The sequence below is a fragment of the Lissotriton helveticus genome, chromosome 11 (assembly GCF_964261635.1).
Source record: "Lissotriton helveticus chromosome 11, aLisHel1.1, whole genome shotgun sequence".
Classification (NCBI taxonomy): domain Eukaryota; kingdom Metazoa; phylum Chordata; class Amphibia; order Caudata; family Salamandridae; genus Lissotriton; species Lissotriton helveticus.
This window is the reverse complement of record NC_136072.1, coordinates 810,103,100-810,247,278: the sequence shown is the minus strand read 5'-3', so window position 1 is coordinate 810,247,278 and position 144,179 is coordinate 810,103,100. Positions and strand designations below refer to the sequence as shown.

Genomic DNA, 144,179 nt, shown 5'->3' with positions numbered 1-144,179 from the left:
CTATTACGAGGCTTTTTGCGGGGGAAAGCCCCCTCTGCATACATTATACCTGACGCAGGTATAATGCAGCGCAGGGGTTTACAAAGTGACTCATCTGCTTAGATGCGTCACTTTGTAAATAGTGCGCAACAGGAGGCATGTTTTACGCCGCCGATGCATCACAAAAAGTGACGCATCGGAAGCGCAAAACTGACGCAAGGCCTCATAAATGAGGCCCCAGGAGTTTAGTAGAGTGGAGTAGAGAAGTGGACAGTGGAGTGGAGTGTCATAGAGTGGAGCGGAGTGGAGTGGAGTGGAGAGTTGTGGAGTGTCATAGAGTAGAATGTCCTAGAATGGAGGGGCGAATATTGGAATGTCATAAAGGGGAGTGTTGTGAAGTGGAGCGTCGTAGAGTGGAGTGGGATCGAGAGGACTGGCATAGAGTGGAATGACTTTGAGTGGAGTAAAATGTAGAGTGGAGTAAAGTGTCACATAGTGGAGTGTTATGGAGTGGCATGAAATGGAGTGGAGTGTAGTAAAGTGTTTTAGAGTGGATTGAAGGGTCTTAAGTGGAGTAGCATAGTGTTGTAGAGTGAGGTGTCCTAGAGTGACGTGGAGTGGTGAAGAGTAAAATCAAGTAGTGTTCATGGAGAAGCACAGGGTAGAGGAAGGTGGCGTGGAGTGGCATAGAGGGAGCTGAGTAGAGGGTCGTAGTTTTGAGTGGAGTGGACCAGAGTTTCATGGGTTAGAGTGTCATAAAGTAAAATGCCGTATAGTGTAGTGGCATAAAATGTCATGGAGTGGAATGGCGTGGTGTAAAGTGTGTGGAGGAGCATAGAGTGGAGGGGCGTAGAGTGGTGTGGCATAGATTGAGTGTAGTGTGAAGTGTCGTGATAAACATCTCACCCCTGCTAAACTGCGATCCCTGCTCAAGCAGCTCTTTGTACAGCGCAGGGATCCCCATTTTAATGTGATGCTCATAACCAGTTCAAAGAGTAGATGGATCTTCTCCGAACTCTCGGATGTGGCAGGAATTTAACTTGAGACACTAGATGGCGCTGCAGACCAACTGCCTACAATGTCACCAAGATTAAATAAACTAACAAACTTTTTAGGTCGAGGGACCGTTAAGCTGCGAAGCAGCTTCCGGTCCGGAGAATTAATTTCCTCTAGTGGGGCTTCAGAACCCGCCTCCCTGCTCTGTCTCTCCGCCATTGGCTGGCTTCCTAAAAGGAGGCCAGCCATTGGAGGAGAGAGCCGTCCCTCCAAAGAAGCTCCGTCTTTTTCGGATTCGGGGGCGTGATTTTTGCATTCTTTAGTCCTGTGACGTCGTCTGTCACTCAGGGCGCAAAAAACACGCCCCCGAATCTGAAAATGGCGGCGCTTTTCTTTAGGCCATTTCCCAACAACAGCCGCCCCAAGAAGTCGCAGCCTCCTCCACCTAGCAGTCTCTGTGTGCGAAGATAGCACCCAGAGTCGTGGATGCGCCAACAATAACAGTAAAACATATTCATCAAAACCCACTATGCTGTAAACATTGGGTAAAACGTCATTTCAGATTCAAAATGATTGCATTCTCGAGACCTCACAGAGGTAGGTTATGTACTGTTTGCAGCATGCAACTTCAGTTGACTCAACTGTTACTGCGGATTTTGTCAATGCTTATTTTATTCCGTTGTTTCTTGCTTCATAACTATGCTCGTGCGTAGCCCTAGCAATACATAAAACAACAAGGAGTGACTTGTAACTATTTAGAGCGCACGCAAGTCTCCCTTATCACTGCTGCCAGCCAAGGAAACTGCTACTTGACAATCGTAGACCCTTGCTTTCACGGCGGAGCTCTCACCTTCTGAAGCGCCAGGGTATGGCCGGCTGGAGAGGCGGGCCTGGCGGAGAATGAGCGCTCGCTGCCGATTCTGTTCTATTTTCGCACGTAACGCGGCCGGCAGCGGTGCGGTTCTTGTTCCTGCTGCTCCATGTTAGCATCCAGACTCCCGGCTGTTTCTAACCGAACCTCCATGTTAACGGAAATTAGATTTGATGGTACGCTATCGCTATTTTGTTTTCTTTTGCAGCTTTGTACAGCGCGAACTCGATTCGATTACGTAGCTGCTAACTTTTCACATTACTTACGTGTGACATTTCGTTTGTTTTCAGTTAAATCATTAGTGACATTCTATTGCTAAATGCGTGACACTTTGATTGCCACTTTGTGTGCGCCCGGCCCCTTTTATTAGGTCTCGGTAATTGCAGCGCAGTGGAAATGTTAGACAAATAAGTCTTTATTAATGCCACAAAAAGTACTTTAATTATATTTACGAAGATCAGAAAACGGGGTCACCTGAACTTTTCTTGAGATTCACAGCCGTGGGTCTGTTTCCATAAACTGGTTGCAGTTATGTCCAGGATGTTACTGTTTATGTGCCCGGCGTTATTTTCCCACGCGCTTAAAGGGATGTATATTTAGGGAGGGATGGAGGGCGCATGAGTATACGCTTGATTATTAGGTTGCATTTTTGTTCATCCGTGTTGTTTATCTTCCTATTGTTATGGGGCAGTTTCTAACGTGCCATTATTTTCGCAAAAATGGATTGCCCCAGTGTTAAGTTCTCGGAACTCCGCCACTGAATTAGCCGTGCAGGCGGGAACTTTACTATAGCGTTATAAAATTGAATTTGTTATCCGGCTGGTGTTTGTGTACGTCTCCATCTCAGAGGGTGTTTTTTCTTGACCCTATCCGTGGCTTTATTGAAAATGGGGAGGGAGGGAGGGGGGAATGGACGCCGACATCATTTAGAGGGTTTTGAACGGCATCCAGTAAGTTCTTGCACCGATTCCTCGGAGATTATGTGGTACTTAACTCCTGTTTCTTGTGTGTATGAGCGAGCACTTTCAGACTTATTTACCATGTTTCACCCCGTGGAGTCCTGTATCTTTGCCTATTGAACGAGGAAACTCCATTTCCCAGGTGTGTGTGCAAAGAGCTGCCGACCTCCCGTCTTGGGCTCTGAAATACCTGTCCCGTGGGGTGCCTTGATCGTCCTACCAACGCCAGAGGAGGCTGCCATGGCCTCGGCACCCCACGTGGGGGGCGGCCACGTCGCTTCTTGGCAGAGTGTGAGTGCAGAGTGTGAGTGCAGAGTGTGAGTGCAGAGTGTGAGTGCAGAGTGTGAGTGCAGAGTGTGAGTAGTGAGTGCAGAGTGTGAGTAGTGAGTGCATTGCAGAGTAGTGAGTGCAGTGCAGAGTAGTGAGTGCAGTGCAGAGTAGTGAGTGCAGTGCAGAGTAGTGAGTGCAGTGCAGAGTATTGAGTGCAGAGTAGTGAGTGCAGTGTGCAGAGTAGTGAGTGCAGTGTGCAGAGTAATGAGTGCAGTGCAGAGTAGTGAGTGCAGTGCAGAGTAGTGAGTGCAGTGCAGAGTATTGAGTGCAGAGTAGTGAGTGCAGTGTGCAGAGTAGTGAGTGCAGTGTGCAGAGTAGTGAGTGCAGTGTGCAGAGTAGTGAGTGCAGTGCAGAGTAGTGAGTGCAGTGCAGAGTAGTGAGTGCAGAGTGCAGAGTAGTAAGTGCAGAGTGCAGAGTAGTGAGTGCAGAGTGCAGAGTAGTGAGTGCAGTGCAGAGTAGTGAGTGCAGTGCAGAGTAGTGAGTGCAGAGTAGTGAGTGCAGTGCAGAGTAGTGAGTGCAGTGCAGAGTAGTGAGTGGAGTGCAGAGTAGTGAGTGCAGTGCACAGTAGTGAGTGCAGTGCAGAGTAGTGAATGCAGTGCAGAGTAGTGAGTGCAGAGTAGTGAGTGCAGTGCGCAGAGTAGTGAGTGCAGTGCAGAGTAGTGAGTGCAGTGCAGAGTAGTGAGTGCAGTGCAGAGTAGTGAGTGCAGTGCAGAGTAGTGAGTGCAGAGTAGTGAGTGCAGTGCTCAGAGTAGTGAGTGCAGAGTGCAGAGTAGTGAGTGCAGTGCAGAGTAGTGAGTGCAGTGCAGAGTAGTGAGTGCAGTGCAGAGTAGTGAGTGCAGAGTAGTGAGTGCAGTGCGCAGAGTAGTGAGTGCAGTGCGCAGAGTAGTGAGTGCAGAGCGCAGAGTAGTGAGTGCAGAGCGCAGAGTGCTGTGTATTGGCAATGTAAATGGCAATGGCATTTATTTATGATTTAAAGAAAAAAAAGAAATGGCATGAGCAATGCCAATAGCTCTACCTTTAATGATGCCGAGACCATTGCATTGTAAATGCTTGTTGGGGTTTTGGTTGTAGTTTTATATAGCGCTATCCTGACCCTAAAGTATTGTAGCGCTTTACATGAGCACCAGGTACACAACAAAAGAGGACACTTTTATAATAATTTATTTAATCACGGGGAGATTGGGGGCAGATTTACAAGCACCTTGAGCCCCTTTTGCGTCACTTTTAACATGGCAAAAGTGATGCAAAAGTGGTGCAAGGGGCTTATAAATCTGCCCCTATGGGGCTTATTTACAAGTCCTTACGCCACCTTTACGTCACTTTTCCCATGTTAAAAATTACGCAACAGTGGCGCAAGGGGCTTGTAAATCTGCCCCTTAATGTTTTGCCCAGCATCAACAGATGTTGAGCCGGCGCCGAGACTCGTCCCTGGTTTCCATTTCCCAAGGCTACAGCTCTGGCCGTTACACCGTAGCAAATTTTCTGGCAAGTAAAATTGTGTTTTTTTAAAACTCTTGTGCTGAATTAATAATACAAAAAAGGGCAAGAGTACAGAAGGGGGCTGGTATATGGCGCCACGCCAAAGGGGTCGGGCCCTGACCCAATTAAAAAAAAACTCCCACTACTTGGTTTGAAAGTAAAACAGCTATAATATGAGTCCAGCTCCCACTCCTGGGTTCCGGTGCCACTGCGCCTGCTACACTATTGATAGCTGTGCTCATTCGGGCTGGCGCCTCGCTCTGCCTCCCGCGTGGCTCAAGAGTTCTAACACATATCGGATGCAGACTGTCCCTTCACAATGGGCATTGTCTTGTGATCGCTTCTGAGCAGACTGTCAGGTCCTATCGGCCGGTCCTGTGTGTGTTGTACCCACTGTCTCCAGCCTCCCATTGTTCGCACCTGATCAATGCTGATTGGCTTAAAGGCGTCAAAAGTATCAGACGGGAACCTGGCAGGGGCTGACGCCCACCCTCTCGAACAGCCATGTGTCCAGCAGGGAGGGGCTCTGGTGTGCGGCAGCAGCACAGCAAGCCAGAAGGCTGCATGTCATTGCCCATTTGGTGTTTCCATGACACTTTTGTGCATATTTTGATACATTCAACTGGCCTACTTAGCGTTCTCCTGTATTAAAACACTGGCAATTCTTGCTAAAATTGTACCCATTATATGCAAAAGTCAATTAATTTCGGTCTATTTCTCGAGACGACAGGATTCGTGTTTACCGCCGTCCGAGTGTGAGAGACCATATTCCCCCCTCCCCCCCCACCCGACAAATCCTATCTCGCATCTCTTTGAGCTGAGTCCACTCCTCTGGTGAAATGTCCTCCATTGTGTGCGTATCACAGAGGGACTCACACAACTTTACCACCTCCTCCCTCTCCCTCCACTCTGCCAGACACCTTGCATCTCTCTTCAGGGGGTTTCTATGGCAAACTTTGCACCATCCAGCCCGCTCTCACCTGCTCTGTTTGCAGTCTCTCTTTGCAATGGGGGTTCAGTCAGCATCGGCACTGCAGGCGTGGATCCAGAAATGAAAACTAAAATCCCGATGGTACCTCAATAATTTTACACCGTGCCCCAGATGAAATCTTCGTAGGTGTACACAATACTCCAGATGTGGCTTCTAGAACAATGCTCCTGATGGGAGCTCATTAACTGTACCAAATACTCCAGATGTGGCTTCCAGAACTGAACACAATAGTCCTGAGGGGGGCTCATTAACTGTACACAATACTCCAGATGTGGCTTCCAGAACTGAACACAATAGTCCTGATGGGGGCTCGTTAACTGTACACAATACTCCAGATGTGGCTTCCAGAACTGAACACAATAGTCCTGATGGGGGCTCGTTAACTGTACATAATACTCCAGATGTGGCTTCCAGAATTGAACACAATAGTCCTGATGGGGGCTCGTTAACTGTACACAATACTCCAGATGTGGCTTCCAGAACTGAACACAATAGTCCTGATAGGGTCTCAGTAACTGTACACAATACTCCAGATGTGGCTTCCAGAACTGAACACAATAGTCCTGATGAGGGCTCATTAACTGTACACAATACTCCAGATGTGGCTTCCAGAATTGAACACAATATTCCTGATGGGGGCTCGTTAACTATACACAATACTCCAGATGTGGCTTCCAGAACTGAACACAATAGTCCTGATGAGGGCTCATTAACTGTACACAATACTCCAGATGTGGCTTCCAGAATTGAACACAATAGTCCTGATAGGGTCTCAGTAACTCAGATGTAGCAGATGTAGCAATTTTAACTGTGCACAGTACTGCAGATGTGGCTTCCAGCACTGAAAGCAATGCGTCTGTTGTGACATATGGAGAAATAACTCAATATTCTACATGTGGCCTCCAGAACAATTTTCCAGAGTCGTCTTTGGCACTGGATGTGCGGCGCAAACAAGGCCCCCAGCCCATTGTTTTCTCTAGATCTATTCTTTCTAGGGAGCAGCCAGACTTTTCAAAAACAGAACTGCATGTGATCCTAACTGCTCCCGCAATCTACACACTAGGAACCACATTTAAGAGTTTGGCAGTGCCAGAGTTTTGCCATTAATTGGCGCGCTCCCCATACAACCAACTTAGGGTTCCCCCAACCCATTTAGAGGTGAGGGAGCCACTGGATTTCCAATAGAAATGCCGCAGCCTGCTCCACTGTGAGAAATCCTTGACCTGCAACCCACCCACAACCGAGCCGCCATGTCACAATGGCAATAGCGCCACATTATTTAGGGCAATGATACCGCCGCCGATTTCCCCAGCCTGGGGATGCAGGGGAAACAAACAGTGCCCACCATGTGCAGGGAGTACACACCCTGCATGCTAGGGCCATTGTTTTTTGTTTTCTAGATCAAATTCCTGCTCCAGGAATTAGGGCTTGATTTATATTTCAGTGGATGGGTTACTCCATCACAATGGTGACGAATATCATATCTTCTGAAATATAAATCCCGTAGGATATAATGGAATTTATGTTTCGATGAACCGGATATCTGTCACTGTTGCGATGGAGTAACCAACCTGTCGAATTATAAATCAGGCCCCTAGTCTAAAAAAAAAAGCCTAAAATGAATGCAGAGTGGGTCAACAAATAAACATAACTCCCCCTTAACATTAATCTGTGCCTTCTGTGAATTGGAGACACCAGTGGATGTACTGAAGGCATAAAGTTCCTGGCCATACGGGCAGGGATATCTAAGCATGACAGGCAGTCTTCTGCTCAGACCTTGGAGGCCATGGCGTCCACGTACCTGCTAGCCAGTGGGCTGCCAGGCAGCCCGACTCTAGGTAAACAGTGAGTAAATATAACTCTGTAGCTAACTTGATTCTCCGGTGTAGCTGTGGTGAAGCAGTCAAGGCTTGCTCTAGGAGGCAGCAGAGGCTGGCAAAAGGTACAGCGTAACAAATGTTGTGGCAAAGAATAAAGATCAATGTTGAGTCAATGGTATTGCTTCTAAATGTTATAGTTTAAGTATATGTACAAATGAACACAACGCATACAGTTGTTAGTAAAGATATGACCCTACACCAAAGCAGTACAGCATGATAGTAAAGCAAGGGGTGGTGGCTGCCCACAATTGTATTAATGTGGACACTATTATGGACAGAGATGCTTCGGTTCTCTAACACTGTGGCTCCCTCTGGTTTTTAGGTCTTACGCGAAATGACTATTACTACTACTACTTAATAGTCGAAAGACAGTCTGTAGGTCAAACCTATATTGAAGACATTCTCTCAAGGTTACAGGCAGTCTCCTGCTGCCGTAGCTTCGATGTACGGAGTTCGTCTGCTGTAACAGAGGGGCTCTACTGCTACCGATTTGCTTTGGTTCACGCAATCAAAATACGTAGAGTAAGTGAGTCTTAATGAGATTTGATGGCTAGTTTTCCACAATTAGGTCTTTTAATGCCATATTGCCTCTTTTAGCTCCTGGCTGTAGAAAGGGATAGTGGAGATGTCCAAAGTGCCAGAATCCTAAAAATTACTAGTCCAATTGTTGTTCTTCAGGTGCCCCTGGCAAGGCCTGGGAGCCTCGGAACTTGTGATAAGATTGAGGCACTGGCCTGTAAATTGGCCCTTATCTCAAAATCCTTTTGTTGCCTCTGAGATTTCTGGGTACCCTGGGGGTGCCTTGAGTCCCTTGGAACTCAAAGTTAGGATCCTCAGGGAAACTTTGAAGGTCAATATTGTATATACATCAATCAGAATACCGTTTTTCATCACAGGGCCCCTACTTTCTTGGGGTTCCACTTTGAATTAGGTGAAGTACTTTAGAGGAGTGGTGATTCATTTAGTTTTTTTACTTTTGGAACCCCACATAATCATTACTGAACCCGGGGACCCTCACTGAATCATTATTGGAATCCAGAGCCCCCCAATGAGTCATTACTGGCCGAAGCATTTTCAATTATTTGAATGCCAAAAAATACAAAAACAAACATTCATCAAACAAATACAAAAATGGTTAAATCATGTATTCAATACTCAAACAAATAGAAACAAATCAAAATAGTAATTTAAATAGGAAGGTTGAGGCTTTTCTAAGTTCAGTGTGTAGTGATGAAGTCCGTAGCCAAGATGTAGTTTCAAGTAGATTTATTAGTTACAGTTACAAGAAGTTGTGTTCCTGTTATGCAGCCCCAACAGGATCAGTCTGCCTGCAGCTCAGCCCATACTCCAACTGTCACACTGAAGCATCTAGGCACCCAAACATTCCATTCAAGACCATCACACCAACATTCCACGCATCACATTCAGACTGGCTGAGCAGCTAGGGAGAATGTAACAAGATAAATAGGATACAGGTTACTACATATCCTCCCTTCTTCCACTACACAAAAATAGAAACTGCAAAAGAGGAAGGGTTCAAACAAGGGGAACCCAAGAAGTAGAATTGTGCAACAGTACAGAGAAAGCAAGAAGAAAGTAAACCCAAACGTGAAAGTATCAAAGCATAGATACCAAGAAAAGCCAGCGTGAGCATGGAAAAAGAAAAAACACAAGAGATATGCAAGAGTAAGTACAGAGAAAATAAAATGGAAGGTTTAGACAGAAGTATAAGAGAGAGAAAATGCAAAGAGAACATATACATGAGATGCACAAAAAAAATAGAAATGATATAGAGGAGATGCGTAGACAAATATACATAATATATCACCCACCCATCATCCTCCTATACTGTTTTTAAAAGAAACAGAACACACGGGTAAAGGACACCCGAACTGACTTTCCCCAAAATACAGGTGAATAAATGAACTAGAAACAACATGGAACATCTACACAAATCATCAACAGAACAAAATAGTAAGGGGAAAAAAAGAAAAAGAACATTGACTGCTAACCATACAGCCACAGAGGCCTAGGAGCAGACGAGTGTGGCACACGGTAAAAATGATATACTAAAATAAAGGCACGCATGGGACTAAAACCCATTAGAACCAAAAGTGGGGTTAGAAACGAAAACAGAGCAACATAAAACATGGGACTAGAACCCATTAGCAATATAAAACATGGGACTCATACCCATTAGAACCCCTAAGTGGTGGTTAGAACGTGAACAAAACAATTGAATAGATGGGACTCGAACCCATTAGAACCCCTATGTGGAGGCTAAAACTGTAAGAAGGGACGAACCCCACAAAACTGCCCTCATGTAAGGGAATACACTAACTGTGTAGTATCGGACTAAAATCCACAAACAGTGAAAACAGTGTTGAATGGGACTGAAACCCATCAACTGTGAGAACTGCGCTGAGTGAGACTAAAATCCAACACCCCTCAACTGTGTTGAATGGGACTAAAACCCAACAATTGAGAAGACTGTGTCGAATGGGACTAAAACCCATTAACTGTGATGACTGTGTAGAATGGGACAAAGCCCATTGACTGTGTTGAATGGGACAGAGACCTATTAACTGTGGAAAGGGAGAGACACCCCTTGGACCACCCCTGGTGTAATGGTAAATGTGAACCCTGCTGAGACAACGGAAACCGGTGAAAATCAAACATATTAACTAACCGACTTGTAAGAGAAATACAATTGAGTGTATAAACGAAATCTTAGGTTGCATTGTAACAAAGCCAACCTACCCACATAGTGTACTATGAGAAAATCGCCCAATTCAATTCAACACAAAAGGTCAGAAACCGCACAGTGACAAACATATACTCCAGCAACGCCAAAATACAAGAGGTATGTAAGTTACATTAAAAGGTAACACAAGACGCTAAAATGAGCATCATAGGTTGTGTAAAACTCAAGATGTAGGTGGGATCCCCAATTGATATGTAATTACCCACAAGTTGGTATTATGTTATGTAGACTGAACAAGGAAAACTTGATACAATACCATGAGTGCATGTAATAAACTACAACACACCTGACCCCCTTAACAATTGACGCATTGTGTATGTTACCAAAAGTTAGCAGGAGAGAAGACATGCTCAGATTTCCCATAGATGATGTCTATACCGGCATAAAAACACAAAATTCTTGTAAAATTAAAACACAGAAGTGCTCGGAACTAAAACAAAACAAAAATGACAAATGTCATGCCGAAGGTAGTGTCCAGTTTCCCACAGGAATCCATGGGGAATGGAGATCGCAGCTGCATGCTAGGATAAGGCTTCTGTGGAGATAGGGAAAATGGCGGCACGCAAGTTTGACTCTTGCTGGGTGGCTCACGGTGGCTCCGTGCAGCACACCGTACAGCAACAGTTCGCCTGGGAGACAAAGGCACGAGGTCACATCATGGTCCATGCATGACATGGGAATACCAAGACAAAAGTAAGGGTGTGCACGAGAAACTGGCGATGCACGCAGAACAGTGGACTCGTGCATGTCTAACACACACAATGCTCTAATGGCCATAATTGGTGGGAGGGCTTTAAGTCAGACAAATCACAAGAAAATGTAAATGACAAAATTACCCTCACCAGGAGTCCGGCTCTGGTCACTTGCAAAGGGCCAAAATTAAAATGAGAGAGACATTTCCCAAAGGTGAAATACCGCCACTGAAGAAGGCACGAGAATTGAAAGTCTAGACATTGATCCACACAAATAAATCATGTGTAGCCAAACTCTAGAAACGGATCCATTTCGAACAGACCGATTGTAGAGTGGAGTGAAAAATCCAGGCATTGACTCCCCAAATGATTCCTTGTTGAGCAGCCATTGATCACATCCTGAGCAGTTGGAAAGTAGATTTCCAGAACATCATAAGAAGGCTCTCTTGATATGACCCACCATGGGTGATCATAGACAGTAAATTAAAAGATAAATCAAAACAATGTAAGCAGACACATGCTCTCCCTAAAGCCGACCGATGACGAGATCACTAGATGAGATGTGTAAGTGCTCAGGGTCACACCACTCATCTGCTTGCATTAGAACAAGTACAATGGACCGATGAAGCATGTCCAGGCTGGGCAGATCACTAACAAGTGCTCATGATCACACAAGCTATCACAGTAGCAGGAATTACCAATCCTTTAAATCAATGAAGTACGTGCAGGCTGGGGCTGTTCGGTGTAAAGGACACTGGTGGGGCTGGCAGGTCTGTACTTCATTCTGGAGGCTTTATCCGAGTTTCTGTAGGTTTCCTTTAACAATTTCTTCTTTCAATAAGTCCTTTTGTGGCACACAGAGTTTCTTTTTCCCGTGAATCATTGCCAAACATATGTAGTGATGAAGTCCTTAGCCAAGATGTAGTTTCAGGTAAATTTATTAGGTACAGAGACAAGAAGTTGTGTTCCTGTGATGCAGCCCCACCAGGAGCAGTCTGCCTGCTGCTCAGCCCATGCTCCAACTGTCACAATCAAACATCCAGCAGGGGCGTAACGCAGGCCCCTGCATCCCTCGCGGTGCGGGGGCCACCCAGCTGCAGGGGGCCTCCTCGGTACAATACTCTGGCCTGAGCGCTCCGGGTAAAATCCGAAGTGGGGTCCCCTCTGTCTACATTGCAAGGGGGCCCCTTAAACTTTCGTTACACCACTGCCATCCAGGCACCCAAACATTCCATTCAAGACCATCACATCAACATTCCATGCATCACATTAACACTGGCTGAGCAGTTAGGGAGAAAATAACAAGATAAATAGGACATAGGTTACTGCACACTTGAGGCCACTCGATGTACATATTATTTGTTTGATGCACTTGCACTGCTCCCACAAATCAATCTGATGACATTAGCTTAATTTTTAGCCTCCAATTTCAAATTCCTTCACATTTACAGAGCTATTAAAAATGTTCAATAGTACATTTTGGTTCATTATTTATATATATGTTATCAATCTGTTAATATTTAATTCTCTAAGCAGTCACAGACTCCTGTGTAGGCTCCGTACACTCATATGGGGTCCCGGACCACATGATAAGACCCACTACTCTAGAGCCATGGGAGAGTGCTTGGCTGTTAGGAAGAGTCAGTCTACATCTCAGGTTACTGGGCCTGGTACACAGGCTACCAGTTGCAGGGCCTCACTGACACATCTATAAGACGTCAAAGGCTATAAAGAGTGTCTACTAACACTCTTAGATCACAGGTGGTGTTGGTTGCAGACTGTGGTTCGATGCTGAGACTGGTAGAGAGGTGCTCTGTGGGCAAAAGGGGGGCTGAAATTAAGGATTTTACGATCAGGGCATGTATGCCCATAAATCATGGAACAAGTTGAGATTCCCTTGACCCCACAATCGTAACAATAAACGGTAATTAACAACACAATTATTGAGAAAATACAATTATAGATTGCACTTTATTAAAAGAAATCCTTAACACATTTAGCACCTTAAAAAAAACCTCAATTAAATTAAACAAATAACGCAATTGAGTTGATTTTGATTTACAAAATAAAAACAACATATAGTTTACATAAAAAGTGACTTCACTAACATATGATAATTATGGCCTGCATAATTGAGACAGACAAAAAACCTATGTAAGACACAGTCTTTGTCTAATACCAGTGTATATCTAAATTGATTCCAAAACACTATGCTTAATACAACGATTTTATCTGTATTTGCCACAATAGTGTTGATCCTTTAGATTATACTCATAAAAGCGTTGACGCGTTTCGATGGCCTTCCTCTTTTCACACCATCTTTATCAAGACAACAACTTAATCTGTCTCTGCACGAATAAAACTTTCATATCCTATAAAAATACATACATACAAATCATCAGTATATTACATCCAATTGCGATATTTGTTTAATTTAATTGAGTTTTTTAAGGTGCTAAATTTGTTAAGGATTTCTTTTAATAAAGTGCAATCTATAATTGTATTTTTTCAATAATTGTGTTGTTAATTACCGTTTATTGTTACGATTGTGGGGTATATGTACCTCATTTCCCTTGAGAGTTTTAAGGGGTCCCTCTCATTATTTTTCATAGATGCCCATAAATCATGCCTATTGTTCTGGTCTCCTCAGATACACATGCATTTGCTGATGTCAGCCTGTTTGCTTCTTCCCGGTGGCACAACTTATCCTCTTTGAGGTAGGTCTTGAGAGAATAAGCAGGGTGGTTGTGTGTGGAGGGTGGGTTCTTTTGGTCAGCAGGTATGCATCTCAAGCAAAAATTCTTCTCAGTTTTGTCCCAGGTGAACAGGAATGGCCAGCACCCAGCGACACCTTCCAAAAGACATTGCTGAAGTCTGGGCCGGTCAGCGGGGTGTAGGTTTTCAAAATACTGGCTGCAGTTTTCGCAGAAGTTAGTCCAGGGAAGCTGGATGAGGTCCCAGCTCCCAGTCAGCAAGCAGCTCGGTTCACATTTTGGTTACAAGCCACTTAGTAAGAGGGCTTTTCCCATAGGCACTTTCCCAGGCAAACCGTGGGATGTTGACTTGTGAGAAAGAATGCGCATGCCCGCCTAAGGCAGATATTTTAGAAGAACAACTCTTTATTTGGCCTCAGAAACTCGACACAGTGCTCCAGACATGGCCTCCAGAGTTGAATGCGACCTTTACAGATGGGCACAATACCTCCCTTGTGGTACCCAGAGCTGGATGGAGTCTCACAAGGATTCATACATTAGTTACTGCTGCTAAACTTTTTCCTGTTCAATGCCACATCTGACCGTGTTGCAGGGCTCGTAAACTTTGTTGTCGTTGGATAAAATGACCCACAGACCATCACTCCATTTTAAACTAGTTCACAGGCTACACCTGCTCCGACTACATGACTACTTTGCATTTCACTGCATTGAATCTTAGCTCCCACATCCCACCACCCTCGAGCTTTCTCGACACGTCCCCGCCTTCCACTCCTCCCCTGGTATCACTGGGTTCCAGGGCGGTGTGCCTGCTGGCAGGATACTGCCGCGCCCTCCCTGAACCCGTGCGGTGTCCCGGATAAAGGCCAAGGCAGGGCCCTCTGCACATACGTTCAGCTTGGGTGCTCCTACTGCTTTTGCCAGATCCACCGAGTATTTTATTTACGTTCATCCAATTCATACTAAGATTTAATGCACTAATAACAGCCCTTTTTATGAATGTTGTTTGGACCCTTCTTTAAATGCCTGTCAGCCGTTCCGTGCTTGACCTGAAGTTCACTTCCTGGCCAAGACCGGAAGCGCTTTCTGTCAGCAGAAAAGCGTGGTATGCAAGCTTTATGGCCGTGGTCCAATATAAAGGTCAGAACACATCTCCAAAATAGGCTGAAAAGAGAGACGGGTCACGGTAGGATATTCTCCAACTCCCTCCAAAACGAAAAGAGAATAAATAATGCATAAGCAGGAGGGGTTGAAAAGCAGTATTTGTGACCTGCAGAAAGTACTACCCTGGAAGTTCATCTCAGGCCAAAAAAACTATGGGCCTCATTTATGAAAAGTGACGCATCGCTGCGTGAAAACAGCGATGCGTCACTTTTCACTGCGCCCTCCTTGCAACACCAATGATGCGTCATGTTTACAGTATGACGCATCATGGCGCAAGGAGCTACAGATACGTCAGTATTGCTGATGTATCTGTATGGCGCAAAAGTGACGCATTGCTGGAGTGCGTCACAAAAGTGACGCAACTCCAGCAATGTGTCCTTTCACATGGGGCAAGCCCCATGTGAAAGGGCCTGCGTCAGTCTTACGCCTGCTGTGAGGCAGGCGTAAGAAATTGACTCATTTGCGTCAAGTGGTGCGGTGAAATCCTTTAGATTTCACTGCGTCACTTCTATGACCCTTTCTTGCGTCAGAAAGCCCCACCTGCATACATTATACCTGGCGTAGGTATAATGTAGCGCAGGGGTTTAAAAAGTGACGCATCTACCTAGATGCGTCACTTTGTAAATATGGTGCAACAAGGCACATTTTTTACGCTGCTGGTGCGTCACAAAAAGTGACGCACCGGCGGCATGAAAGTGACGCACGGCCTCATAAATGAGGCCCTATGAATATGATAAAAAGCGGCATTTTCACAGCATTCGTAGGTGTACCATTCCAGGGCAGGGAGAGTTTGCAGGGATGTGATTGGCTCCGGCAGCTGCGTAGTATTTTAGGAAAGTGGCTCCATGCGTGACCCAAGCAGCTGCTGAGACCAAAGCTGACAGCCTTGAGCATCGTCCATGTCTTAGATTTCAAAACAAGAGCAGTGACGTAACGTAAAATGATGGGACCCCTGCGGAATGTGAAGATGGTCCCTTGAGTCTCCCATATTTCACAAATATTCATTGAACTTAGGCCGGATGGGCAATTGTCATTATTTGTATTGTTGTCAGAGTATTATCATTACTTATAATCCATATAGGAAGCACAATCTAATCAATTTTTATTTTGCCTATGTAGAACAACTTTACCCACGCTGTGCCCTATACAATGGCAAGAAATTATAGGTAATTTGCTCATATATTTGTCTGCTTTGTTAAGAGAGCACATGGTGCTGATGTGTAGGTTTCAGAGTACTGTCAGCCATTCATAATAAGATAGGTGGGTTGACACACGCGCTGCTGAGATCTGTGTGTAACCTGCTAGTCACAGATTCAAATCCCAGCAAGATACCTTAGTAGTTTAGTGCGCCTGCTGCAGAGATTTGTGTCTAACCTTTGAGGCTGTGGTTCCAGTCCCAGATAGGTCAGAGGGTCAATCAATTGAGGCAATAGTTCCAATCCCAGATAGGTCAGAGGGTCCATCTATTGAGGCAATAGTTCCAATCCCAGATAGTCAGAGGGCCAATCTATTGAGGGAATAGTTCCAATCCCAGATAGTCAGAGGGTCAATCTATTGAGGCAATAGTTCCAATCCCAGATAGTCAGAGGGTCAATTTATTGAGGCAATAGTTCTAATCCCAGAAAGGTAAGAGGGTCAATCTATCTGATGCAAAGATCTCAATTGGGTATTAAGGGCAGGGACTCGACATGGGTTTTGCGGTGACTGTGCCTATTTCAACTGAGAGGTGCAGATCTGAAGACAAAAAGAGGCTAAAAATACAATTGTTATGACATGCAATTAGTTTGTTCCCTTCGCATGAGGGCCATTATAAAATGTTCTCTACTTTGCATGACAATCCCTGGCACAGAAAAGAAGTGATGGTTTTTAACTCCTACATAAGGGAAGGTGACCATCACTATGACTTGAAGACTCTTTGGTTGACAGGACTGGCCAAATCAAGCGCTTACATCAGCTGAGACAGCTGTGACTCTGCTGGCGTTAACTCGTAACTTTCCTTGACTTTAAATAAAGAGGGTGAAACCACAAGTTTGGCTGGGTGAGAGAGCCGCTAATTTATGGCAGTGCTCTTGCTCTATCAAACTTTAACTTACACTCAATGTCCTCTATTCAGATTTTTGTAGATGAACCCTCACACCTTAACACTGCAATCACCCTGCCATTCCCCATGAAGCCACCAGTGGTAATTGTCATTGAATACTGACAAGGCTGGCCTGTGAACGGGTTAAGGGGAGGTAGTGGTGGTCATCAGTATGCCAGTGCATGCAACACCATGCTGTTGTCCGTCTTTAATCTGGATGCCCTACAGGGCCACTTGGGGGGACACACCAACTGGAGGTCCTCTGAAATCACTGGGATTCCCCAGTCATGTCATAAAAGAGAGGGAAATCTTAGGAATTATCCAGGACCTGGGGGTTTCAAGACACCATGGTAATCAGAGGGATTCATTTAAATGAGGTGCACGAGGATATCTGACAAGAGAGGAGTCCCAGGTATCCCTTCGCCGGTACCTCACATGTGCATGGTACCAGCAAGGGAATCCCTGCGATTCTATTTATGTCAGGGTGATTGTGCTCCTTGGTACCTGGGATTATCATGTAGCTATAGGGATGATTAGATTTGTCTCTTCGGGGCTCAGGGAATCAGAGGATTCCTGGGAGAAATGTCCTAAGATTCTTCGGGGTTGGGGACAGACAGGTTAGGGCCTGCCACCAGCTGTTTGGTACTATCCCTGCCTCTTCTGCTGTCTCGTAATTGGTGGTGGGTGCTGGTATTCTGTCAGAAGTAGACTGGCCTCTGCTTGTCTCTTTCAAAGTTAAAACTGGGAGGTGAATCCTTACGCTACACCATTTCCTCATGTGAGGAAAACCCGCTTTATTGGGAGCAAGCTGGGCAACCTCACTTCCTATGGTTATGCCACAAACGCTAACATGCCTTCAGCAACACCTAACACTTATTACTAATCCATCCACCCACCCACTTGTAAATAATTCCCACCCTTACAATTTCCTTCCCTCCTTTCCTCCAGAACTATGACATCGCTCCTTTTCATGAGTTCTACTGCCCATCCACCGTTTCCTTATTTGGCCTGCCTGCCATCCTCATTGATTTCTCATTCCATCTATCTTCCTCTACTTCTTCTGTCTCTCCTTTTACCCGCTTGCCAATCTCTGTTTTTGCCTCATCACACCACCACCAGAAAATCCCATCCCGGAGGTGTTCTTTCTGTCTTCACTCACTTCATAACTTCTCTAACCACCCAATTATCTTCTCAACATAAAATCTGTTTCCTAATACCGTATGGTGCACCCGTCATGTGTAAACACCTGCCATTCATACACAATTTCCCGTGCCACACAGATTCCTTTTTCCCTACAAACCTCCCCAACTCCTGTTGACCTCTTTCCTGGCACTGCCTCTTCCAGCTGGTTTCTGTGCCTGTCTCCACCCTTCTGGACAACAATTGTATCCAAGAAAACATTGTCCTTTTCCAACTCTCCTTCAAGCATTCCAAGTCCATCCAATCCAATTGGATTTGTATATCTCTGCTAATCACCCCTGAGGGTATACAGGCTCCGAGAGTGTAGCTGCCAGGACTCATTCGAATAACCAGACCTTGAGTCCTTTTCTGAATTCCAGCAGGGAGGATGAGGTCCATAGGTGAAGTGAGATGTCATTCCAGAACTTCGTGGTGAGGTGTGGGAGAAGGAGTGTCCTTAACGGTTGTACGATGTTACAACGCGTGTTATTACAACACGTGCTGTTACATCACAGTCGTTACAACGACTGCATGTTACCACGCTATGCCTTTACAACGCAAGTCTTTACATCGACTTGCGCTAGGTGGCGTGCTAACATTAGAAAAGTGTAATTTACTATTCCAACTCCAGTCCACTTATCAGTAGGGAAGGTGTTGGGATAGTAAACTACACTATTTTTAATGTTAGCACGCCATCTAGCACAAGTCGATGTAAAGACTTGCGTTGTAATGGCATATCGTGGTAACAGCGTTGCGTTGTATTGTCCGCGTTGTTAATGATGTTTCCCGTCCTTAACTGTTGCTGTGGCAGATGCAGGGGGTGCGGGCGAGGAAGAGGGAGGCAGAGGCTGAGTACAGGTGTCTGTACTGTAGGTGGAAGTGCAGTTGGTGGTTAATGTACTCTGCTCCTAGGTTGTGGAGGGCTTGGAAGGCACGGGTCAGCATCTTTAACTGACTTCTCTTCTGGATGAGGAGCCAGTGGAGCTTCTTGAGGTGATAGGTGATGTGGGTCTGCTTGGGGAGATCAAGGATGAGACTGCTGAGTTCTGTATGATCTGCAGTCTCTTGAGGAGTTGCATGGTGATCCCTGCATAGAGTGCGTTGCCATAGTCCAGTCAGCTAGTGAACAGGGTTTGAGCGACAGTGCGTCTAGTGTCTAGTGTCGATAGGGAGCTACTTGAAAATCTTGTGGAGCATGCAGAGGGTGAGGAATCTGGCTGGTGAGACTGCGTTGTTCTGTTTTTCATGGTAAGCTTACTGTCCATGATGATGTGGAGGTTGCAGGCATCATTAGTCTGAGTAGGTGAGAGTCCTAATTCAGAGGACCACCATGTGTAGTTCTAAGGGGAGGGGTTCTGAAGAACAGCACTTCTGTCTTGTCTGTGTTAAGTTGTAGGCAATTGGTCCTCATCCAGTTGGTGATGTTCATCATGCACTTATGGAAGTTTGTCAGTGTGGTGGTGGGGTCTTCTGATAGTGAGAGGATAAGCTGGGTATCGTCGGCATTGGATATGATGTTTAGTCCATGCGATCTTACGACTCAAAAGGGTCATATCTCCAGAAGAATTTTCCATAGAACTCAATCCCTGCCATCTTCCCCGAGGGGCATTGGAGTGAGCCCCATCGCAATCTCGACTATTAAGAAGTTAACCATTTAACTGTAACTTTGGAGCGGCGACAGGCCCTGCGACATGCTTCTCCGTGATGCGATGGTGACCCTTGCGGTGGCGACAAGCTTCTCCGGTGATGCAACGGCAAACAGCTGCGACGAAGACATGCTTATCTGGTGATGCGGCGGTGTCATTCTTCTCTGGCGATGCAACAGCTGCGGAGTCGACACGCTTCTTCTCTTTGAATTGCGCTGCCAGCTCCCAGCGACACACAGGCTTCTGTCTCCGTCGCACAGAGCTGCAGCTGTGCAAATCTCCGACGCACAGAGCTGCTGCTGACAAGCCTCCCTTACATAGAGATACAGCTGTGCAATCCTCTGTCACACAGAGCTGCAGCTGTGCAAGCCTCCCTCACACAGCGGTGCAGCTGTGCAAGCCTCTGTCACACAGAGCTTCAGCACTGCAAGCCTTCCTCACACAGAGCTGCAGTTGTGCAAGCCTCCCTTGCATAGAGCTGCAGCTGTGCAAGCCTCCCTCACATAGAGATGCAGCCGTGCAATCCTGCCTCACACAGAGCTGCAGCTGTGCAAGCCTCCCTCACATAGACCTACAGTTGTGCTAGCCTCTGTCACACAGAGCTGCAGCTGTACAAGCCTCTGTCACACAGAGCTGCAGCTGTGCAAGCCCCTGTCACACAGAGCTATAGCTTTGCAAGCCCCTGTCACACAGAGCTGCAGCTTTGCAAGCCTCTGTCACACAGAGCTGCAGCTTTGCAAGCCTCTGTCACGCAGAGCTGCAGCTGTGCAAGCCTCTGTCACACAGAGCTGCAGCTGTGCAAGCCTCCCTTATGTAGAACTGCAGCTGTGCAAGCCTGCCTCACACAGAGCTGCGATACAAAAGGGGATGATGGGCGGAGCGTTTGAGCGAATCAAACACTCACCCCCAGTCAACTGATCTGGGTTTAATCCATCACCATTCTTTAGCCCACTCAGCCACCCCATTTCAGACATGGCTATATGCAAATCAGTCTGACCCTGTGCCTCATGGGAACAGTCCAGCCCGAACTGCCAAGCCATGTCTTCCATGGACCGGAAACAAGCATCCTGGGACCGGTTTCGGATTCATAATCCTCATCAGCCAGGCTATCTTGAATCCAGTGGCCAAGTGAGCAAGGGACTCACGTCTGAGCATACCCTGCCACACTTAGGGCGAACAAAGCGATACAAAAGGGGATGATGGACGGAGCGTTTGAGCAAATCAAACACTCACTCCCAGTCAACTGATCTGGGTTTAATCCATCACCATTCTTTAGCCCACTCAGCCACCCCATTCCAGACATGGCTATATGCAAATCAGTCTGACCCTGTGCCTCATGGGAACAGTCCAGCCCGAACTGCCAAGCCATGTCTTCCATGGACCGGAAACAAGCATCCTGGGACCGGTTTCGGATTCATAATCCTCATCAGCCAGGCTATCTTGAATCCAGTGGCCAAGTGAGCAAGGGACTCACGTCTGAGCATACCCTGCCACACTTAGGGCGAACAAAGCGATACAAAAGGGGATGATGGACGGAGCATCGGTGATGGATTAAACCCAGATCTTTTGACTGGGTGTGAGTGTTTGATTGATTCAGATGCTCTGTCCATCACCACCCCCTTTTGTACCGCTTTTGGCCGCCATAAGTGTGGCAGGGTATGCTCAGACGGAGTCCCTTGCTCACTTTGCCACTGGATTCAAGCAAGCTGGGCTGAAGACGGCTGGAATGCCAGAAACCGGTCCTCGAAGCTTGTTTCCGGTCCAGGGAAGGCATGGCTTGGCAGTTCAGGCTCGACTGTTCCCAGGAGGCACAAGGTCAGACTGATTTGCATATAGCCATGTATGAACTGGGGTGGCAGAGTGGGCTAAAGAACGGTGATGGATCAAACCAAGATCTTTTGACTGGGTGTGAGTGTTTGATTGATTCAGATGCTCCGTCCATCACCACCCCCTTTTGTACCGCTTTTGGCCGCCATAAGTGTGGCAGGGTATGCTCAGACGTGAGTCCCTTGCTCACTTTGCCACTGGATTCAAGCAAGCCGGGCTGAAGACGGCTGGAATGCCAGAAACCGGTCCTCGGAAGCTTGTTTCCGGTCCAGGGAAGGCATGGCTTGGCAGTTCGGGCTGGACTGTTCCCATGAGGCACAGGGTCAGACTGATTTGCATATAGCCATGTCTGAACTGGGGTGGCAGAGTGGGCTAAAGAACGGTGATGGATTAAACCCAGATCTTTTGACTGGGTGTGAGTGTTTGATTGATTCAGATGCTCTGTCCATCACCACCCCCTTTTGTATCACACAGAGCTGCAGCACTGCAAGCCTCTGTCAAATAGAGCTGCGGCTGTGCAAGCCTCTGTCACACAGAGGTGCAGCCGTGCAAGCCTCTGTCACGCAGAGCTGTAGCTGTGCAAGTCTCTGTCACACAGAGCTGCAGCTTTGCAAGTCTCTGTCACACAGAGCTGCAGCTGTGCAAGTCTCTGTCATGCAGAGCTGCAGCTGTGCAAGCCTCTGTCACACAGAGCTGCAGCTTTGCAAGCCTCTGACACACAGAGCTGCAGCTGTGCAAGCCTCTGTCACACAGAGCTGCAGCTGTGCAAGCCTCCATCACATAGAGCTGCAGCACTGCAAGCTTCTGTCACACAGAGCTGCAGCTGTGGAAGCCTCCCTTACATAGAGCTGCAGCTGTGCAAGCCTGCCTCACACAGAGCAGCAGCTGTGTAAGCCTGCCTCACACAGAGCTGCAGCACTGCAAGCCTCTGTCACACGGAGCTGCAGCTGTGGAAGCATCCCTTACATAGAGCTGCAGCTGTGCAAGCCTGCCTCACACAGAGCTGCAGCACTGCAAGTCTCTGTCACACAGAGCTGCAGCTGTGCAAGCCACCCTTACATAAAGCTGCATCTGTGCAAGCCTGCCTCACACAGAGCTGCAGCACTGCAAGCCTCCCTCACACAGAGCTGCAGCTGTGCAAGTCTCCCTCACACAGAGCTGCAGTTGTGCAAGCCTCCCTCGCATAGAGCTACAGTTGTGCTAGCCTCTGTCACACAGAGCTGCAGCTATGCAAGCCTCTGTCACACAGAGCTGCAGCTGTGCAAGCCTCCCTTACATAGAACTGCAGCTGTGCAAGCCTGCTTCACACAGAGCTGCAGCACTGCAAGCCTCCCTCACACAGAGCTGCAGCTGTGCAAGCCTCCCTCACATAGAGCTACAGCTGTGCTAGCCTCTGTCACACAGAGCTGCAGCTGTGCAAGCCTCTGTCACACAGAGCTGCAGCTGTGCAAGCCTCTGTCACACAGAGCTGCAGCTTTGCAAGCCTCTGTCACACAGAGCTGCAGCTGTGCAAGTCTCTGTCACAGAGAACTGCAGCTGTGCAAGCCTCTGTCACACAGAGCTGCAGCTTTGCGAGCCTCTTTCACACAGAGCTGCAGCTGTGGAAGCCTCACTTACATAGAGCTGCAGCTGTGCAAGCCTGCCTCACACAGAGCTGCAGCTGTGCAAGCTTCTGTCACACAGAGCTGCAGCTGTGCAAGCCTCTGTCACACAGAGCTTCAGCTTTGCAAGCCTCTGTCACACAGAGCTGCAGCTGTGGAAGCCTCCCTTACACAGAGCTGCAGCTGTGCAAGCCTGCCTCACACAGAGCTGCAGCTGTGCAAGCCTCTGTCACACAGAGCTGCAGCTTTGCAAGCCTCTGTCACACAGAGCTGCAGCTTTGCAAGCCTGCCTCACACAGAGCTGTAGCTGTGCAAGCCTCTGTCACACAGAGCTGCAGCTTTGCAAGCCTCTGTCACACAGAGCCGCAGCTGGGGAAGCCTCCCTTACATAGAGCTGCAGCTGTGCAAGCCTCCCTCACATAGAGCTGCAGCACTGCAAGCCTCTGTCACAGAGAGCTGCAGCTGTGCAAGCCTCTGTCACACAGAGCTGTAGCTGTGGAAGCCTCTGTCACACAGAGCTGCAGCTGTGCAAGCCTCTGTCACACAGCGTTGTAGCTTAGCAAGCCTCTGTCACACAGAGCTGCAGCTGTGCAAGCCTCCCTTACATAAAGCTGCAGCTGTGCAAGCCTGCCTCACACAGAGCTGCAGCTGTGGAAGCCTCCCTTACATAGAGCTGCAGCTGTGCAAGCCTGCCTCACACAGAGGTGCGGCACTGCAAGCCTCTGTCACACAGAGCTGCAGCTGTGCAAGCCTCCCTTACATAAAGCTGCAGCTGTGCAAGCCTGCCTCATGCAGAGCTGCAGCTGTGGAAGCCTCCCTTACATAGAGCTGCAGCTGTGCAAGCCTGCCTCACACAGAGCTGCAGCACTGCAAGCCTCTGTCACACAGAGTTGCAGCTGTCAAGCCTCTATCACACAGCTTGGACAGTTACTATTCCAGCCTTCCTCAGGTTAAAGATGCACACCAAAGGCAGCAGCTATGCCGTTTCACAAAAGGCATACAGAACAGGAAGTAGTGCTGCAAGTCTTGGTGACAAAACGTGGACAGTATAAGAAAACACAGGTCCTGAAGCTGGGCACAGCTGTGATAGAAATTGACAAAGTAAGGCGATTGTTGAGGTGTGGGTTCACGTTCTAACTCCTGGCCACCAAAAGCACTTTTGTAACAATAGTCACCCCTCCCAAGCCAGTACCACTCATACAACACCCACATGTCAGTCAGTCAAAACACTTTATTCGATTAATTAAAATCATAAAAGTACACAAAAACACACAATACAAAACACTACGATACACCCACATGCCCTCTGTCCCTGTCCCACCCTGTCATAATATGGCAGATTGGTTTCTTCCCACATCATCTGGAAGAGTTACTTCTGGTACCGTTGAACCAGAAAGAAGTAATTTGCTCACTTTCACTGCCCACAACAGTCCATCTTTTGTTTCTGGATCCCTTCCACCCTGAGATAGTCATTAATATGATTGCTGCATGCTTTGTGATGATCAGGCTCTCTCAAACAATATACTTGCCAAATATGGTGACGAAGAGAAGATGGGATTTATATGGTTTCAGAATTACTAACTGGCAAAATGATAATGGCACTGGAAATTATTTCCTATGGCATTTGCTTCTATGATATTATCAAATTGAGTTGCTTCACTTATCACTCAGGTGAGAGCTTCCCAGCTTAGATTCCTGATACACACTGCAAGGCACATTGGCTAATAACAGATGTATTTCTGGCAACAGTGAGAGGCGCAAGTGCCTTCTTGAACCCATGCATTCTGCTCTCACACATCTGCTCACAAACACGCATCCAAGGGTCTCACCTGTAAATTATTAATAATCTCTGTTCATTACAAGCAGCTGTCAATGCACTTCAAACATGACCTGCAGCCTTATCAGCAATACCAGAGCTTCCATGCGATTGGGAACAAAGTCCAGTTTTGCAGTTTTACAGATAGTTGTTTTCAAGTGAATTAGTCCAATTCAAGTGAAAGAAGGCTAAAGATGTTAGAATAACATTGTTAAATAAAAAACCACAACTGCACTATGTCATCCTAGCTAGCACCAAGCCTAGTCGCCTGCTATTGTAGTGGTTTGGCCATCACAAGAAGCTCTACCAATATACCTCATTCCTGACCTGTAGCACCATCCCTCTGTATATCCATAAGAGTTACAAGCAATCAGTCAATGTGACTCAAACCGTCCATTCATTATCATCAACAAGCATTGAACAAGCATTTGCAATGCAATTGGTCTCGCCTTTTGAGCCTTATATGTATTTAGCTATGCATCACATTAGCCTGGTGTTGAAACATCTCCTGTTCTTTAACATGGAGGGAAAGTAAGCACCAAACTGCGTGACACGCCAGGTGTGGGAACACATGGAGAGAAATATTGCCTTTCCGCGGGAAATTATATAGTCCAAAGCTCTGTTTTTAATATAAAATAAGGGCCCTTCGGTGGTCATATCACTGAAAATACAAGATTTGAAAAAAAATATTATTGTCTAGGGGTGCTCGTGGAAGACCGTTTCTCTGGACTGGAATCTAGAGAATGCTAAAGTGATTCTGGTATTTTACTGACCTCTGCTGGTCATTTTCTATCAAGACAGTTAAATAGAGGCAGTTGAACAGAAAAAAAGTCTCTGAGCGGAAGCAGACAAGTCCTAGGGCTGACCTCCCGAGCCCACAAAGTAGATACACACATAAGTATATTCTAAAGTATATACAAGAGGTCTTGAATGCTCGACCTAAAAAGTGAGTCCACTTGTGAGTAGGTCTGTCAGTGCATGTTGATTCCTACTTGCAGCACCATTACCCTGTCCTTCGAAGCAGCTCTGCCAAAGCGCTCAATCCTCACCTGTGACTTCACCAGTCTGTTTTTAAGGAACCCATGCCTATTTGATCAAATCAGCCAATGTATTGTGGAGAGGTGTGGCTCACTGGTTAGAGGCAGCAGACCTGTAAGCAGAGAACGGCCCGGGACCAGGGTTCAATTCCCGACGCGGCAGGGTCTTGGACCAGGGTCAACAGACTCGATAATTCTCGCCTCAGCGCCTACTCTAACCAGGGAACACACTCGGTAACTCTGGGCATTAAGCTTGCCTCATCTCTACAACAGCCCCCCACAGACGCCGGGGATGCCTGGTTTCACCCTGGAGATACCCAGCAAGGGACCATCTCACAGGGAAAACCAGGACGGGTTCCCCAGCGGTCTACAGCGCCAGGACACTCGGGTAGAGTAACAGTGCGCTTTACAAGTATCCCTTTAATTAATTATGTGAATCCTGACTTGAAGCACTATTAGTCCCGCTGTTCCTGAACTAAAGCGTTTACAGGTAGGCATGTGCGAAATTGACTCATTTGCTTTTGCATGATTATGCGAAATTTTGGAGAAATTACACAGAATTACTTTTAATTACATGCAATGCAAAACCGCATGTTCAAGGTAGGGTGACCAGGTGTCCCGGATTTGCCCGGACCGTCCCAGTTTTCCAACAGTTGTCCCGGCAGATTTCGGTAAAATTGGCTCATGTCCTGGTTTTTTGAGAGGGTAAACTGAAAACAGTGAGAGGCACTTTTTTAAGGTGTTCCAAAGCAAGGCTAGTAAGAAGCTGTTATGAGTAAGGAATTTAATCAACAGGTAAGATGCTGGTTTTAAAAAATACAGTTTATTTATTTTCTTAATGCCTCTTCTGTGCTTCTATGTGGATGAGGGCTGTCATTCTTTGCCACTTTATTGATGTCAATTTGTAGTCCTTCCTCCATTTTTGCGAAATGTCGCGGTTTTTGGGTCCAACGATCTGGTCACTCTATTTCAAGGCCACGCTACCCTGGGACCCTGGCAAGCAGGTCCAACAGCGCAACTCAACCCAGCTCAAGCATGGAAAGAGCTTGTAGCGGATCCTTCACATGTCTGGTGGCCAGGGCACAAGTCCTGAAAAAAGAAGTGGGGGGACGCTGTCACCCGAAGTGACGTCACAACAGGAAGTGACGTCACGAAAGGTGCCGAGCTCCTCGACCCAGAGAGGCCAAATAGTTAAGTCCAGCTGTTTGGCATGGGGGATGGCGTCCCCCTGGTACAATAAATGGGGGGACGTTGTCCACCCGCGTGGTACCCCGACTCGAGCCCTGCGTGGTGGCCTTAAGGCAGTGACTCTACCGCAGTGCAAAGTCTATAACAAAGACACACACTCTCCCTCAAAGCACCAACTGTCCGGAGGCACACAAATCCCCTACTCCCCCTCCTCCCCCCATTCTCCTTCTATTTTCACAATAGTCTCTTATTCGCACCTCACTCACATTTCTTCACCCTCCTGAGTTTTCTGCTTGTCCTCCCTTCCTGTCTACCCTTTATTACTCTATCACATCCCCTCCCTCACATGTTTTCGAACATTCTCCATTTCATTCGCCTCTCCTTCTCAAAACGTCACCTCTCAAATCCGGTACCCCTGAGCAGACCCGCAGGGCCCACTGCTCTGCTGCTTTGGTTTGATTCTTTTAATGAAATTTAAAAAGGGCAACCAACAAAATGGCGGTTTGCACAGTGCTGCACGATATTTGTTTGTTTAGTTTTGTTGATCAGAACAGCAACACTGGCAATACCAAGCATGCCACGACAAACCACTCTATTACCCTTAATCCATACCAGTGTCCACCCACCTTCCCAGCAACAGGCTGAAAACACTAACATTAGCTGCTTGGCTTGTTATTGTCTGATTTTGCAACTTTGTTTGTACTCTCGCCAACCTGGGGAGTTCAGTTCCTTGCAGCAGTGCAATAGCAGCCATCCAGCCCAGCCCACGGAGCTCTGCACTCATCTGGTTTCAGGGTACCGTCAAGAGGGTGGGTCGACTCAAGCCCACGTACAAATGACCTACTTCCTGAAAAATCTTCAAAGCAGTTCATTGAAAGTGCAGACTTTGCCAACAAAAAACACTTGCCTCCTGTATTTTCCTACCGGCTGCCACGCAAAATTATAAGGAGGCCCAATCAGGGCCGGCTTTAAGGTGGTGGGCCCTGTGCGGCTGCCCTGGGCACTGACCTAGAAGGGGCGGGGGGAGGAGGGGCGTAACTAACCTCAGGGGAGGCTTGTAATATACCATGTAACCCCTTGGCCGAGGCGGTAATTCTGCCGCGGCGCTGGGGGGGAGGGGGGTCGCGCGGCACCGCCATGCTCGTGACGGAAACACTCCGTCACGAGCCACGAGCGCTCTGTGTTCATTACGGAGGGGTTCCGTCACGGCCCTGCCCACTCATTAAAACGGCCATGCATGCGTGGAATAGCTGCAGCGTGGGCGGGGACGGCCGCGCCGTGATGGAACCACTCCGTCATTAGCACAGCGCGTGCGTGGCTCGTGACGGAGTGGTTCCGTCACGAGCACCGAACGGGTTAAAAGCACCAGCTGCAGAGTTCCTTGTCCGTTGAGCTTTCAGGCAGTAATAAAAATGACAAGATAACTCTTCCAAATAATGGTTCTGCTAGAGAGAAAGATCCAGAGTTTTGTCTGGTAGCAGTTTTGGCTCGCTGTAAAGTAGCACAAACGGTTAATGTGCCTGCTGCAAAGAGCAGATCTATATTTTATGTGGATAGCTGAAAGGATTAGTAAAGGCACTCTTTACCAGCACTTTAAAAAACATGAAATGTATGTCGGAGAGGGGCTATGGAGAGATGATGGGCACTTTTGCCAGTTGGAAGTGAGGGAACCCGAGGAGGAGATCATGCGAGGAGGGGGCCCGAAATGATTGTCACAGCAGGTGCCACCAGCGCTTAAGCTGGCCCTGGGCCCAGTACAGTTTCAAAAGAGGCTTCTCCATTTACACACCCATGGTCAGAATGAAAGAGAAAGTAACACGCTGTTACTTTCTTTCTGACTAGTACTGGGTCAGCACTGTGCCCTTATAAAGCCTGCTGCACGTAGCAGCTGAAGGGAACAGGAGACAAATTAAAACACAAGCAAACAAACACACAACCCAAGGGGTCTCTTCAGGGCTTGGGCACTGGTGGGGGCACACCTGCGTCCCTGGGGGGCTGCTGGGTTGTGTGGTACGCCCCTGCAGTGGACTGGGTCGCTGCCCTCACTGGGCTCCTCGCTCTACTCTGACCTTCTGATGTCCTATGTTGTTCCCCTCATCTGTCTCCTCCTCCCATCTTGTCACGTCCTTTCCCCTCACACCTCAACTCCCCGTCCCTCCCTTCTTTCACCATTTCTACTCCCCTCTGCTCATCTCTGTTGGTACTGTCCTCTTCCATCCTTATTTCTCCCTCACCTAGCAACCCAGCTTCTTTGGTGTCAGGTCCTATTAGCCAGACCTTGACATAGTACCACCACCACAGTGAATCTGGGAGCAGCCCTCCTCTCCTCCACACTACCAGGCCGTCTCTGTTCACTGAATTCATCATCTCCCTGTGCCCTTCTTCCCCTTAACATCAAAGGGGGGGGACAGTGCCAAGAACCCATGGGCACCAAAGGCCTTGCCTTGTTTTCTGCCCTTTTGTATTATACTCATAGTGACCAATGCTCTATTATTCACTGTGAGTGTAATACAAGAAAAATGAAATCCATTAGTTTAAAAGGGACCTTCACTGGTAGCTCAGGTAATTAAAAAAATTATTGTAAATGTATGTGTTTGTAGGTGAGAGTGTTTCAGAGAAAGTGCATGTGTGAGCATGGCTGTCTCTTTGTATGTGTATGCATGTGTGTGTGTGACTGAAAGAGAGTGAGAATCAGGGACAGTTAGTGAGTGAGAATGAGTAAGATTTGGTGTCAGGAAGTGAGCATCAGTAAGTCAGAGTGAGTTAGTGTAAGAATGGCTGCAAGTGAGTGAGAGTGAATGACTAAGAATGCATGTGAGGACGTGTTAGCAAGTGTGTGAGAGTAAATGTGGGTGATTATGTGTGAAAGTGAGTTACAGTGGGTATAACTAAGTCACAATGAGTGAGTCAAACAGGTGAAAATAAGTGAGAAAGAGTGAGTTAGAGTGGGTGTGAGTGAGAACGTATGAATGAGTGAGATTAACAGTGAAGGTGAATTAGTGTCACTGAATGAGTTGCAATGAGTGAGAGTGAAGTAGGGGGTTGTTAGAGTGACTCAAACTGAGAATTAAAGAGTAAGAATGAATGTGAGAGGAGGGTTAGCGAGGGTGAGTGAGAATAAGTGTGAATGATAATGAGTGACAGTGAGCGACTATAACAGAATGAGTGAGTCAAAGTGAGTAAAAATAAGTGAGGAGTGAGAGTAAGAGTGTATGTGAGTGGATGAGAAAGTATGAGTGAGTGAGATTAAAAGAGAATGTGAGTGTGAATAAATGAGTGAATGAGAGTGACGGAGAATAAGTGAGACTGAGTGAAGGAATGAGTGAAAGTGAGTGTGACTGAGTAAGAAAGTATGAGTGGGTAAGAGTAAGAATGCATGAGAGTGAAGGATTGCGAATGAATGATAATACATGTGTAAAAGTAAGAGTGAGTTTAAGAGAGTGAGTGAGAATGAACAAATGAGTAAGAATAAATCAGTGTGAGTAAGTGAGGATGAGTGTGAGTGAGTGAATGAATGCAAGTAAGCCTGAGTGAGAGTGTTATGCTAGCAAATCTGCCGTTGGCCTTGGCATATGGAAGGTAATGCGTGTCTAATAGAAGCACCCATGGCAAAATACTGGCACTGTCATACTGGAGGTAAATCATGACATAATAGTCACCCATGCTAAAATACGGATGCTGGCAGGCAAGAGGTCATTCGTGGTATACAGCGCACCTGTGTAAAAATACTGGCATATTTGAGGACATTCTTGGCATAGGAGGCACCCATGGCAAAATCCTGGCACTTGCACACTGGAGGTAATTTTTAACATAAGGATCACCCATGGTATATGGACAGCATTAATGACAGCATTCTGGCACTGGCGTATTTCACATAATTGTTGGCATGTGGGGTCACCCATGAACAAAATTCACATGGCGGCCCCCCATAGCACATTCTGTAAAAAATTGGATCAACTCCTGTGGTGAGTCATGTTTCATTGTCTTTCTACACCATGAAAGGGTTTGAACATTTAATGACTGCCCTTTCAGAGCCTGTGGCATTTTAGCAATATTATGTGAAAAGTGTACTTTATGATGCAAGATGTTATCCCATTTTTTCAAAAATGTCCCAGAACAAGAATCCTGGAGCTCCTCTCGAAGAGGTCTGTCTTACTTGCTTCTCTCACTAGCTACAGTTCGCGGAGGTATTACACCCCAGCACTTCCAAAGATCATGTCAGCACTCTAGTGTAGGTGGTATTTAAAAGACACTTGTCTGTGCTGTTTTGTTTTATTAATCATAGGTATTATGGAACTTCAGCAATGTCAATTATCAGAATGTCATCAGGGTTAAGCTTATGTGACATGACTTCCTAGAAAGAGTTAGGGTCGAAGGTCAGATGATGCCAATCCCTCTGATGTAATTACGGTCAAATGGTGCATGATGTCACTCTGCAACCCCTGCCATTTTGGCCAATCGATGTCCATAAACAATAGTGCAGCTGGTGCAGTGGCTCTGAACTAGGACCGGCTCTAGGGCGGTGCAACCAGTGCCACACCACTGGGTGCTGACTGCGGAGAGTGCCGTGTTTTCAAATATATTGTGGATGTAAAAGCACCAGTTGCAGCTTCTTTTTTTGGGCAAGGACAAAAATGTCACGATAACTCTGGTGATTAATGGGTCTGCTTGATAGAGATCAGAGTTTTGTCTGGAGGAAGTTTTGACTCGACATAAGGTAGTGCAGAGGGTTCATATGCCTGCTGCAAAGACCATGCATATCACAGAAGTGCCTATATCGTAAATTATTTAGTGGGTTACTGGTTTTTTTTGTCCAAGAGATCCTTTTTAGGTCTTGTGGCGTTAACCACACGAAAGCGTGGTCTTGCCAGAGACCTATAGTGAGCGACTCAGCTTTCCAGGAGACAAGAGCTGGCCACGCGCCTCTTCCAAAAGGCGATCGGAGCGGGCCGCACGCGAGAACGCGCACGCCGTGGCCATCTCCTGTCTCCTGGGAAGCTCCAACACACACACACACACAGACACACCTCCCCTGCACGCATGCGCACACACAGAGACACACACACGAGCACACATACACGCACGCACGCACACATACAGAGACGCGCACATACACGCACACACACATACAGAGACACCCCCCGCCGTCGCACACAAACACACACACAAGCGCACCAAACCCGTACGCCTGCCGAGCAGTAGCTAGCATTGCCCCCAAGAAGCATCGCGACGTGAAGAGGACTGACCCCCGCTGCTGTGCACTTCGCATCCCCCACCAGAAGGTACTGTTATTGTGTGCGATGTGCGCTGCGCTCCGGACCCGAAGTCCCTGAACGATCGTACACTGTGTGGCCGTACCTGGGAGACATCCCCATCCTGTCTCCCGGCCTTGGTACGAACCGCACGGCTCCAGTGCCCAGTACGCCTCGCCCCCCTTCCTCAGCTCCGTACGCTTCATACGCGAGATGCGTGAGGTTTAGCGGGCTGCTCTAGATTTACCGTACGAGACGAACTGAAGCGCTGCGAAGCGTACCAGCGTTAGCGAAAGGGGTCCACACGCGGCACACGGTACCTGGACCATTATCGGACCACAGTCTGTCCCTATATGTCATTTCGTGTAAACACTTGTCTTTGCCCTGCTTGCGTGTGCCTCTTCCCAGTACTGATGTGTTATGTACAGGCAATACATGCACTGCACGAGGAGAAGCAGGTACTGGGGCAGACAGGCAGGAAGTGTTCCATGTGATATTATTGCAGGTGTAATTTTGTAAGTGTGCGCATTCCCACATAGTACAACGCCCCGTATTTTTTCTGTACAGTGTGGTTCTGTACTTTACAGGTAGCAGCCTCTCTGTGTGTCCCCTTGTGTTCTGCAGGCCCTTTCCTGTATTCGCCTGTTTCCATATAATACTCTTGTGAAGTGTATGCCTCCACAGGCAGATCGAGGTGCTATGCATAAGAACTATATTGTGTGGTTCACTTAAAACCAGGTTAAAAATCATTGATGATGAGGCACATGTAGATGGAACAGTACCAAACAGAGCACATTACACGTATTTACAAAGTGGGGGTATCAGTTGATGGAATGGTTTGCCCACATTCGATTTTTGGTCACATTGTAAACCATGGTTAGAGTGTTAGTCCTAAAAAGTACATTTGAATATGGGTACCCTCAAACTGGTTTCGTCAATCGGGGTGGTATCGTGTGAATGCCTTTGTGCAAACAATGTTTATATACCAATTGCAAATTAAAGACAAAAAATTAATGCAAAGCATTGTCATTTACAATGCCAGTAACTCAAACTTTAATGCTGCGACACCTATTGCATTGCAAATGCTTGTTTACTTGCAGTTTCGAAGTTAAAATCCTAATATAGAACAGAGACCTATCAACTGTGGTCAAAGAACTGCATGCAAACGGCAAGGTATAGATTACATAGATTAGAGCATTGATATACCCCCAACCACCTCCCCCCCCCACACCCACAAGTCTTTCATTATCCTAATTTCGCAAAAATGGCGTATTTGGGTAGAAATCAATTCTTATTAGCAAACTGAACCCCTTACATAGTGGTAATTTTTAATTTCTGAGTTTGTGCTTCTCCAGACCTAGCACTCTTTACCTATACTGTCTACCAGTATGGACGACAGGTGACGCCTACACCTTGTAGTCCTCGGTCTTATGTAACATTGCCTATCCACCGATTCACACCCATATGATTTATTGTCTCTGTGTCATGTGTGTGCAATGTAAAGTGTCTGACACTCTACACTGGCATGAGTGGCGCTAAAACAAAAGAAATGCGTGAGAGAGAGAGTGGTTATGGACACTTAAGGCAGTGCTTTAAATGGGCCGGTACTCAGCGGTACGGAGTACCGGCACTTTTAAATGTTTGCCCCTAGAGTACCGGAACTTCTCCTAGGACAAGGAGAGTACCGGTACGCATGGTGGCCTTGCCTAGACACAGGTGGCGCTCCTTTCATTTTTTCGTGCCTCCGCAGCACTTTTCACGCTACCCGCTCTGGTTCTGCAATCCTGAGCTGAGATCGCACAGGAGCGCCAGAATAGAAGCTTTTGTCACCTGGGCACAGTAATCTTGCAGTGCTCCTCTGCAACTCCTCCAGCAGTGTGGGGCGGCTGGGTGTTTAGTTTATCCTTTGATCCTGCACAGTGGGAGTTTAGAGTCCACCATAAAACTAATGGACGAGGGAGAGGGGCGTATTCTTTAGGGCAGTACAGCATTTTAGCATGTCATTGCTTTAAAAGACTGTAAATGTTAGTTCATCAGCAATTTAAATCCCTCAAAGAAAAAAACTCTTTAAAGGCAACACAATTTTTTTTCTGGGTTCGGTGCATTTAAACCAGTGCTTAATTTGTAAAATAATAAGTGCCAGGGCCCTGATTAGAAGGCCGCTGCAGCCTGCACCACCCATCGCCCCTGTCAAAGCTACCAAAATAACTACTAACCATCTTTCTCGCCTACAAGTGCGACAGTTCAGATTATTCCATGTCCCAAAAGCTAAAGGAATAGCTAGGGATGTAGGTATTAGTCATTTTTAATGTATATTGTATTCATAAACAACTGTTGTTCTGCTTATCTCTAAATTAGATGTGCAGCCCCACCATGTGGTAGACTGTTATAAGTGCAGTGTTCACAATTAAGTGCTGGTGCTGAGCACTAGAAACTAATTAAGTGCTGGTGCTAAGCACCGGAAAACACCAGCTCAAATTAAGCACTGATTTAAACTGCTTCGTATGGGAAACCATGTTTATCCCAAATGTGACAGACAGCGTCATGGAATGGGGTTTAGACTTTCAGACAGTTCAAAATTTTAGCTGGTAACGCTTTTTGCATGCTGGGACTCGTAGTTCTTCTTTCTCATTATAAGTAAGGGTCTCTAAAAATTCCAACATGCAAAGCTTTAATGGCAAAATTCAGAGACGGTTTTGAACATACATTTATTATTATTAGGGTCATAACCGTAGGACAGATTCTTCAGATTTTTTTACTTTGCACTTGAATTTCTTGCGTATAAAGTTTGGAAAGGTTGAAAACATAGCCCCGCCCCTGGCTCCGCCCTAATCCCGCCCAACACTTCACGCCCCAGTCCACCGCTCCTTTTGGTGAGTACCTGCACTTATTTTTTTCCATTTAAATCACTGACTTAAGGAGAACTTTTATAGGGTGGTAGGGAGAGAATCCGTAGCGAAGGAGGTCATGGGGCGCCAAAGACAGTCGCATTGGGGCCACCAGCGCCAAATTCCGCCCTGCTACTACCGGGGTGGGAGGGGCGCTTTTCACCTCAATTATTGATTGCTTTTTCTACAAAACCAGGCTATGGGGGCACTTGCTTGTATTTTGTGCCCACGGAGCCCTTCCTGCACTAATACTTGCTGCCTGTGAGAAAGCTGTCAGCCAAGTCCCTGAAACCGAATCGCGTGCGTGAGCTCTCACACTGCCTGGGGCAGAGAGGCCCGCCCCCTCACACTCTCCCCACCCACACTCTATATTTACTCTTCCTGCTGCTCTAGTTCAACCTTGTAGCTCTCGAGCTGTGCTACCCTCCTGCCATGTGTAGGGTGCGCCAACCGGTGCCAAGCCTTGCCAGGAAGTTCCAATCCATGCCATAGCCAGTCGTGTCGAGCAGCGCTGTGCCAAGGGCGTAAAAACGCGCAGCCAAATCGTGCTTCACCAGCCGGTGCAGTGCCACCAGAGTGTTGACTTCGCGGAGCTGTGGCGCGCTCGTCCTCTGGCACCAGGCCACCTCGCCCTCCACTGAAGAGGCCCGGAAAGTCCGGGATAGTTCTGCGGGAAGGGGAAGTCACACGAGGGGAAGTTATGTCACTGCTGTCACCGGTTCTGTCGGGCGAATTTAGATAACCACCGAGGCCACCGGGCGAGACCGACCAAAGGGCGCCGCGGGTGCAGCGGGCGGAATGGTAAATTCTTTTTTTTCTTTTAAACTTGTTGGCAGTAAGAGGTTATTTGTAAATACCATGTGGTTTCGGATAAGTGAAAGAGCAGGTTTAGAACTGTGTCAACCGGTTTCTTCACACAGCACACAAACACTAGACAGATCTCTTGGTTGCTGGGTGACGGGATGTGTGTGAATCTGCTGCTTGGCTTGAACTCTGTATTGTATTTGCTTGTGTGTGAGGAACATTTGTCCCGCTTCTCGGACCTGTTGTATGTGTCAAGGAAGCGTGCACCCTGTTTCTGGCGTTCTATCTATTTTGTGTGAGAGCGAGGTTTGCGCCGCTAGTAACTATCATTGAAGAGCAGGTGCAGTGGCACCGGGACCCAAGGGTGTGCGGGGTCCGACAGTGCGTATACTCTGTTTACTACGAACCCGGGGGCAGAGGGGTATTTTTGCCTTGCTTGCTTGCATTTCGGTCCGTTGCACCCTTGCGCACCACAGGCTGGCTATCAATTTGTTTAGCGCTTGCTTCGCCTCAAGTGTGAGTTTCCAGATTATCCTGACCGGCTGTATTTTTTACAAACAAGCCCCTAAAATGTCTACACTTTAAGGCACCAGCCACAACATCCGACTCCAATTGCAAGGGAACATTGGCAGCCTGACCTTTGGTGGAGACCAGATGCCTCCCTAAGCTGTTCCAAGGAAACAACTCTAAAGTCACAAGAGACTTTAGCAAAGATTCGCATTTGCCCGGGAACTCCTTTGCGGTTGGAGATCCGCAGTTTCCTTTTTGATGGTGGATTTGTTGGGGTTTGGTTTGCCACAATATTGACCCAGGCACAACGAGGTAACTTTACTGAACTCCGCTCAGGGCTGCAGTGGGACGAGGAAGATGAGTTCAAACCATGAAAGGCGCCCTTGTGGCAGAGGTGTTTGGGACCCATATTTCACAGAGGAAGGCAGCAGCAAATAACCTATAAAAAATCTATCTAAAATGGAGAGGTTCAGTGGATAGCCATATCAGTGGGACCCTTTGATTCCCATGTTTCCTCTACTTTATCTAAGGGAGACCCCGCAGTCGGGCGGAGATCTCCACAAGGTAAAATATATAGAAAAAATAAGAAAATATTCAACTCGAAACTAAATAATAAAAAAAGGTTTGTTAAATTTTAATATCAATGCATTTTTATATTTTTGCCTGAAATGTAGAATCAAATAAAAACAAATGCCACGGCACCATTAAATTAAATATGAATTACAACTTTATTTAATGGACACATGTTAAAATAAATTAAAATTCGTTTTTTGAAGTTCAAATTATAAAATGAATTTCCACTTGAAGAAAAAAAAGATTTTTACTATACATTAATGATTATTAAAAGTGATGTATAGAAGTATTTACAATTAATGTAATCATGTAAATATGTTTAATAAAATGTAATGTTACATTATACTTTACATTTCAATATTTTATAATTAAATAATAAGTATTATGTTTAAGTGCTTTTTAACATTAAGTTATATATAATTATTTAACATTAAATTATATATATATATATATATATATATATATATATATATATATTTAAAATCTAATTTAATTTAACATTATTTGCTATGGGTTCTTATATTAAGTCCCTATCTCCGTTATATTCTATTGTGGGATGTTGCATTACCATTGGTTGGCCATGTGTAGTGCTGGACTTACTACAAATGTGTAAGTTACACATGTCAGTTACTATGGGGCGGGTGCGCGTGTGAGATACGGGAGGATGGGGGAATGCTCAGAACTGTTCTCTATCAAAAGAGGAGTAAGGCAGGGGTGCATACTTGCACCCTTGCTCTTTACTCTATATATAAACCCGGTTGGACTCGTGCTCTCTGAACATTATTTTGATTACCCCACAATAAAAGGGAACCCTATCCCCATACTTCTTTATGCCGACGATGCGGCAATTCTTTCACAGACAAAAGTTTGCTTACAAAAAGCGGTTCAACAATTTTCTGATTTCATGCAAACAAGGGGTCTCCAGGTAAATGTCTCAAAGACTTTCACTATGTCCTGCGGCCCAAAGAAACGTAGAACACCCTGTTTAATTACGCTGGACAACAGGCGGTTGGAGTTTGCAGACACCTTTTGCTATCTGGGGGTTCATTTCGAGAGAACGGGCTCATGGAAACCAGCGGTAAACGCCAGGGCTTTGGCATTTTCCAGAGCCACAGGCGCCCTGACAAACTTTGCCAAAAAACTGGGGGGTAGACCAATAAGGTAGCTGACGCAGATCTTTAAGGCCAAATGTGTCTCGACCGGCACCTACGGTGCGGGTATCTGGGGGATGGAAACAGTTGAAAACCTACAACGAATTGAGAATCGGTTTTTACGATTTTTATTGGCCGTTCCAAAGTCCACTTCAACATATGTGATGCACACGGAAGTGGCCCTCCAGTATGTATCGGACATTATTAAATTTGCCCCGGTTCTACTGTGGCATAATGTTTGGACTAACCCTTGCACGTCCCTCAACAGAGAGATAATAGAAGACTTCTTGGCATGTGACGGAGCCCCCAATATTAAATGGTTTTCTTATGTTAAAAACCTGTTGCATTAAATTGGATACCCAGAATTTTTCTCTAAGCCAGATAGCATGGACTCCATCTCAAGGTCTGCTATAAAAAAGTCCCTCCGAGAATATTTTGAAAACAAAAGATGGCAGGAAGAAAGACACAAGAAAACTGTTGCGGATCACGATTCAATAACAGCACACGTGGGTATCCAGTTCTACCTTGTGATTGAGCAGCCGTTATATCACCGCATGCGTTTGACCTATTTTCGTCTGGAAACGTTTTTTAGATTTGTAACTTTACCACAGTGCAATGACTGGTCAAGGGAAAAAAGAACTTGCCCCTGCGACAATGTGTCCATACAATCAAATATACATTGCATTCTCTTTTGCTCTTTTTATATCCTTCCAAGGAGGAAACTGCTGAAACCTCTCCTTGTTGCCTGGGGTCTAAGGTCATGTAGAGGGGCATATGACAAATTAAGAATGCTAGATGATGATTGCACCATTTATACTGTTTCCTCTTTCTTGAGAGCAATTGTGAGTTACAGGAAATCAATCCAAATTGAAACTTGATGAATTATTTGCAAACACTAAATGTTTTTTAATAGTACCAAATTTTCCTTTTAAAGAATTTTTACAACAGTTTTATCTTACCCTCTTTTAACTGTGTATGTAAAATGATCTGAATGTATAATGATTTTTACTGTTGTTTCTTAAATGTGATGGAACCTGTACGCTTTTATGAATTTGTATAAACAATTCGAATAAAGCTTTTTGAAATGAAAAAAAAATGTCAGTTACTACAAAAGTGTAAATTACTACAAAAGTGTATGTTACACGTGTAGATTACCACAAAAGTATAAGTCTCTCACGTAAGTTACTACAAAAGTGTACGGTACCACAAAAGTGCAGATTGGGCATATCACTTTGTAGTCAGTTTGAAGAACTACTCTAGTAGTGCAGTTTGTGAATCAGACCCAGAATGTGCAAAACATTTTGGCACCGCAGGCTCACAGTTCCCACTGGACAGTAACCACTATTGGGTGTTATTACCATTGATTAATTTGTGCCAGTGGTTGCAGGTGGTGGACCTCAGCACTAATTTGAGGTTTGGAGTTATTTTTCATCATCAGGCTTTGACCCAGATAAAAAGAGTCAGAGCACGGAGAACGAAGGAGGAGGACAAAGACAGGAAAACAATGATGAAAGGAGAATCAGGGATAAAAAGAGCCTGCAGGAATGGGATAAATAGACAGGAAACAGGGTGGTAGCAGAAAGAGACATAGGTCGAATGAAGGCTAGACATCCTTGGTCTTCAGGAAGCCTGGTGTTCAACTACAAACAGCAGACTCCTGAGAAAATGTACAGCCCACTTCACTTGTTGTTTTGTTCTTTTTAAACAGATTAAACTCATGTTTTATTTATAATGTAAATGAGTTTGTAGCCCTGATCCTACAGTAAGCCTTCAATGTTTGTTCACCCTACCCTGGGTGAGTCAACACTCAGGGCTATTTGGCATCCAATGGGCAGTACAGTTGTGCCCTAGACCACAGGACAATGAAGTAACAGAATATGCTTGTCAGAATCTCACTTGATATAAATATTGTGTACTAAATATTTTCTATAAAAATATTGTCTTATTGGAGTTAATAATTGAGAATCTACTTTAATTGGGGGATATCTTTGTACATAAAATTTAGAGCAAAATATTTATGACAGACAATATTTCTAAACATGATATTCTGAAATTCAGCCTCTGGGTTGTCAGTTGAGAATAGCAGTTACTTGGCGAGAAATGGCACATAATAACCACTTACTACGTTAGTAGCTGGAGAAAAAGGCTGAGTCAGGTGAAATGATATTCTGTGTTTATCGAACATTGTACTTCTGACCTGTGCTGTTTCTGTTATATTGATAAAGGGAGGTCATTCCTCTTTCCTCATATAAAATGATGATACAGCTTTGCTTTTTAACATTATATGTGTGGCTCCTAAAAACAACAATGTATGTGAGCAAGGCAACTGGGATCGCCGAAACGCGCCTTACGAGTTGCACTGATGAAAGAATAAAGAACTTTGCATTGCACCAGCAACCAGCGTATAAAAGTGTATGTTTCTCCTGATGGTGCTCGATACAGCATTTGGAGTTTTACCTGATATATATATATTTCGAGCCTCCTGGCTCTTGTTCACAGGCTTTGCTGGCAAACCGGAAACCATAATTTTCGGCATTTTAACAGGTAACTTCCTCTTGGCGCCGTGCACTCTGGTCATTGAAGTGCCTGTAATGAGAGAACCTTTTGGTAGGTCGTTTCGTTTGTCAGAAATGTTATTCATCAATGTTATGGCCCTCCAGTGGGCCTCCAAACACGCCTGCACAGTCCATTATTTGTCCCCTGTGGCCACACTGAGGCACGAACAGTTCTTCGCCCCAGCAGCACCTTACCAAACTTTTCACAAGGCGGTGCGCTTTCACTGCGGGACGGACGTTAATTATCCATACACATGTTGTCCAGAGACGAAAGCGCAACTCCACAGAAGATTAAAGACACAGCTTTATTGATTGCAGGAGCATGACTGTGCACTCATGTTCGAAATTCAAAGTGGCTCTTGTTCACAGGCTTTGCTGGCAAACCGGAAACCATCATTTTCGGCATTTTAACAGGTAACTTCCTCTTGGCGCCGTGCACTCTGGTCATTGAAGTGCCTGTAATGAGAAAACCTTTTGGTAGGCCGTTCCGTTTGTCAGAAATGTTATTCATCAATGTTATGGCCCTCCAGTGGGCCTCCGGAGGATGTTAATTCAGAAATGGGAGAACTACGAGTCCCAGAATGCCAATTTGACCCACCAGAGGGTGTGACCTACCACAGGATGTTAAAAGATGTAAATAATTAGGTGACTCGTTTTCCATTTCTTTTCGCCCATTGACACTGCATGAAGCCCGTGAAAAAGGAGCAGGAGCTCTGAAACGCGTTGGGCCATTGAACTATTTTATGAGCACAGAGATGTCCGATTTTTAATGAATAAAGGATGCTGTTAAAACAAACAGGATTCGCCTGTTCTTCAAGTGCGTCTTCGCAGGAGGACACTTTTGTTTTGAATATATATATATATATATATATATATATATATATATATATATATACACACAAAGCATGCTCTTCAGACTTCCTTCTCGGCGAAAAGAGAGAGACGGACCCAAACGGATAAGGCAGGAAAATGTTTTTATTCTCTTCCTCTGCGATGCGTTTCGAGCATGCTGTGCTCTTGATTTTATTTATTTATTTATATATATATATATATACCCGCTACCCAAACCAACCAAGAGACAGAAAGAAGGGGACAGAAGGTTGCCAAAATGTGAACTATGAAGCGTTTTCCTCATTAGCGCTGGGTTACCTGCACGTTGCAGCATGGGACTGGTAGTCCCTGGAATCGGCACAAACAGAATTAATCAAGCGCAGCTGATGCTCCCCGCCACTGGGAAGGAGGAGCTTAAATACGACCTGAGCAATGAGAAGCGAACATTTAGATAAAGGCATCTGAAGAAGGCACATAGCTGAAACCGGTAATGCCCGTAAATCTGAATAAAGGTACCTTCTAAAGCCCCGCAGTGTCCTTTGGTTCTTCGACCGTTTGGAGGAGAGACTGACTTGATGTTTGGCACGCTACCCATGGTGTGCACAAAGGACCCTTTCGGGAAGAGGTCGCGATACATGGTACAATTCCTTCTATGTTAGCTGAGGTATTGGATTATTTCATGACCCGCTACCCAAACCAACCAAGAGACAAGAAGCTGCTGTAGTACAGCGGACCGAGATTTATTGGTGAGTCGCTGTCACTGAATTTGCATCTCCATCCTGTCCTTGGAAGGTGGGCAGCAGAAAGAAGGGACAGAAGGTTGCCAAAATGTGAACTATGAAGCGTTATCCTCATTAGTGCTGGGTTACCTGCACGTTGCAGCATGGGACTGGTAGTCCCTGGAATCTGCACAAACAGAATTAATCAAGCGCAGCTGATGCTCCCCGCCACTGGGAAGGAGGAGCTTAAATACGACCTGAGCAATGAGAAGCGAACATTTAGATAAAGCCATCTGAAGAAGGCACATAGCTGAAACCGGTCATGCCCGTCAATCTGAATAAAGGTACCTTCTAAAGCCCCGCAGTGTCCTTTGGTTCTTCGACCGTTTGGAGGAGAGCCTGACTTTATATATATATATATATATATATATATATATATATATATATAATCTATCATCGGGAGCACAGTGAACCAACTAAAACTGAGAATACTTCAACATCTAAGGGCGATAAAGAACAAGGACCCTGGCTACCCGATGGCCACACATTTTGCTCAATATCATCAAAGTAATCCCGCCCTTCTAAAATACTCGGGGATTAAGATGTGTAAAATCCCGGAACGAGGCGGAGATCAGTTGTTACAATTAAGACGCCTGGAGTCTAGAATGATACTGAGCATGGGAACAGAGGTACCATTCGGCCATAATTTGGACGCAGAACTGCATGTACATTTGTAAATGGGTATAGAAAAAACGAATGACATTATAGGAGTGGAATCCTTCACTTCAGGACTGTATGATAATTCATACACTAAGGAAATGTATGATGTTGGACTAAGTACATACTTGAAACCATCATATAATCAGGAACCGGAGAAATCAATCAGATCATATAATGTGAAAATTGAATAAAGTACAATGATTGATTAAGGAGGATGAGAATTAAAAAGGCAATGAATATTGAAAAAGCACAACGAAGAAAGGAATTGGTTAGATAAAGTACTTTACAGAAATTATGTTCTTATTGCAAATGGTGATGGATGATTTAGAGATGTATATAATTGTAAATAATAGGTTGAACACAGATCACAAATTTATATACTATGCATTATCTAGAAACATCAACGTTTTGTTTTACACTTCATATTTTTTTTAAAAATGCAATGGACATCATTCTTTTTCTTCTTTGTTGTCACTTAGTTGAATGTTGTAGATAATTAATATCTACAAATATTGTTTTTGGAAACTATTCCTTCCCTCCCTTCTTTACTTCGTTTTACTTTGTTTTCCTTATACAGGTTAGTGGGAGTACTTTACTGAAATAATTGAAATTTAATATCAAATCACTGTATACAGAAGGAACTTGATCTGATTGTTAATACTTTATTTGTTATTGGTATAGGGTTACCTTTGTACTTTACGCAAATTGTATATATTCATGCAAAATTATTCCTAGTATGTACTAGCCATATATCGACTATGCAGGGTTGGTGGTCTAGATGACCATGGAAATAGTAGAGGGTACTTACACATATCATTATATTTAAGTAAGGTCTAGACCAAAGGACTTTATGGTCCAGTTGAAGGCAGGAGCCGAAACGCGTAGACCGTCTATTTGATACACTTTCTTTTTGCACATGGTGTGTAAATAAAAATCGTGAAGAAACCATCTGTTGCAGTGCCGTGTCTTTGTCTACGAACTTGTAGAAAGAAGAAGCTGTGATAAAATATATATATATATATATATATATATATATATATAATTTTGTCTATGTATATACTAGCAGCCCGTCCCGACGTTGTCCGGGTATCCCCGCTGTTACGCTGACTCTCCTCAGCCTCTTGAGAGTTCGGTGAGTGATAGCGTGCACGCGATGCTGCGCGTGTGTGAAAGAGCAGCCTGTTGATTTTTTTTTAACCCCGCTGGTACGCTGACTCACCTCAGCCCCCGCCTGAGCACCGTAGACGCTACGCGTGTGTGAAAGAGCAGCCTGTTTATTTTTTTTTTATCCCCGCTGGTACGCTGACTCTCCTCAGCCCCCGCCTGAGCACCGCTGGTACGCTGACTCACCTCAGTCCCCGCTTGAGCACCGTAGCAATATGTTATGGTGTGTGGTGGCTCCAGAACGCATCCAGAATTTCCGGCCCATTTTCCACGAATGCCGCGCGAATGCCTTGCCCATCGCTGTATGCCCACGCCCCCGGCAGAACGCACACGCCCACAAGGAAGTAGTGTGAAGGCTTTGTTTTTCCATGAATGCCGCGCGCTTGCCTTGCCCATCGCTGTATGGCCACGCCCCTGGCAGAACGCCCACACCCACAAGAAAGTAGTGTGAAGGCTTTGTTTTTCTGAATGCCGTTTTAATGTCCGAATCCCGTGCCCATTGCTGCATGCACATGCCCCCAGCACAATGCCCCGAGCAGAACGCCCACGCCCACAAGGGACTACTTTGCCCCTAAGGTTCTTTTACCCTTCTAATGTATATGGTGGGCAGCTGTATAGCCTATGTCCATCTGCTGCAACTGTCCTTTCCAATACTGTATTGGGTGTTGTGATTGGTGCTGTGGTTCCTGAGATTACCCGCCTCAAAGGTTTGGGCTCTCTCTTTATAATATTAGTGTGTGTATATATATATATATATATATATATATATATATATATATATATTTTTATTGAAGCCTCAAACTCTGCAGGACAGCTTCGGATATGGTTAATGAGTGTCCTGTGAGAGTCAATCAAAGCCCAAAAATAGAAGATAAAACGAAGCCCAACTCTATGAAGCACCAGTGTTTATTCAATAACAGAATGGTAGCATTTTCTGATTCGTTTTTCGGCTGTAACATCAGGCTTGTTCACAGCTGAGCCAGTTAAGGAGGCAAGATTATGCACGCCTTAAAAGCAAGAAATTACAATATTTTAAAATGTTCATACAATTCCCAGAATTCACTCGTAATGTAATCGAATACTCTTCAACTGATATGTCAATAAACATCTTCCTTAATAGCTTCAAACACAATCTTTCACTTGTTCAAGTGTACTTTGTTTTTCTAATAGCCATGTGTATTTCAAAATAAGTTAAATTATCTATTTCTTTTAAATATTGCCATTATTGCTCAACAAATTTGTGGCCACACGCCGATTGGTGCCTTTTGCAAAATACAATTGGTTCAGAATCGGCAAGTGGAGTCATTACTTCTCCTGTCTCGCCTTCATGACGATAATACTAAGAATATTCATACTACCGGAATGGGGAGAACATCAACCCGAACTAAGACTTATTGACTTGCTATTGGCTGTAGCGTTTCAACAGATTTAAAAGAATTGGAAAGACTCTTCTAAATTATCTTATTTAGCATGGTGGTATACGCTATGCCATTACCATCGTTTAGATACAGCCCTTGTTCACCCTATTTCTTTAGCTACAAAAAGATTACACCTCTGGTCTCCTATCATGCACTTTCTGAATAAAACAGCAAAGAATACTTCTTCGCCAGCTCCTTCAATGCAAGAAGTCACCAAGCCTCCCTGACTTCCTACTGTTTGTTTTTACATAATTGTGCTCAATTTATCACTTTCTATTACACCCTTTCAATTGTATATTTTTTTGACATTTACTATCATTTACAATATTTATGAACCTTTGAATGTCTTTATACCATTCCTTAAGTTATATTATTATTACCTTGAAGATTGTTATATATCAATAGTATTCTTAAATATCCTTTTCTGTTTACTATGCATTGGTAAATGATTGCCTGTATGAAGTATTGTTTTTGTACTTTCTAAATAAACCTTTACTTGAATAAAAAAAAAAAGAATATTCATACTGTCGTATGAAAAGCGATCGAGTCATGCTCCCCAATTTGTCAAAGAGTATGTCGTTACATTACAAATGCATTCTGGGAATCGTATGAACATGTTAATATATATATATATAGCTAGATAGATATTCTTTGTAAACTTTGGTTTTCTCAGTGAATGTATAATTATATATATACATTCACTGAGAATACCAAAGGTTACAGGGACGTTACTGTTAGGCTCAGACTCACTTGAACAAAACCATAGAAAACCATAGAAATTCAGCAGTTATAGTTACCTGAGTTAACTATAACTTACATGCCCCCAATGCACTGCACTAATGACATCACTGATGACATCTCAAATAACATCACTGGTTACATCATCCCGTGAGTGTAAGTGTTTTGTAAACATTTCTGAGACTTAAAAATGTATAATAAGCTACAGCATAAGTTAATTAGTCATACTATTTTTTCTTATCCGAGTGGCTGTGTGACTGTATCGGTGTGTGAGTGGATGTCTGAGTGGCTGTAGGGTGTGTGAGTGCTGTACGGAGGTGTTAGTGGGTATGAATGTAGCTGTATGGGTGAGGTAGTGGTGGTGTCAGTGGCTGCATAGGTGTGTGAGTGGCTGTATGGGTGACTGGCTGTCTGGGTGAATGAATAGCTGTTTGAATGTGTGTATAGGTAAGTGAGTGGGTGTGAATGGCTATATGGGAGAGTGAATCTATGTGTAAGTGGCTGAAAGGGTGAGTGGGTGTATGAGTGGTTTGTATGGATGTGTGAATGGGTATGTAAATGGTTCTGTGGGTGCGAGTAGTTGTATGGGTGAATAAGTGGCTATGTCAGTGGTTGTATGGGTAAGTGAGTGGGCATGTTAGTAGCTGTATTGGTGAGTGAGTGGCAGCTTGAGTGGCTAAATGGGTGAGTGTGTGAGTACCTTCATGGGTGAGTGAGTGGCGGTCTGTGTTTCTGTGTGGGTGTGTAAGTGCTGTAAGGGTGTATGAGTGGATGTGTAAGTTTCTGTATGTCTGTATGACTGTGTGTGTGAGTGGCTGTATTGGTGAGTGAGTGGGCGCATACGTGGCTGTATGGGTGAGTTTGAAGATGTGTGAATGGCTGTATGAGTGAGTGGATGTGTGAGTGGCTCTATGGATGAGTGTTTGGTTGTGTGCATACTGGTGTGGGTCTGTGAATGAGTATGAGAGGGGTTGTGTGGCAGTGAGAGTGGGTGCATGAGAGGTTCTATGGGGGTGTAAGTGGGTGTCTGAGTGGTTCTGTTGATGATATCATCAGGGAAATCATTTGAGATGTCACTGACCATGTCATGAGTGGTTTAATATGTGAGGTCATACGCGGTGCATTGCAGGGGTGTAAGTTATAGTTAGCTCCGGTAACTATAACTGCTGAATTTCATTGGTTTTCCACAAGTGAAATCTGAGTCTAACTATAACGTCCCTGTAACCTTTGGTTTTTTTTTTGTGAATTTCTAAGGTTTTTTTAATTCTATTGCCCAACTATAATGGCCCTGTAACCTTTGGTTTTTAAAGTGAATTTGTATAATTTTTTTATATTACTTTGTGTGTTTGCAGAGTCGTGGAGAGAGGGGGCTGGTCTCTGACCAGCTCTCAGCAATTCCACTGTGTGGGACTTACTGGTTAACAGAAGGGGTTCTTAGCCCCAAGGACCTTCACCACCCAAGGGGACTTCAATCCCCAACAAGCTGTTTGCCCCTTTGTTGACTGGTTGTGGAAGGGGACAGGGCCCCTGGCAACTTCCCCGGAGCTGGCCATAAAAAAAATCTGCAATAGGGAAGGGGGTCCATGCGGCCCCCATCTCCTGGGGCACAGTCTATTTGTAATAGGGGAGGGAGTCACACAGACCCCCTCACAGGGCCAATTTTGGCCCCAGGGACCCCAGCCCCTAGGCCAAGCCAGGTCTCCTGATCCCCGGGCCCAGGGGAGTCTGCAATACCCCATCTCTTTATAAGTATTACGGCCGCATGCCCCCTGGACCAGGTCCACCCGAGGGCTTAATAACAGAGAAGCGTGGGAAGCTGCTCTTCTCTTTTTTTTTTTCTTTTTGCAGGAGCCACAGCTGCTTCAAATAGATTTTTTTTTCCCAAAACATTTTGGCCCTGACGGGGTCTCTCTGGGACCACACCAAAGAGGCATAGGGGGCCCCCTTCTCTTTATTTTGTTTTACGTTTTTTGTGGGACCCAGCTCAATCCGATTCCCAAGATGCCTGCCAACACTTCTTGGTTTGAAGTGTTGGCAGCCAATCAGATCTCAGATTGATATCGAGAGGGGTCGCAGAGCCTTTGCGTCTCTATATATACAAATTTGTATTTCGGGTAATATCTGTAAGACTACTGAACGGATTTACCCCAAATCACAAGGCACTTCCCTGGACCAATATCTACCTTTCTGCTAAATTTAGTGTAATTCCATTAAGCAGTTCGGACTGTAGCTGTGTCTAAAGTTCTTATGTGAAGGAACATACAGAAACCGTGTTTTGTGACACCCACCCCACCCTCCCCCTGTTTTCTCGGCCCCGCGTGATGGAACACCACAAAACCTCTTTTAAAATGTTTGTGAGGCTTAGTCAAACGGCACCAAAGTTATCAGCCAAAAAAAAACGCTTTTCCTAAGGAAACTAGTTCCTAGCTATAACTACCTACAATATATATGAATCCTCTTTGCCAGCTACAGCTGGCAGTGCTAGCTCTTTCTTTCAACGAAGAGGATTCCTAATTTGTTTAAAAAGAGCCCGCTGGAGGCGTGTCCAAGATGGCGGACGAATAGGACACGCTTTTCGTCCCTCCGACACAGCACTTGCCTTAGCTTTGGCCAGCACCTGTCCGAGCCCTACCAAGACGGATCCGTCCAGTGGCGTCGGCTCCGGGGCCCGTTGGGAGCTTTATCTGGTGCTGCTTGCGGGGCCTCACAGCTTCACCGGAGGAGAGATCGGCCCCTGCGCGTGGTCGGACTACTGAAGCCGGGGCCTTGCGTGGTTGGCTGTGGAGACTGCAGGCCCCCCCTCACTGCCACAACAGCGGCGACCGCTGCCTGGGGCTCCAGGACCCCATCGGGAGACGCGACTGGCATCCCTGCCGCCTGCACTTGCCTGGACGGCTCCGCTGCTGCCCCTGGGCTGTGCCGACGGCCCGGTGTTCTCGACCGGCCGGCGCCTGCTTCCACTTGAGGCCAGGGATTGGCGAGCGGACCGGGCTTGACCTTGCTGCCCCGCGCCGCCCTTGTGCACGGCTGCTGAACGGCACACGGGAGTCTTGCTGCTGAGGCCGGAGCCTCCCCCTGACACCTCCTAAGGACTTTCGGGTAGCCCGGGACGTGGGAGCGGAGCTCGCGCTCCGTCCGAGGCGGCCCTGAGGAGCCGGAGCACGGAGAGGGGGCTGCATGCCCGCACAGATCGTCGAGACCGCCTGCAACCTGGAGAGACCGCCTACTGGGAGGTGAGCCTGAGCGCTATACCGGGGGTCCCGCGCGGGCTCGTCGGGGACCGGAGTGACTAAGATGGTCACCCGTAGCCGCTGCACCCGGCGGTCCAGCTTGCTACGCTACTAGAGCCCGGGGATCTTTGGCCTACTACCCCTTCCACTGCCTGGTGCCAGCTCTGGTTCTTTATTCCTCTCCCCGGGGCCTCTGACATTGCCGTGGGCACTGTGGATGGACTTCTCTCCCCCCTTGGCACACTATCTTCGGGGCACCAATACTTTGGCCTGCTGCGGTGCCACCCCCGGCGTTCTCCCCCTGCTGACGCCCCGCCGGGCGGGTTTGTTGGCCCTCGGCGGTATCAGCGGAGAGTGTACAACGAAGCTGGGTTGGGGACCCCCTCCCTTGGACCCGCGACTTGCAGATTCACACAAGGTTTGCCGTTCCATCTCTGGGGCCTGCTCAGGACTGCGCAGCTTACGGGGCCTCTGAGTAGCCGCTGCATCGCCCATTGGACGCCACGTGATTGCCCTGACGCCCCTGCTGGGGTGGTGGCTCCGACGAGTTGGGGCCATGTCCAACAGGCCGCCGCGTAAAGAAAAGCCGGGCAAAGACGCCCCGCCAAGGAGCTCCCAGCCGCCGGCATCGCCCGGTCCCAGCGCTTCGCCCAAACCCAGGGACGATGAAGCACCCGCCACTAAAGCTTTCATGCTGGAACTGTTCTCCGCCATTAAGGAGGACATCTCGGAGCTCCGCTCCCAACTCACCTCGGACCTCCGCGAGATGAGGAGGGATGTGGATGACATTGGAGAACGAGTGGCCACGCTGAAGGACCATGATTTGTGGATGGCTGACGAGGTGCACCAGCTCCAGCAGGACGTGCTCCGCCTCACGGAACAGAACTTAGACCTCCAGGTCCATGCGAGGACCTGGAAAACAGGTCCCGCCGAAATAACATCCGCATTCGAGCAGTGCCCTGGGATGGAGAAGCTGGAGACCTGCGGGGCTACGTGGAGGCCCTTTTCCTGCAGATCTTAGGAGAGGAGGATCTTCACGAAATCCGTATGGACAGAGTCCATAGAGTGGGCCTACCTAGAAGCGGTGGAGCTCCCCCTCCTGACATCCTCGTTTGCGTCCACGACTTCCAGCTGAAAGAACGCATACTTAGGAAAGCACGGGGGCTTCCTGCATTGCAATTTCGGGACCATCACCCTCAGCTTTTTCAGGACTTAGCGGCCTCGATGCTTCAGAAACGACGCGAGTTTTGACCAGTTACCTCCTTTCTGCGCGATCAAAATGTGGCCTACTCCTGGGGACATCCCTTCCGCCTCATCTTCAGATGGCAAAACAGGTTGGTTCAGCTTCGATCCCTGCAGGCTGCCAGGGACCTCCTGGGTTTGGACGACATGGCCCCCTCCCCGAGAGGAGGGAACTCCCCTTCAAGGCGGAGAAGACGCTCTCCCTCCTGGCACTGAGTGGGCGCTGCGTGTGCGGTGGGGAGGCCGGACCCCACTGCCAGCCGGCAGGAAAGGGGGGCAGCGGTCGCATCGGTGACCACGGTCACAGTGGCTTCGTCGCAGGGCAGCTCCGGAGCGGCCTGAATCCTGGACGGCTGAATAGTTCTTGTCGGAGGGACGCCTCCGAATCAGGTACCGTGGGTCCTTATGTACTTTTTGGGAAGACACCCCGGACCGGACCTCTGGGGAATCACTGACTATTCCCCAGGCCCTTTTTCCTTACGGGTGCCCAAACCCGTTCACCTTTTGGAACTGTTGTTTCCTCTGAACTGTTTGGAGAGACCTTCCTTTGATCCTCCCCACTGCTTCCCTCTGTTCTGTTGTTCTGTAAGGTGGTTTCGGGGACTGGGGGAGGGGATGTTTTGTGGGTGGGTCCTTGTGGGGGGTGGGGATGTTGGGGATTGGGGGGACAGTGGTGGTGACCGAGAAGTATGCATGCGGACGGATGCCTGTTGTTGGACTGCTGTGTCTCTATGGGGAGTGCTACCCCGCCACGACCCTTGGCTGCCTGGAGTGAGGGGAGTTGTGAGATTTCCTTGCAGTATACGCGCAGCGAGAGGGGAGGTCTTTCCTGTACCATGCCACTTAATATAGGTACGTGGAATGTGAAGGGTCTGAACTCCCCGCAAAAACGCCAGAAACTCTGGAAGTATGTGCAAGACCATCAACTGGATGCGGTGGGCCTCCAGGAGACCCACCTGGCGCGCAAGGACGAGCTACGCCTCAAACATAAGAATTTTCCCCTTATTTACAGATCATCGGCCCTCGCGAAGCACAGGGGGTTGGCCCTTCTCTTCCGGTCCGCTCTTCACTTCCAGCCCCTGGGTGTGCGCAGCGATAAGGAAGGACGTTGGCTGATGGTTAAGGGGCTGCTGTATGAGAGACAATGCACCTTTGTGGTTGTGTGTGCTCCGAATGCGGGCCAGAATAGCTTTCTACAGGACCTGCTACGGAGGGCGGATGACTTTGTGGAGGGTGTCCTGTTTGTGATGGGAGATTTTAACCTGGTTTGGAGCAAGGATGTAGATAGTTCCCACAGTCAGCGTACAGATACTGGTGTGTTCTCCGCTGAAACACAACACCTGGTGGGTGACCTGGGGCTGGTGGATGGGTGGCGCGCTTTTCACCCCCTAGCTCAAGATTACACCTTCTTCTCCCATGTTCATCATACCTACTCCCGCCTGGACCACATTTTTTAAGCCAATCTCTTAGGGGGGATGTCCGCGATGCCCGTATGTTTCCACTCTCGGTCACTGACCACAGCTTGCTCGTGCTAGGCATACGCTGCTCAGCAAGGGGAGACGCCTCCGCAAATGGTATTTCCCGGCCTCGCTTGTCTGGGATGACACTTCGTGCAAAGACTTGCGCAAGTCCATACGAGATTTTTTCGATCTTAATCCCGTGTCGGACACATCGATTTTTACCACTTGGGACGCCTTTAAGGCGTCAATGAGAGGCACTTGCTTGGCCCTCAATGCCCAACTTAATAGGCTGCGGCGTAAGGAGCGTGAGGAGTTAGAGAAGGAACTCGCCATTCTTGAACAGGAACATAAACGGAACCCTTCTAGACTGACCCTTCGCCCATTGACGGCGATTAGGGGGAAGCTTAGAGCCCACTATAACAGAGCGGAGTTCACGCTATTGAAACTTCGACACCTCTCCTATGCCCAGGGAAACAAAGTGGGGAGACACCTGGCTCGCCAGCTCCAGGATAAGTGGGAACGGGAGTATGTGGGAGGCATTCAGGATGCGGCGGGGACATTGCACCACCGAGATGAGGCCAAGGCCGATCTCTTCTGACGTTTTTACGCGGCACTCTACAGAGGGGAGGCCTCTGACCCTGTGAGCCAGCAGGCCTACCTGGATGGTCTTCCGCTGCCCCGGGTTTCCGAGGAGTGGAATGGGTTACTGGAGGCCTCCTTCACTAGAGAGGAGGTCCTGGCTGCTATTCACAACTTGAAACCCCACAAGGCTCCTGGGCCTGATGGCTATACCGCTCTTTTCTATCAAGCCTTCGCGTCAGAGGTGAGCGACTTTCTGGTCTCCCTTTTTAACGCCATGGCGGAAGCCGGGGAAACGACGTGCTCAATGGCCGAGGCCGTGATTTCCATTATTCCCAAAACGGGGAAAGATCCGTCCAAATGCTCCTCCTACCGGCCGATAGCCCTCCTCAATATCGACGGCAAACTGTACTCCTCCATCATAGCAGGCCGGCTGCAGGACTTGATGCCGGCGCTCATCCATCCCGATCAATCAGGCTTTATTAAGGGGCGCCAGACCCATGATAATACAAGGAGGGTCATCCATTTGATTGAGAAGGCCCACAGGTTTAGGATTCCGGCAATCCTGGTGGGCCTTGATGCCGAAAAGGCCTTGGACTGGGGCTTTTTATTCCACACCCTGACAGCCATCGGTTTTTCGGCTAAATTCCTTTCGATGGTGCGAGCGAATTACAGCAGCCCCCGCTCGAGAGTAGCAGTAAATGGTCACCTTTCTGCCTTTTTCTCGGCACTAGGCAGGCTGTCCCCTCTCCCCCCTGCTCTTCGCCCTGAGTATTGAGCCACTGGCGATTGCGGTATGTGAGCACGGGGGGATACGTGGCCTTCCATTTTCCGGAGAGCCGCATAAAATTACCTTGTTTGCTGATGATGTCCTCCTCTCTCTTGAGGACCCAGCTCACTCCCTCCCGCACGTCCAGCAAGTTTTGTCGCACTTCGAGGAAGTGGCCGGCTTCAAAGTCAACTACGATAAATCATTTGTACTCAATCTCATGCTTTCCTCAGCAGAAGTGGATCGACTGCGGCCAATCACGCCCCTGTCGTGGGCCCCCCGCTCCATTCTATACCTGGGGATTCGGCTGACTCCCTCCCTTGGGCAGCTGTATGCCGCGAACTTCCCCCCGCTGTTGGCACAAACTCGGGCGGACCTGGAGCGCTGGAGACCGAAATACATCTCGTGGCTGGGTAGAATCCACGCCCTTAAAATGGTCCTTCTCCCCAAATTCTTATATCTTTTCCAGGCGCTCCCTATACCGCTCGAGGCTAACTTTTTCCGACGTCTTAAGACCCAGATGCTACGGTTTGTCTGGCAGGGGGGTTGGGCACGCTTCTCTTTTGCCACTCTCCGCCGGCCGCGGAAGGAAGGAGGGGTGGGCCTTCCTGATATGCACTTATATTATAAAGCCGGGCAGTTGCGGGTTTTAGTGGAGTGGTCCCAACAACTCTCGGAGTAGCATTGGCTGCACATGGACAGAAGTGTAGCGGGTCGATCAATCTGGGATCTGACGTGGAAGCCTAAACACGACAGGCCCAAGAATGCATACATTAGTACTCCCACTAGCACTACTCTAAAGGTCTGGGACACGGTGGCTGGTGATGAGCGTTGGACTACGTTCCCCTCTCCCTTTACGCCCATACACTTTAACCCGGCCTTCCCGCCGGCATTACGAGAAGGGCCCTTTGACGTTTGGCGAGAGGGAGGATGTCGTGCTCTCACGCATCAGTTCCATGGCCATGCTCCTCTCACCTTTGATAACTGCATGCGGGACTACGGAGTGCCGAGGTCCGAGCGCTTCCGCCACGTCCAGCTGCGCCATTGGGCTACGTCCCCTGCGGTCAATGCCGCAGCCAAGAGACCCCCCTCCGGCTTTGATGCCTTCCTCTTACGCACTTCCTCCATGAAAGGCGTTATCTCCTTCCTCTACAACCTTCTGCTTACTTCTGCGGTGGCGCCTCGCCCCCGTTACATGAGTACCTGGGAGGATGTCCTCGGGCAGGACTTCTCAGACGGGGAATGGTCGAATCTGTGGCGAGACATCACCACGTACAATCACTCGGTGGAGCTCAGGGAAGCCCACCTTAAAACCCTCATGGACTGGTATTTGCACGCCGCCCGCTTACATCGCATCTTCCCATCCTCCTCTGACAGGTGCTGGAGGGGTTGCGGCCTGCTTGGGGATTTCCGCCACATCTGGTGGGACTGCCCGGTCATCCACCCATACTGGGAGGAGATTCTGTCTCATATTAGAGAGATTCTAGGATATCCGATCGCTGACTCCATGACTCATGTCCTGCTGGGTCTTTGGACCCGGCGCTCGAACACCAGACCCGAGCGGACAAAAGATTTTATGGTTATGTCTTGGAGCTGCTAAACTCACTTTGGCGGCAGCCTGGAAGAAGTTGGAGGCTCCGGCGATCTCCCTGTGGCACGCGAGGTTGTGGAAACTACTGAGCATGGAGCGGGTAGCGGACATCTTCCTGGGCAACTTCAAAAACTTTGTTTCGCTGGGGACCCTTAGTACGCTTCCTCTCCAGGGGACTACCGTCTGCTGTCTGTCCGGCCACAGTCCGAGCTCTCCATTTATTCCAGGTATGAGTGATGTTCTCGGTATGTCTGCTAGTATGATTGCTGTCACCACCACTGGGGGGAGGGGGGGAGGGGTTTGTTCTTCATTCCTTGTTTTCTTGCGACACACTTCATGGCATCAGAAGCGGGCTCAGAGCTTACGCAACTGGGGACACTCTTTGAGGTTGCCAGCTTACCTAACTGACCGTTTCTCCCCGCTATGTCCTTTGATTACGCCTCATTTCGGACATTGCCGGGACTGCCTAGAGACCTTCTGGTCTGCACCTTTGATTGCATGTTGTCCGCTCTTTTGTCATCAATGCCCTAATGCCTAGCCGCTATGGTTGCCTCCTGTGTGGGGAGTTGTGCGGAATTGTCGCTCTTTAATTCTGTTTTCTTGCCTTCCTTCCATGCCTTCCTTTCTTAAACCAAAAATAAAGGTTTTATAAAAAGAGCCCGCTGTGGGTCGCGCTCCTGCCGAGCACCAATAGTGGTCAGGCGCATGCCACCCCCTTCCGAAATATTGTAGAATATATTTATAATTATATATATATATATATATATATATATATATATATATATATATATATATATATATACATACATATATACATACATACATACATACATACATACATACATACATACATACATACATACATACATACATACATACATACATACATACATACATTCATTACTGAGGAAGGCCGAGTGCCGAAAGCACGTTATGTTGAGAATAAACTAACATTGATTTTACCCTGCGAGTGCTGCTTCCTGATTCTCGCACGAGTGCGGTGAGGGGCTCCTGGAGCGGATATATATATATATGAGAAAGAGAGACTTTTGTCTGCTAGGGATGCTGAAGCCAGGTCTTCACAAAAATATAGGATAGACCTCCAACTACCTAATAATTTCCCATCAAGGGGATCATGAAATATTTTTTTGTTGCTCATAATTTCACATCTGCTTAAGGAAGTGCCTCTGGATTTTGGTGTTAGGATTAAGTTCTTATGGGAAACAACCTGGTCCCCCGGACTCCTGCGGGGTTACCCACTGATTGGCATACATGTGTTTGCCTTCTGTTTTGTAGGATAGATAAAATTGTGAAAATTTCCTTTTTCAAATCTATCTGCAACATTTTTCAACAGCTTTTAGAAATGAAAAACGGAGTTGGCATTTTACCCATCATTATATCTAATTTAGTTAAAAGTGCAAATCAATTTTGGTATTCGAATGATATATCATTGTCTCTTATCGCACTAATGATTTCAGGTGCGGCAACTAACTCTTCAATAATTTATATCAGGAAATTACATTGAAGAGATCAGAACATATTAAAAACCTTTGTTTTGTAGTGTATTGTATTATAATTGCCTGTATTTAGTGTGTACTACCTCCGAAGATGTGCACTACTCCAAGGTTAGTGTTAAATTTAGTGGGTTTAATGAGACAGCTTCTTATGCTTTATCCAGTCCATTTGTGGTGTAATCAGAGGTAGTTAGATGTGGTTGTTTATATAATGCATCAACCATAAGAAATTCACTTACATAAAAAGACGTATTCAGTGTCTGTGAGCTTCCCATCACTGCTGTCTACAAATGTCTGGGTCTGTCAAGGGCGTAAGACATGCCCCCGCAGCCCCTGTGGTGCTGGGGGGGCCCCAACCACTGAGGGGCCCTCAACTCTTCGGGGAGACCCCATTCAGCCCAAGGCCAATTAAAATCTGTGAGATATGGGAAACGAATGGCCCCCTTTTCATAATCTGCATGAGGGTCCCATCATTTTGCGTTACGCCCCGGGGGGCTGTACTACAAGGAGGGAGACTGTGCTAGAGGGTGTGGGTTTGTACACCCCAGAGTGACACTGTGAGCAAGGGTGTGGGTGTTTGCACCCAGGAATGAGACTTTCTACTGTGGTATGAGGGTGTACTGTGAGTGAGTCGCCTCCCCCAAGGAGCAGGAATTTACTCCCACAAGTTATACTGTGCGCCAGGGTGTAGGAGTGCTCTTCAAAATGTAAATTGTTCACAAGTGTGTGGGACTGAACTGCAACAAATGAGCCTGCTCTCCAACAGCTCTACTAAGTGCCACACATCAGAGGTTAGACTAATGCATTTTGGGCCAATCCCACTTTACTGCTGGGATAGGAGCTTGCACATAAACAGATGAGCAAATAAACTGATTGTTTTCCTGCCTCGTGGCCTTACCTGGCAGATTTACTTTTCCACACTCAGGTTGCAGGCAGTGGCAAGCACAAGTGGGGTAGGAATAGTTGGCTAAATAAGGACGGGGGATAAGCACTCACACTTCTGGAATGAGTCTGTTTGTGCCTCTATTGGCTAAAGGATTGCCTTGCTTGTTGAAATTGATCAGTGACCACGCCCATCACTACCATAGATTGGACCTGCTGCATGCATTCAAGTGTACCTTCCATCTGGAAGCCTTCTACAGCCATCTACAGCAAGAAGTCACAGGTGAAAGGAGGAAGTGAGGGAAAAGCATCAAAAGCTACGCTGCTGATGTTCGTGATTGTGAAGTCAGATATGCCCTGTAGTGACAGCACCTTGCATGCCAACAGACCCTATTCAGACAGGCGTGTCCTGATTTTTTTAAGCCAAAAATAGCTTTATTTAATCTGTTTCCTCCCTAAAATTGCCCTTGTTTCAATGTGCATCAATGGGGTAAAAAAGTCCCCTGAATTTTTTGCCAAATCTCCCTGTTCTAGTTTTAAAATGTTGCGATAAATGGAACACAAAACACGAGTTTCTGGTAGTTTATTAAAGTTTAACATCACAGAGCGGGGCCTGGCAGGCACCACACTTGGGGCCTTATTATGATATCCGACGGACCACCACCGACAGGCCGTTGGTGGCGGTGCGTCCGACATACAAGGCATCGGTCCGACCACCGAATTGTGATGCCAGCGGTCGGAGCGATGTCATCTGAAGGACCGACTGCTCCCTCTGACAGGACCAAGAATCCCGTCAGGGCATCAGTCGGAAGCCAAATCCCTACAATGGAGACGGTCCCTGTGGAGGCACTGCCATAGGGATTAGGAAGTTCCTTTCCGAAAGCCTTTCCATGTTGACCTCACAGACATCGAAAGGCTGTCAGAAAGTGTCTTTGGGGGCCAGGAGCAGGGCCCCCATCCACTGAGGCCTCCACTGTGTGGGTGCCCCAGGCACCCCAGGGTCTCTGGCACACGGTGCACAATGTTTAGAAGCATACCCTATACCATTGCAGCTTGTGCTGTGGCCCGGAAAAGCCACATTGGTAAAGGCTGTGTTTACGACCACCGTGCTGGCAGTCACATCATAATATCGGAGTGGAACCACCAAGTACTTGTCAGGCGGTTCCACTCCGAAACAATGTCGGTCTGACGCTCATCCGACCGACATCATAAAAAGGTCCTTAATGTTTTAATTGTCCCTGAATGTACCTTGCTTTATGTCACAATCTTCTACGGGCCCTCTATGTCCCGGGTTGAACTGTGACAGTCACGCCCCAATGGGAGGGTTCACTTTACTCTTTTCTAACCTAGACATCAGGGATCTGTCTGACATGCTGAGTTTTCCTTGTTTCTACTTGTTTTTGCCTGATGCTGGTAAAACACTGTGCACCGTTTCTTAGATTTCTCCATTTATTTTAGGGCCTCCTGCTCTCTCTATTCTGTCCACTGTCTGGCCTCGCCTGGAGAGAGGGTCTGTTGCTGGGCGAAGTTCCTGCTTCCAAAAGGATGCTCTCATCTAGGTGCCATTCACTGCCCAATGTCCTTACACACAAGCATGTAAAGATGCAGTCACATGTACTCTGGCCTCTGAAAGGAACCTGCAGAAAGGCTGTTTGACCCTCGCTACACATACACAGCCTTACTCACTACAAGGAGTCAGCAGAAGGGGTGGGAGAGAGAAGCAAAGGAGAGATAAAGAGGGGTGGAAGGGATGAGAGGGAACCAGAAAGAAAGACAAAAGAGACGGACGGGGTCGGAAAAAAAAAAAAAAAGCATTTGCAATGCAAGAGGTCTCGCATTTACACGAGTTTAAGCTACTGGCATTGTAAATAACAATTAGTTTTATTTATGTTTCAAAAACCAAAACATAAATAAAAGGCATTGTCATTTACAATGCCAATAGCTCAAACGCGCGTAAATGCGAAACCTGTTGTATTGCAAATGCTTGTTCAATATTACATACAAGTAATAGTTGCTGCATAATTATCTTATACAACTAACTACCACTGACAAAGCCAATAGTCCTGACTTGTAGGGATGTTACTTGTTGTATCATATATCTGGTTGCAATGACAGAAACAGCAAAATAAGTCGGGCGGCACACTATGCTAAGCACAGATTTTTAATGTATGTGTTTTTAAGCCATGCCCTCAAATACATTGGCCACGCCCCTTTGAGAGACCCCCCAGTATTTTCATCCCACCTAAAGCCCTGTTCATAACCCAAAGGAACATTTCTTAAAACGTCAAACCACAAACAAATATTAAACCACAAACAGCTTGGCTTTCAAAGCAGTGCAAGGGGACGTGTGGGTCAGCGTCACAGCTGCTAAGCTGACTGACTTCATGGGTATCACATATAGCAGGTGCAAGCTGGACCACATAGGCCATGGTGGAAAGTGGGGACTAGAACTACAAGTCCTAAAATGTAAAGTGCTGCTGGATGGAAGCCAACACAGGCTGCAGGTGTCACGCATGACACAGGGCTATTGATAATTTATTCATTTAGCACTTATGTTAGAACGTCCTTGTGTTTTTTTGGTATACCTGGTCATTGGTAGCTCAGTTGACAGATAAATAATTGTATGAAAATATGTGCATGGCAACCGCACCGTGGAAACTACAGTCCAGTGATTAAGGGGGCGGGGGTGCATATTGCATCTCCCGCTACTGCGCAGAATAAACGTGACCGGGACTGGAGGTAGGCTCAGCAGCTACCGATCCTCAGCCGCCCAAGCAGAGAGCGCCGCCTCCGTGTCCTGCCACTGCGCTTATTGTACCTGAGGTGGTGGGGAGTCAGAGCATATCTGCAGAGAGGAGGCGGGTGCGGAGGGGGAAGGGAGCTCTGCGGGGCCGTCTCCTTAGGAAATTTTTCCTCTGACATCAAGCAGGTGCTGATGGGAGGAGGCCGGAGAATTGTAAATTCTTGGCCAGTCAGAGAAGGGATAGCGGCTCCTGAAAAGCTTTGCGAAGGGGAGACAATGAGGGTGGCTGCTGGGGAGACCTGCTAGTGGTGCGCGTAACCCCTCCCCCCCCCCCCCCCCCCCCTCACCGGCTGCCTTTCTCCAACCCTTCTTGTCTCCTGGATGATTAAACAAGCTTGAAAGCGTCCTTGGTTACACAGGCAGCACTCTGTGTCATGAGTGCAGCAGGGGCATTGTTTGAGGGCGCAAAAGTGAAAGCACGTGAGACGCGTGAGCACGCACATCTGCTGTCTGTGTGCAAGCTGAGATCGCCAGAGAAGACACGCCGTGAGCATGCACATCGGCTGTCTGGGCAAGTGCACCTCTCCTGTCCCCCTTCGGATGCAAAACCCACAACAATAGATCTCGCCAAGGCGAACCGCGCATGCGCTGCATCACTAGGCAAGACCTAAAAACATGAATGGGAGCAGCGGAGTAGCTTGGTCAATAAGATTGGGGTGGGGTGAGCTTCAGATTTCCCACCAATCACGAAAAGGGGGAGTGGAAATAAAGAGGAGGGCAGATGGCTAGGGGCACTTAAAACAAAACATTTTTCCAACTAATCAGCATTTGTAAGGTTTTCACAACAGAGACTACAGAAAGTGGGTGTGCGTGTGTTTTTGTCAGTGTGGGTATGTGAAAATCCTAGGTGTTCACCATGCCCCGACTGAAAGCACATGTACCCAACTATTTACGACAACAACAAAAGATTTCAGGGGGTGTAACACCCCAAACACCCCCCTGAAGCTATGCCTCTGAATGGGAGCGGAGATAAGACAGACTTGACGCCTGTTTTGTGGTTTTCACTTCTGCTTTCGTTTTGTGTCTAGGTTAGACAGTAAAGCAGAATTGCTACTCTCATCAGGAATCATGGTTCCACTTGCCCAATGTTGCTGCATATTTCATAATTTACTGCATAAACTTCAGGTTTAAATAAAACACGTTTCTAGTTCAAACAGGCCAAAGCCGATAAAATTTGGAACCGCCTGTTCGGACGTTTAAAATTGTGTAAATTTTACCCAAAAAGAGTAAACATCCCCGTTTGATGAACTGAGCGGGGAAAGGCTTTTTGTCTGTATCAGGAAACAAATATCAAACATTTTAATGTAATTCAAAAAGGATGTGAAGAATAATTAGTTCATCTCTTCAAGGTATAGAGTCGTGAATTAAGTGCCTCTTAAAGAGAAAGGCACGTTATGTATGACTGCCGTCCTACACTACTCTCCAGGGCTATTTCTCAACGAGCAGAGGCGCTCCAGAAAATGTGACCTTCAGACAACTTTTAGGGCACAAATACTATGTACAGAATAAATTTGGATCACATTCTATTATACGTATCTACACAGAGGCTTACTTATGCGGAGTACAGCATTGTGTATATTTCACACAATCTATTTTACTCTTGGATGTAGAAAGGACCAAGTCTTAAAATGACATTTCTCTGCGTCTAAACAATACAAGTATTTTGAGTGTTGGATGCTATTCTCTTGACTTTGGCCTGCAGAATATCTGTATTGTTTATTAAGAAACTGTGGGACATATTCTCAAGGACTTATCGCTGACTTAGCGGCACTTTATCTCAGCCCAAGTGGCGATAGATTTATCACCCTATTCACAAGCTGGTGCCAACAGGCATCATTGCCAGTTTTCCTGTGATAGCAACCGAAAAAAACATTGCCACGGATGACACCAGCAACTAACGCTAATGAGATGCAGAGTAGGCGTTCCCGTGCAAAAAGCCGTGAAAACACCACGTCGCAACATTCTCAACGACCAGCCAGATCGGCGATAAGATCACAAAACATGCAATAAGGCACGTCGATAACCTGCATCAGAACTGGGAGCCCAACCCACAGCCACACCAGAAGAAGAGAATAGGGTCCTCACAACGTGTGGACTCTATGCCGAGTCCACACATTGTGAGGACCCCATTCCGGCCCCCACCAGTTCACCCTATCTGGATGGCTCCAACTGCCTACCTTTATTGAAATCCTCCGGTAAGGACGGATCCAACCTACTACCTTTCCCGTGAAGATTTATATTGAATTCCTCCGTGTCCATTCAGACTCTGTCTTCACTCGCGGCAATACCAAATCATTTGAACGACCTGCCGGCCCTATTCAATTCTCAGACGCATTTTGCTATTCCACCCAGTTGTGGTCTATGTCACAATATTGCAATGTGTAAAAGCATGAATTCAATGTCCTGAAGATGATCCCTCTATCCCCACTTAAGGATCGAAACATCGTCGACCATAATACACTATATGCCTATAATTACAATGTATAATTTCAAGCAATAGTGTACTCCTTGCATTTCAGTCTGTTAATTTACATGATCCACAGACCTTCTTCTTTCCCTTGCCTCAAACCCTTTCCCTTATGTCTGATTTGTCTTAAATGTGGTAGTAGGACATCGGTGGTGTCCCACTTGAATTTGAATAACAATTTCTGTCAAATTTTGTTATTTTACATTAAATACTGTCCGGCTGGACAAGGAATGTAGCAACTATTTAGTCTATATTTATTCTTTCGAAAAATATCTCGAATTGTCTAGGGACCACTGTCTTTAGTAAATATATACACTACCCAAGGTCCCTGACCTATTGCTCCTTTGGGTTTCCCTTGTTTCTTTGAACGATGTTTGGTCTGCAGCACTGTGTGCCACTGACACATTAGGGGCCAGAGATGTGTGTGTAGAAGTAGTAGCAGCATTCATCAGCGACTGCCTTAGTGGCAGCAATGCGATGATGAGGATCTGCAGGGCATAGAAGATACCAACAACTTTTCGCTGGTATGTATCTCTGGCAGCAATTCTTTCCGCATGCATCCACTCCATGTTCTCCATTATCCTCAGCATCTGTGCCAACTCTCGGCTCACATCGCTGAGGCCACTCTGACTAGACAGTTGTTCTCCTCTCAGAGGCGTGACTCCAGCGATGTCGGGCATGGATTGTTGGACATCATGGAGCAAACTGTGGGTGTCTGTTAGGGAGTGTAAGTGGTCCCTGATGTGTCTTAGACACCCACGTATGTCCTCTAGTTTGGCTGCCATGTGGTTGAACCCCACCCGCACCTGTTCAGCCACCTCCTTCTGGCAGTCTATCACCTGGCCTTGGAATGCGATGTGTTCTTCGCTGAGGTGCTGGGAGCCAGCCGTGGTGGTGGGTGCTTCCTGCTGTGTGGTCTGTGCAGGGGGTGGGGTCTCCTCGATGCAGCTGGGCTGCCCTGCTCCTGGAGGTGGGTTGCCGTAGCTGTCTTTGAGCTGTTGTAGGACATCAGTGTCGAAGGTGTGGAGGTCCTCTTCATCATCACTGATGTGTTGTCAGGTCTGCTCTGCAGGAGGTGTTGATTGTCCCTCTGCAATGTGAAGGGGAGATGCATTATAACATTGTGTTGACATGTATGTTGACGCATTGTTCAAGTTTACATGCAGACTGCATGACAATATACATTTTGACTGTTTGGGAGGAGCTGACTATTTGATGCGGAACAGTGGACATTTGAACTACATCACCGATGTGAGGATGTACATGTACATTCTCATTTCACAGTTTCCTGCAATTCCAGATGTGATTGGCAGGTTTCTACGCACAAGCGGAACCAGTTGTGTACTCTGTTCTGTAGTAAAGGTGTTGCACTTTGTATCACATTGTCATCAATGTTGATGTGCTGTTATTGCTATGTGTGTCTGCTGCATTGGGGAGAGTCACCCCTGCAGATGTGATTTTGCTGCTCCTTATCCCTTTGAGGCAGTGTGCCTTTGACTTCTTTGCTTCTATGGGGCTGAGATTTTGCAAAGGTGGCTAATTTTGTCTCTTGTTTGGTTTTTGGACTCTTGGGAATGGTTTATCCGCAGATGTGTTGTTGACATCAGGGGTTGTTTGCGCATGTGGATGTGTCAGAGTATGTCCTTTCCAGATGTGTTCCACATTCAGCCACCTCAGTGTCATGGCGTGCACCATGTCATGATAATTGGACTACAGCCATGCTATTTATCATGCAGTGTCACTTGCATTGTCAATGTGGCTCAAAGACATGCCTCTTTGCTGGTTTTAACTTGTGTGCACGGGTTGGTTGTGAGATTGGTGCTGTGTGGGGAGGGACACCTTTATGCCCATAGTGGACGGGGGCCTACTTGCTGTTTGTATGTGTGCTGCAGTGTGCCAAGGGGCTCAGGGACATGATCCAGAGTCACTGTGGGTTTGCAGTGTGCTCTACTTAATTGTGCATGTGTGCCATTGTGCCCATCTCCCCCTGTTCCCGCCAGTCCCTGCTCGGGACTCACCCTGGTGCTGTTGTGTCAGGTCATGTCGAGCAGTGTCCGGACCGTGAACTCCAGCCAGCACCTCCCCACTGATGACTGTGGACACCATTTCCTCCATCTCATCCAGCTCCTGGTGTTCCGTTGAACTGCCACCTCCAGTCTGCATTGCTGCCTGATGGTTGTCAGTGAAGTTTTGTGCTTTGCATCATTCCAGCGCTTCTTGACCTCTCCAATTGTCCTCCTCCTCACTCCGACCGCATTCACCTTCTCTAGGATGTACTGCCCTATTGCATTTTTATTTGCCAATGACACGTTGGAGGTGATGAACATTTGTTGGTGGTGTTCTATCACCTCCTTGATGATGATTCTGTTTTCCTGCGGACTGAACCTCGTTTTCCTCGTCTTCTTCTCCTTGCCCTTCCGTGACCCTGAGGTCCCAGGCTGGTCCTCCTGGGGGCTTGTGGGGTTCTGGCTGTCCTATGTACTTGCTCCAGCTTCCTCCATGGTGCTACGCAGTTTAAATGATTTTATTTGTGTTTTTCAATGCTTTTATAGTGCATTTTCCCACATGACACGTGGGTATTGCAAGGCCATCGCTGGTTATTTTATCACGGTTGGCCACATCACAACTTTTTTCGTGTTCGTGTGTCACGGTAATTTTATCGCTGTCATTTGACGTGTTAGCGTGAGACTATCGCATGGCACCGCTGTGTTGAGAATGCAACGTTAACACTGCGTTATTTTCCCGCGATAGACTGCCATGTGCAAAGTTGCATTAATCTAATTTCGCAATAATTATCACACGTTCTTGAAAATATCCCCCTGTGTGTTTTAAAGCACTTGGATCCGTTTTGTATGAATGTGTTTACATATATACAAGCGAGACAATGACACAGAATATATTGCATACTTTGCCTGTATTCACATAATATGCACATAATTGTTTTCTTTCCTCATACTTTGCCTTTCCCTGCCAAGCAATTTATTGCACCCTGATGAATAAGTTTGCCCTCTTTTGCCACATAATTCCAGGAGCCCAATTAAATGTCATGCCTTGTATTTCAGGTCTTTCGCATTCCTCTTAGAGATAGAAAGTTTAGGCCAGTTAGGCAATAATGTGCATTTGTTAGGCTGGCGATGTCACGAGCACCCGGCCACTACAGCGAGCAGCTCATTAAATCAGTTATGATTCATGTAATCACTCTGCCCATGGAGCATCTTATTAATTGTGGTTGTAACTAGCCTAGCTGGCTAACTCTGTTGCCTAAGTGGCCTACATAATTAGGGTTTATTTATGAAAGCCCTGCATCACTTTTGTACCACGTAAAGTGGTACATGTGCGGCGCAAGGGTCTATTTATGAAACTCCACAAAGCCACCCTGCATGGTTTTGAGTGGGCTCATAAATCTTGAATAAGGCAACGCCTGACTGTTTAGAGTCAGGTGTCAGCAACTCACCAGTCTAGTGATCTCAAAATGTCTCAAGCCAAGCATTGCAATTCACCAGGCCAGATAGCAACTGTCCAGAGTCAGGTGTGAGGAACTCACCAGTCTAGTAATATCTAAATGTCCCATGTCAAGCGTATTGAACCGGGCCAGATAGCAACTGTCCAGAGTCAGGTGTGAGCAACGCACCTGTCTAATGATCACAAACTCTCCCATGACAAGTGTGTGTTTCACATCGACCCAGATAGCGACTGTCTAGAGTCAGGTGTGCACAACTCGCCAGTCTAGTGATGGCAGGTATGAGTGCCTCGCATAGCCAGCTTTGAGATTTTTATGTCAGGTTCAAGTAGCTCACCAGTCTGTTGGCCTCAAATTGTCCCGTGGCAGGTGTGAGTACTTCACCTATCCATGCCACCTATCCTAGCTGTTTCAGGTCAGGAGTGAATGGCTCACCAGTAGAGTGACCTCAAATCGTCCCAGGTCATGTATGAGTAGCTCACCCATGGTATTTGTGAGCTGCTCACCCAGTAAGATGTCACCTATTTCCCAGTACCTCTCGCCTACGCCCTGTAGTGTAAAGATCGCAGGTTGTCCTGACAGTAGCAGTGGCCAATCTGGCACCTTAAACTGCACCCAATATTACAAGGTGCCTGACCCTTCAGGGGCCGACTGGCTGAAGTGCCAGACATAAATTGTAAACTGCACTACTGTTTGTCGCCGGTGCAGAACCGGATGTATCCCAATCGGTACGAATAGAGAGACGGGACTTCCAGGCAACTGGTCACGTGGCTTGTGCCTCGCGCCTCTTAGTCACGTCTCAGAAGTCATTTGTCACGCGGCCTAGGGGTCAATCAGAGAGGCCCTGCCCCTTATTTGTCACTGGGACATGCATTTGTTCTAAGCTCAAGGACTCCATTGTTGGGCTGGGATGATCTCACGCTATGAGTGAGCTCTGGTCAGCAGGCAAGCTTAGCTTCCACATCATGTCCCGTTTCTTGCTGTTTTCATGTTTCCTCTATTATTGCCTCTTTTGTCTAATGATTTATGCATTTTAAGTCTTCTACTGACTGGAAGCCTCCCCCTTCTTCGCCCCCACACTGTCTACACATCATCAATTTGCCACTTGTGAAATACCACGCTGAACCAGGTTTAACATGATCTCCACGTCACACTCATTTCATTTTAATGATTCTAGGGTGGCCTGAAATGTTCTTGGTATGTTACTGGTGGTGGTCGGGGTATAAGATTCTGAAATTACAATATTAGAAAAGCGCTCTGAAGCAGCCATCTGGCCGAACTTAGCACTCTATTGAAAACAGTAAATAAAATATAAAACCACTTAAACTAAACCTTGTAGCACTACTATTTAATTATAACAAGCTTACAAAGCTTTTAAATGTACTGAATGTCAATGCTGTTGCCCCAGTGTAAACAATAAAATTATTATTTCCTTTTATTTTTGTTTTGTGATTGAAACTCACCTCTTTAAGAGTGAGCAGTTCCATCACGATTGTGCCACAAGCACCCAGATGTGATCATTGTCAGATATCCAGTATTGCAATTTACTTTAAATAAATCGAAATGAGACCAGCGTGGTAAAATGCAAAATGTTCTGCCATTTCAGCAGCAGGTCTGAATTCTGTGGAATATTCGGGCAATGTAAAAATACTGTTTATTCCTTTGCAAGTACAGCCTCTCGTTTGCCAGAAATAATGTTCCTTTGGCCCAGCAAACACTGAAGGAAACGGTGTAAAGTTGTTCTCTACACACAATAGTTGGCTATCTCGTTCACTTGTGCACCGCAAACACATTTTTGTGGTTTCGATATTTAATTGTTTTTCAAGTGTCTTTGGGTTTTTTGAACGTTAAGGGGACGAGCTTCCTGAACCTTGCATAAACTCCCCTTGATGGAAGCAGAGCAAGAATGGATCCGAAATTTGATAAGGTGAGAAACAAGGGCGCATTGAACCACTCAGTATACCAGCTTAAGCGGGGGTGCTACTGAGCCAGATTATTTTGCTTTATGGTCTTTCAAAACATTTTTCTTTGGCTTGCACGTCATGCAACTCACAAGTTAAAACTAATAAACTCCGCCAGAATAAACTATAATAACACAGCTGTGGGGTGGGAACCAAAAGAAAACCTCAGAGCAGCTTAAAACAGCAAAAGTGAAAAAAAACTAACTATTAAAATGACGAAGAAAAAAAAGTTAGAGATCAATGCAGTGAGACAGTACCAAGGAAAGCAAGTAAAATGCAAATAATAAAGGAAAGAAAAAGGAAGATGAAGGAAAGAGGGTACAAATGAACATAGAAAACAAGGAAAACATTGTAAAAGAAGAAAAAGATGAATGAATGAAGAGTTGAAAGAAGAAAGGATTACAAAAATTAAAGATAAAATGAAAGGAAAAACGCAAAGCAGTAAAATATATTGCAATAACAAAGGATGGGCAATTGAAGGAAAGAAAAGAAAGCAATAATTAAGGGGAAGAATACAAAAAGAAAAGATGCCAAGAATGTGTGAAAGAATACCAGGGGAAACATAATAAACGGATAAAAAAAGGATAGAAAGCTAGGAAGAAGGACTGATGGAATGAGAGAAGAATAGACCGAAGGAAAGAAAGATTGAAAAAAGAATGAAATACAAAACAAAAAAGGGTGGCGGAAAGAAAGATGCATAAAAAGATGGAAAGAAGAGAGAAATGATGAATCGGCTAAATAGATCAATAAATATGTAGCTTGTAACCAAATTCCTTTAAACTCATGTTACAATATACATTATTTTCCATCATTTTCTGCAAATTTTCCTCAGGGGGACAATACCTGTATTTTATTTTTCATGCTACTCCCTTTGTGACAAATTAGAATTACGAACCACAGTTACTGATCTTTCAAGTTATTTTGTGTTTATGTATGAGTAGCTCATACAGTCCAAGGTTTGATTCTGGGATGTGTAGTCCTGATTTTAAAGTTCCAGAACACAAAAGGAACACCAGGACTGGGTGAGTTACTCACAGATGGACCTGGGAAAACAATATCTCTGCAGTAACCAGATAAGTACTAAAATAATCTATTGCCTTGCATTGGATGATTACGCAGTCACTTTTTAGAAGATGCAATAGACACTGTGATGTTAGGGTGTCCACCATTCACCATGTGCTATGGACATTGCACTTTTCCTACTCCCGAGTTAGTCTAAATAGCTCAACTAAAACAAGCCAAGATTACGTCTCCCAGAATGCAATGTGTTGGTCCATGAAAACCATCAGCGGGAGATAGTAGCTGCCATGCCCGCCAGACTGGCTCCATTTAATATGGAAAGAATCTGACTTGAAGGTGGCAGAAACAGATCAGGGCCTGAAAAAATGGCATTGGAAGACCACACTTCATAGCTGTTTTGATTTACTCCTGGTGAGGGGTCTCATTTAATCCGGGGCGAAATGTTAGTCACGCCGGAGTAATCGGAGTAAATTTGTATTACTCTTTTGACACAAAAGTACAGAAAATAATGGGATTACATCAGTTCGCATAATTTGGCACACATCCTACAGCAGGAGCACAGGAACTACTAACTCAAAGCGTATACGGCTGCTGGCTGCTACTGTTCGTATTCAGTTAAATTAAGAACTATTTTCTTAGCACAAAAGGCATCATTGGGTCCATTTTGGACGCAAGGGTACATTTTGGGCTAGGAAAATAGAGCTAAATGCTGGATTATGCTCTTTGCAGAATTCCTCGCAATCTTGCATAATTATGCTATCATTTTGTGAAATTATGCTACAGCAAACTATGCAATTTATGCCTACCCCTAGTCTGCTTGGTTTAACTTGTCACATGGCCGACCACCTCAGAATCGTCTGTAATTTAACCCAAACTTGTGTTTAATAGACATGTAGCAAATATTTGGCTTTCGAGATACAGATTGTGTGGCCTCAGTAATTGATCTGTGTTGTTGCTCACCACAAGTTATCAGAGCATAAAGGGCTAATGGGTAGCCATATTAACTTTGACAGCACAGTGGTGTCCTTATCAGTGATGGCTCCTCCATTAAGGCGGAGGAGCGTTGTCCCACTGCTTCTTGGCAGTGAAATAATGGGAAAATGAAATGACAATAACTTGAGGATCTTATTATTTTATTTGTTCCTGCTGTGGTGTCTCTGCAGGGTGGGGCGGGCAACTCTGCTATCAGAGCAGCGGGAGGAGTGGCAGGTAGACACACTCTGAAAGTGCGCATGAATGTTTGGCCGGCTGTCTTGGGTCAGCCTAACACTCATTGCCACTCTACATGTTCCCCACCCAGGCTGTATTGCAGCCTGGGTGGAGAACATGCCCAGGCTCCCACAGCCTGTCTGAGCACTGAAAGGCAGCACTCAGACCAATTACAGCGCTGCATTGTGATATGTTATGGGAAGCCTTGGTGTGCTTTCTGTTCTGGCTGGAGCAGGGACCAGGGAGGAGAGATCGGCTGAAGCGAGGGACTGCGGAGGAGAGAGGCAGCGAGGAAGCAGCGAGAAGGCTCGATTTTTCTTTTTCTTTTTTTACAGCTGCTTCGTGGGCCACCCTGACACCTCTCCGCCTCCCCTGATCCATGCAGGCCGCCACTCGTCCTCATACATTAAAAATATAAAGTAGTATATTGGCAACACAAGCTCAATTAGTTATCATAAATAACTAAGTTTGTGGTGTGTACTTTGTAATTGGTGAGCAATGCTTTATTTGTGCATATGGTTGCAAGAGGGAGGCACCAACACTCATTTTTGGGGACCGTAACTTACATTTACTCATCGGAGATCGAACCACAGCAAGCCAGAGAAAGACAGGAATGGGAGAAAGAAGGAGTATGAGAAAGACCTGAAAATAGTGACAACGAGAGAAAGCAAGGAAAAAGAAGGATGGAAAAAGAACCTGCAAGAGTGAGCTAAAGACAGATAGGATGTGTAGGGCGATGGAAGAAAGAATGAGGTGGAATCAAGACTATGTAGCCTTGGTGGCATTGGCAACCTGTAGCGGTTGACTGCAATGGGCACCTAAAAAAATGCTTTCACCCTTGAGTTTTTTTTTTAATTAAGCACTAATGGTGAGGGTTATCAAATTTCCAACTCTAAAGTTATTAAGCAATATAAATTGTGGTCATGAGATAAAGGCTTAGGGAAGTATAATAGAGGCCTTCTAGCAGCGTAAGTGGTCCTCCACGTGCTGACCCCAAACACCGGCTGACCATAAACCTCTACCTCTAGCTATCCATGGACTGTGTCATTGCCAAAGATGTAATTAGAAAAGCTGACTAAACGCCACTACTGTCGCAAAATAACCCAGTTCAACAAACTACCTCTTTATCTCTGTGCATTCCTATGGAAAATGCAATCGAATTCTATATTTGAAGCCACAAAAGGAATTACAAAAGAAGATCCCTCCATCTTAGGGTGGTATTCTCAGATTTACCTCACAGGAATGAAGGCCTCCTCATTGTCTGTGATGTGCTCAGATACTGCTGGATGGGTTCAGTATCTCTCCACTGACCATGCTCACCTGTTTGCAGCACCGGGGTGCCGAACCTCTAGTAGTATCACTGAGGAAAACAACAAAAAGTGATGGGTGGAATGCTTGAATTAATCTTAGCCACACAAAATTACTCGGCCAACATTCCAGTCCATCGTTTGTTGCCCGCCATGCCACATCAGACAGTATATGCAGAGCAACCTTGAACAGAAACAAAAAAGCAACCCCAGGCAGGGTTTGGCCTGGAATTGCTCATGTTCCCTTCTGGAAGGGTCCTAGCTTGCTAGTTTGGGCTAAACTAGTCCTCCTGTTGGTGTAGGACCAAGACTAATTTGCATATAGCAAGTCTCTGTCCAAAGCAGCATACTCAGTAAAAATAGATGGACTAGAATGTGGCTCACGCGATCTCCAAAGGTTGACATTAAATCACACGTCTTCCATCACCTTTCGCTTGTCATATCTTATAGCAACAGTATTCATCTTGTACGAGACGTATTGAATTGGGGCTGCATTTAAATAGCACTTCATGCCCCCGACTAAGACCGAAAGCACATTTGAGGCAGGTAACATACTAACTACGTCGTGTGATTGCTTTGGTGAAAGAGTATGTCTGTCAAGTGATCTATATGATAAGTGGTTTTCTTCTCTTTTAATCAGTATTGTACAAAACATCCAACTTGCTATGACTTAAACACATAAGAAACATATGGCATGTCAAAACATCAAGTAGTTGTACAAGTGAGATACAACAGAGAGCAAAACAGGATAACACTTTTCCCTGCATTAAGTGTTTTTTCCCAAAAGGAATTCAAAACGCTGGCAAATTTACTTGCATGACCTTTGCATCTAAAAGCCTGACATTCCTTGCCTGCTTGTCTTCCAAATTCTAACCATGTACTTACTCTGAGTTTACAAAAGGGTTTCCGGTTTCTTTGACCACTTTCTTGGCAATAGAAATGCCTCTCCACACTAAGGCCTGCAGGCCAACAACAACACCAACAAATATATTGCCCTGAGAAGTCAGCAGCAGTTACCATTTCAGACGACAGTGGAATCTGAGGCGCAGATTTACAAGCCCCGTGCGACACTTTTGCGCCACTGTTGCGTCACTTTTGTGACGCAGTCACAGTATAAAAAATGCAGCCAGTTTACAACATGACGCATTTAGGGAGATGCGTCATGTTGTAAAGCCCTGCGTCACATTATAGCTGCATCAGGTATAATGTATGCAGGGTGGGCGTTCTCACGCAGGAAAGCCTCGTAAAAGTGATGCAGTGAAATCTACAAGATTTCACTGCGTCACTTCTAGGACGCCACTGCGGCCAAACCTCATGCCTGCTTGAAGCAGGCGTAAGGAGTGACGCTGTGTAGTGGAAATAGGCCTTAAATGCATTGCTGGAGTTGCGTTGTGCTTGCGACACGGCTCCATCAATGCGTGACTTTTGCCCCAACAGATGCGTCAGAATTTCTAACCCATCTGTCAATCCTTGTGCCACGGTGCGTCATATTGTAAGTACAGTGCATCCATGGTGGCTCAAGGGTTTCTCTGGGTGGCACAGGGAAAGTGACGCATCTCTAGCGATGCGTCACTTTCTTGTAAATCTGCCCCCTTGTTTGGTTCACAAAATTGAAATTGAGAATCCCAAAATGCCTTAAGGCTTGTGCTTTGACATAATACCTGCTTTATGTTTGCAGTCTTGGTTTAGCAAGCCCAACACAGGTTTATAAACCATCAATTACTTTCTTATGGACGTCCAATATTCACATAGAATTTTTTACATTCACTTGTGGCGATCGTAAAAAAGGTTTTGCAGAAACCTATGGGCCATCTACGGAGCGTCTGCAGGTGCAAAATTATGAATTCACAGATGCTCCTTCATTTTTTAACGAGTTCATATCTTTTTATGATTTATCTGCAGCTTTTCAAAATTCTTGTGAATACTGAATTCACTATCAGCAGTTTTCAACTAGGGGTTGGTGAATTTCTTGTTATCAATCCGCGGTTTGTATTTAGGGCAATCCAGCCAGTTTACCATAGTTTCAAATCCACCCGCCCAAAATTTAAAAGAATAAATGTCAAAATATCCTGCAGTACAAGAATTCCTCGTTCTGCGAAGTGATAAATGCACAGAACGAGGAATTCTTGTGCTGTTTAACACTGCCTGAGTCTAGACAATGTAAATTCCATAATGGAAATTGAATTAAATGTATGACACCGAAAGTGCATCAAAGCAAATTCTCCAGCAAAGAAGGCTGTGTGTGGCAGCTGCAGACACTGCACAGAGACTGCCTGCTGAGGAAGATGTTTTTCAAGAGCTCTGCGTAAGTCCAAGAAAAGTATTTGCATTAATGCAAAAACAATGAGGGGCATATGTACAAGCCCCTATCGCCATGGGAATGTCACTTTTTGTGACGTTCCCCTGGTGATAGGGGCCTTGTCTTATGTACAAGGCAGCGTTAAGCCATTTAACTTGACTTAATGCTGCCTGGTACATAAGGCACCTTTTCACGCTATGTTTAGCATGAAAGGGGCGTGCAGTGGGTGTTGCGGTGGGCTTTCCACCGCAGCGCCCATTGTATTGGACACTGCCCCTATGTACAAGAGTGGCATACATAGGAGGCAGCGCCAAAATTAAGACCAAGAAAATCCTGGTCTTCAGTTGTCGAAACGAGGAGAAATGCATTATTTCTCCTTGTTTTAGCTTTTTCCATGTGTGCTGACTTGAAGCAGCTTTTTTTTAAATGTGTAACTTTCCTGTGTGCTGCTTGAAGCAGTACACATGAAAGTTTCAAAATGGCATTTTAGGATTGTTTATGTGCAGGAAGAGACACCTTCCTATACATAACCAATCCTTCCCTGCACGCAGACACTCTGGGGCAAGGGTACCTGCGTTGGCGCTAAGTTGTTAAACTTGGCACCATCGCAAGGAGAAACGCAAGGCTGCACCACATTCTTGTAAATATGGTGCAGCCTTGTGTTTGCGAAGTGGCGAAGCGTGTCGTTAAGCTTAGGAGGCTAACGACACACTCCGCCACTCCATTGTACAAATCCCCCTGGGTTTTCTCTCTTTTTCCATGATTCTGCTTTGCAGATGATGTAACAGCAGGTGAATTTCATATTTTTTAAATGCTTCTGAATATTTTACCCACCCCTATTGGCAAAATGTTCTTCCCATGGGAAATAGGCCCCTCTGCTCGGTTTTAAGTTGCTGGAGAGGAAAAATATTTACAGCATCCACCCATTTTCGAAGTTGTGAAGGAAATAGGGTTACGGTTAATTTGCACGCAAATAGCACACCCTTTTCAGCAGCAACTAGTGAGAAAATATTAGGCCTCTGAAAAAATATTGGCAGTTTGGGGGGGAACTGTACAAGTGCGTAACTGTAGGAAAATCAAGACACTCCGTGTAGGACAGTCATCTCCAACGAGTAGCTCATGAACTACTGTCAGCTCTCCAGCTTACCTGTGAGTAGCTCTCTGTGTGCAGGCCAGCCTACTAAACTAGAAGCCTTTGCTTGGCTAGATTAATGTATTTATATGTTTATACCAAAATAGTGTATTCCAGGTGGAAAATGTGTGTATTTTCAGAACTCGTTGTTGTTTGGTGAAAATGGTTGATTTTACAAAATATTTTTAATGCTGGTATTTGAGTGACAAATCATAGGGCATTGGAAAGACTTATGATAAATGTTATTAACTTGGTGCCACAAGCATTGAAGCTCTAGCTGGTATGTATTACCTATGTAAAGACATAAAAAACTGACAAAGCCTTTTCTATATTGCTGCTGGCAATCCTGCCTGATGCCGCGAGGTGATCGCTGCTGACAATCGTGCATAAGGCGACTATTAATATAATCTTGTCTAATATGGTCACTATTACAGCACGTATGATATTAGTGGTACTGGATAATTTTCATTATCTCTTGTTACAGAAAAGGTTGGAGACCCTTGGTGAAAGTCAATGATCAGACTTTGCTCACTTTATATAAACTTAGCAGCTCATTTGGTTTGTATTAATTTGTAGTACATGCTTTTAACCCACTGAGTTGCTTCTGACACCTCCGTAAACTCCTGTAGGTACCCAATGGAGCTCCTGCAGACACACAAAGCATCTCAGACAGGCAGTAAAGAGTGCTGCTGCAGGTACCAAGTGAACTCCTGCTGGTACAAGGTGAGCTCCTGCAGTTACCTATAGCCAACCTATTCAGCTCCTGTAGTGACCAAGGTTAGAACCTGCAAACAGACCTTCAGACTCACATGGAGTTTCTTCAGGCCACAAGAAGCTCCTAAAAGCATCTCACTGAGCTCCTGCTGTCCTCCTTCACATATGACCACACAATGTAACACTAGCAGGTACATAATGGAACTCAGGCAGTCACTAAAGAGAACTCCTGCAAGTATTTACCGACAACCTACTGGGGTACTGTGGTGAGCAAGCAGAGATACAGAGAGCTACAGTGGAGCTTCTGAGAAGACCCAACTGAACTCTGGTTGATGCACAACAAAGCAAAGCCAAGAAAGGCTCTAAGCAGAACTATGCAGGGACCAAGCTGAGCTCCTTCGCCCACCCATTAATCTCTTGCAGGTCCATTTTGTCCTCCTTCTGAGTGCCTAAGCTGAGCTCCTGCGGGCTCTAAAGGAGCTTCGACTGAGAGCCAAAGGAACTCCTGTAGGCACAGTCAAGCAAAGTGAAAACCGGTAAACAGGCCTGATGCTAGAACCAAGTTAATCTCAGGCACTGTAATCTCACTGTGTGAGAGAGAGAGTGACCCATGTTAATAAAGAAAAGCTGTGCTTAGCACAATTTACTATAAGTCAATGGAACACATTACCTGTAGTCCTCCTATAAATCTGCATGTTGTTACCTGCACTGCATTGAAAAAAAACATTTTGTGAACACGAAGAAAATGCAACTTACATATATTTTTAGGCGGGGCAGATAAACATACCCTTATTGTCACTGATTTCCAAAAGTTAGACACTTCAGTTTGAAGTGTTGATGAAAATATTTCAGCATCCAGTGGTCTCAACAATACTGGAATAACATTAATGGACTGGGGTACTGGCGTGCAGTGATAGTCCCTGGTACTGGGTCCATGACACCATGGCTGTGAGATATCTCTGATTAGTTGAGAATACAGGATGGAGTGATGATGAAATGCAAATGAAGAAGATTGCTAAAGTGAACCGGTTGCAAATGTGTTGAACTACATTAAATATAGGCCTGGGTGGAGTATCAGAACTCCGCAAAGTGAACACAAAATTACCCTGCGGTACGAGGCGTACCGCAAGCGGCAGAGTGAGTTAGGTTGCGTCGTTCACACTGATTTTTAGCACTCTGTGTTTGTCCGGCATTGAAAAATCAGCGCGAATGGCACCATGCGCAGCGCAAGAGGGACAAAGGTACTATTGCTAACGCAGCACGGAGCTTCTAAAGACTCGCTTTTGGTGTAATTTGACAGCGTTAGACGCGCTTTTTTAAAAATTGTTGTAGTAACTTTTAAAATTGTATTTTATTATCCCCACACATAGCGCTCACACGCACTTTAATTTGGTGAACTCACCGCTATTTTGGGCGGGTCATTTAGTACACAAACACACCTTCTCAGCCATCTCGGTGAAGGCAGGGACATATCGCGGCGCCATTTTGGTCAGCGCTCTAGTCTTTAGGCGGGATTACACGCTCCTACTTAAACCTGCCAATGACGACGCGCAGCGGGTCCGCCGGACTCACGCCGGAGTCCAGCCAGAGTCCTGCCCGTCTGCGCTCGTCCGCGCTAGGGCGGGCGCAGGGGCCAGGACCCTTATATCTAGTTCCAATTCTAGTCCCCTACCACCTGTGCCTATTTCTTATCCTGGTGAGTTTCTTGTATCCTTACGTCCTTATTTAAAGCCGAATTGCATCTCCTGCTCTCCACCGATCCATACTTTTAACTGCACTGGCTGTAATTTTCATCTTGGCAAAATGTCGAATTGTAAGGCAATATGCCTGGCCCGTACACGAGGAAGTCGGAGGAGAACTAATAAATCTCCCCCAATCCGCCCTTTACTTCAGTTTTGGAGTATTAATTGTAGACCCCTCCCAAAGAACAAATTAAATATCTATGATTTTCTTGTTGATGAGCAACCCGATGCATTATTTCTCACCGAGACCTGGCTCCACGAAAGCTCCGGTCCTGATATTGCCATGGCTATCCCCTCCAATTATGTCATAGTGAGGCTGGACAGAGTTTGCGGAAAAGGGGGGGGGGGGATTGCGATAATTTTCAAGTCCTCCTACACCTGTAGGCTTGATTCTTTTTCTTTACCCGGATGTGAATCTGCTTTATTCAAACTTGCAATTAATCCACAGTTTACCCTGTCCGGTCTTCTGGTTTACCGCCCCCCTGGTAATTCCCCTACTTGGATATCTTCATTTGCTGAGATCATAGCTCCCCTTCTTCTTAGGGCAGCAAATTTTACTATTCTTGGTGATCTCAACTTGCATTTAGAAGATCCCGCATGTACTACCAGCAAGCGTTTTCTATCGGATTTGGAAACCCTTAATCTCTTATTGTGTAATTCTGGACCCACTCACTCGGCTGGACATCAACTCGATCCTATTCTCTCCAACCTTCCGCTTGATTGTTCACAGAGTGCCCGTCAGTTGGAATGGTCTGACCATTTCGCTGTTCATTTCTCCTTATTTTACGCTAAGGACTTGGTCACGAGTGGCTGCGGTAAGGGTGAATTAATCCATCGGTGGGGAAAGCTTGATATTACTAAGTTTAACCAGCACCTTGTGAATACCTGTCCTGAAGACCGTGATGCTTCAGTCACAGAACTAAATACAACTGTATTTCACTGGCTCACTAAGGCCGTAACCACTCTCCTTCCTCCAACCTCGATACATTCCAGGACACATCGCCCCCGGCACCTTGGTTCTCCCCAGACTTGAAAGTCCTTCGAACCGAATGTAAGGCTTTAGAAAGGAAATGGAGGCACTCTTATTCGGACTCACAGATGGATGTCTACAAAGAGGCCCTAAAGAGATATCATTTACAATGCAAAAGTGCGAGAGCTGCCTACACTGTGAGCATTGTGTCGCAAGCTCAGAACTGCCCTCGCACTCTCTTCTCCGTTGTCAAAAAATTGACAGGAGCTGACGCCATTCCGATACCCCCAGCCCTGGACGAAGCTCAGTGCAACTCTATTGCGGAATTTTTCATCGCCAAGGTTGAGCGCATATACGACTCTATGAGCGCTCCCTTGGCTGCAAATGAGCACCAGTCGGAAGAGGCGGGAGAGATGGGACAACCATTCCCAACGGCGAAGGTTATCAACTGGCAATTGTTTGATGATAATTTGTTCCTCTCCTGTTTGAGCAGTGTAAGATCGGGCTCACCCCGAGATCCTGTTCCTGCTAAAATTTTAAAGTCACTGGATCTCGAACCCCGATGGGTTCTTATGAGACTTCTAAATGCATCTCTGACAGAGTCCCATGTGTTACAGGACTGGAAGCATGCGATGGTTGTTCCTCTCTTAAAAAAGGCTGGAGCCGATACGTCTAACCTTGCAAACTTTAGGCCCATATCCTTGTTGCCTGTTCTCTCCAAAGTGCTGGAAAGGCATGTCAACATCCAGCTAAACCATATTGTGGAAAGCTCGGGATTTTTACATTCTTCCCAGTCTGGCTTTCGTGCGCATTTTTCCACCGAGACTGCCCTGCTGGGGTTGACTGAGAGGTTGCGGCACGGTATCGACCGCGGGGAGTCATCTGCACTCATCCTTTTGGATTTGAGTGCGGCGTTCGATACCGTGTCCCATTCCATTCTTTTGAACTCTCTCCGGTCTCTGGGAGTGGACAGTCCTGCGCTAGCCTGGATTGCCTCCTTCTTAAGTGAGCGCACCTTCCAGGTTTTTTCCACAAAAGCCACATCTGATATATGTCCATCGGCGTATGGTGTTCCGCAGGGGTCTATACTCAGCCCCCTGTTTAACATCTACGTCAGACCCCTGGCTACCATCGCGGAGGATGCGGGGCTGACTATTTTTTCATACGCCGATGACACCCAAGTGTTTTTTTCCCTTTCCAGCAGTGAGGGTAACAGTGCATCGGTCCTGAAGTCCGGTTTGTCTCGTATGGCTGAGTGGATGCAGAGGCATTTCCTTAAGTTAAACGTTGACAAAACCGAGGTTGTCATCCTGGGAAAACATAAAGATCTTTGGGGCCCACAACACTGGCCTACCGATATGGGACCCCTTCCCCAACCAACATCTGTGGTCCGTAACCTCGGAATTCTCATAGATGACAAACTCTCTATGAGGCAGCAGGCCACTAAGGTGGCCGCCATCTGCTTCGCCACCTTGCGATGGCTCCAGAAAATTCTATGGATGCTGCCCCAGGCCACCAGGAGAACCGTAGTCCAGGCATTAGTAACCTCTCGCCTGGACTATGGCAATGTCCTCTACATCGGTGCCGACGTAGCAACCATTAACAAACTTCAGGTTGTACAAAACTCGTCGGCCCGACTCCTTCTTAATATCCAGAGGAGATCATCGGCTTCACAAGCTCTCCGAGACCTACACTGGCTCAGGGTGTCTAGCCGTATTAAATTTAAAGCCCTGTGTTATCTCTTCAAAATCAAGCAGGGCACGGCCCCAATATACTTGCAAAATCTTGTTCAACCTTACAAGCCTAGTCGCACCTTAAGATCGTCAGCCAACTGCGACTTTGTTGTTACTAGATTTAAATTGGCAAGAATGGGGGGGAAGAGCCTTCTCTCATTTAGGCCCTAAATACTGGAACACGCTTCCAATTGCCCTGAAATCCGAGACCAATCTACTCTGTTTCCGGAGAAAATTGAAAACTATGCTCTTTTGAAAGATCTATCAGTTGCTGCTCTTTGTTTTGTGGTACTTTTACTCTGTCCCTTCTTCTCCAGTCTATCCCTTGCGCCGGGAAACCCACTGCGGGTAGCTGTTGCGCATTATAAATTCAAATAAATAAAATAAAAGAGGGTCCTGCTTCTTTCTGCCTCTCATGTAGATGTTCTACTCGAGCAGCAGCTTCCTCAACGCTAATGGAAGGTTTCTCAATGCAATCAGTGGCGGCCATCCACAACCGCCCAGGTTAAGAAATCTGGCCAGGAGGTATGATGCTCCTCGCTTGCGCTCGCCTACGCGTTTCAGAGTTTTTCAGAACTCTGCGCACTACGCGGAGCACAGAGTGGGGAAAACTCTACAAGCGGAGTGGAATTTCACTCCCAGACCTAGTTAAATGTAATTCTGATGCTGAAGGACTAAAATGCAGTGGTAGCACCATTTGCTGGTGTTGTCGTTTATGTTATTACATTTGTAAAGTTTGGTGCTCTCCATTTCAGTGTAAATGAATACAAGTATATTAAAGACAAATTCAGCACGATCTGTTTCTGAGAGTCGGGGTAGTGGCCCTTGTTATATTTTAATGAAGCGGTGGGTGGGGCAATCAGAGTTGGTTTACGCTAACTTGTTTTTAGTTGTACTAGGTAATTAGATATTGTAGAACTATATCATATACAGTAGGTTAAGCACTGGGCAGAGTGGAGCTGCAGCGGCTCTTAGAAGCGGTGAAACAACAGCAAGGCCTCATTAGCATGCAAATGGTCTTTTAAAGACCTGTGAAGTGCTCTGGTGCGGCTGTGTGTGTGACCTCGAAGCTGTCTCATTCAGGGCTTCCACACACGACGGGGGGGGGGCTGAAGCCCTTAGAGTCCAATGGGTGTTGCGCGCCTGACTTGACCCGAAGCGTGCAAAGCACAATGCTCTGACATGCTCTCGGTCAAATCAGGGGCCCCAGCTAGGTGTAAAGATACACTCACGTGGGATCCTTGAATTGACTCAGAACATCTCACAGGTTAACAATGTGTGTTTGTAGGCAAATTGTGTGCAGGCAAATACACCTGAACACAGGGCTGGCTTTAGGGTGGTGCAACTGGTGCAGCTTCACCTGCCTCTGACCTCAGTGGGCGATGTGTTTAAAAATAATTTATGGGTTTAAAAACAGGTGCTGCATGGCTCCTTTTGTGTTCAGTATTTTTCAGGCAACGGTAAAAATCTCAAGATAAATTCAGTGATTAATGCTGGGGAGAGATCTAGGGTGACCAGGTGTTCCAGATTTGCCAAGACAGTCCCAGGTTTCCATCAGCTGTCCCAGAGGATTTTGAGAAGTTTATTTCATGTCCCATTGTTTTTTTTTAGAGAAGAGTGACTAAAACATAGAGTGGCAGGTTTAAAGGGAGGACGAGTGTGCAGATCTTCTCAGAGCACAATTTAAATAACACCTATGCGGCTAGCTTCAAAAGTTGCATTTAACTTAGTTCCTAAGTGCCTTATTGTTTGTGTTTCTATGTTGATGCGTGCTGTCATTTAAGTCATTTTATGCAACTCTTCTCATGTAAAAGTGTAGTCTTTCTTCTATGTTTGCTAAATGTGGCCCTCCTGACCTTTACTTGCTTCCCCCTGGGCGGCAGCAGCACTGGGCTGCTGGTTACTGGACTTAGCACTAACATGGAGACATTTTTTAAAAATATATAGCAATCATTTATTTGAAGGTTATTTGCAGTTAGTGAAAGGAAGTAGCTAGGCCCTTAACTTTAGGAACACTTTCATTTTTAAAGACAGCCACTAGATATACATGCTTTGCTTCCCCTACACCCACTTTACACACCCGCTGGCATCAGTGCAGCCCTCGGTCACACCATAGACCAAACTTTGTGACCCCTGGGAAAATGTTTGCGAGTACCCATGCCCTTGAGAGATCAGAGTTTTGTCTAGTGGCAATTTTGATTCATCCTAAAGTAGCACAGAGGGTTAATGTGCCTGCTGCAAAGAACATGTACCATGCAGACCACACTACTGAATGTGAGTAAATTATGAATAGAGCTATAAACAAATAAAATATATGTCAGAGAGGGGCTATGGCAAGATGAGGGTCACTGTTGGAGGATGGTAGTGAGGGAATTTGTCTAGAAGGAGGTCATTGAGAGAGGGCTGCCAAAAAGACCGTCGCACCAGGTGCCACCTGCTTGAACATACACACTTGTTTGCCTCTTCTTGCTTTGCCATTCACTCAGATGTGTCCCCACTGAGAACACCACAGCTGGGGACGGGAGTGACTTGGTTCTTCCTTTCTATGTGCCTCGCCTTTTACAACACCACTTTTCCAGAACTTCTTAAAACTCACCTATTTACTTTGTTACCTCTTCTTCTTTCATGTCCTTCTTTTATCAGAGGGTTCTCAGCGCCAGGACACCCAGGATTGGGTAGTAGTGCACTATACAAATGTTAAATTAATTAGTACACTATACAGATGTGAAATTCATTCATTCATCCACTTTCTTCTTATCTCCTTTTCCTCAGGCGGACCAGAGGCTGAAGGACCTCCAGCACGAGACTTCCGAGATCACAGGGATTCTGTCAGATAATGTCACCAAGGTGTTCGAGCGAGAAGGAAAGCTGGCCGACCTGGACCAGCGAGGCGAGGAGTTGGCAGACCTGGTAAGTTCTAGAAAGCGCTACAAAAGGCAGGTAGAAGCTCAGTGTTAATTCTTAATTTGTGCCGGTAGTTAGTGGTGGGTTCCAGGACTTGTTTTTATTGGTCATGCTTTAACATGGAGCAAGAGAGAGAAAGGTGGAACATGGAGAATTAAGAGATAAGAGAGAGAGAGATGAAAGTGGTGACAAAGAAAGAAACAGATTAAAAAAAAGAACCTGCAAGAGTGAGATAAGGAAACAGGAAGTGGTGTGTGGTAGAAGAAACAGGAAGTGTACTGTGATGAGTGAAACAGGAAGTGTACGGTGATGGGTGAAACAGGAAGTGTACAGTGATGGAAGAAAGACAGGTGAGGTTGAATCAAGACTGGACAGCCTTGGTGTTCAGTAACCCGAGCAGCATTGTTGGTGGGTTCCTAAAAAAGTATAGCCCGCTGTTATGTTTTTTTAAAAATATTTGTCTTTTTATTTATTTTTACGAATTACGTCCAGTGCTCCCCCTCCTTTCACCTCTGGTCTTAGTTAGAAGCTGTGTCTAAGTTACATTTGTCTCTAGTCACAACCGTTGTCCTATCCAACCTCACTTTATTGCCCTTAGCCATCCAGCCCAACTGCCTTTGTCTGCACATCTGTCTACCTGCTTTCTGGTTAATTTCACAATGGAGTGTATGCAGATCCACATTTCTGGCTGAGGCGCTCTGAATGTTCTGCAGTTTTTTGAGGAGTACCTGGGTGAGGCCAGCGTAGTATGCGTTCTCGTAGTTGGTTCTGCTGCTGATGAGTGCGTGGGTGCCGTCTTTCTGGAATCAGTGGGGATCCACTTGATCTTTCAGAGCAGGTGTAACGTGTGGAAACAGGATGATGAGAGGGCATTGCTCTGGCAGCTCATGGTGAGCGAGGAGTCTAGGATGATGCTGAGGTTTCGTGCATGGGCCGTGGGTGTGGAGGGGGGGTTCCACATGCTGCGGACCACCCGGAGTCATCCCAGTCAGACAGGGCGGAGCCCATGATGAGGACTTCGGTCTTCTCTGAGTTGTGCTTGATGCTATGAAGTTAAATGTGAGCCTTTGTGGGAAAAACCTGTGTGTGTATGTGTGCATGAGTGTCTGTGTGTCTGTGTGTAAAAGAGAGAGAAAAAGAGAGAACGGCTGTGGTTGCGAGTGAGTCACTGTGACAGTATGAAAGTGAGCATCTGAGTAAGTGAGGTGGATAAAATGAAATTATGAGCAAGTGAATGAACACATGAGTGAAAGCATGAACATGTGAGTGAGAGTGTGTGAGCATTCATAAGCATGTGAGCAAGGCGATAAGTGAGCATTTGAGTGAGGGTGTGAAACAGTAATAGTGAGTGAGACAGTGTGTGAAATTTTATGAGACATGAGAAAATACTAGGCAGTGAGTGAGTCATTTTAAAAAAAGATTGCTAGGTCGCATTAAGCCAACATCCTCTACGACCCCTTAGCCCTCCTTCCAGACTGTTGTTCACCACTCCACCGCTTTCTTCGGCTCTCTGAAGACCTGAGGGGAGGCGGGGGTTGCCCATGAACCACCTGCTTCAGAACTCAGGTTGTTTTTAGTGCTTCACTGCACTTCAGTCAGAGCACTGCATAGCCAGGTTTCAATTCTGGTTGAGTAAATAACCCGCTAACATCAAAAGATCCGGGATGTGCCGCCCTTTGCTTTAGTTCTATAATTGTCTGAAACAATTCAGCATGTACATGTATTACCTAAACAAGTACCCTCACCACGTTCACGTTTGAGTGATAATATTTATTTGCATTATGACGATGATGATGATTATTATTATTATTTTTATTATCTTGATTATTATTATTATTCCTGATGAATCTCCTTTCTAGGCTGAACATATATTGCTTTTTGGGTTCAATGTCATTAAAAAGAAATTGATTCCCTATCTTCCAAAGATATAAATTACCTGTTGTCTGTTAATTATAAATAATTAAAATGCACATATTTTTTAATTCATTTTTTGAGTCAAGCAGAGAAAAAAACTAGGATCAGGATTTACTGTGATTGTCCATCGGGGTTGCATCACTTTTGTGGTGTAGCCTGACGCAAAACCCCTTTTACTAAGCCACACACAGCCACTTTGCGTAGCTTTGGTTAGTTGTTTTAGCAATATACAGAGTAACACAAGGCCGCGCGTAGAGCTGTCTGGCGCTACTTTGAGTGGGGTAGGCGTTATATGGGTTGAGCATGAGAATTCCAATGCATCCACCCATGTATTTTGACACAAAGCCGGGTTTACAAAGACCTGTCAACCTGGGTTTTTGCCTAAATGATGCACCTAACAGACAGAGGCGCAACAAGAAGAAATATCTTTATTTCGCCTCATTAAGTCCTCTTTCCGTGTGTGGTGCATTCTGCAGCACACTAAGAAAGAGGAATAAGCAGCTAAAGATTGTGGACCTCATTTATGAAAAGTGACGCATCTCTGCGTGAAAACAGCGATGCGTCACTTTTCATTGCACCCTCCTTGCGACATGCTGGATGCATCATATTTACCGTATGACGCATCATGTCTCAAGGAGTTAGATACGTCAGTATTTCTTACGGATCTGTAGGTGCAAAAATTACGCATTGCTGGAGTGTGTCACGAAAGTGACACAACTCCATCAATGGGTCATTTCACATGGGCAAGTCCCATTTGAAATGTGCCCGCTTCAGTCTTATGCCTGCTGTGATGCAGGCGTAGGATAATGACGCATTTGCGTCCTAGAGGTGACGCAGTGAAATCTCATAGATTTCACTGCGTCACTTCTACAAGGCTTACTTGCGTCAGAACGCCAACCCTCCATACATTATATCTGGTGCAGTTATAATGTGGCACAGGGGTTTACAAAGTGATGCATCTATCTAAATGCGTCACTTTGTAAATATGACGCAACACAAAAAGTGTTGCACCAGCAGCTCAAAAGTGATGCAATGGCTCATAAATAAGCCCCTGTTTTTGTACTGGAAGGGATACTCCACACAGTGCTCCAACACATGGAGAGAGCAGAAATGTAAGGGAAGTTGCTGTGCTGCATTGCATGATATAATAGTAAATGTGCTCCCAGGGCCCATAATACTAAAAGGGCGTACTTTCACTGTTTGCGACACAGTATACCTTCAAACAGGTGCACCAGGTGCAAACATGGAAAGTGCGCCCTATTAAGAAGAATGTGCAGCTATCTGGACAGCTTTGCACTTTGCCTGCTCTGGGGCCAGCTCATTCAAGTGAAATACAGAGGAACTGTTTAAAAGCACCTCTTTATTTCTTTGTGTAGGCGGCAACCCACCTGCACTTTCAACAGGGATTAGAGATCCCCTTACAGGCAAGTGCAGTGAGGGATTGCACCTGGATGAAGAAGGATATCTAGGGAGTACATGGGACGCCCTTTCATTTCTTGAGAACGCTGCCCTCAGGGGGTGCACTTACAGTGCACCACCTTTTTGTGGCCCACTTTCAGTGCACCTCCTTAGGGCATGTTTCCCTTAGCGCCCACGTTGGTAACATGATTCAAAAGGGGGTGGTGATGGACAGAGTATCTGAATTAAGCAGAACACTCCTACCCAGTCAAAAGATCAGGGCTTGATCCATCACCGTTTTTTAGCTCACTGCACCATCCCAGTTCAGAACCTGGCTACATGCAAATTAGTCTGACCCTGGCCCAGTGCATCATGGGAACAGGGCAGACCAAACTACCGTTGGTAACATGGCACAGGTGCAGAGACAAAGAGAGTCCCTCATTTGCATGGGGCCAGCAAACGATAGCTGCATACATAATAAAACAAATACATACATATGCACCAGTGCTATCTGTATTACCAAAGTGCCTGCCACAATGCTCACAAAGTGAGCACGCACACCTTTTGCGGAGCACTTTCTGTAATACGGCCTCAGATGTTCTCAACTGATGATTTCAGTTAATTAACTGCTCAAGTAACGAAACTGAAACTTGGTAGCCAATATCTCTCTGATTTCAGTCCCGGACTTTGCTCTAGCCTTTGCTCCAGAAGTGTACTGATTAGATAATCAGAAAAGAAAGTCTTTGTGATTAGCCTACTCTACGCCTTCTGGTAGACAGCTAAAATCATGCATACCATGCTTAAGGAAAATCAGAATTTATGAAGACTAACTCTAGTACAGATTACTTATTAACCTGCCTTTGAGACAAACCCTAAAGCCAAATGAAACCAGGCACAGACAAGCAGCAAGCAGAATGTCGAGTGATATTTCCAGGAATAATGTAATTTCAACAAATGTTCACATTTTATGTGGGTTACCATTTATTGTTTGCCATCACATTACATTTATACGAGGGGCTGGCACTGCAAGTTTTCCAAATTCATAAAATACAGTACTGCTGATTTTCTCACAGTGCTTCATTGTAGGAATGTTAGTATATTTGGGCCTATTTACAACCATATTTTTGTCCACATCTGACCACGTGCCCACCTCTCATATGATGAGCAACACATTCCATATTAAGCTTCTGCAGCAACCTTTGGACGGTACTAACTAAACTTGGCCTCCCCCACGCTCTCCTAGATGTTATCATTCGTCTACACACTCACAATTTTGCACAGGTAAGGTGTGGGAGGTTGGGCTGTCTTTCCAATAGATTCCCCGTTGGCAGAGGGGTAAGGCAGGGCTGTGTTCTTGCACCGACCCTGTTTTGCCTCTTTGTCAATGGGGTAATCGATTTTTTAAATAACGTCATTAACTCAGATGCACCTAGGCTTGGTGGCAACAGGATGCCCGCGATTATGTTCGCGGATGACACCCTGTTGCTCTCAAAATCCCCTATGGGAATCCAGCGTATTTTGGAGGGGTTTGAGGCATTCTGCCGAGAACATGGTCTTGAAATAAACGCCATGAAAACGAAGTTTATGATTTTTAATCCCCCCCAAAAAGACACGTCCCAATCCGTCCATAGGCCTGAATAGACTAGAAAGAGCCTATACGTTTGAGTACCTGGGCGTGACCATCAATGATAAACTGGAATGGGGCGATCACCAGGCCAAGTCACAGCTCAGACTGGCGCAACTAACAGGGGGTATAATCAGGCTAGCAAATTCTAATAGATCATCTATTAGACCGCTAGCCCCTCCGCTGGATATTTATAGACTCCAGGCCAGAGGAGCGATCCTCTATGGCAGCGAACTTTGGGGGTATGCTTGTAAAAAAGATTTGGTTACTTTAGAAGATAAATTTCTCAGGCAACTATTAAAGCTACCGACAAGCACACCGCTCCTGCCGCTAAGGCTGGATCTGGGTCTAAAGCCCCTGAATGAAGTGGTGGGTGTGAAACCTTTAACCTTTTGGAGAAGACTATGGTCCACCCCTGAGTTAGCCAACTATAGGCAGGAATTGCAGGGATTCCTTGCTCTACCTACTATAGAGAATATTCCATGGTTCAAATATATCAAATCTGAATTTGACCGGCTGGGCCTTCCGTCCCTGTGGAGCGATCCCTTAGTCGCCTGCCAGGGTATGCTCCGGAAACATCTGGTGGCAACCTATTATGCTTGCAACCTGGCATCTCACACACAGGGCGCTCGCCCAGTCTCTTTGGCTAACACATTCCTTGTGGTGAAAGACTCTTATAGGTTTGAGCCAGTCCTTGATGATATTTTCCCAAACCTGGCCCGGAAGCTATTCCTCCAATGGCGTTACAGTACTCTTCCGTTAAGAGCATTTACGAGTAAATGGAAGCAGCCAACCCTGGAGAATTGCCCCGGCTGCAACTACAGGCTGGAAGACGAACTCCATCTAGTCTTCTTTTGTCCTGCTTACACTGCTGCCAGAAAATTCTGGGTAATCCCCTTATGTAAGAACTTAGGGTTCCGTAAATGCTCTGAGGCCTTCAGAACCCTAAAACTGACTTATCTAAAGTAATTGTGTTTGCAATGGCCAAATTTCTAGAGGCAGCTTGGCACAAGAGACTGCTTCTAATTTCTAGAGTACCGCAACTTTAGTCCCTGTTTGTGTTATTCAACGTCAAAACTATGGCACTATATGGAAGATTTTAGTTTATGATAGACCGTTATACTGCATTTAGTATCATTTTAGTATCTATGATATACTGTTTTACTGTATTTAGATCATTTTAGATTGATTGAGGGAACAAGTAGTGATTTCTGTATTGTTTTCCAGAACATGTGATGCCTTCTTTTTTGCATCTTTCGTTGGTCTGCTATTGATGTAAAAGTGTTGTTGCTTTTGTTGCATTTAATTTTATTGTATCTTTTATGGCAGATCGCCGAAATAAAGATTAATGAATCTGAATCTATTAAGCTTCTATCCACTGCCTACTTACAACCGGTTTGTGGCAAATTACATGGATGAAACCAGCGCTCCAAGATTACAAGGACATATTGCTGATTTAAAATCGGACAACTGCCTCTGGCTCCCTAGGCCATTATGTTTGGAGGCAACATTTCTGGGAACATTTCTGGCACTTTGGTTTCTGGGAATCTATTGAACACCAGTGTTAGCTGCCGCAATATTAAAGTTGGGGGGGGCGGGAAGGGGAACTAGGGGAGTAATGATTTTTTTAAAAACGTACTTGGCGAAGTGGCCACCTCGATTCTCTTTTCTGGCTTTTCTCCCAGCATGCACTGGGGCACAGGCTCCCCACACAATCCAGGAGCTGCTCTCATGCTATACCGTGCAGGAGAGCAGCGCCAGGATTGGTCTGAGCGGCGTGGTTTGCAGCTCAGACAGTGCCTAAGAGCCTGTGACATTTTTGCAACCCGGCTGTGCAACACAGCTGAATTGAAGAAACCTAAGTGTGCATGTCTATTGGCCTCCCTAAGATGGCCGGCCAAACAGACATGCGCACTTAGTCTTCCTTCCACTCCTCCCTGCTATGCTTGGCCCTGCCCATCCCTACACTGCTGGCGTCGGCTCAGTCAGTCAGAGAGCAGTGATTTTATTTTTCGCTTGACCGCTGACTGACTGACCAGTGGGATGACACTTCTCCTCCATTACGGATAAGCCTCCCCTGATGGACACACTCATATCCTGTAGTATTCCTTCCCTGGTGAGGTTAAGCATTGCCAGAGTTCTACGTCTCTGGCAGGAGAAAAGAGCCCAACAGAGTTCACCGCCATCCTTTTTTTTGGCGTTCTATGAGCATCCCTTTTCTTGGTGAGGCATCACCTAGACCTTAAACTCCACCACCACCTTGCGCTCCATGCAAGCAAATATTCTGAAATCTAGGGCCTGATTCACAAAACACTTCATAAATTTTCACCCTACAATATTACTACCTTGCATGGGTTCAGATTTGTGAATTTAAGAAATACATCAAGATTTCCACGAGTATTTCTGAAAATCTGTGATCGTTTCAGGTTCTCACTAGTAGTTCGGGTGTAATTTTGTCAATTCTTGTTTATGTCTATGTTAACATGCATAATTATACGTAGTAAATAATGGTGCATACAAAATGCCCTTGCACTACTGAAACTGCATTTCTTTTTCTCCCTGGGGAAAATGTTTTTCCCTCGTGAGGAAACCCTTTCACTAATTTCATAGCTGTTCTCAGTACAGTCCTTCCCATCAAAGGTATTTACTGCAGTACTTAAATGCATAACCCTCTAACCATTTTCAGGTTAAGAATGAATCGGAAACAGGTTTGTGAATACCCACCCACTCATTGTGTTCCTAAATTCTCCACGTCCTCGTGCCCTGGAATACCCATTCCCTGACAAAGAGCTGAATTTGTACACGCGTAATCGTACACCGTTGTCGGGCAAAATTATTTGTGAGCAATTGGCTTTATGAGTGCAGAATCGGGTTTGGTGAATTCCAAATCAGGATTTGCATCCGCAAAACAAATTATTTGCATGTGTTTGTTGGAATTACGCATTTAAAAGGCTTTGCAAATCTGACCCTGGTGGCCCTTGAGTAGTAGACGTGTTGTCTGCTTGCCTATATCACAGGGATACAATGTATGTAGCCTTGTCAGATTCCCACGAACTCTGAATTTGCAGCCACCCTCCCTATTCATAGCCGCATGGGCTCATCTTTGTCCCAAGAGAGGGTGTTAGTGTTTCTGTTCTTAGTGGTCAAATTGGAACCAAGTTCCTTTTGATCCACGGATATTCATGGCACAACCTTCTGTTAAAACTACTCTACAGTGACCTAGTATCAGCTTTATTCTTTTTACTACTATTTCCTAACGTCCTTTATTTTTATGACCTTTCCTCATTTAATAATTTGAACTAATATCCTTTTCTTTTGCATGACCTTAACTCATGTATAACTACGTCTCAGCCACCTTTATTATTAGGGTATTGTGTCCTTTATTATTATTAGGGTCTAATATTACTAGGGCTTCACCTCCTTTTTAGGTCGAGCCTAGACGAAAGCAAAAGCGAAGCTTTTGCTGTCTATAGCGAGACAACTTATGTTATCACTTTTGGGGGAATGTGGACAGCAGACTGACACGCGCTTCTCCTGCCGGAGATTTGACCTCGTGGGCGCGCTTTGGCGTCTTGGCTGCTTGTAACGTGCATCGCGGTGCGCGCGCTACACTGACGCATGCGCCTATAGCGAGACAACTTATGTTATCACTTTTGGGGGAATGTGGACAGCAAACTGACACGCGCTTCTCCTGCCGGAGATTTGACCTCGTGGGCGCGCTTTGGCGTCTTGGCTGCTTGTAACGTGCATCGCGGTGCGTGCGCTACACTGACGCATGCGCTCATACACAGCCACACACAGACACACACACACTGCATACACACATGCACTCCCCCTTAAACAGACCCACGCGCACACAGACAGACACACGCTCAGACACACTCGAACACACACATACGCGCGCGTACACCACCCCCCACTCACCGGGCTCTTTCGGTGTGTTCCGTGTCTCCTCTGCAGCGCTGGTCTTCACCCGGGCTCCCTCCTGGGACCCAGGACTTCAGATGCCGCACTCCGCTTTGGCGCCGGGGCTCGGAACGCGCATGCCCGGGCTGCTTTCTGTTCTGTGTTCCGCCGGAGAGCGCGCGACCCCGCGCAGCCCGCAAACTGCAAGCGGAAGCCGGGACAATTATTTGAGGCGTTTGTGCCGAGAATGTTGAAGAAAGGCCTGCATCATCTATGTTACAAGGTACAAAATAGCGTCCTTGCAAAACCGCGCAGCCTGCAAACCGCAAGCGGAAGCCGGGACCCCCCAAGGCCACCCCTGCAACACCTCCCACCCCGACACGCCGAAACAACCGGAGGCCCCCGCACAATGCCTGCAGCCTGCCGGAGCAAGGAGCGCCCCCTAAGCGCGCTACTCCACCGCCGACACAACCCGACCCTACGGACACGCGAACCCTATCCCCATGCACTCACTGCGGCACGCACCTTGCTGCCCTCAGCACCCCCACCAGCCGTTCTGCCCCCAGGACAGCAAACCGTGAAATCCGAACAGGGCAGCGGCCGCGCGCCCCAACACAAACCCCCCCGCAAATGTGTATTAATAGGAACGTATTAACTGACATGTGTATTTTGTTAATCTGTTGTGGATAATCAGTATTTGAGATTTAATTTCTTTGGGCTGTGTAAGAAAATGTAATGGTGAACGTATTTATGTGAAACTTGTCATTTCATGTAACAGGAGTTATACTTGTGTCGCAATCCGATCATTGGGGTTACGTTCACCACACCACACTTTTCACACCCATTACGTGTCTGTTGAATGGGAAAAGGACATAGACAATAGACACTTTCGTTCCACTTTGTGCATAGTACTACTTAGCTCACGCATTTTTACCCTATCATTCAACCTCGATGCGCAAAGTACCCCAATATATAATAGGCTCAGGAAATGTTTGCGCTCGGCTTTTCTTTTGACCTTTTAAAAAAATTGTTAGCGTGAAATCTATTGACTCTGTAAGGAGTTAAAAGTTGTTGCGCACTGCTGGTCTGGACTTGTATATTTTAAATGCAAAGCTGTTTATGACAAAACCGTCATAATTGCTGCAGACTCTACACTATAACGATTCAGAAAAGGGGGTGGTGATGAACAGAGTGTCTGAATTAAGCAGACCACTCTTACCCAGTCCAAAGATCAGGGCTTGATCCATCACCGTTATTTAGCTCACTGCCCCATCCCAGCTCAGAACCTGGCTATATGCAAATTAGTCTGTCCCTGGCCCAGTGCATCATGGGAACAGGGCAGACCAAACTACCAAGCCAATTCTTCACCAGAAAGGAGACCAGCTACCGGGGACCGGTTTCTGGCAGGGTATACTCAGATGTGAGTCCCTTGCTCATTGCACCATCAGGATTCAAGCAAGCCGGGCCGACGACGCCTGAAATGGCAGAAACCGGTCCCCGGAAGCTTGTTTCCTTCCCAGTACAAGAATTGGCTTGGTAGTTTGGTTTGCACTGTTCCCATCATGCACTGGGACAGGAACAGACTAATTTGCATATAGCCAAGTTCTGAGCTGGGATGGTGCAGTGAGCTAAAAAACGGTGATGGATCAAGCCCTGATCTTTGGACTGGGTAAGAGTGGTCTGCTTAATTCAGGCACTCTGTTCATCACCACCCCCTTTTCTGAATCGACTCTACACTATAAGGCAGACACCTCTCACTTTCTGCAGTTTCAAACATGATGCAGAGTAAAAGACACTGACATTTACAAACTGTTGACTTTTTATGCTTTTAGCCCAGGTTCATTCTTATTTTAATTACATTCCTAGCTATCCAACAACAATAACCTATTACGCTATTTTAATGTATCAATATTCTTGTATCGGTGATTTAATGCAACTAGTGGTATTTTCAATATCTGCATCATCTTTTGATATTTAGATTATGGCCGTGTCTTCTAGATAGGATGTTGTTTAACACATACATATAACAGATTTATTTAAATCATTACAATAACTGCAAGAAACAACATCTACTCAAAACATTAATAACTCCCAAAATATAATATATCCTTTTTTTCTTTCCCATTTTATTTTAACTTCTTCTCTCTTTGCCTTTGTACCTCTCATTTCCTTCTTGCCTTACACCACATCCTTTTCTTGTTGTCTTTTTTTCTCTTGCCTTCTTTCCTCTTTCTCAATTCTGATTTCCTTATTTGTCTCTTTATGCCGTTCTGTCATTCTTTTTTCTTCTCCTTTCATTCATTCATTTCACTGTTTCGTTTTTTCTTCCTTTAATTTTCTTCTAATGTATCTTTTTCCTTCACTGCCTTTCTTTTGCTCCTTTCTATATCTATTTATCCTCATTTATTTCTTCTATTTTCATATCCTATCTTTCTCTGCCTTATTTTTCTTCACAAAAGTTATTTACACAAGTTTAAGCTATTGCCATTATAAATCACAATAACTTTTATTTAAGAATTAATTATGTAAAAAATGAAGACATTGTTATTTGTAATATCAATACATTTAAGTCACGTAAATACAACACATATTGCATTACAAATGCTATAGGTGTCACATTTGCGAAAGTTAAAAGTATTGGCATTGTGAATGACAAAGCTAGTAATTTTGCTATTTTCAAAACCAACTCATAAATAAAATATTAGTCATTTACAATACCAATAGCTCAAACTTTCCTAATGCGAGACCTATTGCATTGCAAATGCTTGTTATTTGAGAGCCTGATTCCCTTTATTATTAGGGCCTCACCTCCTGTAATATCAAGTATCAGCCTTCTTTATTATTAGTGCCTTCTTTTCCTTTATCATCAGGGCTTTTCCTCTTTTGTTCTGATGGCCTGACATTGTTTATTAGTAGGGCGAACCTCCTTTATTTTTAGGGACTGCATATTTTACTATTTGAGCCTAACCTCCTTTATTACTAGGGCTTAGCCTTCTTTATTATGCGTGCCCTACCTTTTTTAGGTCTCGCCCTGGCGAAAGCGCACGAAGCGCGTTCTAGCAGTGAGACCTATAGTCGTCAGCTCTGCTTACAACCAGGCAAGAAGAGACAAGAGATGGGCATGCTCAGCACGCGCAGCCTGCCGTAATCGGATCAGGTCGCGCGCGCGCTCACCATCTCCTGTCTCCTTTAGCCTCCAACACACACAGGCACACCTCCCCCTCCTTTTGCTCACATACGCGCACACAGACACACACACGAGCGCACCTACACGCATGCACACACACCAGCGCACACATACAGAGACACACACCACACCTCCCCCCCCCCGCCGCAGCCGCCCCCACACACACAGGAGCGCACAGAGACACCTCCCCCGCCGCCACCCCCGCGCGCGCGCACACACACACACACACACACACACACACACACGCACACACACACACACACACACACACACACACACACACACACACCACCCCCCCCCCCCCCTACAACTAACCCCACTCACCGCATCGGCGCCACTCCGGACTCTGCAGCCTCTCCGGGGCTCTCCCTCGGGCATGGGAGCCCCGCGTCACCACTGCTCCTCTCTGGGCCAGCCACTCCGTGGGCGCGGGCTTCAGAAGACGGAAGTCCCGCCCCACAACATGTTTCGGTTCTGCTCACGTCTTGTTCTTTTTGTTAATGCTTGATGGCAGCACAAAAGAAATCCTATCAGTAGAGCATCAGGATGCGAGGAAAAGAGGCGGGGGTTGGGTTTCAGGGGCACTTCTGCATCTCCAGAGATAGGGTAACATGTAGAGTCGGCAGCCAGCAGTTACTTCGTTAATTTTACTGCAGATTGCTCCTATGGTTTATTTAGGCTTTAATAGCTTCGTAAAAGCGACCTGATTGGTAGTTGGGTTGTTATTGGATTGTCGCCTCGCGAGTGCGCATTGGAAGTAACTGCTTTGTCCTCCACCTTCCTCGGCCCCTCATCAACAACATTCAGATTGCGCATTTAAGGCCACTTGACATTTTCAGTTAATTGCCTTCCGTTGCTTTCCCTTTGTGTCTCCCCCGTCGGTGTGCCACTCCGTACAGATTATAGGTGTGTACGTGTTTAAAAGGCATAGGCAGTATGTTTGGTAGGAAGTTAATGTCTTGGTAAACCTCCCTCGGTAGTTTATACCCAGGTCTCTTACCTACACGCGGTTTTTAGACCACGCCTAGACAATTATCCCATGTGACCGGTTATTCGGAATTTCTGCCACCTTGTGGCTGGACAGGGGAGTATTTTGGAAGCTGTCCCCATAAATGACCATTGCTGTGCTGACGCATCCCTGCCCAGGGCCACGGCCACGGCCACTTGCTCCAATACCGCCTGAACATAATCGGGTTCTCTTCGCAACTCACGGGTACAGCTCAACTCGGAGATGGGCTCTTCTACCAAATGCTACATCACTTGCCTATTGCTATATTTATTTCATATGTGAAAAAAAACACATTGCAGTATCCATTTGGTAATGGAGAGGAGTTGTGGTCTTGCAGCCAGAGCTGCTATCTTTGGAACTAGTGAACCATGCTAGAGTCACGGTGCCGGCTCATCAACATACTGTGATTATGCTCCAATCCATCTTCGCCGACCTAACACACAAGAAATGAATCTAACTTTGCGTAATGTATGCCCTTAGCCAAGTTTGCGCTGCACTAAACAAAAAACATAAACACATCTTGCAGGGAGGAAGGCTGACGCTACAAGATGGGCACTTTAAACACTGTCAGGAGAGTGAAGATGGGAGGGGCATGTCTGACAGTGGCAGCCTAGCGGCTATGCTTTTGTGATCTCACAGAGAGTCAGTACATGTGCTTCTTTCAGATGGAGCCTTTTTTTGTTAACAAAGGAGGCTGCGCGCGAGACTGGGGAAGAAGCAGCAGCGCAAACAGCACATCGCAGCACCAGACAAAGGTGCGCAGACGCGGGGACGCTACTCGGCCGCGCTGATTCATCCTCACATAAGGGCGGCTGCGCAGCGCGTGGCCTTGGCGTTGCTTGGCTCGTGTCTAATTATGTATTGTACAAATGCCAGCTCTTTATTGTGCTGTTAAAGGCCTGCTTTATCAGTCTCGATAGTTGAAATAATTGAATTGCATTCAGATACTCTCAGATTAGGCGGGATCCGCACACATTCCGTGCTTCCGCCGTGTATCTGTGACTCCGCTGTCAGGTTTAATCGCACATTTAATGCTGTATTCATTGCACTCTGCCAGATAGTCATTTACACTCGTGAGCTGGTGCATTTATACGTTTTTTTTTAATCCTAGGTTGAGGTAAACTCATTCGTTATTTTGTGTGAACGTCTGTCACCTTCTGGCGGGGGTGACAAGCTGTCAAAGAGCGGTTAACTTACAAAACAGTGTGCAATTGAAGGTTAATCGGTGCACATAGCCAGGACCCACTGTAATTATGCGATTCTGCGCATGGTACATTTTCTGCATAGTTATGGATTTGCCACAATGCCCCCCTCACCTATTCATATAATAACCTGCTGCGTAATCTTTAGATTTTAATATAAACAAATGTTGATTCTAGCTCACTTTGATCAAGCGGTACTATACACGCGGCTACGTGGCTTTCCGCACAGTGAAAGGACCTTTCTTAAGGTTGACTGGTCATCTTTCTGTTGTTTATTGCTGTATTTTATTGTTAAACTTGTACTAATGGCAAACTAACGAAACTATCGTATCACAAAATGCGCTTCATTGCAATTTCTTGACACATAATTTAGTCAATCCTGCCACATAATTTGGTCTTACCCTGCCGCATAATTACAGTGGCGGTGAACATAGCCTATTCCCATCACATATGTACCCTGATCCAATTTATTTTTCTGTATCGCCATCACTCTATCTATCTATCGCCCTCACTCTATCTGTCTATCCATCGCCCTCACTCTCCATCGCCCTCACTCTATCTATCGCCCTCACTCTATCTATCGCCCTCACTCTATCTATCGCCCTCACTCTATCTATCGCCCTCACTCTATCTATCGCCCTCCCTCTATCTATCGCCCTCTATTGCCCTCACTCTATCTATCTATCGCGCTCCCTCCATCGCCCTCACTCTATCTATCGCCCTCCCTCTATCTATCGCCCTCCCTCCCTCTATCGCCCTCACTCTATCTATCTATCGCACTCGCTCTATCGCACTCACTCTATCTATCTATTGCATCACCACAGCATCACTCAGCACCACCACAGCATCACTCAGGGGCACCACAACATCACTATGCACTACCACCGCATCACTGAACGCCACAGCATCACTCGTCGCCACCAGAACATCACTCAACGCCACCACAGCATCAATCTGTGAAACCATTTAACAACAACTGATTCAAATATGTTCTCTCAATGTTTCAAGCTTTATTACAAATGTCACAAAAAGATGTTAATATTTCATTTCTGTTCTTGGATTTTCTAAACAATAAAATACACTGAACATAATCTTCACAAAAGTTATTCACAAACGTTTAAGCTATTGCCATTATAAATTACAATTACTTTTATTTAAGTATTAATTATTTAAAAAAATTAAAAGCCATTGTTATTTGTAATATCAGTACATCTAAGTCACGTAGATACAACACATATTACATTACAAATGCTATAGGTGTCACATTTGCAAAAGTTATAACCATTGGCATTGACAAAGCTATTAATTTTCCTATTTTCAAAACCAACACATAAATAAAAAAAAGTGTCATTTACAATACCAATAGCTCAAACTTTCCTAATGCGAGACCTATTGCATTGCAAATGCTTGTTATTATTAGGTCCTAACCCTCTTAATTATTAGGGCCTTCATTTATTAGTCCAATTTATTTTAAGGGTCTGGCATCCTTTGTTATTAGCGCATAACCTCTTTCATTATTGGAGTTAACCTCCTTTACAAGCAAGGCTTAGACTCCTTTGTTTTTAACTCTTTAACTAATTTGTTAGATCCTAAAATGGGTCAATATTGGGGGCTAACTTCCTTTATTATTAAGAAGTAGCTTCAGTTTTTTGTTGGGGTCTATAGGTCTTTATTATTAGGCCTTACCTTCTTTATTATTACATTTTACCTCCCTTATTTTTAGGGCCTGACTTCCTCTAATCTTTTGGCCTATCCTCCTTCATTATTTTGTCTTGGCCTTCTTTATTATAAGGGCCTCACCTCCTGTATTATTTTTAGGACTGAACCTCCTTTCTAAGTAGAGATTAGCCTCCTTTATTGTAACTTTATTATAACCTCCTTTGCTTTAAGGGCCTCGCCTCCCCAAGCTAGAAGCCTAGGGAAACCTTCTAACAAGCCTCCCAGTGATACAAACAGAGTGAATGTTCAAGTTTTCTTCTGCTTTGTAACATTAGTCTCTTGTTTCAGTCTGTAATGGTTGCTTCTCTCTCTGTCTCAACAGGGTAAAGCGTTTCACAAGACCGCGAGGACCGTGGAGCGAAAGACGCGATGGAGTAACATCCGACTGAAGATCTTCATCGCGGTTGGCGTGGCAGTAGTCCTAATGATCCTCATCCTGGTCCTGTACTTCACGCTCTCGGGTGGAACCCAAGAAGGAAGCAGCAGTTCCGTGGAAAAGTCTGCGAACTCCGCACCAAAGGACTCCGAGGCCCTCCCACCACCTGGACATTGAAGGAATAAAGATCCAAGATCTGGGGCCACTGCACGTCGCGGCCCCAGAATGAGCTCCCTTGGAGGAGGAGTCCATCAACTGACTCTGACCATCTGAGGAAGCGCCTTATTCTAGACTTTATTATTCCATATAAAGGGTTACGCGACATGTGCTGTTCTTTGGAACATGGGCGGACTGTACCAACTGAACAGGAGGGTCCCTCCCACGCTGTACCACCCTAGAGGTCTGGCATCTTTGAGAACTTTAGAACATTCAGAGAAGGTCACCTACCCATACCACCTGCAAAGGAAGAGCTCTTTCCCTCACAATGCCAACTACAGAGAAAGGCCACTCTGTGAACTCTGTCACCCCAGAGGAAGGGCATATTTAAAATACAGCAGAGCTGTTAGATAAGGGGCAGACTGTTTCACCCAAGACTAAGTGTCAGTTCAGATATTGCCACTCCCAGGTAAAGCCCCCTCGCCATATTGTAAAACCACCAAGGATTGTGTCACCCACAAGGAAGTGTCATACTGTACCACCTGCCAAGGGATGGTTCGTCCCTATAAACACTATTCCAGCTTTGGGAAGATGGCGCTATCCATATTCTACACCTGCAGAGGATGGGTGCATAGCAGGCTGTTTTACCTCCGAATGAACAGTCCAACCCAGGCTGTTCCACCTTTAGAGATAAGACACCGGTGATACCCAGACTGCCATTTGCTCGGCAAGGGTGCAAGTCTCCAGTGTCCCATACACAGACTATTCCATCTTCGCAAATAGGGCTCTACTCAACTGCTTCACCTTCAGAAAAAGGTTCCTGGAGATACCCAAAATGAACCACCTGGAGAATGAGGGTAATACCCCATGCTATGCCACCTATAGTGGAAGGGTCAGAGTTAAACGTTTCCATCTTCAGAGAGAGACCCTGCCCCCACCCACCCTCACCCGAGATTGTTCCACCCGCAGAGGGCGACAGCAGCCTGGGTCTGTACTGAGGAGGAGTCCCCCCGGGTCATCTCATCAGGGCTCTTGGAGCACCCCACACCCCCACCGCCCACCAGCTCCCACCCCTCTTATGTCTAAGAGCCCTAGGGCACTGCAGCTTTTGATTCACTCGGAGTAGGAGGTCTCCAGTGAAGTTTGTATTCTTCAGGCACAGGTAACAAGTCCGTGCAGCTTCCTTGGTTTCAAGTTCTCAGAGGAAAGTGCAGCGATGGGGAAGTAACAGGTTAGACAACAGCATTCTTTAGGAAAGAAACCTGCACGTTGACATGCCCTGGCTGATCTCAAGATGTGGCCGTTCATCTCCTTTCCGAAACTGGATCCTCACAACTACCACTTAATGAAATCATGACTTTATTTATGAACTTTAAAAGTGATAAAAATGTGTCTGGATATGCAGGGATGCACTGAGTAAATTATGCACAAACTGAGTTTTAACAAAACGTAGTGGGTGTTTGGAAGTTCTGCCACTGGGAATGTTCACAGTAAAATGCACCGTTAGCATCATGCATGTCTCTTGTACACCTTTATAGCTCATTGGCGACCCACCCCCATCCTCATGTGCAACCTTACTCATAAACCACATGCATGACTGAGCCCAGAGCAGGCTGTATGTGCAGAGCTACAATCACATCTCCAAACAACAGGGCTTATTTTGGGATTGGGGCAAAGTGGTGTTCAATCTAATAGTACAAATACAGTTTACCCATAAAAGCAAAGAGGGTTTACAAAATATTTATACTTCACCACAAACCTGTCTGGGAATGTTATGTTGGCATTTGTAGAGCGCACATTCTGCCATTGATGGGGCCTCATAGCACTGTTGGCTTTACAGCGGCGGCTCCCCCGTTAGGGCGTAAAAGCATGGCCCCACTGCTGAGGGCCAGCAGATGCAAACATAAAAAATAAAGTGATAAAACAATTTTATTTTTCATCATGAAGCCGAGTCTTTGGGTGGGGCCATTCTGGCGACAGCCGCAAGCTTGGAGGAGGAGTGGTGGGCATTGCAAGTGCACATGTTAGTTGAGCTGGCTCTCTTAGGATGGCCAAACCAACATGGGTACCTAGATTTCTCCAACCCTAGCTGTGTTGCACAGCGGGGTGGAGACCAGCAGGCATAGGTTCCCAGTTCCTATGGGAGCCCAAAACCAGCCGCTCATACCAATCCCAGAACTTCTCTCATGCTGGGTAATAGTATTCTCAGCATGAAAGCAGCGTCTGGATTGGCGTAAGAGAGTCTGGGAGCCTGTGCACCCGCAGCAGAAGAGCACTAAGGCGGCAAGACGGCAAACAGGTGCGTTATCCTTTTTTTTGGTTTGTTACTGTCCCCTGTGCTGCCCACCACTTTTCGCTGACAGCAGCTGTCACTGCTGACCATAGGTGTCTCACCACACCAATCTGGGATCTCCATTGGATGTCAGTCATTCTCTGATGCTGTGTTCTGAGTATTGTGTTGTGGTCCATTTGTGGTTGGGTGGCAGTGTTATGTGGAATGAGCAGTGGGCCAATGATTTTGGTGCTGCTGAGGCCTGTCAGACGGCTTTTGCCAATTACATAGGTATTTTTAGGTATGTAACTTTCCTTTTGCCTGGTTATTCAAAGCAGTCTAGACCTGGGGTTTGTGGCCGTGTGTCACATCTAAGACCTATAAGTATAAACATGCACTGGCAATACCAATAGGTCTGGCTTTAAAAGAAGGTTGTATGTTAATGTGAAGCATTACAAATAAATAGCATGGGAATTGATATGTATTTGTCTGGAAGCAAGGAACTGTAGAATAATGTTGGTGTAGGCTAAACAGTCAGCTGACAATTGCACTGTCAAGCCAGACCTTAAAATCCATGTAGTGTAATGACTGCCCCTATCATCGTGGCTGCTGCCAGAGAAAGAGAAACACAATAAAGTAGCTATCTATGTCACTTTTACAGCATTATAATGCCATGTCTGTGCCCCTGAAGGTTCAACCTCAGTGGGCTGGATAAATAAACAAAAGGATCGCAGCTGTGCGGAGGGCAAGCACTTTTTTGTGGTATTGCAAAACCTCTGCCTAATCAAAACATGTACTCCTGGATCCCAACATATGGGTTGGGCCACAGCCCCTCTTCAGTGATGTTCACATAATAGTATGATATTAATGCCAATTGTGATAATTATTTGCCGTTAGTGTCAACACTATGTGAGCCAATTGCACTAAAAGTATATCAGCATTTCTGAGAAGTCGTAAGTCCTCGCAGAAAGGCGTGGGCATTGCGTGGGCATTAAGAGGATTACCCGTGGTAATGCATACAACAAAACGTGTACCCTTCTAAAAGATCTAAAACATAACTGCTGTTTCTAGGCAGGCCAGAATATGAACATTTGTTCCACAAATGATGAACTGGAACTGAAAGAAGAACCAACCTTACACCAATATCTTGTCAGCAAAGAGAGCTGAAGTGACTCCACCTGGGCCCTGTTCCTCCTCTGCCTTCTCTGTGTGTGCTGCTGGCGGCCATGTTGGAGGTGCTGGTATAGGGGTCTGAGGAGGGTGTGTATGCATTTGACACCCTCCATGTTGTCTTTTCTGGTCTTTGGTATGAATATATGAGATTCTGTAGGTGTGTCCCCTGAATATCGAAAGTAGAATATTGTGGTATAGAAATATTGAAAACAAAAAATCACAAGCAAAATATTTAAAAGCGAAGTATGGATTTTCTATACCTAACTCAAAATATATGTACATTGATGCTTTATATATCTTCAAGGTACATACATGTGCAGTTAGGAACACTAAATCGATACTACTCTTATATGCACTTACCTTTCGATATTTTGGTCTTCGATATTTTGTCCACAATATTCTTGGACCATAATATTCCTATTTTTGATATTCAGCAGTGCAATCATTCGTGGGGAAATTGTCTGGTAATAGGAGCAGGGTCTCATGGACAGTACTTATAGGTGATATTTGCAGTTTCATTGCTGATTGTTTTATGCCAGCATTCATTGTCAGCGCTTTTACCACTCCTGGCTGGGTTCACATTTGCCCCCAAACCTTCATCAACTTGTTGCAGGTTGCTAATGCTAGTCAAAACCATCTTTATTATGCTAATGTTTTTTCAGCACTATTGCTAATTATGAACACTGCTGCTTCACTTCGAATGACTTTATAGGTTGGACTGTACATGCTGATGGACCTTGAACTAGGAAGAAGAAGAAAGAGCACGCCAGAGAAACAACAAGAGGATGCCGAAGTTTACATAGAGATAGCTATGAGGCGTACACTAATAGTATATGAGCACTTTCAACAAGGATAGTACAAAGGGGTAGCAAAGGGCAAGCCACTTACTTCTGCATAGCTACCCTTAACTGTTTGCTTTAAGGTCTTTAGAGTATGCCAATCACCCAAAAGGAGTCTTGGGGGCAGAAATACTGGCGACAGGCATTGCTCAGTGAGATTCAGAGGGTGGGGGGTCTCAAATTTCCCAACTAAAAAAAACAGAGGACTTTAAGTTGGAGGGTTGAGATGACCATGGTATGGGACGGACTGTTTCCATGAGGAACAGTGACGGTAATGAGTTGCATTAGGTGGGCCTCTGTCTAGAGTGGCTTGGTGGGCGAAAAACAATAGGTTGGAATGCTGCTTTGAGCGATTGACAATAGTTAGACTATTTGCAAGTATTCATTCCATCACCTTTTGGGTGTTTAATTGCCAGTGGTGTGCATGGGAACTTGAGGGTGGTGCAGCCTCCCAAGCCTACTAAGGCCAATACTTGTAAATTCCAAAAGGTAGCAAATTTTCACCCATTCAAGGAGTACAGATTGGCTACTTTTCTGGTAAACCTGTCAATATATATATTTAAGATCCTGGTCCAAATTATGACCAAGTTTAAACCTCTTAGTGAAATGAAAACAAGAGAAAGTGGGAAATACATAGCAGACCCAACACAGGGTCCCAGACCCAGCTACCAAACCAATACTGTATTTGAGGGGTGTCCCACCTCAAACACCCCCCGGCTGAAGCTACTCCCATGCTCATCCCACCTGGTCCTGGTAGTTCTCCTGGAGAACTCATGAATACGTTCACGTACAATTTAGCCACCAGGAGTCTCTAACCTGGGATCACTTTGTATTTTCACTGCACACGTTCTTCTTCGTTTCTGCTATAATAAACCTTGAAGACAGTTGTCAAATCGGTGCATGTGGCAGAGCTCCATATTTCTAGTCCTTGTCCTTTACAAAGCATTTTATCAAGTGACTGAAAGCCCCATGTGCTAAGCCTGAGTTGCAAATAGAGGAGGACGCACAGGCAAATTAATAGAGCAGGTCATGGGTCTTGCTTGACTCTAAGAGTCCATGCACAAGCTGAGCCATGAAAACGTGCAAACATAATGTAATATGATACAAACTCTTGAAAATTAAGAAAAAGTATATTTTGTTATTGAGCAGAAGCATTTCACCCTAGTACATCAGATGTTCTCAATGCATAAACCGACATTTATTGGAAGTACAGTTTTTAGAAATTTTTAAGGCTGCCCGCCAACTACAATGCCAATAGTAAACTAAGAGGCACATCAGTAGTCATATAAAACCTAAATGTGGCCTATACTCTTATTATAGGTGGAGCAACATTACAGTCTATTACATCAGTGTACATCCTGAAAACAAGTATTTAAAAGTGTGCTCATATGTGATAATAAATAAAAAGGAGGCTCAGTGGAATAAAGTATTTGCCTAGGATCATACAAAATAAACACTTTGGGAAGCTTGTATTGATTCCCGGTTACCTTGTTTCACCTTTTGAAATTCAGCCACCAGATGGTTATCTCTGTCTCTATCCCATTTACATCAAAGTTCACTGTTATGTTTTTTCATTCTTGCCCCACGATGATAAAAACCGACCCAAGGTGGCAGACCCAACTCAGGACCACCAGACCTAACTACCAAGCCAGGAATGCATTGATTTGGGGGGTTCTTTTACGAGAATAGCAATCCAGGCATTGATTCTCTCTCGTTTGGACCACGGAAATTTTCTGTATTTTGAAGATCCAAAATCTATAGCAAGGAAGCTGCAGGTTGTATAGAATTTGGCAACTCAGCTGCTCTATAATGTTCCCAGACATAAGTCAGCCCAGCAAGCTCTTCTGTCCCTTCATTGGCTGCTGGTGTCTCAAAGGATCAAATTCATATCCCTCTGTATAGCTCACAGGGCATTTTTGGACAAAGGCCCTTTGATTTCCAAAGCTCTGATTTCTCCCTATACCCCTACCAGAAATCAGTGTTTTACTAGTTCCCAACTTGCAGTGGCTCCCTCCATTTAGAAAGCCAGAATTGGAGGTCTGTACTTTAGATACAATGCTGCCAAGTTATGGAACTCCTTGCCCTCTATCCAATGGACAATCAACCTGAAATTTCCTTTTTGCAAAATTCTGAAAACATGTTTTTTTAACTGCTCCCACCACTAATGTCTTAGCCAGCTATATGCATAAAAAGATCTAAGACAGCTACAGGTAGCCATGCGCTCTATAAGTGCTTCTAAGATGAGATAAAGTTGTCACACCCCAAACACCCCCCTGAAGCTACGACCCTGACCGTAGGGACAGAGGAAGCTCTAGTTGAATATCAGCATCAAAGAGTACAGTGTTGAGAGCTTTGCAAAAGTTAAAATAGGAGGCAATTAGTCAAAGCTCAAGAGGGAGTAGCTTGCAGAATCTTGCAGTGAGAATGGAAAAGGTGAGACCTGAGTGAGTGAAGGAGAATAGAGAAGCAGTAAGAAGCTAGGCAGATGGCAAATGAAGAAGACAAGTCAGATGATAGGGTGAGAATTTATCTGCAAGATAAATAGGTTCTTATTTGTGATAGGCCGTGGTTAATTTGTAAAAACAATAAGTGCTGGAGCTCTCATCAGGAGGCATCTTGCACCAGCCCATTTCTCCTGTTAGCGCCACCTAAAACAGAACGAACTTCTAACCATGAAAGTTAGGGGTGGGTGTGGCGTAATGGTCAGAGCTGCCGACTTCACAGCTGGGAAACCAGGTTTGAGTCTCAGCGTCCGCTCAACATCCTGTGATTCTGGGCAAATCACTACCATAAGTGAATGTGTAATTAACTGGTGCTCATGAAAAGCAGCAGTGTTGATGATTAAGTGCCGGTGCTGAGCATCGGAAACTATCAGCTCAAATTAAGCACTTGTGATAGGCCTGTTGAGTAAAAGAAAGAGCTTTTAATGCAACCTGTTTGGGAATGGTGAACAAGTACAGGGTCAAAGAACAGTAGTGGCCAAGGAACTACACAGCAAACCAAGAATGGGCATAGCTGTGGCATTTTTGGACTCTTTATACACAACGTTCGGAAAGTTCAATATAGCGTGATTCACACTAATCAGGATGTGACTAAATGTTGGCACGACGCGGCGGGCAGGTGAAGCAGTACTTTACATAACAGTCAGAGATGACAGAAGCAGGAAGCTGGGCAGGGTGCTGATAGTTTACAGACTTGGCACAGAGACACACTCTGATTGAATAGTATGCCAAGATTAGACATTTCTGAGATTGGAATAGGCGTATAGTCAAGTGCAAGAGGCAACCAATCGAGGCCAGTTGGTGGAGTGCTTGTAGACCACCAGAGTTCCTGTTTTGTCAGTGTTTTGAGTTGAAGGCAGGTGCCACTCATCCATAAAGCAACTTCTAAGAGGCAGCCCTGGAGGGGTTGATGTCCATGAACCTGTACAGACAAGATAATTGAGTAATTGTCAGACCTTCCAACTTTGAAATAATGTTCACTGTGAGATAGGGGGCGGGGACCAAGGTGAGGACCAGTAAAGAGGCTGGATTTGGAGGGGCGGAGCTTTGTGCTTGGCCAGTCACCCCAGAACGCTGCCCATAAGCACAAACGTAAAACCTTTTGGAGAATTGTTATGGGAGAATCTGTAATTAAATTTGCACTCTGCAGAACCTTCACAGACGAGCTGGAAACCAACTGTGCAGTGATTTCCAGTTCCCTCTGTGCTCACCATGCGATACCAACTCCTCACCTGGTGACCCTGTGAAGAAGAGGACATGTTATGTGGTGGCTGTGTGCCTTGGCAGGGATGGGCTGTGTTTTAAATGACAGAGAGGTCAATGGAGCCCACAGGGACTTTGGATTCTGGTACAGGTGTTCATGAAAACCCTTAACCTATTTCTGCCTTGAATTCTCATAATGGGATATTGGACACATTTGATTTAAGCTGAATTCAACCTTCTCCCACCATATCAAAGTTATATTCAAGACCCTGAATATGTGCTTTCATTGGTTTCATTTGACACTGGCATGGACAAAGTGCATGTGCACGAGGAATGAAATGGGTGAAGATAAGCCATAGTAGAGGAGAACCTGAAAATTATCTCTTATTCAGGGGAATAATTTTGTGGCAGTGGCATGCACCATGTCTCTCACCCTAACAGTTGTTCTTGTACCTTTCTAGCCTCCTATGTATGGTCACATGAGGCACCTAAATCCTTGAGATAATGGCACCCAACCTGCACAAGAGCACATTTTAGCACAAATTGCATCCTCGTGTCCAAATTTGGATCCGAGGACTCATATTCCCCAAAAGAAAGTGGAGCAAAAAACACAAGTTCTGCAAAGAAATGGCACTCACTTTCTGGTCGTTTGTGGCCCTGATCCTGCCCTTAAATTTTCCTTCAAATGAGTCGTAATTAAACCACAGGGCATACTTTTTGGAATTTCGCATTACAAATTTAACACATATGGCCTGATTTATAGCTTGGCGGGATGGATACCTCATCGTAATGGAATATTCATATCACCAAGATTGAGGTTCACTCACCCGCTGGTGGTAACATACTTCTGTATTTATTGTAAGGAACTCTGAAACCATCAAATCAAATTTGCGCTATAGAAATCTTTCAAAATAAATAAATGAGGACAGTCCTTTGGTTTAATCACAGAGGAGTCTCCGCCGTGATTAATCCCCTCCGACGGCTCACGGAGTAAGGGCTGTCAGTAGGTTGACCGCTAATTCCGCCTACCTAATTTAGATGGGCGTAATTAGAGGTCAGTTTTTACTGTCTGTCACTGCCAGGGAAACCAGGGCATTGCAAATTACAAAAGGCTCCCCTTGCCATGGGAAATGACTCCCATGGTGAGGGGAGCATTGTCTTTTTCATTTAAAAAAATAAAATCCTGCTTCTGGATTTTTTTATTTTTTTTTAAATAAAAAAGAGAATAGTTTGCCACAGGGCGCCATCATGCTTCACAGACCCTTACCTCAAACTACAAAAGTCGTTGACAGAAACCGTTGTGAAGTCAGTTCCTGGCAATGCTTAAGAAATGACCTATAGCTTGGTGCTCCTTTCATAATTTGGGGGGCAGAGGTGCAGTCAAGGCGACGGAGTAAAGTACTCCATTGGCCTGACTGCCAAACCTCTTTCCACCCAATTGTAAATCAGCCCAAAACACACAGACGTAACAGAAATTTCACCCAGACCTGCTATATATATATATACACATATATCACTGAAAAACCCAAAGGATACAGGGGCATTATAGTTAGGAAATAGAATTTAAAAAAACTTAGAAATTTAGTGAAAAAAAACCCAAAGGTTACATGGAATTATAGATAGGCTGATATTTCACTCGTACAAAACCAGGGAAATTCAGCAGTTAAAGTTAGCTGGGCTAACTATAACTCGCACCCCGTGATGCACCGCTTATGACCTCACATATTACATCACTCATGACATGGTCAGTAAAATCACTGATGACATCTCAAATGACATCACTGATGGCATCGTCCACAGAATCTCTGACACACCCACTCACCCACCTTATAACCTTTCATACACCCATTCCAACTTCCACTCTACCATTCCCAAAACCATTGACACACCCATACCAGAATGTACACACCCACTCTCTGATTCATAGGTCTACACACACATCCACTCATTCACCCATACAGCCACTCATACAAGGAGGAAGGCCAAGAGGCTGAAATGCATTTCTCGGTTTTGTTGCAAGCCTAATACAATTTAATAACATTCCTTTGGAGAATATATATATATATATATATATATATATATATATTTTATATATATATATATATATTATATAATAGTCTTTCAAAACAATAACACAGCCATCTTGCCAGGTAGTTTGCGTATAATGGGTCACATTGACTCTCTGAAACATTCATCTGTTGTCACACTGCATGGCTCCAGCAGACTTCTGCCACTACAAGCTCTGTATCACACAGGGTACAGCTATTTGTTGGGTTACAAAGAAGTAGCAATTTGAGCCCTTACTCAGCAGAGCTATCACCGTGGAAGCCATTTAGGCAAACCCCTGGCGTGCCCATTGGTGCCCTGGTACTGCCCTTGCTACTTCTGATCGCAGGGGGGCAATGAAGGCAGCTGGCAGTAAACAAAGTGAAAATAATTCAAGTATTCAGTTCACTTTCTTTAGTTTTCTACTGCTTGCCCTTTCAATTGCTTCTCAGCAGAAAATGGAGAGCCTTTAAGGGACAAAGGGGTATATTATCAACAACTAGCGATAATTTTTGTCTCTAACTTGTTTAGAGACAAAAATTATCGCCGCACATCGGCGATTTTTATCGCAGATAAACCTTGCTATTAGCAAGGTTTATCGCAAATGCGATAAAAAACGCCCGCAATGCATGAATATCGCTGAAAAGTCAGCGATATTCATGCATTATCGAGCAAATGCTCTTAGCCATGTTATCCACCTCCCATTGGATAACATGGCTAAGAACTGCTCAGGGCAGGTGTTAGCTTTTGGAGATATTCGCCCTTAGCGCAAATATCTCCAAAAGTTGGTAATAGGAGATAGCGATGTTAGCGACTGTTTCCAGTCGCTAACATCTTGGCACGCCCACTTTGCATATCATTAGTGATAAATATCACTGACATGCAAAGTGGGGCCCATGATGGTCGCTATCTCCGATTAGCTGTCGCTAACTGGTGTTAGCGACAGCTTGGTAATAGGGAGATAATTTTATCTCCGCTTTCTTGGCTTTTAAAGCCAAAAAAGCGGAGATAAAACCCCTTGATAATATACCCCAAAGAGTGAGACAAAAAGTCACAGATCATTCAGTGAGTTACCCAAGATCACTTCAAGAAGCTAGGAATGTCACATTTGAAGGCCAGCCCTTGAGTTGTCTGTCCGCTCCCAAAAGCCCACCCACCATTCTAAATAGGATTGGAGCCAAGAAGTGCAAAATGTCAATCACAGTCAATGGTAGTGACAACTGGAACAAGGTGCAATTTGACGCTGACTGCAATGCAGCGTCAGATGATAAGAGACTCACAGAGTGTCAGGCACAGACCAAACAGCAGGACCCAGTCATGGACCAGTTGCTACTGGTCAGTTGAGTAGTTGCAGAGAAAGACCTCTTGTACATTGTTATCTCCCTGTAGCTTTAACTGGAGGTCAGTCGAATGACCTTTGGCTTCCATGTCTTTGCCCTGAGCACAAGAGGGAGCAGCTCCAGTCCTCCAGAGCTCCTCTCAGGTCACATATAGCAGGTCCAGCCTCCTTTTGACCTTCCTCGGGTCCAGGTTGGTTCGGAAGTCAGTGCCTAGAGATACCACTTTTATGCCTGGAAACAGCTAGTGGGAGGGAATGACTACTGGGCACATCCTAACCAATGGGGAAAAAAGTTCCCAGGCCCAACCCTATCCACTTTAGGCATTTTCAAGATAGCAGAAGTCTTCTGCCACACTAAACATGGGCTCTGAGCGCTGAAGGTGGGTTGGGAGTTTACTATGGTAAGACTATTGTCCTCCCACATCTAACACCAAAATCTAGTTTGAAACAGCCACTGTAGCCCCACCAAACCCAGAGACAGAAGTCTGGTAGAACAAAGCTGGGGTTTCCAGCAACAACACAGGAGAAACATAAGTATTATTTTGGCATCCTGTTTTTGCCCTTTGAAGTGTGCCCAAAGTGTTATATGTAAAGCCCCAGCAGACTTGTCAGTTAGGATTTGACATTCAAGCAGGATTTGAAAAATGTAATGTCAAAATGAGGCCCACTGTGTAATTGGAGCCTGCCTAGCAGGGGAGACAAAAGAAGGGCCCTGCCCAGGTGTCAGTTAACATTTGCCTGTGACACGAGAGGCCTCTAAAAAGTGCACCCCTTGGGTTATATATAAAACCCAAGCACACCTGTAAAGCAGGATTTGATATTCAAGCAGAATTCGACACTTTTGTCAAAAATTATACTCACAGCCCCACCCTGTATACGCTGTCAGTTTCAGAGGGCTCGTCTCTTCAAATTCAGGTGAGAATATTCTTTGCTCCTATGAGGCATTTCACACCTACTGCAATGCACATTGACTGAAGTGGGAGAACAAATGCAAATGGGCCTACAGAGACGTTAGACAGGGAGAAGGTATCTTTCTACCGTTTCCTTAATATTTATCACAATCCAACTTCACCATTTAATTGATTTTTTATTAACTATTATAAATAGTTCATTAATTGTTTTTCTAGATGTTCCCTAACAAAATTACCATCATTAAATGTAATATTGTAATCCTGTGTGTTCCTTGCTACCATGAAAATAGCGTTGGGGTTTTGCTCACTAGAAGGACATGTTTAACATTAAAATCAAACATGTTCTACTTTTAAATACCATGCACCCTGCCATATGGGCAATATGGCCTACATAGAGGTGACTTATAAACACTTTAAAGGAAGGGGTTATTTTGACAGATCAAATTTACAGTTCACAAGTGCAACAGCTAAGTTACAAATGGTAGGCCTGAAGTCATGTTGACACTGTCAGTGTAGTGGGTGACACAATGCGTGCTGCAGGGGCGTAACAAACGCCCCCGCAGGCCCCGCGGTGCGGGGGGGGGGGCGCTCCCCTCAGTAAATGAAGGGGGCCCGGGCCCCCTCAGGTCTTCTGAGAGCTCTGAGAGAGGCTTGATTTGCGCTGAAGCAAGCCTCTCTTCTCTGCCTGAAGCTGCAGGCTGCAGCCTGCTCGGAGCCCCTCGCCCCCTCCCTCTGACTGAAGAGAAACAATGTTTCAACATACATTGTTTCTCTTCAGTCGGAGCACGAGGGGAAAGAGGATGGGGGCCCAGTTGAAGCAGGTGAACTCTGCTCCCTGGTGGATCAGGGGGGCCTCTGTCTCAGTTAAGCTGCAGAATCCTAAAATGTGCACATGAGGCAAACCATTGCACCAATAAAAGGGCAGTTTTTACAGGCGCTGGGGGCCATATTAAAAGGGTCCTGGGTAACTACAGGAGGGATAGGAGACCATCAATATGGAGCAAGGAACGACTTCACTTAAGGCGTTTTTTTTTTAAAGAAAGCCCTCACTCACCACCTAGTGATGACATGCTTCATCATCGGGCCCCACAGAGGGAATCTAGCATCCCCTCTGTGTGCTGCAACGCCAGAACTACTGCGGAGCGGGTAGTGGGTAAGGACAGTGATGTGCAAAGAATATTAAGTGAGTGATGTGAGGTTTAAAATCAGTCTGTAGTGTATCAAAACAATTTTATTAGGATCACTAAGGACTTATCAATAAAATGATGTGTCGGAAATGCGTCCACAATTATTCAAGTGGTAGTTTCCTTAAGTCAGTCGACATGTTTCAGCCACGAAACGGTGTGAATTTACCTGGCATTCTTCAGGACTTTGTGTGAATAAACCCTGGCGGCATGGACTCGCTAAGGTCCACCCTAACCTAGGGACGTGAAAGTGAAAATAATTAATGAAAAAGTGCAAAAAATTAGAAAGAAAAGCTGTCTTTCTAATAACTCCTGGTTTAGGAGGCTTCCGATTTTACGGTTTCTGCACCTATTAGGGAAAGAAAGGACAGAGACAAACATAAAAACAAAACATACAATCAGTTGTCTTATTGATTGCCTATTTACAGTCCAAGGTGCTCCAGTTGGTGGTATCAGAGACATCATGTGGTCGAATAACAGTATAGTTAACACCACCTTGGTCCCCAGAGTATAGAATATTATGGGTAGGTAGTGCGTAGTGCTATACGTGCTATGTACAACGCGTGATATTTACAAGGGTTGTGGGTTAAAAACGCTATCAACCTAAAATTGGGCGCGATCAGAAATCGTGCCGGAAAGTTAAAATCAGGGTAATTTCTCACTTTGATAGTGTGATAAATGCACACCATGGGTCACAGGAGGGGGGTGGAGGCGTAATCGGCACACCCTGTGGTCATCAGAAATAAACAAAGAAATAAGGTAAGGCAGATGCAACACTCAGATCGGTACTTAGCTTAGTAGGAGGTAGAAGGTTTGTGGCTCGTCTGTACTCACGCCCTCAACGCTCGGCACCCTCAGTATACCTAAGGCGACCCTCTGCTGGACCCCGAAGATGTCCGCTCGAGGTAGCGAGGACGCTTAAGTAAACACTCCGTTTCACCGCTTCCGGGTGGGCGCGGTCAACCTGCGTCAGTGCGTGCACAGCGGGCCAATCAATGCGCTGTGGGCGCCGGGAGTATCCAGCCAATGGTTGACGAAGCGTCGTTGTTAATGGCAACCAATGCTATGCGTCTACCCGAATCACTGCTGATCGGTTCCGCTGTTACTAAGTACACGGCAGTGGTGATTTTGAAAAAATGCAACGTCGCGGTATCAATTTTGGAACACACGGGACATTGACATTGGAAATGACTGGGTTTTGTTTTCTTTAGAAAAAAACGAACGAACGAATGCGGGGGCATTGTGAGAGCATTGCTTGATTGCGTGAGCCTAATGTCACAGGTACAGATAGCCTCAGCATCAGTTAAGGACAGAATTCCGCTGTTACTAAGTACACGGCAGTGGTGATTTTGAGAAAATGCACCGATGCGGTATCAATTTTAGAGTACACGGGACATTGACAGGAAATGACTGGGTTTTGTTTTCTTAAAAAACAAACGAATGCGAGGGCATTTTAAGATAAGATGAGCATTACTGGATTGCGAGAACCTAATGTCACAGGTACAGATAACCTCAGGATCAGTTAAGGACAGAATTCCAAGGGATGTCATCGTTCATCCCCTGGAGGTGGGTCCCAAGTCTACACTGGTTTTTTATTGAGCTGTTTTAGACTGTAATTTCTCATAACCACTATCTGTCACCATGTCAAACCTGGGTTTAACGTATTCGGAATCAGAGATAGCTGACATCATCTCTGACACCAATCTATTTGCTGACCCTGCCATCTCACAGGCAATTGCACATACCTCAGAATGGGAAAAACTAACAGAGGTAAAACGCGAGAGGATACGCACCATCCTCCACGGCACTATACTAAAACAGTATCTAACGAAGAATGCAGCACCGAAGGGGTTGTTAGTCACCAATGCCCCTAGGATTTTCCTGAACGATGCCACCTTTAGGAAAGAATGGGCCATGATCGCGTGGCATTGCACCCGCGACTGGCTCGTCCTCATAATCAAGACAGCACTGAGGTTATCAGAGACCCTTTTGATTGAAATCCAAGAGACAGAGACCCGGTTCAAAACCACAATAACAGGCTTCAAAAAGAAGCTGGAGGAAATCAACAAAGACCTAAATGAATATAAAGAAAATCTATTACAAGCCAAGGTCACCAAATTCCAAAAAGACCTGGACAAATTTGAATTTGAAAAAATTTACCCATACTCAGCTGCTGCCTTCACACCACCCCAAAGAAAAGCATCTAACAATGCGCAATCCGATGCGGACTCTTCCATTAGCAGTGGTTCGAGCACCGGCTCCTACAAACAAGGTAAAAGGAGAGGCAACAGGGGGAATCGGAATAACAGAGGACACTCTGGCTTCCACAACCAACCCCATGGATGGCCTATGCCCCAACAAATGATGGATATGGGACAACAATTCCCTTTCCAACAACCACCCTACCCCATGATGGGATGGAACCCGGCCTTCATGCCGCCAACCAATTTCAACCCTCAATACCGCCAGCCTTTTTTAGGGATGGGCCGGAGAGGAAGAGGGAAAAGGAGAGGGTCAAACCAAGTGTCGTGGGAGAACACGGACATGGTGAGCAATCACACCCGCAACAAGGAACAGCAACCGGGAACGAGCGGGACCTAAGCCTGATAACAAATCTCTCCGATAAAAGACTATCTCCAACAGAAACCAAGGTCTTAGAAAAAGGACTGGGCTTCATTCCCACCTGCCGACCAGACAAGTTCAGACTCCACTGTGAGCTGGGCGCTTTTTTCAGAAAACTGAAACTCAAGGCCTTCTTCGAAGGTAAAGAGGATCCCAATGAGGCCCAACGTAATGGTGACACTGGTCTCAGATTGAGCTCTACCTTCAATCCCCCACCGCACACTGTCCCAGCGGCCATCACTGCATTTGAACAGGCTGTCTATTATGACCTTGAAAACTGCCAAGACCCTAAATCATTCAACAACTTCACCACTGCAGAATACCACGCACTGCAAGCCCTGAAAGATGATCGTAGTATCACCATCAAACCCGCAGATAAAGGCGGTGGTCTAGTCATACAGAATACCACGGACTATGACAAAGCCTGTAAACTATTGCTCAACGACCAGAAAAACTACAAACCCTTGCTGGCCGATCCCAGCGGAGATCTAAGGTCACGGATAACAACACTAGTAAGGAAAGCGGAGGATGATGGACTTATCTCAAAGAATGAGGCAGACTTCCTCAATACCACTGAGAGCACTGTCCCTTATTTCTATACCCTCCCTAAAACTCATAAAAATCGGATGCCACCGCCCGGTCGCCCAATCGTCTCCGGAATTGGCTCCTTACTCGAACCGCTCTCTCGCTTTTGCGATTTCTATCTTAAACCGTTGGTACAGAGTACGCCGACCTATCTCAAAGACACCAAGAGTCTCCTCCAACTACTGGAGAGTCTAAGCTTTACCGAAAATACTGTTACCCTTGTAACACTCGACATCGAGAGCCTGTACACCAGTATTCCCCAGGACGACACAATCAAGGTCCTGGGAGCAGCTCTTGAGTCTACAAACTGGACCCACCGAGCCTCGAAAAATTTCATTCTACAGTGTGCGACTCTGGCACTCAAAGAAAATTTCTTCTCATACCAAGGTAATATGTACCTTCAATGCACCGGGACCTCGATGGGCAGTACCTTTGCCCCGAGCGTGGCAGGACTTTATGTGGCAGACTTTGAGGCTAAATACATCCTACCCCCGACTAGCCCCTTCTCCAAGTCAATACAAACATGGCGTCGCTACATCGACGATGTCTTGATTCTATGGACAGGCGACGAGGAAAACCTCCAGACCTTTCTACTCTGGATCAATAACCTTGACCCCAATTTGAGATTTACTCATACAATCAGCAAGACTGAGGCAACATTCCTGGATGTCACCATTCAGGTCGCAGGAACCAAACTGAAAACCAAAACCTACCATAAACCGACTGCAAAAAATAACCTCTTGGAATACACCAGCTTTCACCCACGCCCGCTAAAAGAAAACCTACCTTACGGGCAATTCCTACGTCTAAGACGCAATTGTTCCGAGTTACACGACTTTAAGGAACAATCCAACGAACTCTCAACCAAATTGAAGGCCAGAGGATACCCAACAGCAATCCTGAACAAAGGCTACAAGAGAGCTCGCAATCAGCCAAGGGAGGTACTCTTGGAGGATAAGACACATGTAGATAAAGACATCCCCCTGACATGTGTAACAACGTACAGCACCTTATCCAATCTAACGAAAAAATCTATCAATAGGAACTGGCGAATCCTAACGAGTACCAAAAAAACCTGGGAAAAACCATTGTTCTCCTTTAAGAAAGGTAGAAGCGTCAAAGACGCTTTGGTCCACACTAGACCTTTACCAACGATCACTGACACACCAAGGTCAATAACTGATGCCTGGGGTCTCCCCCAAGTGGTGGGCCATTATCCTTGCTCCAATTGTAGCGTTTGCCATTTGACCACACATACTAAAACCTTGGAATTGGAACCAGGCAAAACCTGGACCCAACGAGCTCACACTAATTGCAACACTGAGAATGTTGTCTATCTCGTCACCTGTCCTTGTAACCTGCGTTACGTGGGTATGACTGGGAGGAAAGTGAAACAGAGAATTTGCGAGCATCGCTCAAACATTAGATGCAAAAAATCCACCACAAAAATGAGCAGACATTTCCTGGAACGCAACCATACTACCAACGATCTGAAGTGGACAATAATAGAACACATTGGTACTGGTACCAACATTAATCGCCGTCTGTTTGAAAAAGAGCAAAGGTGGGTCTATAGACTTGGGACCCACCTCCAGGGGATGAACGATGACATCCCTTGGAATTCTGTCCTTAACTGATCCTGAGGTTATCTGTACCTGTGACATTAGGTTCTCGCAATCCAGTAATGCTCATCTTATCTTAAAATGCCCTCGCATTCGTTTGTTTTTTAAGAAAACAAAACCCAGTCATTTCCTGTCAATGTCCCGTGTACTCTAAAATTGATACCGCATCGGTGCATTTTCTCAAAATCACCACTGCCGTGTACTTAGTAACAGCGGAATTCTGTCCTTAACTGATGCTGAGGCTATCTGTACCTGTGACATTAGGCTCACGCAATCAAGCAATGCTCTCACAATGCCCCCGCATTCGTTCGTTCGTTTTTTTCTAAAGAAAACAAAACCCAGTCATTTCCAATGTCAATGTCCCGTGTGTTCCAAAATTGATACCGCGACGTTGCATTTTTTCAAAATCACCACTGCCGTGTACTTAGTAACAGCGGAACCGATCAGCAGTGATTCGGGTAGACTCATAGCATTGGTTGCCATTAACAACGACGCTTCGTCAACCATTGGCTGGATACTCCCGGCGCCCACAGCGCATTGATTGGCCCGCTGTGCACGCACTGACGCAGGTTGACCGCGCCCACCCGGAAGCGGTGAAACGGAGTGTTTACTTAAGCGTCCTCGCTACCTCGAGCGGACATCTTCGGGGTCCAGCAGAGGGTCGCCTTAGGTATACTGAGGGTGCCGAGCGTTGAGGGCGTGAGTACAGACGAGCCACAAACCTTCTACCTCCTACTAAGCTAAGTACCGATCTGAGTGTTGCATCTGCCTTACCTTATTTCTTTGTTTATTTCTGATGACCACAGGGTGTGCCGATTACGCCTCCACCCCCCTCCTGTGACCCATGGTGTGCATTTATCACACTATCAAAGTGAGAAATTACCCTGATTTTAACTTTCCGGCACGATTTCTGATCGCGCCCAATTTTAGGTTGATAGCGTTTTTAACCCACAACCCTTGTAAATATCACGCGTTGTACATAGCACGTATAGCACTACGCACTACCTACCCATAATATTCTATACTCTGGGGACCAAGGTGGTGTTAACTATACTGTTATTCGACCACATGATGTCTCTGATACCACCAACTGGAGCACCTTGGACTGTAAATAGGCAATCAATAAGACAACTGATTGTATGTTTTGTTTTTATGTTTGTCTCTGTCCTTTCTTTCCCTAATAGGTGCAGAAACCGTAAAATCGGAAGCCTCCTAAACCAGGAGTTATTAGAAAGACAGCTTTTCTTTCTAATTTTTTGCACTTTTTCATTAATTATTTTCACTTTCACGTCCCTAGGTTAGGGTGGACCTTAGCGAGTCCATGCCGCCAGGGTTTATTCACACAAAGTCCTGAAGAATGCCAGGTAAATTCACACCGTTTCGTGGCTGAAACATGTCGACTGACTTAAGGAAACTACCACTTGAATAATTGTGGACGCATTTCCGACACATCATTTTATTGATAAGTCCTTAGTGATCCTAATAAAATTGTTTTGATACACTACAGACTGATTTTAAACCTCACATCACTCACTTAATATTCTTTGCACATCACTGTCCTTACCCACTACCCGCTCCGCAGTAGTTCTGGCGTTGCAGCACACAGAGGGGATGCTAGATTCCCTCTGTGGGGCCCGATGATGAAGCATGTCATCACTAGGTGGTGAGTGAGGGCTTTCTTTCAAAAAAAACGCCTTAAGTGAAGTCGTTCCTTGCTCCATATTGATGGTCTCCTATCCTTCCTTGGAATACTCTTGTTTTGTTTATGAGATTGACACTGGGGTGCGAGAGTATCCCACTACCCTGTCTCTCTTTTTGTTGTGATATAACTACAGGAGGGGCCACAGAGACTTGTGCTGCCCCTCATGTGACATGGACTGCGCAGTCAAAACGTCAACGCTCCGGGGGTCAAATGGACATTGAGTATATTTCAGTCAAACTTTCAGGATGGCTATCAAATATGCAAATAATCTTATTTAAAATTAATTATATGTGAATTCATTTTATACATAGTAATTGTGGATATCCTGAAGACCTGACTGGACTTTACTCTTCAGTGAATCCACAAGTCAAGCCTGAGTCTGGATTGACCCTGGTGAATCCAGGGGCCCCTCCTCAGAAGTGTGGGGCCCTCGCAATCATCACCCTCATAACTGCCCCAGTTGTGTCTATTACAGACTGACAACACACTGAGCTCCTAGGGTCGCCTCCAAAAAAGCGTTTCTGAGTTCTTCAGGAGCACCACAGGATTTTACAGGCGCACTACAAGAGTACCCCGGGAGTCCTACAGAAGTAATACAGGAGTACTACAGCAGTACGACATGAGAATTACTGGAGTTCCACAGGCGTACTACAGGAGAACTACAGGTGTACTACCGGAGTACCACCGGAGTTCTACAGGAGTAATACAGGAGTACTAAAGGAGTAGCCCAGGAGTCCTACAGGAGTAATACAGGCGTACTACAGGAGTACCCCAGGAGTCATACAGGAGTAATACAAGAGTACTACAGCAGTAATACAGGAGTACTACATGAGAATTACAGGCGTTCTACAGGCGTACTACAGAAGTACTACAGGTGTACTACCGGAATACCACCAGCAGTCTATAGGAGTACTACAGGTGTACTATCGGAGTACCACTGGAGTTCTACAGCAATACTACAGGAGTTCTACAGGCATACTACAGGAGTAGCGCAGGAGTTCTATAGGATCACTACAGGTGTACTATCGGAGTACCACCGGAGTTCTACAGGAGTATTACAGGAGTAATACAGGAGTACTACAGGAATACTACAGGAGTACCGTAGGAGCGGGGGCATAACAAACGCCCCGGGAGCCCCCCCTGTACGGGGCGGCCCCACTCTCTTCAGTAAATGAAGGGGGCCCCGGCCCCCTCAGCTCTTCGGTGAGCGCTGTGAGAGAGGCTTGCTTTGCTCTAAAGCAGGTGCAGGCTGCAGCCTGCGCTGAGCCCCTCCCACTGACTGAAGAGAAACAATGTATCAACGTACATTGTTTCTCTTCAGTCAGAGCCTGCCCAAAGGATGGGGGTGGAGGCCCCAGAGACAGTATTCTCTGGAGAAAATCTCATATGAGAAGGGATGAGGCAGCAAAATGGTGCCCTCAGGTAAGCACTCTTGTTAGAACACAGCATGTGGGCGTCCGCAGGGGAGGTGGGGGGCCGAGAAGGGTGCAAGGCAGAGGGAAGAATGGTGCAAGGTAGAGAGGAGAAGGGTGCAAGGCAGAGGGGAGAAGGGTGCAAGGCAGAGAGGAGAAGGGTGCAAGGCAGAGGGGAGAAGGGTGCAAGGCAGAGGGGAGAAGAGTGCAAGGCAGAGGGGAGAAGGGTGCAAGGCAGAGGGGAGAATGATGCATGGTAGAAAAGGGTGCAAGGCGGAGGGGGAGAAGGGTGCAAGGGCGAGAAGGGTGCAAGGGGGAGGGCGAGAAGGGTGTAAGGCAGAGGGGAGAAGGGTGCAAGGGGGATGGTGATGAAGTTAAAAATTTGCCCCCCTAGCCCCCGGAAACATTTCTGCAGACGCCCATGGCAACGCACACTGCTTTGTGAGAGTGGGCGCGAGTGGAGAGAGAGAGTGGAGTGAGAGAGAGAGTGGAGAGAGGAGGACGAGTGTAGAGTGAGAGAGGAGAGTGAGAGAGAGTGGAGCGAGAGTGGAGCGAGACAGTGGAGAGAGAGTGGAGAGAGAGAGAGAGTGGAGGGAGACAGTGGGGAGAGTGGGGAGAGTAGAGAGAGAGTGGAGCGAGAGCAGAGAGAGAGTGGAGGGAGAGAGCAGAGAGACAGCGGAGAGAGAGTAGAGATAGAGAGTGGAGAGAGAGTGGGGAGAGAGTGGGGAGAGAGTGGGGAGAGAGTGGAGAGAGAGTGGAGAGAGAATGGAGAGAGAGTGGAGAGAGAGTGAAGAGCGAGTGGATATAGACAGTGGAGAGGGAGAGAGTGGAGAGAGAGAGAGTGGAGAGAGGGATTGAGAGACAGTGGAGAGAGAGTGGAGAGAGAGAGTGGAGAGAGAGAGAGTGGAGAGAAAGAGTGGAGAGACTGGAGAGAGAGAAAAGAGAGAGAGAGTGCAGTGGAGAGAGAGTGGAGAGAGAGAGTGGAAAGAGAGAGAGTGGAGAGAAAGTGGAGAGAGAGAGGAGAGAGGGAAGGGAGAGAGAGAGTGGAGAGAGTGGAGGGAGACAATGGAGAGAGAGTGGAGAGAGAGAGAGACAGTGGAGAGAGACAGTGGAGAGAGAAACAGTGGAGAGAGAGTGGAGAGAGAGACAGTGGAGATAGAGTGGACATGGTTGAGAGAGAGAATGGAGAGAGAGAGATAGAGTGGAGAGAGAGTAGAGACTGACTGATTTAGAGACTGAATACTGACTGACAGAGACTGACTGGCTGAGAAACTGACTGAAAGAGAGAGAGAGAGAGAGACTGACTGAGAGACAGAGACTGACGGAAAGAGAGAGATAGAGAGACTGACAGAGATAGAGAGGCCGACTGACTGACAGAGAGAGAGAGACTGACAGACTGACTGAGAGAGACTGACTGACTGACAGAGAGACTGAATGACAGAGAGAGAGAGGCTGACTCACTGAGAGAGAGACTGACTCACTGAGAGAGAGAGAGAGCGAGAGAGAGAGGGAGAGACTGTGATGGAATTGGGGTCACAGTGTGTATGAAGCTATGCAATGCCTCTTAAGATTGCTATTGTATACTAATAAAAATGTATTATCAAAATGTGCTCTTTATAGTTACATCTGCTTTTGAAATACTGCATTGTCGCTTTGTCTAATGTTTTAAAACGGAAATGAGAAGGAGCAGTGGATGCACTTTTGTCAAAACTGAACGATGAGTGGGCCCGATGTTGTATATCATGACAGGAGTCTATATCAGGAAACCCACCTAAAATTGGGCAAACTACCCTGGTCTACTGATGGCAGGGACCCTGTAGTGAATGAACCACCACCTATGATAACCTGCTGGCAGACTAAGCCCAACCTTTAACTCCACCATCCAGTGTTACTTATAATGGCTGGCTTGGTGACAGTGGCGTAACAATAGCCCCGCATCCCCTGCAGTATGGCAGGTCGCTGGCCTGAGAGCTCTAGACTGGCACGTAGGATGATAGGGGGGCCCCCTCCATGTAGTTTGCAGGGGGGCCCCCTCAAGTTTCGTTACGCCACTGGCGTGCTGCAGTCCACTAGTGACATTTAGCTTACAGGTCCTGTGTACACTTTGTACCATATACTAAGAACTTATAGGAAATTTAAATATTCCAGTTAGCGGTATGCCAGTTCCTCCATCGAAAGAGAGTAACAGAACTTTATCACAGGCTTAATTTTACCCTATGATATGCACCAAACATTTTACTACAACCTATGTCCATCATTTTACTACGAATAAATGTAGATTAGTTCATGTCCTTCGTCTTAGGCTAACAAATGATGGGACTACTATACTCTATCAAGGAACACATACAAACCCATTTTACTCTGCCAGATTATGCATTTTCATCTTTAAGAGAGCGTGCTCACTATCCTCACCCTTGTCTTTGAGTCTCTCCTCTCGTCAGTCTCGCTTTACTCTCCAGCATCTCTCTTCTCCCCTTTCAACATTCTATCTGCCACATGCATCAACATAAGGAATTGCGATTTCTAAATATCGATTTTTAAGGAATCACTATTTAGGAATCTCAATTCCTTATGCATGTAGGAATCACAAAATTGCGATTCCTAAACATTACCTAATAGGTAATGCCACTCCATTAATTCCTATGGACCTATTGGCCCATTGGAATGAATAGGAATACATTCGCAAATTGCGTTTACCAAATTGGTAATCGCAAATTGCGAATGCAATTCCCAGGGTCCCCTGATGCACCCCCCAAAAAGGTAAGTGTGCACATGTGGTGCGCACACATGCACTGATGGCATGTGTGTGCGCCACATGTCACTTTGAAAAATGCACTTTTGTGCATTTTTCAAAGAATGCGCAAATTACCATCAACTTGAAGTTGATGAGAATTAGCATTTCCTAAATGCACAGTTTGCATTTAGGAAAGGCTTGATGCATTGCATTTAGGGAATCGCAAATTTCGATTCCTTAAAGGCATTCGCAATTTCGGTAATCGCAAAAAATTGCAATTACTTAAGTTGCGATTGGAAAGCCTTTGATGCATCAGAAAAGGCCTTTTTGCCCTCGCAAACTGGCCGATTCTGCCAATCGGCCCATTTGCGAGGGCAAAAATGCTTGATGCATGTGACCCTATGTGGCGCTATGTCTCTCCGGTTCTGTCCCCTTCCCTATTTCTCTTCTGCTTGCTCCCCTCTTGTTTTCTCCCTCTCAATTGTCTGTCTTGTCATTCAGATTTAGTTTCTTCTCTCTCTTGCATCTTTAGGATATTGACATCTATTGGGGCGGCACCTCCCACACCTGGCTGGCTGTTAATCCCCCTGGCACTATCCTTAATACCTCATCGATGCGTCAATAAGTTTATGAAAAACTGAAAGCAAACAGTGGTCTAAAAGCTCTCTGGATTCTGTAGTTTCCAGTGTGTGCACATCCCTGCCCCTCTACATCACCTAGGAGCTACTGAGGTGCTAAGGGCAGAAAGCAGACGAACTTGTGTTGTTGTCAAAAAGAGAGAGAGAAAGAGGTAGAGTGTGTGCGCGTGTGTGGAGAGAGAGAGAGAGGTTTTACTGTTATCTTTCATCTCTCCCATATATCTCTCCCTCTTTCGGCTCTATTGTCTCTCTTTCTTCCTTCACTCTCGGCTCACAAGCTGAATGACGGCGCGAGACTTGGAGGTTTGTTTTCACCGGGCCATACTTTCCATACAGGTTTGCAAGTTTGCTATTTTCAGCTCAGGGAAACCACAGAGGAGGCAGCTGCAAATTGCTTTGCATGCTACAACAACACCGTGCGCTCATACAATCTTATACGCGTCCCTGCCATGGCTGCGGGGCTTGTGTGGCACCCATAGGTCCAACACCCCACACCCTCGGTGTCCCTACTTCTGCCCACTGTGGTCCACCCCAGCTGCCGGAGGTGTTCAACCCACAGACCACTATCTCGCAAATCCTTGTCTATTATAAAGGAAATCTGGAGAACATAGCAGACTGTCCTGTCATTGACAAGCTCAGGAAAATGGCAGATACCGACTTCATAGTCAATCTGGAACCATGAGGCAAGCGGAATGGATTTGTCACCTGCACTGTTCAGCAGTCCCCGGGCCAGTGTGCGTCTCTTGTTTCAGGGAGTTTGAGAGAGGTCCTGGGACAACTGGATATGTTGTTCCTGAAAGGTAAGTTGATCGAGTTTCCTGGCCTCCCTCTTTATTCTGTCCTTTAGTTGTGAAGAGCCCAGCCTGGCTACAGTGTCTCTCAGTCTGGTTCCAGGGCTGTCCCTAGTTGCCCCAACTCTGAGCCCTCTTGTGATGGGGCTTTTTTGAGGAAGGAGAGAAACAACTTTTGGAGAACTGGGCCACATCATTGACCTCCTCATTCTATTAGATTGTTCAAATACGAATGTTATCCCAACTTGTTCTGTCTTCCAGGTCTGTGCATTTCTCCCACAACAATTTATGTTCATCTTCCATTTTGGTGTCAGATTCCTGCAGCTTTTCATCTCCCTGGCTCATAGTATCATCCTCACTGGTGGCCACGTGGTCCCCCAGGGCTTGGATTTCTTTAATGTCTTCAGAGATACCAGAAGATAAGTCGACTTGCAGGGCCTGTATTTGCATGGTCACCATAATAAAAATGTTGTCATATAGGTCTCCTAGGCAGGCTTGTAAATTAGTGATAGGTGATCCGCCTTCTCCCTTTTTGGAAGGCATTGTTGTTTGTGCCTCTGCCGACAGTAAAGGATCAGGCAGCGTCCTCTCTACAAAGAATGTTTGCACCCAGCAATCACTGAGTTTCTTTTGTTTTTTGCCGAGCTGCACAAATGTTCTAAGAGGCCCTTACAGGGAGCCCAAGACCGGGGTAATTTGGTCGGATTCCATGCTGGTCTGGCCACAGGCCATGCCCTTGATACAGCGTTTTCTGGGCCCACTTGATTCCCATTGGTCCTCCGATGGACTTTTTTGTCCAACTGAGGGGTGATGGGAGTTAACATTGACATCAATCAAATTCCATTAACAGTGTAACCCATTTGGCCACACAATAAAGACCAGGAATTGGTAACTATAGTTAAGGAGATTTATTACAAATTAATAATCACGTTCAGGTACACGACTCTTAACACTATGCTATAAAGGTACAGAAAAACAACAGATAAGCCCAAACTCCGAAAGAAATTGAGGAGGACCAATATTAGTCAGACAAGAAGTGCAGTCACAGCAATACAAAAGAGAAAGACAAGGATTTGATGCTCTGAGAAAAGTCTAACGTTCTCTTGTCTATACATTGAGTAATCTAAATCTCCTAAATCAGAGTCCAAGCTAAGAGGATAATACCCTAAAGAGTCTAAAAAATCTGGGAATTTCCATGAAGGAAATTAGAACAAGGCAAGGAAAATTAAGTAGGAAGGTGTCAGAATGTCAGAAGCTCGGTCAAGAGTTTTCTTTGGGTCAGAGAATAAGTGTTAGTCTAAGCCGTACTTAGGAAAGAATCAAAAGTGAGCATTGAGGTCTAAACAGCTCAGAGTCCAAAGGACTGGTAGTCTCTGAAGGGGCAAGGAAGGTTCAGAATGAGATGCCCTGAAGGATCTCTGGAAAAAGGGTTCTGAAGACTGAAAGAAGTCTGAACTCAGACAGTGTGAACACTAAGGGGTCTATTACGATGTTTGGCATACTCACGCCTGTCTCACACCATCTCGAAACAAGGGCCAACCGACCTCCGGTCGACGGTCCCAACCTCCTGATTAGGATGTGACCTTTCCAACATTTCCCTAGGGGAGCATGTATTACAGCCGTAGTACATGCTCCTATAGGGAAATGGGAAGTGGTGTTAATCCATGCAGGGATTAACAGGGGTGTGCCATAGGAACCACCCACACAAGGGGGCCATGCTCGTTCTCTGACAGGCATCCATGTAGGAAATCCCGACATAGAAAGCCTGCCTGAGACCTAGTATCGTAATCCCAAAGGCGGAAAGACCTCCCTTTTGGATTACGGGCCGGGTTCTGACTGGCTGATGGGCTCCTTGAGCCCGTCAGAAGCCAGCCAGGATAACCGGCCAGTTTAATTTCCACCTGCTAGCATTGTGATGCGGCTGTCAGAAAATAAACCGAGATGAGGCCCGGAAAGGCTCCAACCATCGGTCGGAGTCTTTCTGCGCCACATCGAAATCGGCCCCTAAATTATAACACAAAAGAGTCATCTAGGAAACACCCATTTGTACGTGTCATCAGGGGTCTATTGTTCTTGTCCATTTCTCATGTTGCAGACTGCAACGTCAGGGAAACATCTCACACTGGATATGGAAAGTACATCTTCTAACACACAGGTTAGATCGCAACATTGCTGAATAGGCCTTTCGGTTGACGCGCTGGCTCCTCATGTTCTTTCGTCAAGGTCTTCTTCTCAGGCTCTCTCCTCTATCACAAGTACAGTAATGTATCTATTCTTAAACTAACAATGCATGTGAATACCTGCAAGAAATGTCATGTTAGCAGAAAATGGAATACAGTATTTATGCAGCATGGTGAAATACAGGCCTAGTCAGGACAAGTTAAAGCATTAACTCAATTGTGCACCATTAATATGCGTGTGCACATTTATATACAAAGGAATATAAGTTTCTAGTGCATTAGATTCACATTACATGTAGCATACAATAAATCTTTAAAATAATCATGTGTAAATATGACTAGGAATCACCTTTGGATCCAATATACATGTAACATTAGTGCACACATTACATAAATTCTTTATTGTTTTAAGTTAAATCTCATTATGCATATTGCAGGATAGTTTCTAATTATTTTGCTAATCAATAAATATCATTCATTGTATTAAAGCACGCATTATGAAAGTCGAATTTCATCTTTATAATAAGTGCATTATCTATTAACCCCATTGCTGCTGGCGACGTCCAACGGACGTCGCGTGCACTACCTCGGTAGTGCTGCGCACGTCCAACGGACGTCGCGGCCCCGCTCGCGCAATAGAACGTTCCGCACTAGCACGGAACGTTCAGCGCAGGGAACAGGTTACAAGTAAGGATGGTTTATTTCATCAGGACCCCAAATAATATATCAATCAGTTAAGGTAAAAATACACAATATCCTCTAATCCTACAGAGAATGCACTCTTTAATAAGGATCTCAAGTGCAACACCCAAATTGATCATTAAACCACACAAGAAATATGTGCTAAGTGTATGTTCATGTCATGTATCTATTAACGTTTTTGTGATGTATTTTAACCGGTGGGCAATTTTGCACTGCACCACCCCCCTTGTCTACATTTTTTGAATTACTGGTCACATTTTGGAAAACACCAACAATGGCCTGTGGGAAGGTATAGCTATTAGTTATTTATGGTTAGATACATTGCCCAGGGTCACTGAAACTTGGGAGGGTGGTATCATATGAACAATACCAGAGAACCTCTTAATGCAATGGCCCTAGTTTCTGGAGGACTTTACAGGATAAAGTTCTCACTTACCTCAGGAAAAGTTTGAAACTCATACCCAGAGCCGAAGTTTGCCTTAATGGCCCCAATATTTCATGTTTAAGACCTGGGTACTCTAGCTATTCCAGCATCTATAAAGTACTAGAAAGGGCAAACACAGGTGCTTGTTCAATGATAGAAGAAGGATACTGACTCAAAGGGGTCGATATATGTTCTTTTCTCTGAGGCCAAGGAGGAGAGGTACGTGGCCGTTTGGTGGGTCAGCCAGAATTAGTCAAAACTTGGCTGAGACTGATGATTGCAGCTGGACTGAATCTCCAGTCAAACAACTGTAGCTGCCAGGGTAAGCTCGATAACAATCCTTGGTTAGCTTGGATGGAGGATGGTCTAGTTCTCAGATCACTGATATGGTCAACAATATAGCCTAATTTATTTTGAAATGTCAATTCATGTACCTTTAAGGATGGGAAATGTACTACTCAGACTCCCACTGCATCTGGAAAGTCGTGGGACTGCTCAAAGCAGGATAACTATTCCCTATTGAAGGCTTTGAGCGGGTTCTTGAACTTCCTCACAAAAATTCACTTCAGTTTTGGCTGAATGGGCTTTGCAGCACTCATCATAGCTATGCAGATCAGTTATTCAATGCGACCACTACTTGCGACTTGCATCTTGGCCTTCTGGTCAGGGGCCAACTCCTTATCCAGAAGATAGCACAGAGTCAGGACATGTCACAGGAACAGGTTTGGTCCTGAACCCTAGGCTCTTTCACATCCTTTGAAAAGAAAACTTCAAGGGTCCTGTTCCTGTTCAGACATCCCCCTCAGCTGATTCTACATAGCTTCACCAGAAGTCCAGATGAATGAGACCTATTTGCTCGTGGCTTTTTTTTATTTAATCCTAAATAGAGGCACTTACAAGAATCCAGGTTCAATCAAAAATCAATATTTCTGTACAATTTAGACTCTTGCCCTAGTCTGAGCAAGTAAACCTTTCTTGGCTTTCTTCCGGGGCATACAGTGGAGGAGAAGGGCCGGCGCCAACTGGGCAAAGGACATTTATCCAAGGAGAAGCCTGCAAGAAACTCCAGGTCCAGGCTAGCGGATAGACAGCAGAGCAAATAGACAAAGGCAGTTCAGGTACGGCTGCTGGGCAGAAGCATTTGAACAGGCAGAGTGAGATATTTACTTTCCACCGCACCCTGACAGCTGCAGAGTCTTTAAGGTGCAAATCCCAGGAACAGAAATATGTAGGTCTCCAGAGAGAACCACCATTTTATACAATTCATCTGGCACATTAACTTCCAGCCACGCAATGCATGTGCTACAGCGCGGCTCCAGAAATCATTTCTAATTAATACTCACCATTTCCCCGAAACCTTAAAACACACAATTCATGCATCAGTGGGGCCCATAACACTGTGCATTTACCCTGTTCACTTACACTTGGCTTCAACGCTCTGGTGAATCGCAATGGAGAAATGCTGTAACATTTGGTAGAGCGTCTAAACCTATTTACCTATTTATTATTTACACCTGCAGATTTAAAACATTTTACCATGGTTTTATTCAGACTTTAATTATTCAGACACACCACCATAGTGGCAATGGATCAACTAGAATGAAAATTAGGCGTAGGAAGAATCAAAGACCAGCTTTTACTTCTTCATTTATCTAATTTTTATTCAGAGCAAAACTTTATCATGTCTGACACTTTTCCATTAGTAAATCTTTATTCAGGAAAGATCTTAAAACTTTATTTCAAAATGATCATTTTATTTAGAGCTCAAGAAAAATCGCTTTATTTTAGAAAACAGTTAAAGTTTAGCAAAGAATAGATAGTTCCAATTTCATTCTCTCCTAACATCCCTAACTAACACCGTCATCTTATCCTTCAATCCTGTAAAGCAAACAAGTAAAAATCATTAGGATCTTACATCCAGGAATCGGTCAGCAATCGGGCAGCATCTCCAGTAGAAATCGAAAAAGCGACCCCTTCTAGCTAAAACCAGGGTTTTTTATACCCTATTTCTATCTAAACCCCAACTTAATCTATCTAAATTGTAACTACCATCACTTATTTGGTCTCTGATTGGACAAAATCGGGGTGGGTGAACATCTCTTCACCATTACAGCATCATTTTCACAACGTGTCAGCAAGAAATAAAGGATCTTTGTTTAAATCAGTCCGTGGCCTAGGCGCTTCCTTGCATTTGAAACATGCATCAACTCTCCCAGGCTCTAAGCATTACATCGTCCATGCTTGGCACCCATCCTAGGTTCCGGGCCATGGTAGCCTTGAACCTCCTCGAGCACAGGCAATTCACTCTGACTTGCAGGTTTTTGGCGCGCCTGCGCAGTTCAGCTCTTGCTCACTGTTTAGCCAAACGTCCATTTTAATTTTGGGTCTCACCAGCCACTCTTTGGAACTATCGCAAAAACAAACACAGATTTATGTTAAATATTGAATTTAAACCCCTTCTGTTTACCTCCCACCTAACTAATGTTTCCCAGTTAGTTGTGACCTAGCAAATAAGCCACATAAATGCATTTTATACTTACATTTCGACCTCTCCACCACACAAATGAATACAAGAAGCACATTTAAATTGCGTTTGGGGTATTTTTCAAGCTGTGCATTAATTCACAACGCAATAAAAGTACATATTAGCTAGTTTTTATTGCAACATGCAAGCAAGATAGTGTTCCCCGTGTGTAATAATAAAAATAATGTGTGCATTTTACTCTATGGTTGGTTAATTTCACAAAATGTGCAATTAGTAAATATTAACTTATGAGACATTAACTTTGCGAGGGGTACACAAAATTTTGCGTTTGCCACCTCGCTCCATCAATTCCCTCAATGGGTGATTTTATCACCAAATAACCCTCAAAATTTTGGAAAATTCAGCAGAACATGTTTCAAATTCTTTTTGTTAATGTCATCTATACTTTTGTCTCTTTTGAATTTTTGAAAACCTTTTCTTTAACTTCCTCCATTTCTATCTCATTCTTTTCTCTCATTCTTGCCAATCGTTCTTCATTCCTTTTCTTTATCAAGTTTCTGAAATCTCTTCTACCTTTGTATACACAGCATAACCTTATCATAAGGATTACTACCACTAAGACTATTAGCGGTATTAGTATTTTACCTATAATTGAACTACCTATTTCTTGAAACCAATGCTTAATTGCTGAGAAACTTTAACCCAGTCTTTCAAGGACACCTTCAACCTCCAGTGGTTCAATTTCTTTATGCAAATCTGTAATATTTATAATATACTTTTCAATGTTTTGACTTTTATCTGGAATGTAAGTACAACAATGTTGAACTTTCAATATTCCACAGACTCCTCCCTCTCTTGCTAAAATTATATCAAGGGCAAGTCGGTTTTGCATATCCATAGCTCTCATAGCAACCATTTCAGTATCTACCATTAGGAATCCTCCTGCTGTATCTGTTGATAATTTATCAACTATTGTAGACAATTTTCTGATTCTATTTGCATTAAACGAAATTCCCACTGCTAGTATCAGTGCTCCAAATACATCACCTATTATTTCTAACACAGTTTCTCTTCTTTTTCTACTTAAAACTTTACCTATCACATGCTTTCCATTAGTACCTCTATCTACATGGAAAATTTTAGGAAAGACCAAACCCACATAACATGTCCCATACCAGTGGTCTCGCAGTCTATAATAAGCTCTATTCCCACATATGAAATAAATTCCAGGAAAAACAGGATAATTTCCTCCTTTAAATCCCCAACCCCCTATAATTCTGTAGGTATCCTCACATTGACTTGCACCCACAAAATAATTGTCATACATCAAATTGTCTCTCCTAATACAAAATTTTCCCAACATTGGTGCATCTATATTGATTGCTACATTCACATCAATGTTCTCATCATCAAATGTGTAATATTTAGACTTTGCATGTTTCATCTTCTCTTTTCGTTTGTAAGCAATTCTCCTTTCCTCAACCATGTTTAAGAATGCCTTCTCTTCAACTCTCATTTTACATGTCAAATTATTATTAAATGCATACTTGTGCGTTAACTCATCTACTTCTAGAAAATATTCTCCCATTACCTCTGCATGTTTTCTTTTATTTAATGTGTTGTCAATCTTTAACTTTGCAAATATCTCATCTATATTAGAGTAATGATACTCCAGTTTCCCAGTCTTGTAAAACAAACTTGCAACAAGTTTGGAGTAACTACAAGTTACTCCATATGTAAGAGGAAGGTGGTGATAAGTCACCCCTTCTGACACTGATGCTGGCAATTTTACACAAACATAACAGCCATCAACCTTCATAGTTTTAATATACTCAAGCCATAACTTTGAAAAAGTATTCTTGGAGTAATCACTGATGGATCTATCTTGATGCAATTCTGGTTTATACACATGAGTCTCAGGCACCTTTTCTTTCTCACTTTGTTTACTTGAACTCACATTTGGTTTTAATTTTGTTAAATTACTTTGGAAAGGAATCACAATAGCTAAAAGTACCCACAATATCATCAATAGTCCCATACATATTGTAAAACATCTACACCATTTTCTAAAAATAGAACATTTCGTTCTATGATTGTTCATTGCCGTCTTCCCTAACACCGTTTCTTCGACCTTGTGTCACCTATAAATTTCACACCTCTCAGCACTCTAACAAGTTTTCTTCGACCTTGTGTCAATTACTATTCTAGATTTTTCTATAATTAGATTTTTCTAACAAATTTTTCTTCGACCTTATGTCAACTCCGACCTCTTCTATATGTACAAAATCTGTCTCACAGGACTTCAGACTTTTTATTTGAATATCATATACTTTGAGCACCTAACTTTCCATTTCTTAGTTGACTTCTTTACTCACTTTTCCCATTTGGCTTTGGGTTGTACAAGTTTTCTTGACTACTATTAACTTCAACAATTGGTGGCAGTACAATCAATGTATGTCCACTCAGGTGATTTGTACCTCTGATTTGGACGTCTTACTCTTTTAGGCCTTTGAATAGTCTCTATTTTCTTTCCCAATATTTCTTTCTGGCTAGAGATCTCATTCACTTGGTCTTCTTGCTCTTTTGTTTATTTCACTATTTTGAATCTTAATCCTCCAGTTCCCTTAGGCCAATTGTCTCCTTTGCAGACTTTCTTAGTCTTCGGCTCTATTGTATTATGCTCCACTCTCCAAGCTCTTTTTCTTGGGCTTTTTCTTAATGGAGTTTCATATGCACTGTCATCAGTTTCACTTTCAGTGTCTTCTACTGTATCATTGATTATGATCTTTACAATGTCTTTGTCTTCATCAATTTCAGTTCTCTCTACTGTTACTCTGTTAGGAACACCTTCATAACTGGTACTTGGAATCTCATCCTTGTCGTGAGTTACTTCCTTTTCTCCAGTTTCAGGATTTCCGCTCCTGCTTTCAGAGTCTTCAGTTTGCTTTACAGTTTTCTCTAACTTTTTCTTCACGTTCTTTTGCGTCTTTACTGGTGCTTGTCTTTACCGATTCTCGACCTTCAAGTTGATCTTCTGAATCTGGTATTTCAACACTCTCCCTTTCACCTTCACCTTCAGACGCAGAACTGGCTTCTGATACTTCCAGATGTCGACATTCCTGTCGATCTTCAATATCTGGATCCTTCTCTGGTTCACCTTCAGAATCAGAGTCAGTTGTACTTTCACCGTTGTATGGGTATTCAGGTTCAGGCACACGGATGGTGTGACTAGCATGAACCCACCTTTTCAGTCCAGCACACTTAACTGCAGTAGTACTGACCAAGATCACTTGACGTGGTCTTTGCCACCTTGGTACCAAGCAATTCCTTCTGCGATGAACTTTCACTCGTACCCAGTCCCCAGGTACTAGATCATGAGCTGGAACTTTCTCTTTGGTATTTGATTCAGTTCCCACCTGGTGGAGCACAGAAGTTACTACATCAGATAGATTCTTGCAGTAATCCAGAATGATGTCATTATTTATGGTTAGCAACTTATTAACTGGTACATAAGCCTGTCTCATCACCCTTCCCATCAAGATTTTGTGAGGACCTAATCCAGTTTTTCTGTCAGGTATGCTTCTTAATGTTATTAACACAAGTGGCAAAGCATCTGGACACTTCATTCCTGTTGCCAAACACATCTTTGCAATTCTATTTTTAATTGTTCCATTCACCTGTTCAACTACTCCTGAAGCCTCAGGTCTATATGCACAATGTAGCTTCTGGCGAATGTCCAGAGCTTCACAAATCATCTGCATCAACTCATTTTGAAAATGCGGGCCTCTGTCCGATTCAATTGTGACCGGGAACCCGAAACGTGGTATAATCTCATGCAAGAACAGTTTAGCAACAGTTAATCCACCATTCCTTCTCGTAGGGAAAGCTTCTACCCATCGAGAGAATAAACAGATTATCACAAGAACATACCTGAGTCTGTTGCATGGAGGTAATTCAACAAAATCCATCTGAACTCTTGTAAATGGGCCACCCTCCCGTCCTATGGTTCCCAAACTTACAACAGTTTTTCTGTTTGGATTGAATTGCTGGCAGACCAGCCATCTTTGACACAAACTTTCAGCAATCATTCTGAATTTAGGATTATACCAAGTCTGTCTAAAGAGACGAATCATAGCGTCTCTGCCAATGTGTGCTTGACCATGGTACCTTCGGGGCATATCTGAAATCATGCTATCGGGCATTACTGGTCTTTCATCTTTGTAAACCCAAATTTCATCTTCCTCCCTTTGTCTGCAACCTGATTTTAACCAAATATATTTTTCTTCTGTTCCTGCCTCTTCCTGCATCTGCTTCACTTCCTGCCAAGTTTCAACTACAGTGGTTAGCATTAAAGGACTTGGAACATGTTCTTCAGTTTTCTCTCGATTGATTGAAATTTGATTCTTGGCGCAATGCTTTGCAATTGCATCAGCGTAACTGTTTCCTCGTGTGATATAATCTTCTCCTTTCTTGTAAGCAGAACATTTTACCACAGCCAATTTTTCAGGCAACTGTATCACATCAATCAGTGTCTTTACAAACTCTGCATTTCAAATGGGTGTTCCTGCAGAGGTTAAATAACCTCTTTGGGACCAGAGCTGTCCATAATCATGAACAACTCCATAACCATATTGACTATCAGTCACTATGGTTACTTTCACCTCTTTTCCCAATTCACATGCTCGTATCAAAGCAATTAACTCCGCTATTTGAGCAGAATGAATTCCTTTCAGACAAGATGCTTCCAGCACTTCTGCCACTGTACAAACAGCATATTCAGCGCTTAGAACACCACTCTCTGTTCTCAAGCATGATCCATCCACAAACATTACAAAATCTGATTCAAGCAAAGGTTCATCTTTAATGTCTGGACGAGGCTTTGTGCAATATTCCAGAACATCCAAACACTTGTGATCAAGCTCACCTTTCACTTCTGCTTCAACTGTATCAGGTAACAGTGTTGAGGGGTTGACATTCACACATCTTGCAATTGTCACATTCTCAGCTCCCAAAATTATTTTCTCATAACCTGTCATTCTGCTGTTTGTCATGTACTGAGTCTTTGCTCTTGTGAGGAGAATCTCCACTGAATGAGGTACATAGACTCTCACAGGAAATCCCATCATAATTCCTTCACTTTGCTCCAGACTTACACTGGTTGCTGCTACTGCTTTCAGACAACCTGGCAAAGCCTTTGCAACAGGGTCCAAAACAGCTGAGAAATACGCAATTGGTTTTCTCATTCTTCCATGCCTCTGAATTAATACTGACAGAGCACATCCTTCTCGCTCACTGCAGTATAGTTCAAATTCTTTTTCGTAATCAGGCATTCCCAAAGCTGGGGCTTCACACAATTTAATTTTTAGCTGTTCAAATGCTTCCATCTCTGTTTTGGTCAAAACAATAGGGTCTCTGATATCTGCTTTTGTCAGTCTCTGCAATGGTTTTGCAATCAATGAAAATCCACTTATCCACTGTCTGCAATAACCCACCATTCCTTGGAACATTCTTACCTGTCTTCGAGTCTTGGGGGGCTGCATTCCTTGTATCATTTTAATCCTTTCAATTGTGACCTGTCTGATTCCCTTTGCAATCTTGTGGCCTAAATAATGTACTTCTTTCTGGCAAAACTGCAATTTTGATGGAGACACTTTATGTCCCTCCTCAGCCAAATGATTCAATAATGCTACTGTATCAATTATACAGGCATCCTTTGTTTTTGATGCAACCAAAAGATCATCAATATACTGTACCAACACAGATTCTCCAGGCATGCTCAAATTTTCCAATGATTTCTTTAGCAGATGATTAAAAATTGATGGACTCTCAGTGTACCCTTGTGGAATTCTACACCATGCTAGGATACGATTTTGGAAAAGAAACGCAAAAATTGGTTGGCTTTCTGGATGCAATGGAACAGTAAAGAACGCATTGCATAAATCAATCACTGTGTACCATTCTGCACCATGAGGTATTTGGTACAAAATCACTGCTGGATTCAGGGCAATTGGACAACATGGGACAACAATTTTATTGACTTCTCTCAGGTCCTGCACAATTCTAAATGTTCCGTTTGGCTTCTTCAATCCCATAATTGGCGAATTACAAGGACTACTCTCGATTTCTCTTAAAATTCCCTGCTCAATCATTTTGTCAATCACTGGAGTAATTCCTTCAATTACTTCGGCAGTCATTTTATACTGTGTTATATATGGATAACTTGCACCTTCTTTTATGGACACTGTCACAGGATCAACTCCTTTCATCAAACCTATATCTTTACCAGTGAAATCCCACACACTTTCTTTCACTGCCTCTTTCAGTTCAACAGGAATTTTCTCTATCAAAAACAGGAAACAGTTTGTCTTGTTCTGCCTCAATCATGAGCATTGTCAGTTTATACAAACTATCTTCATCTGGAGTCTGCAATTCTATGCCATCTGGTGAACAGTATATGGCACAGTTCATTTTACACAATATATCCCTGCCTACCAAATTAACAGGACTACTGTCGCACACCACAAACCGATGCATATCTTTATACGTCCCAATCTCTATTTCAACTGGTTTTGTCAAAGGAGTATTTATATGTCTGTTAGCTACACCTACAACCTGGATTGTTTCACCCAAGAGAGGAAGATTTTGAATTTCCACTGATCCAACAGTAGAACGGGTAGCACCAGTGTCCACTAGGAAAGTTATTTCCACATCATTCACTTTTACGCTCACAAGTGGACCTGACTGATCTACCTCAAGAGTGGCTCCAAGCACACACTCTTCTTCCTCCCTCAGGCACCGTCAGAAACTTTCATCCGGCTCACTGCCATTCTCTTCTTGCAACCGATATTGAGGACACGCATTTACTCTTTGCGGTCTTTTTACCTGCTCAGCACCACTGAATCCTGTCTCTCCACTGTATCTCTGCTGATTCCCACTGTATGGCAGTGGCGGTTGCGGAACCTGACTTTGCTGATTTGCTATCTGCTGTTGCTGCGGTTGCTGCTGATTTACCTCAAACAATGCAGATTCAATGATGTATGTTCCCCATTAACTCTAGGCGGACATTTACACTCTCGTTTTCAATGCCCTATCTGGCCGCAGTTAAAACATGGCATTTTCTTTTTTAATTCATCAATATTCCCCACCAATTCAGGTTTACCTTTAGTCCCACTTTGATTCCCTGCATTCTTATTCTCCATCTGTGCTACTTGTTGTTCGGCTACTTTTACTTGTGCCCACATGGCTTTCTCTTTCAGCTGCTTTTGTTTTGCATCAATCTCCTCACTACAATATTTTGCTTGTCTCAGAACCTTATCTACTGAACTCGACTGCCAATCCATCATGCTATGTCTAATCAGGTCTGAAATTTCTGGTCTTAATCCATATACGAATCTATATACAAAGTGACTCATGTCTTTCTCATTTAATTCCTCATAACCACTGTACTGTTTAAAGACTAACAACAACCTTTCGTAAAATGAATGCACAGTTTCTTTCGGCTCCTGCGTTGTTCTGTCTATCTTTACCCAATCAGTTTCTTTTGGAGGTATTTTGTTTTTCAACCATACTATCACTTGCTCGTATTTCCTCATCACGTCTGGTGAAGGAGCTCCTGTTTTCTCATCTCTGGGATATTCCTCCCTTGGCCAATTCGCAGATATTTTACATTCTGTCCATAAATCTGTTGGCACCACTATGTCAAACAATCCATCTAAATCAATCCATAGTACCTTTGACACCTTTACAAATCTGTCAACTTGTCGATACCATTCTACTGGCTTTTCTCTCAGTCTGGGGAAATCATTCGTAAATGACAATATATCTTGTCAGCTCCAAGGAACATGTACATATCCTCCTCCAGGAATCTCTCTCATAGGGAATTCAGTTGCCACTTTCCCCTTTTCTCTAATGGGGAAAGCTAAGGTAGACTTATCACTATTTTCCTCTTTCTTCTTTGCCCACTTGACTCTCCATTTGCCTACATCACCCCATTTGCGCAACAACACAATCAAATCTTTTATCTGAGCTTGTCTTCCTGCAGTGTTCATATTTTCAATGTCTTTTTCTGCAAAATCTACTCGATAGGTTTTCTGCAATGACTTTATTTTGGAAAAATCTATTCCACATTCACTTGCCACTTCTTCCAATTGATCGTACATCGTCTTAGCTCTCCATGTTATACTTTTACATAAAAACATGAGCTCATCATCCTGGTAAGTTTTTAATCTGCCAGTCCCAATTGTTCCTATTATTAATTCTTCCATATCTATTTTTAATTTAGTCACGTCCAACACTTTTAATTCCTGCTCTTTTAATTTTAACGATTTTATCCATTCACTTAACTCTTTTTCTGATGGTCCCATGAGTGTCTGCGTTAAATCTACTTTATCTGCACTTCTCTCTGGAGTAGCAGAGTCAGATTCTGCTCCTGTCGGGTATCCGCATGACAAATTTTGATTAAAAGTGAACTCTGGTGGATTTACACTTAAATTCTTCCTTATTTCTGATAGATCAGGACAAATATTCTCTTTTTCTCCTTGTAAACTTTGCTGTAATGGAATGGTTAATCTTGGCTCTTTTAATTTCTGGTCTTCAAATACCGGTATCACAGGTCCTATTGTTACTGGCACAGTTACAGCTTCCATATTCTTAGTAAGGTTTTGAATTAATTCATGTGCAGAACGCTCATAATCAGTCATATTTGGCTGTTCATTACTTCATCTTTCTGCACTTAGCACAATTCTGTGTGAATCATTACTTTGTACAGGAGTTCCTGTAATTCTAGCTTCTCCTATCGGTGTACTCAGGACATATCTTGTTTCTACTCTTTCAGGAAAATATCTAAAATTGAATGGTTGTCTTGGCTTTTCATTAACTCTTTCTTCTGCCATCGGGGCATTTGGGGTAGTCCATAAAGAACTTGGTTGATATGGGGGTGGTCTCCTATTTAATATTTCTTCTAAAACAGCATCCTCTGATTCGCTTTCACCATAGCTTTGATTTCCCACTTCTGTATTCTTTTTTTCTGTACTTTTTTGTCCCTCATATTCTTCAACCAATCTGACGGGATACATGTCATCGCACATACTTCCATCCCTCCATCTTTGCATTCTAGTCTCATGTGTTTCTCCCCACAAATCTCTGCCTCTACCTCTCGGTCTAAGATGCCTACTCAACCTCTCACTCTCCATTTGATGCATCTCATCTTCCCACTCAACCAGTGCTTCAAATTGAGTTGGTCTGGGTCTTGGTTCAAGTTTCATCATTTTGTCGCTCAAATTTCTCAGAATAGCCAGATCAAACGATCCTCCTTCCGGAAAAGCTAACACACCATCATCCTTGGTATAATGTACCCACTTTTCCAACCAAACACACGTATGGTAACCATATTTCGTCAACATATAGGAAGCAGGCGTTTTCGGTGAAGGAAGTATTTTCCCTCTCTCGTAACTACCTCTTTGTCTTTTACGAACATGTTTTTCAGCTTTTTAAACCATGAAGATTTCTTCCTGTTATCATCATAATAGTAGTATGACATTTTCGGTAAACTTTCCTGCTTTCAAAAGATTGCGTACTATTTCTGTTGTTGATTCGGTAACACCAACCTATCACAGCGCGGTTCGCACTAATGCACCAGTTGGAACACGATACGTCACTATAGTGCTTAACCAATAGCCTTTGCTGCTTTCTGTGATGAACCAATCAACTCCTACTCTGTCTTGGTCACACGGACCAATCCCAGCGCGACACTTTTGACGTCACCAGCGCTCCGGCTTCTGCAGCACCAACTGACCCCTCCCTTACAGGTTTTTTTTCAAGAAGCCGTATTTACAAGATATTTTACAAAATCAGTTAGTAACTTACACAAAACAATTCCACTAATCTGTTTCGCTAATAAAGTGATAGAATTTTCAATCACACAAGTATTCTGTACCTGGAGTAGACGACGCTTATCTCCTCAGAATTTTTAGACTCGCCAATAAAGCAACACTACTGGCCTTACCCTTCTATCAGGCAATAACGATCTTGCTTCTCTAGGAAAGCACATACAGAGATCTTTTTCACCTCCTTAGAGACATTCCCAGAGTTTCACTTGAATGCGTATTGCAATATCATTTACACACATTCATTCGGAAAACCCTATTCATATGTGCATGAACTCTGTGTTTCTAGTAGGCACGCATCCATCTAACCTACCACAGAATTCCTCTATTGTTAGCAAAAGAGAGGCGCCACTCCCTTTACCCTTCAATCGAGCTCGGGTTAAGACCTATTACTCTCCCAGCAGTAAGTTTTAGTCGGGAAGCACGGAATGATCCCTATACTTGAAGGCTGAAATGTCATAGACTGTCCTCATTATACATTTATCCTTTCACACCTAAGGTCCCTAAACAGTGATATATGACAAAACCACCGCAGTATTCGGCGATACTCCTTTTTTGAAACAGACTAATTCACTGTGTAACTTTACCTAGCCACACTTCCTCTGCCTGCAGACAGAGGCACTGGCTTGACCCTACTCTATGAAGCCTTTCCAGGACTACATGTAACGTAATACAAACTCAACTGATGTTAGTCATAATTCTGTACATCAAACTCTATATAGTACTTTACCATAACCCTAGCTAATTTCCTTAGTAACCACTACTCTGCTACCAAGTTAATAACTGCTACAGCGCGGCTCCAGAAATCCTTTCTAATTAATACTCACCATTTCCCCGAAACCTTAAAACACACAATTCATGCATCAGTGGGGCCCATAACGCTGCGCATTTACCCTGTTCACTTACACTTGGCTTCAAGGCTCTGGTGAATCGCAATGGAGAAATGCTGTAACATTTGGTGGAGCGTCTAAACCTATTTAACTATTTATTATTTACACCTGCAGATTTAAAACATTTTACCATGGTTTTATTCAGACTTTAATTATTCAGACCCACCACCATAGTGGCAATGGATCTACTAGAATGAAAATTAGGCGTAGGAAGAATCAAAGACCAGCTTTTACTTCTTCATTTATCTAATTTTTATTCAGAGCAAAACTTTATCATGTCTGACACTTTTGCATTAGTAAATCTTTATTCAGTAAAGATCTTAAAACTTTATTTCAAAATGATGATTTTATTTAGAGCTCAAGAAAAATCGCCTTATTTTAGAAAACAGTTCAAGTTTAGCAAAGAATAGATAGTTCCAATTTAATTCTCTCCTAACATCCCTAACTAACACCCTCATCTTATCCTTTAATCCTGTAAAGCAAACAAGTAAAAATAATTAGGATCTTACATCCAGGAATCAGTCGGCAATCTGGCAGCATCTCCAGTAGAAATCGAAAAAGCGACCCCTTCTAGCTAAAACCAGGGGTGTTTATACCCTATTTCTCCAACTTAATCTATCCAAATTGTAACTACCATCACTTATTTGGTCTCTGATTGGACAAAATTGGGGTGGGTGAACATCTCTTCACCATTACAGCATCATTTTCACAACGTGTCAGCAAGAAATAAAGGGTCTTTGTTTAAATCAGTCCGTGGCCTAGGCGCTTCCTTGCATTTGAAACATGCATCAACTCTCCCAGGCTCTAAGCATTACATCGTCCATGCTTGGCACCCATCCTAGGTTCCGGGCCATGGTAGCCTTGAACCTCCTCGAGCACAGGCAGTTCACTCTGACTTGCAGGTTTTTGGCGTGCCTGCGCAGTTCAGCTCTTGCTCACTGTTTAGCCAAACATCCATTTTAATTTTGGGCCTCACCAGCCACTCTTTGGAACTATCGCAAAAACAAGCACAGATGTATGTTAATTATTGAATTTAAACCCGTTCTGTTTACCTCCCACCTAACTAATGTTTACCAGTTAGTTGTTACCTAGCAAATAAGCCACATAAATGCATTTTATACTTACATATCGACCTCTCCACCACACAAATGAATACAAGAAGCACAATTAAATTGCGTTTTGGTTATTTTTCAAGCTGTGCATTAATTCACAACGCAATAACAGTACATATTAGCTAGTTTATATTGCAACATGCAAGCAAGTTAGTTTTCCCTGTGTGTAAAAATAAAAATAATGTGTGCATTTTACTCTATGGTTGGTTAATTTTGCAAAACGTGCAATTAGTAAATATTAACGTTATGGGACATTAACTTTGCGAGGGGTATACAAAATTTTGCGTTTGCCACCTCGCTCCATCACATGTGTAACTTGCCAGTATGAATGCATTGCATATGCATGGGGTAGTAAGGGCCCCAGGTACAGAGGACCTGCTGGGTTTTACTAAAAAGTTCCAATAGGTCAGCTCCCCACCAAGAGTACAGACAAAAAGGGCTGTGTCCCTAACTCTAGAATCAGATGCCACCAACAGCCACATTCCCAATAGCTTGTTTCAAGGACATCGATTGTGAAGTTAAAACTCATTTGCAGCCCATTCCAGTAACCTAAAGTAACCATGTTTTCTTGCTCATAGTAACTTTGCCTACCAGATTAACTTGTTGTTGAGTTTACAATTTGTTGTGGCTTGACGTGAAATTCAGTAAACCACCTTGCCCCACCGAAACATTACATTTTTGTTGCTCATGAATGCCATCTAGTAGCTCTTGTGAGCTCAAATCTGCACCTGCTTTAATCTTTGTGAGAATTTAGTCATGTCATTGATACGAGAAAACTTTGATTCACAGACTATTTTTATTTATGCTAAAAACAATTCACACACTCTACCAGTGTTTTATTTGCCTTTTATTTATAGTGGTACAAAAGGGGGTGGTGATGGACGGAGCATCCGAACCAATCAAACACTCACACCCAGTCAAAAGATCTGGGTTTGA

The 144,179-nt window shown here is 45.1% G+C and overlaps 1 protein-coding gene across 1 annotated transcript; it reads left to right on the top strand.

The window, feature by feature from the left end:
• The first annotated feature begins 35,297 nt into the window (after positions 1-35,297).
• On the top strand, positions 35,298-101,504 carry VAMP5 (vesicle associated membrane protein 5). The gene is made up of 3 exons (XM_078666883.1): positions 35,298-36,131; positions 83,370-83,507; positions 99,783-101,504. The coding sequence occupies exons 1-3, from the start codon at positions 36,129-36,131 to the stop codon at positions 100,011-100,013; spliced, it is 372 nt and encodes a 123-aa protein (XP_078523009.1). The 5' UTR covers positions 35,298-36,128; the 3' UTR covers positions 100,014-101,504.
• Positions 101,505-144,179: the final 42,675 nt, after the last annotated feature.

Bases quoted from the DNA above. Each gene is read 5' to 3' on its own strand.
- VAMP5 (XM_078666883.1), top strand. The intron at 83,508-99,782 runs GTAAGTTCTAGA...CTGTCTCAACAG, and splicing joins GCGAGGAGTTGGCAGACCTG to GGTAAAGCGTTTCACAAGAC.